Source organism: Platichthys flesus, chromosome 17 (genome assembly GCF_949316205.1).
Source record: "Platichthys flesus chromosome 17, fPlaFle2.1, whole genome shotgun sequence".
In the NCBI taxonomy this organism is placed as follows: domain Eukaryota; kingdom Metazoa; phylum Chordata; class Actinopteri; order Pleuronectiformes; family Pleuronectidae; genus Platichthys; species Platichthys flesus.
This window is the reverse complement of record NC_084961.1, coordinates 10,818,203-10,961,741: the sequence shown is the minus strand read 5'-3', so window position 1 is coordinate 10,961,741 and position 143,539 is coordinate 10,818,203. Positions and strand designations below refer to the sequence as shown.

At 41.7% G+C, this 143,539-nt stretch overlaps 11 protein-coding genes across 21 annotated transcripts in view; 3 read left to right on the top strand and 8 right to left on the bottom strand.

Moving 5' to 3' along the window:
• LOC133972003 (4-galactosyl-N-acetylglucosaminide 3-alpha-L-fucosyltransferase 9) overlaps positions 1-19,606 on the bottom strand; it is a 29,070-nt gene extending 9,464 nt beyond the window's left edge. The window contains exons 1-7 of one of the 6 annotated variants that reach the window (XM_062409168.1): positions 19,528-19,606; positions 6,351-6,391; positions 6,140-6,187; positions 5,207-5,245; positions 1,092-1,133; positions 881-928; positions 1-273 (exon numbers count right to left, since the gene is read on the bottom strand). The exon at positions 1-273 is cut by the window's left edge and continues 1,098 nt beyond it. In XM_062409168.1, the coding sequence (XP_062265152.1) occupies positions 1-273; positions 881-928; positions 1,092-1,133; positions 5,207-5,245 (402 nt within the window). In that variant the 5' untranslated portion in view covers positions 6,140-6,187; positions 6,351-6,391; positions 19,528-19,606. Of the gene's footprint in view, positions 274-880; positions 929-1,091; positions 1,293-3,655; positions 5,246-6,139; positions 6,188-6,350; positions 6,392-7,671; positions 8,532-19,527 lie in introns of those variants that run through there. The other 5 variants (XM_062409172.1, XM_062409167.1, XM_062409173.1 and 2 more) reach the window with 5 other exon arrangements.
• Positions 9,126-19,651, bottom strand: LOC133972005 (4-galactosyl-N-acetylglucosaminide 3-alpha-L-fucosyltransferase 9-like). 3 transcript variants are annotated; one of them, XM_062409175.1, is made up of 2 exons: positions 19,528-19,651; positions 9,126-10,894 (listed from the first exon to the last, which is right to left on the bottom strand). In XM_062409175.1, the coding sequence occupies exon 2, from the start codon at positions 10,892-10,894 to the stop codon at positions 9,806-9,808; it is 1,089 nt and encodes a 362-aa protein (XP_062265159.1). In that variant the 5' UTR covers positions 19,528-19,651; the 3' UTR covers positions 9,126-9,805. The 3 variants fall into 3 exon arrangements, with proteins under 3 accessions (XP_062265159.1, XP_062265161.1, XP_062265158.1); XM_062409177.1 differs by lacking the exon at positions 19,528-19,651 and adding an exon at positions 12,969-13,089; XM_062409174.1 differs by lacking the exon at positions 19,528-19,651 and adding an exon at positions 12,166-12,931.
• Positions 14,075-19,659, bottom strand: LOC133972006 (4-galactosyl-N-acetylglucosaminide 3-alpha-L-fucosyltransferase 9-like). Of its 3 annotated transcripts, none has more exons than XM_062409179.1 (3): positions 19,528-19,643; positions 16,747-16,881; positions 14,075-15,940 (listed from the first exon to the last, which is right to left on the bottom strand). In XM_062409179.1, the coding sequence occupies exon 3, from the start codon at positions 15,931-15,933 to the stop codon at positions 14,812-14,814; it is 1,122 nt and encodes a 373-aa protein (XP_062265163.1). In that variant the 5' UTR covers positions 15,934-15,940; positions 16,747-16,881; positions 19,528-19,643; the 3' UTR covers positions 14,075-14,811. The 3 variants fall into 3 exon arrangements, with proteins under 3 accessions (XP_062265163.1, XP_062265164.1, XP_062265162.1); XM_062409180.1 differs by having other exon boundaries at positions 16,747-16,867; positions 19,528-19,618; XM_062409178.1 differs by lacking the exon at positions 16,747-16,881 and having other exon boundaries at positions 19,528-19,659.
• A 14,957-nt stretch (positions 19,660-34,616) lies between these two features.
• itgb8 (integrin, beta 8) lies at positions 34,617-50,433 on the top strand. Its single transcript, XM_062409164.1, has 15 exons — positions 34,617-35,253; positions 36,094-36,179; positions 38,171-38,342; positions 38,451-38,557; positions 39,222-39,361; positions 39,748-39,913; positions 41,109-41,267; positions 41,604-41,699; positions 42,223-42,315; positions 43,373-43,513; positions 44,721-45,120; positions 45,294-45,516; positions 45,617-45,720; positions 47,168-47,334; positions 48,661-50,433. The coding sequence occupies exons 1-15, from the start codon at positions 35,169-35,171 to the stop codon at positions 48,787-48,789; spliced, it is 2,268 nt and encodes a 755-aa protein (XP_062265148.1). The 5' UTR covers positions 34,617-35,168; the 3' UTR covers positions 48,790-50,433.
• Positions 50,434-51,547: 1,114 nt separating this feature from the next.
• sp8a (sp8 transcription factor a) lies at positions 51,548-53,484 on the bottom strand. Its single transcript, XM_062410205.1, has 3 exons — positions 53,464-53,484; positions 52,384-52,932; positions 51,548-52,242 (listed from the first exon to the last, which is right to left on the bottom strand). The coding sequence occupies exons 1-3, from the start codon at positions 53,482-53,484 to the stop codon at positions 51,727-51,729; spliced, it is 1,086 nt and encodes a 361-aa protein (XP_062266189.1). The 3' UTR covers positions 51,548-51,726.
• A 16,210-nt stretch (positions 53,485-69,694) lies between these two features.
• On the top strand, positions 69,695-76,805 carry sp4 (sp4 transcription factor). Its single transcript, XM_062410369.1, has 7 exons — positions 69,695-70,395; positions 70,646-70,716; positions 71,657-72,007; positions 72,103-73,270; positions 73,490-73,688; positions 74,123-74,322; positions 74,463-76,805. Exons 1-7 carry the CDS (start codon positions 70,389-70,391, stop codon positions 74,738-74,740), a joined length of 2,274 nt encoding a protein of 757 aa, XP_062266353.1. The 5' UTR covers positions 69,695-70,388; the 3' UTR covers positions 74,741-76,805.
• A 1,279-nt stretch (positions 76,806-78,084) lies between these two features.
• Positions 78,085-83,440, bottom strand: cdca7b (cell division cycle associated 7b). The gene is made up of 10 exons (XM_062409943.1): positions 83,320-83,440; positions 81,305-81,448; positions 81,121-81,221; positions 80,384-80,600; positions 80,188-80,250; positions 79,881-80,054; positions 79,523-79,678; positions 79,220-79,369; positions 78,699-78,835; positions 78,085-78,571 (listed from the first exon to the last, which is right to left on the bottom strand). The coding sequence occupies exons 1-10, from the start codon at positions 83,335-83,337 to the stop codon at positions 78,550-78,552; spliced, it is 1,182 nt and encodes a 393-aa protein (XP_062265927.1). The 5' UTR covers positions 83,338-83,440; the 3' UTR covers positions 78,085-78,549.
• Positions 83,441-84,065: 625 nt separating this feature from the next.
• Positions 84,066-84,748, bottom strand: LOC133972952 (lactose-binding lectin l-2-like). Its single transcript, XM_062410582.1, has one exon. It carries the CDS (start codon positions 84,644-84,646, stop codon positions 84,155-84,157), a length of 492 nt encoding a protein of 163 aa, XP_062266566.1. The 5' UTR covers positions 84,647-84,748; the 3' UTR covers positions 84,066-84,154.
• Positions 84,749-86,155: 1,407 nt separating this feature from the next.
• On the bottom strand, positions 86,156-128,834 carry rapgef5a (Rap guanine nucleotide exchange factor (GEF) 5a). Of its 2 annotated transcripts, none has more exons than XM_062409812.1 (26): positions 128,474-128,834; positions 120,829-120,876; positions 119,226-119,332; positions 118,571-118,692; positions 117,275-117,452; positions 111,491-111,572; positions 111,294-111,342; positions 111,104-111,177; positions 107,888-108,073; positions 101,258-101,403; positions 100,171-100,271; positions 97,270-97,348; positions 97,031-97,175; positions 95,215-95,306; positions 95,088-95,118; positions 94,887-94,965; positions 94,550-94,699; positions 93,583-93,680; positions 92,615-92,737; positions 91,975-92,153; positions 91,790-91,880; positions 91,487-91,537; positions 91,299-91,386; positions 91,146-91,210; positions 90,179-90,233; positions 86,156-89,804 (listed from the first exon to the last, which is right to left on the bottom strand). In XM_062409812.1, exons 1-26 carry the CDS (start codon positions 128,615-128,617, stop codon positions 89,686-89,688), a joined length of 2,682 nt encoding a protein of 893 aa, XP_062265796.1. In that variant the 5' UTR covers positions 128,618-128,834; the 3' UTR covers positions 86,156-89,685. The 2 variants fall into 2 exon arrangements, with proteins under 2 accessions (XP_062265796.1, XP_062265795.1); XM_062409811.1 differs by having other exon boundaries at positions 120,829-120,879; positions 128,474-128,833.
• A 12,038-nt stretch (positions 128,835-140,872) lies between these two features.
• LOC133972724 (interleukin-6) lies at positions 140,873-142,915 on the top strand. The gene is made up of 5 exons (XM_062410297.1): positions 140,873-140,998; positions 141,081-141,274; positions 141,403-141,501; positions 141,600-141,743; positions 142,352-142,915. The coding sequence occupies exons 1-5, from the start codon at positions 140,983-140,985 to the stop codon at positions 142,580-142,582; spliced, it is 684 nt and encodes a 227-aa protein (XP_062266281.1). The 5' UTR covers positions 140,873-140,982; the 3' UTR covers positions 142,583-142,915.
• Positions 142,916-143,310: 395 nt separating this feature from the next.
• The window catches only part of tomm7 (translocase of outer mitochondrial membrane 7 homolog (yeast)), a 2,986-nt gene continuing 2,757 nt past the window's right edge, over positions 143,311-143,539 (bottom strand). Inside the window, exon 3 of the mRNA XM_062410528.1 lies at positions 143,311-143,539. This exon is cut by the window's right edge and continues 198 nt beyond it. The gene's annotated coding sequence lies outside the window, so the exon portion shown is untranslated.

The following is a 143,539-nucleotide window of genomic DNA, read 5'->3' as shown; positions in this document are numbered from 1 at the left end:
CCTGTCATCAGTCAGAATGCAGCTATCAATGTGGAAGTAGCTTGAGCAGATTTGGAAATCAACCCTTACACCAATAGGCCAGAACCACAGCAGAACGATGGGTTTTTCAGTTGCCCCTGTGGCTTCATAAGTTTTTTCATCAGATACTGTAGACATAGTCGGACACACAGGAGATGGAGGCTTGAAATATACAAAAAAGCTAAGGAGACAGCAGGCAAAGCAGAGTGTAGCTACCTTTGCCAGGCATGAGGTTTTATTTAAAGATGCTGTCATCTGTGGAAGGAAGAGAAAAACTGATGTCACCTCATTGGTCAACAGCATCATGGCTTCAGTAACACCATAGACAGTGAATGTCCTCTCATAGATTTGCGACTTCTTCATCCTGAGATAGTTGTATGCTCTTGTAAAGTTTTTTGGGCAGTGGCACGAAAAACCCTCCGACTCTGAAATTTGCGTTCTTACGTACACAATCTTCTGATAATCTCCTGAAATTATTTGGCGTGTAGTGCATGTCTGAAGCAGCTCATGTTTCTCTATGTACTAGTGTCCACCTCCATTGAATAAGAAAATGTGTGTTGTGTTCCTGTATCCTGATCAGAATATGTCATGTAGCTAGACTTTCAAAAACCATTATAAAAAAGTTTAACTCCAATAATAAAAGTGTGATGTCAATACAGCAGTAACAATAGGTTTATCAGTCAATTGTGAAGCACTTTGAACTTCCCTGACCTGAATGAAAGATGCTATATAGATCGAGTTTGACTGATAATTTAGGCATCACAGCACAGGCCATCAGCTAAGACAAACTACTTACTTGGCATATGTAATTTATTCATCATGTATTTACCAAGATCACCACTGAAAAGACACACGTTCTCACCTTCCCGACAGAATCAGGTCGGGGTCTCTCTGTCCGGTGATCGGCCACCTGAACACAGGTTTAAAAAACACACAACCAGAGACTCAAAACCACACAGACACTGTTTCCCCCGGCTGTTTGCACACATTGTTCACAAACAAACTTTTCACCGTGTCATTCTTTAGATTGAACGGTTAGCTGCCGAATCAGGGCGTATGTAGAAAACACTCACCGGTGCAGGCTGGTGCCTCAGGTGCGGCGGGAAAAAAGAAAGCTGGGGAAAGAGGAATTGAAATGAAGATATTAGAAATCAGTTATTTTTGTAAGTTCAAACACCGCGGGAAAGACAGCAACTCCTGTGGATATTTCGTATTCCTCGATTAAGTTTTGTAGGAGGTGCCAATAAATTCTACCAGGTGAGTCCTTGGAGAACAAATGACACCCGCTACATTTGAGAGAAAACACGCCCAAGACCTTAATAACGAATGCGCGTCCACATTGGGTTTTACGGTAAAACCTCTGGGCCGATCTATAGATAGATAGATATATGACTTTATTCATCCCCGAAGGGAAATTAAGTCGTCATAGCAGCCGGCATATTTTAATACAATAAAACAAAATACAATAGAATAAAATAAAAAATATTGAGGTAGAAAGAATAAAAACAGAAACACAAGATAAATAGGTAGATAAGGTGCAGTGGCAAGATGATGGTAATAGCACTGATGATATTATGGTAATGTTATTTTTAGACAGTATATACAAATAGTACAGTATATATAGTATATAATATAACATAATATATATTTATATATGATTGTAATAATTATACCTATATGATAGCAGTATATAGTAGTGCTTTCAGTTTAACGCGTTATTAACGGCGTTAACGCAAACCCATTTTAACGCCGTTAATTTTTTTATCGCGAGATTAACGCAGAGCTGCCAACTCTCACGCTATCGCCGTGTGACACACGCTTTTGCATGTCGGTGGTTTACTAAGTCACAATACTTTTTTAAAACATCTTCGTATCAGGCCGTCCTGAAGTACAAGGAGCGGGCGAGTGTGTGTGTGCGTCTGTGTGTGTGTGTGGTTCCAGATAGCGCACCATAGCCCCGCCCCCTGCCCCCGCGCACTCGCTCAGAGAGACACATTGAGATCAAAGCTCAGTGACTGACTGCTTCTTAACTATGGAAACAGTGAAAACACAGAGTTTCTCTGGTCTCAGCTTCTTAATCAGAGCAGAAGCTGCAGCTGGTTTCTACCGAGCTTCAGTATCTGTGTTCGCCTCCAGTCTGACCTGCTCTCGCTTTTTGTTTTAATATTTCGCCAACTAAAATATATAATTTTAAGCTATTAGGCTGCAGCTATGTTTTTATTTATTTAAAAACAGGGTACTTCTTATTTCATACATTTTCCACAAATATGGGGAGGTCTCAAATAGCCCTACAAAGTTCGATGTTTAATTTATTTCAAAGTAGGCCAACACTTGCCTGTGTATTTTGTTTGTTTGTTATTTAGTTGCTTGTCTGTTTGAGAGGCCTGACTGCTATGTTCACAGCAAACTTGAAAAAAATAAAATATTAAGCCATGGTTTAACTGCACTATAGGCTGAGTCCTTGTTTACCTGAAATGTGCACTTTATAATTTTATTTTGTAGCGCCCTGTCATGTTGTTTTTCAATAAAATAAAATATTTGCATAAAGCAAGCCAATCCACTTGTCAATGTTGATAGAGCATTAAAACCCCAAAAACATTATGGAGAAAAAATTAATGAAGGGACATTAAGAATAGATACAAATTTGCGATTAATCGCGATTAATTATGAGTTAACTATGACATGAATGCGATTAATCGCGATTAAATATTTTAATCTTTTGACAGCACTAGTATATAGTAATAATGGCAGCAACAGTATATATAATAATAATAGTAAATATAATAATATTAACATGTACACATGTGTAAATGCAATCCTTGTTGCCTTAACTGACCAACAAGGGCGTTTCAAAAAAGGTTATTCAATGTTTGTGACTGGTATTCTTCAGGTTAAACTACGGTGGCCAAGAGAGCTCAAGGCGCTGAAAATTAAGAAAACCCTGCAAACAGAAAAAAACACTAGCAAATTAAGAAAACAGCTTCATCATGTTAACGATACGTGAGCTGCAGAAAGTCACAACACACACAAATACTGAAACGCGCTGCAATAGCAAAAACGACAACAGAAATGTTTCCAGGGAACCCATAAAAGTGATGAACCTGGCTGCAGTTGAATCCTTTGTGAAGTTCCATTATCATTGACGAGAAGCAGACTTCAATAACATCGCAAAGCATTGAACTACAGCCACGTTCATCACTTTTATGGGTTCCCTGGAATAATTTCCGTTGTCGTTTTCGTTTTTAACTGTTGATTTCAAAATCTCACATAAGTATCGCTTAAAGACTCTTTTAGACTTGTCCTGCAGAGAACCTCTGCTTAATTGGGTTCAAACTTGTTCTTGATTTTTCATCTCACACGTGCACAACGCAGCGGGAGGTTCTCTGCTCAGTCGTGATCACAACATCAACAAATCCTCCACAGGACTCAGGTGCATATGTATTCCCCTGCGGAGATCAAATGGTTTTGTTTTCAGTACACTGACAGTGCGTTGTTTTAATTTCTGGTCAATCCCTTGTTAGAAGCATGACCAACCTTGACTAGTGGTCATTCCAGCGGGAGATCCCCTGCTGTGTTCACATGCTGTCTTCTGCAGAATTTCTGCAGACATTCACAGGCAGAGACAGTCCACGAAACATCTGGAGGCTCACACTTTATTTTTTTATAAAACACATACACCTCCTCAAGAGAAACTGCAAAGAAGCCAAAAGGATGCTCATACATAGTTTATATAGATCGAATAGCATAATTTCTGCTCTACAAGATGTCTCCCCACCAAATGGGGTTGGCGAGTGAATTTTAAATCAAAACAGTGTAAAGCAGGTGTAAAGCACAGGATTGTCCCTTAGAGTTGTAAAATGATAGCTGATTTTAATGCAAGTGTGCAGCTATTCAGCTGGATCTATGTTTAGATTTGAATATTTATTTATTTATCTAGAAGTATTCAAAACAACTCACAGTGACTCAAAAAAAGAGAAGTATTGCCACACTTCTTTCATCAGCTCCAGTTTGATAATATCAACTGTTACCATATGAATTATATTGAATAATTACTTTTCATTACTCTTTATAATGTCAAAGCAATCACACAAATTCAATGTATATGTTCAAGTTTATAGTCAGTCAAATTATGTTCTCACTGTGGTTTTCATGAAAAGTACCACCCATAAAGATCATTGACAACATGGTATTCTTTATACTTTGCGATGTGGTCACAGGCGAGGCAGACAGGGTGAATGAATTCATTGCTCGTTGTCAAAAGATGAGCAGTGACTTCATAGTACTTTCTCCACTCAAAGTAACTCATGTATGCTTCATGGTCCTTGTCCAGGCGTTGCAGAAACTCTGCCAGACCTTTAGCGTCAGGGAAATCATTTATGTGAATGAAGGAACCATTGGGAAGGAACTGCTCGTAGTTTTCCCTTGGTGGACCCAGAACTACAGGGACGGCCCCTGCCACGAGGGGCCCATTGACCTTCTCTGTTATGTAGTCCACATGCCGCGAGTTCTCAAATGAGAGATAAAACTTACAACTCCCAAGAGTGGGGTAATAGTCTTCAGGTTTCAACGGGTGCCCATTAAAAGCAGCACCAAAGACATCAACCTTTATGTGTTGGGACAGTTCTCTGTAATATTTCTCTCTCACAGATGTTACACTAGCTGGGTTGTTGTTACTGACAACCCAACAAACCAGTTTGTCCTTCTTGGGCAGAAGTATTTCTTCCTTTGACTCTGTCTCCTTGATCGTCACCTCATTCCTCACTGTGATGTCAGCATCTCGTCTGTAGCTCAGTGTTAAGTTGAACAGGTTTTCCAGACCTCCTTTTTTCGCCGTGTTCGTGGGAGATTCCACGTTGAACCAAATCCACTTCTGAAAATATGGACGTGGCTCCTTGGGCATCTTTCTCAAAAACCAGTTTATGTCTTTATGGTAGAAGATGACTCCCTCGGCTTGGCTGTACAATGACCTGTCATCAGTCAGAATGCAGCTATCAATGTGGAAGTAGCTTGAGCAGATTTGGAAATCAAACCTCACACCAATAGGCCAGAACCACAGCAGAACGATGGGTTTTTCAGTTGCCCCTGTGGCTTCATAAGCTTTTTCATCAGCTACTGTACACACAGGATATGGAGGCTTGAAATATACAAAAAAGCTAAGGAAACAACAGGCAAAGCAGAGTGTAGCTACCTTTGCCAGGCATGAGGTTTTATTTAAAGATGCTGTCATCTGTGGAAGGAAGAGAAAAACTGATGTCACCTCATTGGTCAACAGCATCATGGCTTCAGTAACACCATAGACAGTGAATGTCCTCTCATAGTTTTGCGACTTCTTCATCCTGAGATAGTTGTATGCTCTTGTAAAGTTTTTTGGGCAGTGGCATGAAAAACCCTCCGACTCTGAAATTTGCGTTCCTACGTACACAATCTTCTGATAATCTCCTGAAATTATTTGGCGTGCAGTGCATGTCTGAGGTGGACACTATGTACTAGTGTCCACCTCCATTGAATAAGAAAATGTGCATTGTGTTCCTGTATCCTGATCAGAATATGTCATGTAGCTAGACTTTCAAAAACCATTATAAAAAAGTTTAACTCCAATAATAAAAGTGTAATGTAAATACAGCAGTAACAATATGATGAATGTAAAAGTAACGCCATGTCACCTAGCAGCTTGTCCAGTGGGATTTAACGTACCCGGCTTTTTTAAGCAAATTTAAGGCCACACTGTAGCAGCCAGTCCAACCGTAATCTGATACTAGAAGCTATAAACCTGCAACAGGAGAGCAACGCTGTTCATCTATTTTCATAAAAGCATTCACTCGTGGTGATAGATGTGTGCTGGGGATTTTCCATCTTTTATAAATTTATCATCTTAAATGACTTATTTATATTTTAAAGTCGAATTTTTATTTAGCTTTGTCTAATTGGTGGTTTATCAGTCAATTGTGAAGCACTTTTAACTTCCCTGACCTGAATGAATGATGCTATATAGATCGAGTTTGACTGATAATTAAGGCATCACAGCACAGGCCATCAGCTAAGACAAACTACTTACTTGGCATATGTAATTTATTCATCATGTATTTACCAAGATCACCACTGAAAAGACACACGTTCTCACCTTCCCGACAGAATCAGGTCTGGGTCTCTCTGTCCGGTGATCGGCCACCTGAACACAGGTTTAAAAAACACACAACCAGAGACTCAAAACCACACAGACACTGTTTCCCCCGGCTGTTTGCACACGTTGTTCACAAACAAACTTTTCAACGTGTCATTCTTTAGATTGAACGGTTAGCTGCCGAATCAGGGCGTATGTAGAAAACACTCACCGGTGCAGGCTGGTGCCTCAGGTGCGGATGAAAAAAGGAAGCTGTGGAAAGAGGAATTGAAATGAAGATATTAGAAATCAGTTATTTTTGTAAGTTCAAACACCGCGGGAAAGACAGCAACTCCTGTGGATATTTCGTATTCCTCGATCAAGTTTTGTAGGAGGTGCCAATAAATTCTACCAGGTGAGTCCTTGGAGAACAAATGACACCCGCTACATTTGAGAGAAAACACGCCCACGACCTTAATAACGAATGCGCGTCCACATTGGGTTTTACGGTAAAACCACTGGGCCGATCGATAGATAGATATATTACTTTATTCATCCCCGAAGGTAAATTAAGTCGTCATAGCAGCCGGCATATTTGAATACAATAAAACACAATAAAATAGAATAAAATAAAAAATATTGAGGTAGAAAGAATAAAAACAGAAACACAAGATAAATAGGTAGATAAGGTGCAGTGGCAAGATGATGGTAATAGTCAGGGCCGGCCCTAGCACATTTGGCGCTCTAGGCAAGCTTCACTCCTGGCGCCCCCCCCCATGAAAACTTATTATAAAATTATTTCTTTCTTCGTCGAAATTGCTTGGACACACACACTCTAACCATACGCCTCAATGTGCTAGCATGTTCTGACAACACCAAGGAGGTTCGTACCTCAATTTTTGCCTCATTTTACCCTAATGTTAGATACATTTTTTTAATGTCAAAGTATTGGTTGGAGATACATGTTATGTGTCCCAAAATTGATACCACAGCAACAAAGTATATCTGTAGAATACAGCATGAATGCAGCAGCAGTAACAACACGGAGCATTCAGTTCCACATCCAGACTGCATCTTATTCAAATTAAACACAATTTCAAGTACAAGCATTTCTTTGAGTGTAACTGCATTTTTAAGTGCATAAAACATACATTCAATTATTATGGTGTCTCTTTCCTCCAAACACCTTAATATACATCATCACTCATAAAGAAATATAAACATTTACAATATAGACCTATTGAACATTAGCTTATAACTGGTCTTTATAAGGCACAATAACAATACATGAATTACAGAGTCTGTGTGTGTCGGAGCTGAACTAAACACTGTAAAGTAAACAATATACTATCGCGACGCGCCTGCAAGACGACGTGCAGGTAAAATAAACGCCTGTACAGACGAATGTAGCCCCGCCCGCCTAGTGCGCGAGTGTCTCTCCTAACTGCCCTGCGGAGTTTCTAAGTTTTACCAGTCAACACGTCTCAATGACACCCGTGGTGATCAAGCGAGGCTTTAGGAGCTAACGTAGGTGACTCTCACCCACTACTAACCTGTAGAATACAGGATGGAAGCAGCAGCAGGAACGACACGGAGCATTCACTTCCTCATCCAGACTGCATCTGACAGTACGGGGTGCAACTGCTCCAGCGCCAAACGTTCCACATGAGTGCTGCTGTCATTTACTGATTTCTCTAATGAAACTACTGAAATTACTGTCAGAGTAATTAAATACAATATTTTTGGCCATACCACATAGAGCAGGGGGCGCCTAAAACTCTGCCTAGCAAAAAAAAAAAATATTTTATTTTATTTTATTTTTTGCTCTGCGCAGTTTTTGGCGCCCCCCTCTGAATGGCGCCCTAGACAACCGCCTAGGTACTGTCTTATTGCGGTTGGGAGGAACGATTTCCTGTATCGTTCCATAGAGCAGCGGGGTTGAATGAGTCTGTGGCTGAAGCTGCTCCTTAGCTTGTCCAGTGTTTTGTGGAGAGGGTGAGAGGGATTTTCCATGATTGCCAGCAGATTTGCCAGCATCCTCACCTCCACCACCTCCTCCAGGGTGACAAGCTTAGAGCCAACCACAGACTCTGCCTTCCTGATGAGTTTTTTCAGTCTATATGCAGTCCATGGTGCCGATACGGTGGCCATGGTGTATTCAGTACACCTCAGAATTTCGGGAATGTAGTCCATTGCCTTAACTGACCAACAAGGGCGTTTCAAAAAAGGTTATTCAATGTTTGTGACTGGTATTCTTCAGGTTAAACTACGGTGGCCAAGAGAGCTCAAGGCGCTGAAAATTAAAAAAAATCTGCAAACAGAAAAAAAACACTAGCAAATTAAGAAAACAGCTTCATCATGTTAACGATACGTGAGCTGCAGAAAGTCACAACACACACAAATACCGAAACGCGCTGCAATATCAAAAACGACAACAGAAATGTTTCCAGGGAACCCATAAAAGTGATGAACCTGGCTGCAGTTGAATCCTTTGTGAAGTTCCATTATCATTGACGAGAAGCAGACTTCAATAACTTCGCAAAGCATTGAACTACAGCCACGTTCATCACTTTTATGGGTTCCCTGGAATAATTTCCGTTGTCGTTTTCGTTTTTAACTGTTGATTTCAAAATCTCACATAAGTATCGCTTAAAGACTCTTTTAGACTTGCCCTACAGAGAACCTCTGCTTAATTGGGTTCAAACTTGTTCTTGATTTTTCATCTCACACGTGCACAACGCAGCGGGAGGTTCTCTGCTCAGTCGTGATCACACAGCAACAAATCCTCCACAGGACTCAGGTGCATATGTATTCCCCTGCGGAGATCACATGGTTTTGTTTTCAGTACACTGACAGTACGTTGTTTTAATTTCTGGTCAATCCCTTGTTAGTAGCGTGACCAACCTTGACTAGTGGTCAATCCAGCGGGGGATCCCCTGCTGTGTTCACATGCTGTCTTCTGCAGAATTTCTGCAGACATTCACAGGCAGAGACAGTCCACGAAACATCTGGAGGCTCACACTTTATTTTTTTATAAAACACATACACCTCCTCGGGAGAAACTGCAAAGAAGCCAAAAGGATGCTCATACATAGTTTATATAGATCGAATAGCATAATTTCTGTTCAACAAGATGTCTCCCCACCAAATGGTGTTGGCGAGTTAATTTTAAATCAAAACAGTGTAAAGCAGGTGTAAAGCACAGGATTGTCCCTTAGAGTTGTAAAATGATAGCTGATTTGAATGCGAGTGTGCAGCTATTCAGCTGGATCCATGCAACTGATGCCCCACCTACTCATTAGCACAACCAATAGCCTAATGAAGTCAGGATAGAAAACTGGAAGTTCACTTGTAGTCTTTTAAAAAGTCATCAATTAAGGTATCTATAAACAAAGCAATAATAAATATGACATAATCCTTCAAATGACCCCAATAAAATGTATAAAACCTATGTTTAGATTTGAATATTTATTTATTTGTCTAGATGTATTCAAAACAACTCAAAGTGACTCAAAAAAAGAGAAGTATTGCCACACTTCTTTCATCAGCTCCAGTTTGATAATATCAACTGTTACCATATGAATTATATTGAATAATTACTTTTCATTACTCTTTATAATGTCAAACCAATCACACAAATTCAAAGTATATCTTCTAGTTTATATAATGATGTTCTCACTTTACTTTTCATGAAAAGTACCACCCATAAAGATCATTGACAACATGGTATTCTCTGTACTTTGCGATGTGGCCACAGGCGAGGCAGATAGGATGAATGAATTCATTGCTCGTTGTCAAAAGATGAGCAGTGACTTCATAGTACTTTCTCCACTCAAAGTAACTCATGTATGCTTCATGGTCCTTGTCCAGGTGTTGCAGAAACTCTGCAAGACCTTTAGCATCAGGGAAATCATTTATGTGAATGAAGGAACCATTGGGAAGGAACTGCTCGTAGTTTTCCCTTGGTGGACCCAGAACTACAGGGACGGTCCCTGCCACGAGGGGCCCATTGACCTTCTCTGTTATGTAGTCCACGTGCCGCGAGTTCTCAAATGAGAGATAAAACTTACAACTCGCAAGAGTGGGGTAATAGTCTTCAGGTTTCAACGGGTGCCCATTAAAACCAGTACCAAAGACATCAACCTTTATGTGTTGGGACAGTTCTGTGTAATATTTGTCTCTAACAGATGTTCCAGTATTTGGGTCGTGGTTACTGACAACCCAACAAACCAGTTTGTCCTTCAGGGGCAGCACTACTTCCTCCTTTGTCTCTGTCTCCTTGATCGTCACCTCATTCCTCACTGTGATGTCAGCATCTCGTCTGTAGCTCAGTGTTAAGTTGAACAGGTTTTCCAGACCTCCTTTTTTCGCCGTGTTCGTGGGAGATTCCACATTGTACCAAATCCACTTCTGAAAATATGGACGTGGCTCCTTGGGCATGTTTTCCAAATACCAGTTTATGTCTTTATGGTAGAAGATGACTCCCTCAGCTTGGCTGTACAATGACCTGTCATCAGTCAGAATGCAGCCATCAACGTGGAAGTAGCTTGAGCAGATTTGGAAATCAAACTTCGCATTATAAGGCCAGGTCCACAGCAGAACGATGGGGTTGTCAGATGGTGCCTCTTCATTAACTTTTCCATTACCCAATGTAGATGTAAGTAGACACAAAGGGGATTGAGGCTCAAAATATACAAATAAAGAAATAACACAGGAGATAAGGCCCAAAATAGCTAAGTTTGCCAGGCACAGCATTTGACTGGAAGATCCTCTCATCTGCGGAAGAAACAAAAAAAAACTATTGTCACCTCTTTGATAACAACATCATGACTTGTAGTACTTTAATGGACCATTTGTCAATACAGTCAGCTTTGCACCTGTATCTAGGCACAACAAGCCTGATAAGCTTCAGATTTTCCAGCTTCACATTTAAGCAGCGTGCGTGGGGCTGAATTAAAAAGCATATATTGCCAGCCAATTATTGTTAAAAAACTTCAGGAATACATTAGACTCTGTAGGATTCTTTGAATAATTTGACTGGATATTATGCCTATTACTATTGTTGCCTATCAGATGGTTATCTCCAACCGACATGCTTTAATTTGTATATACATTTTGCAGCCAAATGGTATTGTTGCATATCAGGTGGTTTGCTGGGTTTGCTGTGCTTGCAGTAAAACCAAGTTCACGAGGTAGTGTATATTCCCCTCAGGCGCACATTGAGAGATGCAAGGTCTGCACGTGGCAGCTTCGCTAGGTAGTATATTCTCCTGCAGACCAATGGTCCTACGGAGAATGGCCACACCTTGGTGGTGGGGGCGCACAAATAGATCCATAACGTCATGTAATCTTATGAGGGGGAGTGACTAAGTCAGAGCCTAGAGGCCAAACACTAACCTGTTCTACCGTTTCAAAAACAAACCTTAACAAATCTCACAAACTTATCTCCATAGCAATGTCTCAGGCAATGTGGCCAGTAACTCAACCCCCCACCCTCTCTCCTAAACAACTGATGGATTACTCGCAATGACTTCTCAGTAGGAAACATCCCTTGTACACATGTTAAATAGTGGCACATAGAAAGAACAATAGATGTATTTCCATGTGTCCATTATTGCTTTACAATAGAGCTGCAAACACACCGAGGAGAGTTTATTATCCTAAATAAATACACATTACTACGACCCCCTAATTTAATTAAATAATATCTTTAATTTCAGACAGGACTCCTTACAGGTCATGATAACATAAACTGACTGTGGCTATTTATAAAATAAATGGAAGTAAAAACAAAATATTCAGATGTTCTTCATAAGAAAAAGGATCCACATATAATTTAATATTTCTCATGATTATAAGTTCCAGTCTGATTTACCCCTTAACTTATTCTTTCAGTATCCATTCATAACAGTTTGTTCATCTTCAGACAAATAGTAGAAAATACTGACTCAATATTCACTTGATTATAGGTTAATATGTGTGTATGAGATAGAAATATTATAGATTACAGAACAGTAACACCAACTGAATAAAAAACATGTTCTTACCTTTCCTGTGTGAGTGCTGAATTTGCTACTGGCAAGCTTTTGTAAATTGTTCATACACTATATCGTACCGCCTCTTGTTCTGACAGTATCAAGCCCTGCCTACTAACCCAACAAGTAAAACCAGTTATATTAGATGTGAACACTGTCAACTGCCAACATTTTTAAACCACGCTTCTCCTGACTCCTGTCATAGCAGACCAGGAGTAGGGGGAGCAGCGAGGTTTTATAATAAATTAAGGCTGATGCATGCTTTTGTTACGCCTTAAGATAGCAGCCCCCCCTTCTTCTGAAATCGTTTACGACTTGTGGCGGGGACAGGTTTATCTAGGTGGAGTGGTTATGCGTGTCTGTGTGTATGTTAATCAGATAATGAGAGTCAGCGAGAAAGCCTGTGAAGAGATAGCAGCCCCCCCTTCTTCTGAAACCATTTACGACTGGTGGCGGGGACAGGTTTAACTAGGTGGAGTGGTTATGCGTGTCTGTGTGTATGTTAATCAGATAATGAGAGTCAGAGAGAAAGCCTGTGAGGAGCATATCTGAAGGCCAAATTATACTCGTGTTGCACGGACGCACGCATGCACGCAAGACACGCAACGCGCCCCTTTCGAGCCCTCTGGCGGCTTGCGTGCGTCCGCCAATTTTTCTATACGACAAAACGACGCGAGCCTCACACAGCTCGCAAGGCTTGTGATTGGTCGGCTGACTACATCCCGTCCGGAGTCTAGTTTCCGGTTTCATGCCCCACAATACGCGGAAATCACGGAAGATTTAGAAGAACGAATATGGAACAAATAGAAGAGCACCTGGCAGAAGAGATCCGAAAGTATGACCACTTGTATAACCCGTCACTGACTGGCTGATTTGTCGGCCAGAAATAGGCTATGAGGAGCCGGAGTGGCGATGTAAATAAACATTCGACGAAGAAGAAGACGCCTCTTCTTTGTGTGTTTTGTTTTCGAAAAAAAAAGTTACTCTGCCTAGTGTTCTGGCGGTGAATTGCGTTGCAACACGCGCAACACGTTTAGGAAGCATAAACCAAAACGGATCCGTCGATGCAGCTGCGTGGCCTTCCGTGGTTGCAGTCGCAGGACTATAATTAGGCCTTTACTCACTCAAACACACACACACACACACACACACACACACACACACACACACACACACACACACACACACACACACACACACACACACACACACACACACACACACACACACACACACACACACACACACACACACACACACACACACACACACACACACACACACACACACACACACACACACACCCCCTCTCCCGGGTTAAATCACACCCACTTCCGGGTTAGGCCCCGCCCACTTCGAGTACGGATACGGATACAGATAATTCATATGGTTAACAGATACAGATACAGATACAGATAATGCTGTACTCGCTCAACCCTAATCTCCACCACCAAACTCTGTGTTGCAGGTCGCACAATCATATATCACAGTGTCACGGACAAAACTAGTTTTGATCCACTCCTCCGCAGACTTTACACAACAGAAGATATCAATGACCAATGTATGACTACTCATGTGCACTAAGATTAAGATAAGATTAAGATTAAGATAATATATACATTTATTTGTCCCACACACATGCAGAGACATGCACAGACACACTCATGCAGGTAGGGAAATGTAACCTCTGCATTTAACCCATCTGGTGCAGGACACAGAGCAGTGAGCGACCATGTACGGCGCACGGGGAGCAGATGTTGGGGGAGTATGGTGCCATGCTCAGGGGCACTAGACAGGGGTAGGGAGAATCCTCTTGGATTTTTTATTCTAAATGTAGTGGTCAAAAAGTTTAGGATGACAGTTGAATGCCAATTGGGTTCACCACACATATATTCAGAATAAACGGGACGGGAGGCTGATGATTCCTGGAATATACAATTTATTCAAATATTATACGAATGGCTTAAAAAGACTGATCAAACAGAACAGGATCATGTGCAAAGTACATGTACTTGATACAAGTAACAGATTAAAAAGAGAGAAGTTAAAGGCTCCTGACCCAATTTAACAATGCTAAAATATCATGCATAAAACAAGCAAAGCACACTTTAAGATTCCCAACACTGGTGTGATTGCAACGGTGGATTGTCAGTGCAAGCGATATTATACAACGAAATGAAAGAGGAGGGCCTCTAGTTTATGGAGGCCATTACTCTCCTATATTCAAGCCATTAAACCTGGATTGCACAGTAACCGTCAACCATATTCCATATTGCCCAGAGAACACAGAAAAAAATAAAATAAAACAAAGAAACCAGTAATCAACCAATTAATCAGAAAGAAACTAAATCTAAACAAGGCCAAATAATCTAAATGAAATCTAAATGTAGGGAAAAACCGTGAGGGCAGCCATAAAAAACAAACATGTTGTATTAGGCCACACAATTATTAAACAATTTCATCAAACTGTTTGAAAACATTTACAAACAGAAAATTATGTCATACCTTAAATTCATTAAAATAAAGCAGGGACCCATGCTGTACTTATTGTCTTGAAGGCAAGTACTAAAACAGGAACAGAAAACAACAAAACAATAACTGTCATAATAACATTCTCAAGAATATAGTGAGACTGTGTTCACTATGACAATAAGAGAATCAAATTAAGTACCACTTGTAGAGATCACGTACAACTCGAAACTCTTTGGTTAAGGCTATGTGACGACATGCCTGACAGACAGCGTGAGCAAACTCTTGATTCTCCTCATTAAAATGGCGTCTGACATTATAGAATCGGCGCCATTGAAAGTATTCCATATAAGCAGCATTATCCTCATCCATTTTGAGGAGATACTCAGCAAGTGCAAAGGCATCAGGGAAGTCATTTATGTGTATGAAGGAAGTACTTGGGAAATAAGTCTCATAGTTTTTTCTAGGTGGGCCCAAAGCAATTGGTACAGTGCCTGCTGAAAGAGGACCATTGAATGTTTCTGTGATGTAATCTGGGTGAACTGAATCCTCGAAGGAAAGGAAGAACTTGCATTTACTAATAGTTAGGAAATAGTTCTCTCCCTTCAAGTTCTTGGCAGAGAAGCTGTCAAAGATGTTTACCTTTATGTGTTTTGCAAGCTCGCGGTAGTAGCTGTAGCTAGCCTCTGTGCTTGTGTTAAGGTAAGATGCATTCGCAATCCAACAAACCAATAGATCTTTTTCAGGCAGCTCATACTCCTTATCTATTTGCTTCTTGGAGGTCAGTTGCCAGCGAGCAGAGATGTCTGCATCCCGCCTGTAGTTCAAGGTTAAATTAAAAACAGATTCGATGCCTGGTATCTTGCGTGTGTTGGTGGGTGGGTCCATGTTAAACCAGATCCACCTCTGGAATTTGGGCCTTGGCGTGGTGGGAAGATTGGACAGGTCATCTTTGATAGCTTTGTGAAATATCACAACTGCCTTAGCTACGGAGTATAAGGATCTATCATCCGTCAGTTGGCAGCTGTTGATGTTTAAATCCTTGCAGAGTTGAAAATCAAATTGTTTGTCATCAGGCCAAAACCAAAGCAGCACAATAGGTTTGTTAGGCTTCTTCGTCGCTGCGATGGTGCTCGGGGAGGTTTCAACCAGTGACTTGTTTGTATGCCCTGTCGCCCATTTTGGGGAAGGGTGACATCTTGGAGATGGGAAAGACCTAAAGTACATTAAAAACAGCACTGTGACCCCAGCCAGCACAATGGTCACTTTAGGCAAGTTCCGCAAAAAAGAAGTCATGGAAATGGGAGCCATTTTGAAACTGCAAGAAAAGAAGAAAACATCATCACAATGTTGACATCATGTCAAAGGTACTGTTAAACTGCATGTAACATTAAGAGCCAAATAAACTATAGTATGTGTTTCTTTGAAACTAAGTGAACATAATTTCTGCCCAATTTCTATTTAATTTCAAAACTTTCCTCTCATTAATAGTGGTTCAATGTGTGAACACATAAAATCATTTCTAATATATATATATATATATATATATATATATATATATATATATAATAAATATATAATTTATTAATTATTTTTGGTTGGCCGGAGGAACATTAAATAGGATATTCCTGGCAGATACATGATAGTTCTGGAAAACTCATGTTTCAGTAAATAATGATAATTTCCCCCATAATATGTTATTAAATATTATAACAATATCCATATCAATAATATTTCTGCTTAGGACATGTTCGCTTTAGCTTCAGGCTTTGATCATGACTATAGTCAGCGGGACTTCCTGGACCTGTGACGTGATTTTGGTGAGAATATACAGTATTACATTGAGGTTATTAAATATATTTGTAATATCTCTTTTCGTTGTTACACTTTGTAGACGGTCCCTGCGCATTGTTTCGCTGCAGGCTGTACATAGACACCAATGTTCTATGTCCATCACGGAGGACGACTCACTTCACTTATGACTTAGTGATCCGGGAAGTCTGAATCTGTGAATATCTTTCCAACTTTACTGAACTCAGGCGAGGCGACTAACACTTGGATTGTCTTAAGTTTATAAATGAATCTAGAGCACAATCAACTTGCATTGAATAATCTTGCCCTCACCTTTCAACGGGGCTGGATGTTTCCAATTCTGCTGATTCTGATTCGGTTGTAACTTTTCAACCAGGGAAACGGAGGAGTCCGAAACCCTCAGCTGCTGGCCCGACAAGGAGGCTTTGCACTGCTGGACGATCAAAACTTGAAGAGCACAATTTGGCTCAGTACGGGTAGAACAGTAAAATTTTCCACGGCGTGCCCTAACCAGGAAGTTACAGCTCGGGGAGTAAAGAGGAAATGATATGTGGCAGGTGCTTCGAACCTGTTTTACAAGTGAGCTAGAGCCGCATACACTGTTTAAACATGGAGTGTGAAACCTGTGGCACCGGCTTCAAAACTGACAAAGACAATATGTGGGGGGAAAAAATGGATCCGGCGTTTAGTTTGTGATTTGAACAGTTAGCAGGTGCAGGTCTTTTAAAGTCTCCTCCTGAAGATGCTTTTTTTTTCATTTCCTTATTCTTGCTCAGTGGTCAGAGCACACATCTTACTTCAAGAACCCTTGACAGACGGTGGACTCCCATGATGTGATTGACATGGAGTCACACAAGCAGTCGCAAAAAACATTCCTAAGTCCAGTTTATTATCGGCCATTTTAAGAAATTTTACCCATGCTTACAGCCATTGTTTACCAGTGCCATAGATCTTGCATTGTTTATGACTTAAAGCTGTTACCTTTTCCTTCATGCTTGGTGGAGAGGTATGCTCACCAACACCCTCATTAGGCCTACAACTGAAACGGACACTTTTTGAAGGTGTGGATAATGTTGTGACTGCCACACAGCCACACAAAACCGCCAACACCCTAATTCTTCTCATTGATGCCAGATCCATCACCAACAAGATATCTGAACTTATAGATAGCCATACATAAACTCTTGCGTGACTGCTGCATTCAGATAAAAAACGGCCTATTTACCTCCCACGTGAGTGGGACGAAACCGCCTACAGGGAATGAAGTCCCAAACATGCTACATAGTGCTCTGAAAACAATCTGGTCCTGAACTCGTCAAAAACCAAAGAAATCACAACAGACTTCCACAGAGTCCGAACAGACACCAATCCGCTATACATGGACGGGGACTGCGTGGAAAGGGTCCCCATCTTGAGGTTCCTGGGCACCCCCATTGTTGAGTACGATTTTGTGAAATCAGATAATGGAATCTGTTATAATATAATTGGCATCGTTACTCTTTTGTTAATTGAAATGAGCACATTAGGAAAGTTTTCCATGTATTGATGAAATCTACTGTCTCTGTTCATTGTTCTTTATTTTTGTTGTTTTCTGCAGAGTGACACAGGAAGACTACTTGCATGCCACTTGACCACCTGAGTCAGAAGCACAGATCACAAAACAAAGCAGGCAGGTTTCTCTGATTTGAATACATGCAAACTAATGTAAATGAAAAGCCCAACACCTAGGTGTACATCTAATTGCAACGCTGTAGGAAATAGTAGCAATTCCTCCAAAGAGGTTTTAATTTAACTCTTGTCCCTTAATTTTTTAGTTTTTATATGTGTATTTGTTTGTAAGTAAGGTTACACCAAAGTGAAACTTGTTGGAAGGCTGTGATGTGGGCGCAATAGGGAACAGATATCTTTAAGGGTGTGAAACTCCGTGCAGCTTGTGACACTCTAGTCTGTTGCTGAAAAGGACTATATCATGCCACTAACATTGAAATTCAAAGATCACTTCTTGAGTCTGAAAAGACATTTACTCAGGTGCTACTTTTGAGATTAAATTATTTTTTTCAGCAAGATCTATGAATTATTCCCTAGTCATATGGGGAAAAGGCCAAATGCCAAAAGTCATCACACAAGTTAAGATTCTAATCTCATTGTCAAAGGTACTGTTAAACTGCATGTAACATTAAGAGCCAAATAAACTATAGTATGTGTTTGTTTAAAACTAAGTGAACATAATTTCTGCCCATTTCTTTATAATTTCAAAACTTTCCTCTACTTAATAGTGGTGTAATGTGTGAAGTGCTTGTATGGAGCCACTTTGGTGTTATGCAACCAGAATGATTATCGGGTTTGTAAACACATAAACCATTTCTAATATATGCAATAATAAGAAATAATAAGAAAACATAATAATGTTTTCTGAAGTTTCGGAAGTTTATTTATATATATATATATATATAAATAAACTTCAGAAAAAATGTATTAATTATTTTGGGTTGGCTGGAGAAACATTAAATAGGATATTCCTGGCAGATACATGATAGTTCTGGAAATCTCATGTTTCAGTAAATAATGATAAATTCCCTCATAATATGTTATTAAACATTATAGCAATATCCATATCAATAATATTTCTGCTTAGGACATATTCGCTTTAGCTTCAGGCTTTGACCATGACCATAGTCAGCGGGACTTCCTGGACCTGTAACGTCATTTTGGTGAGACTATACAGTATTACAATGAGGTTATTGAATATTTTTGTAATATCTCTTTTCGGTGTTACACTTTGTAGACGGTCCCTGCGCACGCTTCCGCAGTAGGCTGTACATAGACACCAATGTTCTATGTCCATCACGGAGGACGACTCATATTGACGATCACTGGCCTGTGGCCCGTTGTCCACCTTACTACGGTGGCAATTATGCAACTTTATTGCTTTAACAACGTTTCGCTTATGACTTAGTGATCCGGGAAGTCTGAATCTGTGAATATCTTTGCAACTCTACTGAGCTCAGGCGAGGCGACTAACACTTGGATTGTCTGTAGTTTATAAATGAATCTAGAGCACAATCAACTTGCAGTGAATTATCTTGCCCTCACCTTTCCACGAGGCTGGATGTGTCCAATTCTGCTGATTCTGATTCGGTTGTAACTTTTCAACCAGGGAAACGGAGGAGTCCGAAACCCTCAGCTGCTGGCCCGACAAGGCGGCTTTGCACTGCTGGACGATCAAAACTCGAAGATCACGATTTGGTGGCTCAGTACGGGTAGAACAATAAAATTCGCCTCGGCGTGTTCTAACCAGGAAGTTACAGCTGGGGTTATAAAGAGGAAATGATACGTGGCGGATGCGTCGAACCTGTTTTACAAGTGCGCTGCTGGAGCTAGAGCCGCAGTCCACTGTTTAACCACGGAGTGTGACACCTGTGGTACCGGCTTCAAACTGACAAAGACAATATGTGGGGGGGAAATGGATCCGGCGTGTAGTTTGTGATTTGAACAGTTAGCAGGTGCAGGTCTTTTAAAAATCGCTTCCTGAAGATGCTTCTTTTTTTTTCATTTCCTTATTCTTGCTCAGTGGTCAGAGCACACATCTTACTTCAAGAACCCTTGACAGACGGTGGACTCCCATGATGTGGTTGACATAGAGTCACACAAGCAGTCGCATAAAACATTCCTCAGTCCAGTTTATTATCGGACATTTTAAGAAATATTACACGTGCTTACAGCCATTGTTTACCAATGCCATATATCTGGCATTGTTTATGAATTAAAGCTGTTACCTTTTCCTTCATGCTTGGTGGAGAGGTATGCTCACCAACACCCTCATTAGGCCTACACCTGAAACGGACACTTCCTGAAGGTATGGATAAAGTTTTGACTGCCATACAGCCACACAAAACAGCCAACGCCCGGCATTCTTCTCAATGATATCCGATCCAACATCAACACAATATCTGAACTTATAGATAGCCCCACATAAACTCTTCTGGACTGCTGCATTCAGATAAAAACAGATCTATTTCCCTTCCACCTGAGTGGGACGAAACCGCCTACAGGGATGAAGTCCCAAGACATGCTACATAGTGCTCTGAGGGTTCTTCCCTGAACCACAAGGCATCCTTTCACTAAGTTTAGTTTTTTTTTTGTAGTCTTGCTGACAACAAGCAGACAAAAAAACTGACAGGGGCGAAAACCTCCAAAGCTAATAAAAAGAGAACATTCAAAGTTGCCTCTAGAGCACAACACGGCTGGAAGCTGGAACTAGTGGGTTCAGATGTATTTGTTTCCCCAAAGCCTTGCAAACAAACAGAGTGGTTTGCATGGCTTTTGCAATGGTCACAAAGAATGGTGGAGTTACTTGAGTTTCTGTTGTCTTCCTGAGCACTAACAGAAAACGCTGTTGTGTTGAAGTCTGTTGTGTTCATTAATGTTCAGATGGCTCAGCAGCATGGTGGCGCTCTGTCTGTCTTTCAGAGGAGAAGAATAAAAGAACTTTACAGTCTACACTACAGTGTTACCTGTTTTCTTGAGAGAAAGAAAGAAGAATGGATGGATAAATAGATAGATAGATATGTAGATTTATAGATTTATAGATTTATAGATTTAATGATTTATTTATCGATTGAAAGATGGATTAAGACAGTAGCAGAGTTTTGATAGATAAGATAAGCAAACGTTTATCCAGTTAAGTGGATAAAGGGAATAGTTAGCTGGATGGTCCTGGAACTACGGGGTCCCCAGTGGCCCATTATAAGCTCCTCAGTGGAGGACCATCCACTCTCAGTGAGGCTGTGAATCGTTAGGGGATATCTGGCTGCAGGCACATAATGAGTTGAGCGCACGGAAAACATCAATCTGTCTTCGCTCCCTGGAAACGGGAGGGGTGAAAGAGATCGGAAATGCCACAGGTCACACGATTATTACCTTTGTATGTAACATGCTTCAGTGTGGGAGTGACAGCGTCAGGTTAGACCGTGCTGCTGTACAGGCACTGAGTGGCTCTGACTTCATGTTTTTTTATACTGAATCATCATATCTTTCAGTCTGTCAGTAGATAACAACATTTTCCCTGGTGTACAGCAGAGGGACAGAAATTAAACCCTCTTGGTACTCCTACACCACAGTATAGAGCACCATACTACATGTGAGGGAAATACACTCCACTATATCTTTCTGACTGATGTGATTCATAATCAGAATTTGCTGGTAACAGGTTCACAGGAATATTAATAGAATTTTGCAACTCAGGTAAACATCAGTATCAAAATAATGTCTAATTCAGATCAAGCACATTAGTTAGAAAATTGCTGTCCTACAGACTCAAGTAGTACACACATCTTTTCATTAGTATCACACACACACACACACACACACACACACGTATACACACACACACACACACACACACTGTAACTGTGATGTGTGGACGATTCTTTGATTATTTGCTTTCTTTGTCTTCTTTGAGAGTACGAGTTTGTATTTCACCTACTATGATGACTTGGTGAAACTGAAGGAACCTGAGAGGATTGTGGTGTCAGTGTGTGTGGCAGTGTGTCTGTCAGTGTGTGTATAGATGAGGGTTGGGTTGACACGAACAGGAAGATAAGGGGAAGTAGAAAAGCGATGAGTGGAACAGTGGAAAGACGGCAGAGGACGTGAGCAGGGTGGAGGTATGAAGGAGAGAAGTGTTAGGAATTTAAATTCTAGATGGTATTTGGGTCTGACTGAAACTATTTGCAACTAAAGGGGGTGGGGGAAGCATGAGTAGTTGGGCCATATATAAGGCCTTTATTCAAATGATTTATAAATAACCCTTGCTGCATATTGTTAATAATGAATCGTATAATTGTTAAACCATTATTCCCTTAGAGTCATTCACATATATATTTCAAGCAGCTGTCTGATAAAGTTCTGGAGGTCGGACAGAGTGACTTTGTTGACATTGTTTTGTCTCGTTGTTTTGGTTTTGAGGATCCTAATGTTTACATCAACAGGACATTGTTTGAATATAGCAGGAACATCATATTCCTTTCTCCAATGGCCCACATGGCATCAGCTGTGTCAAGGCCTTTCATGAAGAGAACATTTTGCTTAGCAACTATCAGAGTAGTAGAAGCGTCACAGAGAGCGGCTTCTTGTCACTTCCTGGATTTCTGTGCCAAGAGGCGTGGACATGCCTGTGCACCAACAAGGGAGAACCAAAATGATTTGCGGTGACTCCCCTTCAATCTTTCATAACCAATCATATTAAATCTACTGTTATAACTATATCACACCCCTTTTTTTCGGGGCCATAATTAACTACCTATTACTAACTTAATTAGCCTAGGCTGTGATAATTGTCCATAGCTATGTTGTTCGACTTTCATTGCATCTCAATAAATATTTAAATTGGACCAGTCCGGCTCTTCTCTGATTCAGGATAAACCAACACGCCTGACAGAAGCGTAAAGGGCTGAAAGAGGAGTAAGAGGAGGAGGAGATGAAGAAGGGAGATTATGCAATCAATCAATGAGCGCTCTTAAAAAGACCAATTCTTAAATCAATTCACTCTCTGGGGCTCACAGCAAACAGGCGCTTCTTTCTCCATCCATCTGTAGTTTACTCATTTTCCCTCTCTTCTTCAAACCATACACAGTCATAGCACACACTCTAGCTCTCCCCTCACCTCTTGAATAACAGCTGTACCAGTCCCTCTGTTTGCCCCTGACAGTTGGGAGAACGTGCTGAGAGTACAATGAGACAGCGTAAGGTCAAAGGTCACACAGTTGGCTCACTTAAGTGACCTACTTGCATTTCAGGAAAGATGCCACCCTGGCATGTGTGTGTGGGAGCCTAAAATCTGGAGAACTGGCACATCTATTTCTGTCTTCATTCATTTAATGTGTTTGTGTGTGGGTGTGTTTGTGTGATGTTTGCGTGCTGAGTTCAAGGGCATTCCCCCACCCACACACACACGCCGACACTAACACACACCACACATGGCCTGGCGTCCCTCCCACTCTCTCCCAAAAAAACTTTGTGAGGCAGAAAAAGTGAAAGAGAAGGAGCCAGCCTCTTCATGCCTCTCAGTAGTCACTCTTACTTCGTGGGTTAACGATTGGATTTCTGTTTGTATCAAAACATGAAAGTCCTCCTGCTTATTTCCTGTTGCTGACCAGAGACTTGGCAGAGCAGCACGAAGCAGGAAGAGAGTGAAGCATGGCCAGAAATGAAACAGCAGCTAAGAGAGAAGTCAAGAAAGGATATTAGAAAGAAGAAAATGTTAGATATGACAAAAGAAACTACAGGAAATGAAATGATAGAGGAAAGCTAACTTCCAGACTTATAGGGTAAATTAAATAGTTCTACATTTTTGGAATTAGTGTAAGACTGGGCTTTGCGTGGCGTGCTGATATTCTGGTTGCAGCTTTCCTTCTTCAACTGTAAAACTGTTGGACACCTCTTTATTCAAAGTTTATTAATGTTGAATCTATCATGAGTCAAAATCGCACCAAATAGAATACTGCACTTCTTTGGACCCTTAACAATACACATGCCAAGTGTGAAGCCAATAAGATGAATGGTTCTCAAGATCTGCATTCCACATACAGACAAAACCACTGGAGTCAGTAGATAAATATAAGCTACACATAATCACTTTCTTAGAACTAGATCATGTCTGTGTGTTGACTACAGAGATGTTAGCTTAAAATAAAGCAAGGGGGCACAGTTAGCATGGCTCTCTGTCTATCTGCTTGTGCTTTTAAAGCCAACTTATTAAAGGAATACTTGGATGTTTTGGAAACATTCTTGAAAGAAGGTAGAAGAGAAGATTTATTTTGGCTCAGCGACATAAAACTCTAGTGCTACAGTTTGGAGAACAAGGTGTGTCTTTGAATTGGCCCATGGACAATGGGAATCTTGGATAAGAAGCTATTTCCTCCCTGTGGACACACACAAAGAGGAGTGGCTGACAACACACAGAGGCATGGATGTGGTCGTTATAGCAAAAAAAATCGATGGAGCGTCTTTCATCATTGCATCGTCTCACCAATTGAGGCCGAAGGTGCTTGTTAGCAAATGTGTGTTCATCAGTCAACAGTGGTGATTTAATGATGCAGCTGCACTTTGTGAGAATTCTCATCTTCCAATGACACTTGCTGTTTCAGTACAGGAAGTGTACAATACATGGGTATATATATGTACAAATACACTAAACTGTATATTTCAATGATTTAACATCCAGTGAGTAGAATTTGGCGACAGTGAGGTAAAGTTGCAAACTGCATCAGATTCCTCATTTAATTCCCTTCAAAAATACTATAGAGCCAGTGTTTGGTTTGTCCCTTCTTGGTTACTGTAGAAACATGTCGGTGCAAAATGGAAGACTTTGAGGAAGGGGACCTGCTCCAATACTCAGACTTGAGTCAGCACCAGCTTGCCCCCAGAGAGTACTTTGGACCTGATGGAAATATTAACTATTTAAATTTTAGGTAGTTAAATGTAAACAGCCCATTCTAGGGAAAACAACAATTCGTACGATTTCGATGATCACAATACGAGTGAAAACATCAACAGGAATATTTTAGATTCACTTTCTGCCAATAGATCCCTTTCACCTAAATCTTACACACTAACCCCTACAATCGATATCCTGTATTTCCTGTATCTCTCAGCATTTGACCAGCATCTGCTGTGTGGGCATCTGCCCAGCCAAGTAAAAACGGCTCTTATTAACTATTAAAGACTTCAAGGCAGGGACCGCAATTTACGCAGACACACACGCATGCATGCACGCACACACACACATACACACACACACACACACACACACACGCACACACAAACTAACACAACAATACACAAATGCAAGTACATTAAAAAAGTGAGTGTGAGTCCCAGTGCACCTTCAGTGGCCTGTTTTATTCTTCAGTCACAGTGAAATTGGATCTCTCTCTCTCTCTCTCTCTCTCTCTCTCTCTCTCTCTCTCTCTGTCTCAGCAGCCAGGCCATGTCCTTCTTGGTCTATTTTTCTTGGAGAAACGTGAGACAATGCAGAAACAAGACAAAAATGTAAGACCCAGGTTATTCTTGTCCCTTCTCACTGATTTCACTGTTTACCAGTTAGCGCCACAAGAGGGCCCTGTCTCACAGTAAGAGCCTGCTTCTGTCCACGATAGGAATATTACAGTAGCATATCATCAGCAGTTTAAAGTCAATTGTGAGTATGAAGAGTAGGAAAACATGATTCACAACTCAATTTCTGCTTGTTTGGATTTCAGAACTAATTTATTACAGCATTAGATTTTTCTGACCACTGGCTAAAACAGCTAAATGCTGCTTGCACAATAATTTAAAATTTTGAAAAAACATTTTAAATTACATTATATGATATATCAGTCACAGTAGACATTGTCTTGCAGAATTTTTGGTTTTAATACAGGTCCATAAGCGGATAACGCTTTTACTAGAATGGGAGTTTGAATGCTTTTAAATTGAAAAACATTGTTCATTCATCCATTATATATACTGCCAATCCCAGATGACATTGGCTGAAAGTAGGGGGTATGCCCTAAACAGGCTGCCAGTGTATCACAAGGCTCAGGTACAGAGACAAAACACCATTCACACTCACAATCAAACCTACCAGCAATTTAGAGACTGTGGGCAAAAGCCGGAGTATGTGGATAGTTGGGTTCCGGACTTTCTCCAGAGGTTTCCTTTTACTCATTTACAATGGAGCGATAGATTCTCCGCTCAGAAGTGTTCAAAACTACACAGAGATCTCTGGAGTGTTCAGGTGAGGGGTGGAACAGAGGCAAGAACTAACGTATTAATTCCGCTGCGGAGATCACATGTTTTTGTTTACTTGTTTACACTTGACAACTACGTCTGTGTCTGTGTGGTGAATTCTACAGAGGATCTCCTGCTGTGTTCGCACATCAGCTCTTCTGGACTTTCTGTGGACTTTATAGAAGGAGACTTGGCGGAGAAAGTCCATAGACAGTCTGGAGGCTGTCACTAACAGACAGCTGCAGAGGATCTCCAGCGTTCAGTGAAAGCAGCTTGGGCTCGAACCAGTCATCTTTTTGCTGGGAAGCCACTTTCTAGATTACTATCCAGCTCATTTCAGTGCCACCGTAACCTCAAAGTAGTTCATTCATTTTCCAACTCGCTGTGATCTGTGTGAAAAGAAAGCCAAAGAAAATTAGGAGACAAAGGGAGAGCTGACTCTGGTCAAAATATTGAGTGGGTGTGTGCGTCTGCAGTGAAGGTGATGTTTTCATTCTCTGAGGCCTGACCACAGGAGCAGCCCACTGAATGACACAGAAACTGCTTCACCCAGGAAGGAAACTCCCTGCTTTCCCCAAACCATGTCAGTCCAAAGTCCACTTCAGCAGCTGTGTGTGTGTTTACGTGCACGGGCGTATGAGCGAGGGGAGAAGGAGAGAGAGCGACTGTGTCAACATCAGCTTGTTCCCTCAATTGCATTGTGAAACATTACAGGTTTGGATTAAGATGATTCCATATTTTCCACTCTCACAGGATACTGCTTCTTTCTTTTTTCAGATCTGCAATGTGATATGAAGCAGATCAGATGAAATGAAAACTCTAGTGGAGTGCTTCCGTTTGAGGATGACATAGTCATGGATGACTCACAGGGATTTGGCAGGACATTGGACAGTTGTAGAGGTGATGTAATAGCTTCCTGGAGTTGTTGGTTACACAAAGACAATTCATTTAAGGCTCAGTCACCTCTATGACAATAAATATTCAATGTACACACAGCAGCAAAAGACACTCTATAAAAGGGTTAGGGTCTTTTGACACCACACCCATCATACCTCTGATACTCTGTCATCAGAGCCACCCCTGTCACCTGAATATTTAAAAATATGTTATACAAACCTTTAATATTTAATAACCTTTTGTTTTGCACTAGAATGCTGCACACATACCCTAACGTTAATAAGTAATGTAAATATTTTGTATTTATGCTTAAAGGTTCCGTTTGTAGAAATTAGTGAGATCTCGTATTTCTGGGAATAGATCCCTTTCATCAATATACCATTGACTTCGGTACCGTTGCTGTTGACTGTGTTAAATGCTGTTGAGTCCCACTTTTTATCAGTTATTAATTTTTCAAAGAAGCAATCTATGATGCAGTAGGCAGTCAATTTATCCATCTGTCCATGGTTAGATTTGGTTGATTAAAGGACATTTCTTTGGTTGAATTGATTGATTGGTTAAATATATCACAGCGGTTGCAGTGAAAAGAAATCACCTATAAACAATTAAAGCATTTAAATGAAAATGCTAAAAGTCTAATTTACACAATGAGCCCATGAGAATTCCAGCTCAACCAAAGTAAAGCTCTCGGCACTCTGAGTCTGCCTATGCTGCGTTCTGCGGTTGTTTTGAGACACACTCAACTTACGAACCTGACGTTTTCTGCCAACTATGTGGCTTGACCTGACCCCTTTTTTTCCAGACAGATAACCAGTGTTTGAAGTCGCTACCTGCTTAATTAAAAACTGTCTCTGCTTTTTACCATTCCACTCCGAATATGAATAATACCTTATCTGTTTTGATACTACTTTAATTATTCTTTACAGGTCTGTCCGACCTTGATAATAGCTAGTGATAGCGGTATTATTACTTCCCGGCAGGACTGATTAAAAGTGTTGGGAGACCTAGCAGTAAACTGCTACAGGTGCTAATATGAGGGATTTGTCTGCAGATTTCCCCTGACATTGAAACAGATTAAAACCAATTAGCACATTACGTGCTTATGATTTGATATGATTAGTTTATTATAGATCTTCATTGGTAGCATTGGTTAAAAGCTTAAAGCCTTTTCAGACCTGTCCAACTTAAACAAGGCCAAAAATATGTTCCTCCTCTCTTCACTTCACTGCTCTCTAAGTGATTGTCTCTGTAGGTCAAACTGCTGCATCTAAAGTTGAAAATGATCCTCAGATTAATTCTGCCTGAAACATGGTTATTATATTCAATTGCCTTGACCTTAACCTGACAGGGAGTCTAGGGACATACAGTGCAGCTTTAGCCATTTACTTATAGAGCTCCTTTTATACCGACAATAATCCGTTGAAGAGGATTCCTACATATTTTCCTAGTGTCTAAATCAGTCCACCCTGGATTAGCCTTATGGCTAATCTTTAATTATGTTGCTTTCGGGGAATACAACATCAGACCTCCTAGCCCTGACTCGGAAATGGACACAAAATCAACATTAGTCATTTGTTGGACTGAAACCGGCATTGGTGTATTACCTGGAAATATGAATCCATTTCCATATAAGTTTGGGGTCACTTGACATCACACAGCTGCGCAGTTGTGTAAGGGAATCTAACCTGGGCGGAGATTCGGAGGAACTGGTGGTGAGCGTGGGTGTGTGCGTGCGGACTGGACTGCAAACGAAACCGCAGGATGGTATATCATTGTTACTCCTCCCTGCTGCAATCCTGCAGTCCGAAATGTGTTATTTCCCTGTGGCTGGAAGACCTTGAGACCGGTGACCTCTCTCCCTGTTTCTCTTTCTATCTCATGGTGCAGCTGGCAATTCGGCTGGAGAGAAACTCAGTCGGCCTTGATAGAATTACGTTTATAAAGTGCCCTGCTGCTGCCACCCAGGATGTGGGTGAGTAAATCAGGGACTCTCCAAGACCTCCTGGTTGGCGGGAAAGCGCATTATGACTGGAACAGATAACAAGGCTCTCTAGACGCCCTCTATTTGCATTTCACTTTCACATTTCAAGGGTCACTATGCCTCTGCGATGTGCCCAGAGTATTACGGTAACATCCTTCATGATTCACTGTGACGACACAGAATACCAGTGTTCACAGGGACCCTTTGTTTGAACTTTGCATATTATCTTAGTACTGCTCAATTGAAAAGACGTGTGTGTGCATCATTTGTGCTAATAAACATTGTCTCTGTAGCCAAATGCCGACAGCTTACTCACATGTTCCCCGTGTTCATCATTGTACAAAAACATCAGTGTTCCAGCTAAATCTATAACTGAAAATAGTCCCCCACATAATCGAAACTGAATTACTTTTGTATGAGACTTGTTCACAACAGATCTGTCAATCTATCAATCTATCAATCTATCAATCTATCAATCTATCAATCTATCAATCTATCAATCTATCAATCTATCAATCTATAAATCTATTAATCTATCAATCTATCTATCTATCTATCTATCTATCTATCTATCTATCTATCTATCTATCTATCTATCTATCTATCTATCTATCTATCTATCTATCTTTTCATCTATCTATCTATCTATCTATCTATCTATCTATCTATCTATCTATCAATCTATCAATCTATTATCTATCATATCTATCTGTCTATCTCTCTTATTTATCTATCTATCTTTCTATCTATCAATCTATCAATCTATTAATCTATATGTCTTATCTATCTATCTATCTATCTATCTATCTATCTATCTATCTATCTATCTATCTATCTATCTATCTATCTATCTATCTATCTATCTATCTATCCATCTATCTATCTATCTATCTATCTATCTATCTATCTATCTATCTATCTATCTATCTATCTATCTATCCATCTATCTATCTATCTATCTATCTATCTTTAAGACACAATTTAAATGCTTTTTAGTTGCACGTTCTCAAATGTAAATGATTTCTTTACAGAAAGGTGGGGGTGCTGTAGTCGGCGGGGATTTTTTTCCTTTTTATAGCCTGGAGTTAAGAATAGGCTATAGGCATCTTTGTATTTTCATTCACATCAATATTATTTAACAAATTTCAGGGAAAATCATATTACTCACACTACTTTGAATAATGCAGCATTGCTGGCCAGGTTCTGTAAATTACTTCTGTTGACCATGATGCACAGCATTGCTTTCATAAGTTAAAATACAATAATTTGTTATACATCTTCTTTGATTTCTAAGTGAAAGAAGTTATTACATTAATCTTGATTTAAGTTTTTTATTTTTAAAGTACTATTTCTAAGGTACAGAATTAACTTCCAAACGTTACTGGAGTTGAATTTAACTTGCATTGAGCATTTTTGGTGAATTGAAAGTCCTTACCTAAAATTCATCATAAAGCCAATCGTATATCCATCCCAGGAAAATGCACAAAATCTGTAAGTGACAGCAGATAACAATTTCAGGACCATTCATTTGTTTTGTCATTATATCAGCTCTTAAAAAGAACATGATCATTTGTGAAAGTTGGCTGCACAATCACTTCCTAAAATGGAATTTCCTCAGCACTGTAAGGCAGTTTAAAAAACATAGGTCACTGTGGTCTTGGAGTCCCTGTTACGTGCTGACAGTCATGCTGGTGGTTGTCTGAAGCGTAGGTGTCTGCATGTGTCTGTGCGTGTTTGCAATGACCACAAGGCCACTAATGGTGGATGTAGATGTCAGTATTGTCATGGTAAGAACCACGGGGTTTCCTCGGGTATGTGCAGGAGGTCGCAAACAGATGTGGTCTTAAATCTGACTGCATGCCATTCTTTCGACCACGCAACGGCAAATGGAAACATTTGTTCCTTTTGGTCCCGCACTGTGATAGAATGTATATCTCAAATCAATCATCTTAGTTAAACTGTGATACACAGGAGAAGCCAATCCAAGTGCTGAACTATCCTCTGCCAAGGTCGAACGATCGCACATTTGATTGTCTAGTTCATATCGTAGAAATATAGAAGAAAAGTGGTTTGATTACCTACGTGATGTTTTTGTTATAAACATATAGTTAAATAAAGTGGAAATATGTTAATTTATCCATCACAGGCCTAATCCCTCCCACAAGTTTGGTAAAAACAGGTTTCATAGTTTTTGCGTAATCCTGCTAACAAATAAACAATCCAACAGACAAAGGTCCAAAAATAACCTCCTTGCTGTAGGTAACATTCTTATAACAGTAAAAAATACAGGGTTTATGTGTGTTGTATCAATTTGGAAAAAACAGTGTGCAAAAAACTCCTCTAGCATTTTGTGGACATATTTATAGATGCTAGTCAAATCAGATCGTGCTTTAGGGAAATATTCATTCGTTGTAATGACTGTAATATTGTTCATGTCACTAGAGTGATTTACAGTGGATATTGTTTACTGATGTATTTTGTACATATTGTCCTTGTTTACGTTTTATTTCCGCAGACTCTGAGGGTCAACAAGTATATTATTCATGTGGAACAGATGCACATCTATCTCCCAAAAGACAAACAAGCAGCGCAGCCGTGACTGTGAGCTGTGCTGAGTCGCTGTTGTTTGTTTCCTCACCATAGATAAAAGGCTGCAGCTGAATGTTCGGAGGTCACACCTGCAACCTGATGTCTGTGGAGCGGGTTAGTGAGGCACAGGAGGGATGGAGAAAACGTGAAGGATCAATACCATTATGTAACTGATCCGACTAGCAAGATAATGTCTTTTTTATAAGCCTAAGCATGTTAAAGAGTTTATATTTGTAGTCTTGATCTTCACTGTTGTGCTACAACTAAGTAATCTACATCAGTTATCCACACTGGTTGCATGTTGCTCCCTCTTTGAAATGTTTTGAATAACCCAGAAAAACTATTCTTTACAGTAAAGATACTTATTACCCCTGGTGACAAAGTCAATTAAATTTGATTCACTTCATTTCAACTTTATTTCTATAGAGCCAGTTCACAACAGACATTATCTCAAGTCACTTTTCATAGCAAGTTCGAGATGTTACTATATCATATTTATATCATTCTATATCATTCCCTAATAAATACAACATTTTAAAACAATAGACCACATACAGATTAAGGACCAGTGTTTTCTGTTTTTAAAGAACTGTGATCTTACAACAACTTGGCTGTTGTTCCCACCGTGACATTCAAAATAGAGAAGTGACACATGAAAGTGACAAAAACATGTTCTATTTTTAACACTTTCATAGTGGTCATAACGTGAGATCTGTCTGTCTCCTAGGAGTCTGAATAATTTCAGCAGCCAAATATAAATGTGAAAGTCTGAAACAAACAAGACTACGCAGTGTGTGTGTTGAACTGTATAGCTGTTGTCAGGTAGGTTTCGGATGGTGATAAGGGGGAATTCACTTCATTAAATGCCACATGTTCCTATATAGTCCCAGAGGTGAATTGACGTAGCTTACAACTGAATCATGATAAAACACATTCCGTAAGGGGAGTAAACACAAAAAAATGTTGGAACTGCGACTGTTTGGCTCTGGCCTAGACAAACGCTGACATTCACACACAGAAAAGGAAAATTTCCTTGCATCAGATTACGCCAAATGTCTATTTTACTTTCTCCTTTCAAATTGTGGTGGCTGATTTGGGTCTGTCAGTGGGAATCTCCATTTGGGTCCCATCTCTCCCACCCCTACTCTGTGCCCATTATAATTTATAGCCAAAGAATGAGTGTGGGAGAAAATCAATGAGATGTGCTGACATTGAACAGTGATTCAGAAAGAAAGTTGGTGTTTGGTTGGAGAGGGGTTGATAGTTGACAAGTGAATTTGAACCAGGATGATGTGACTGCATGTGTGTACTTTACTTATATATTTGTGGTGGTTAAGGTTAGAGTAAGGGCTGGTAGATGCATTGTGCCTTTTCTTTTAGTGAGTGTCATCACTAAGATAAAAGTACAAGAATATGTGTGTGTGTGTGTGTGTGTGTGTGTGTGTGTGTGTGCGTGCGTGTGTGTACATGCGTGTGTGTATGTGTGTGTGTTTGTGTGTGAGTGATGAGACCAGACCAGCATGATGGAAAGCCCAGCAGACTGCTAACACAAACACACCATGGGGAGAGAAGGAGAAAAGACAGTTGAGGGCAGGGAGGTTAGAAAGGTAGGGGAAGGACTGACAGAGGAGGGTTTCATGTCAGTGTGTGACTACTGTCATTAAGATGCTGATGCTGACCAGTATTGACAAACTACGGGGGAGTGTTTACATTAGAGTCCATTATCAAGTTGCTCAGCAGGGAACAGATCCATATTTTGTCCTCCAGCCGCCCCCACCACTATCCTGAGAGCAGAGACTTGGCCGGGCTGGAGAGGAGAGGGTCTGTATAAGATCTGGATTTCAGATGTTTCACACACTTAGAGGAAAAGGAAAAAGAGAAAATAGATGGACCAGCTTAAAAAAAAATACTTCCATGCGGTCACATAAAAATGAATTAGGTTTGTTCTTAAATTCAGGAAGTTATACTCTCACAATTGTTAACTTTAATAAAAAATTAAGACATTTTCTAGGTTGGTCCAACAATTTTCTGTTTTCAGTGACGGGGTGTGTGTTTGCATCATTAGCATAATTAAGAGTGAATGCTAAGAGGGCACGGATGGGAAGATGTCAAACCCCCCCAACCCTAGCAAAATTCCCTTTTTTCAAATGATGTGAATGAATGAGAGGCGTGGCAAAGCGTGGCCCGGCTCCAGGCTCCTGAGTGACAGATGGGGCCAAATCGTGTTGATAAGGGACTTGTGTGCTGAGTGAGCTGCGTTGGTTCTGGTTATACTGGCACACTCACAATCACTCACTGTTTAGGCTTCTTGCCAAGCAAAACATGTCTGCTGTATGTGCTGGACCAGGCTAAAGATGGTAGACTGCTGTGCCTTTTGTCCTCGCTCGTCTCTTGTATTCCTCCGGCTTAAAGTGTTGAGTTGTTTGGTAAGTCTTTTGGCTCCTGCTTAGCGGAGCAGCCGGCGAGGCGAGGTTACTCCATGTCATTGGAATCTGTGCACAATGGATCCCCCCCCCCCCCCCCCCCTTACACACACACGCACACACACACACAACGACCCCCATCCTCCTTTAGCACCGGCTTGTGAACCTCTTCTGCAAGAGCTCTGAGTTTTTCTTTTTTTGCCCCCCCTCTTTTTCTCCCTTTTACCCCCTTCATCCATCTACACATGCTTTGCCCCCCAACCCCAGACACACACACACACATACACACACACACACACACACACACGCACACACAGGAGCCCTCGCAGTGCGGTGAAACGACTCCCTGAAGAGGCAATATAAACATCAGTGTTCAATTCAAGGCCAGGGTTCATTCGGAATGCCCCCACCACCACTCCTTCTCTCCTCCTCTCTCTCCTCCTCTCACTCCTCCCTCCCTCTTTAACTCGCTCACTCTCTCTCTCCCACTCTGAAGCAGCGTCGTTGCCATGACGCCGCCTGCCTGAGTCACTATACAGCGCTGGAAGCTCGATCGCACTCCCGGCTTTCAGTGTGGGATGTTCAGTAAAAGCAAGCCTGTTGGTAACCGTGCCGGTGTGTGCGCACACGTGTAGCTCGGCTCGGATCGGCTCGGACCGGCTCGGCTCTGTCCCGGGATGCCGAGACGTCACCATCACCTGTGAGAGGCCCAGAGGGGGGTCCATCGCGACAGCGGCCGGCGACACGTCGCACACCTGCGGCTGGATCGAAGTCGATGGAGCGACGCGCACCTCAACCGCACTCCGCCGATTGCTTCACCTCCTCTCCTGGTCCACGGGGGAGCGCGCTTGTAAGCTGATTTGACCCGGGAATGTGAATACCGGGATTAGAGGGTTGTTATTGGGTGAACGACAATGCCCCGGGGCTCCTCAGCCCGTCACTCGCGGCTATTGTTCGTGCAGCGGCGGACGCGCGGTGCCCGGTCTCCCCCGGTTGGTCTCCAATAGCTGCGCAGCATCTGCTCCCGTGCCTCCTGAGCTGCCTCGCTGTCCCGGTGTGGACCGGAGGATAACATGACTTCCTGTCTCCGGCTCCCTCGGTGTCTCCTGCTCGGCTGCGCGGTGCTCGCTGTCTGCGCACAAGCCTCCAGTGGTGCCGGTGAGTCAAGGCACATTAGGGCCAATTAGGCGACATCATTCCCCAGCAATTAGCCTGCATCTGCTCCCAACCTCTTCCGAGCTCCCTGCTGAAGGGAGACCTCTCCCAACCCTCCACGTAAAGGACTACCATTAAGATCCATAACGATGTTTAGGACTTTTTAACCAAAGAGTCGAAAACCCCCTGAACCCATTATCTGCAATCCTCTTTTCAGAATGTATTGATCTTTTATAATTACAATCTAAATGCTTCACCTATGGGTTTGCCAGAGGCCAGGAAGGCTAATTGGGTCAGGGCTGCTTGTCAATGGGGGGTGTTTAATGATGCTGGAACCTGCAGGCTTTCTCTGTCCTACATTTAAGTCCCATAACTCGCCGTAACGGCTAGGGAAAATCTGCAGTATAATTATTAAGTATAAAGGAGTGTCACTCCTGTGTTATTTGTCTGCATGTAGCCTGCACTGATTGACTCATTGATGATTAATGCCCCCTGTGTGTGTGGGTGTGGGAAATGATCCATTGCACCAACAGCTCTAAGCACCTGTTCCCACACTCCCAGCCGTTTGCCCACAACATGTCGGGCCTGAAGAGCCTGGTGTGAGATGCAAAGTGGTGCTTCGATCATCAAAAGTGTGCATGAGATGTCTTAATATCCAGGGGGCCCATGTTGCATGGCTAATGAGTGTTGACACACACACATTCTTTCATATGCTAATCACAGATCTCTTCTCTTCTCTTCTCTTCTCTTCTCTTCTCTTCTCTTCTCTTCTCTTCTCTTCTCTTCTCTTCTCTTCTCTTCTCTTCTCTTCTCTTCTCTTCTCTTCTCTTCTCTTCTCTACAGGTGACAGTGCTTGCTGGTCTCCTAGCATCACTACATGCACAGAGTGTCTCAGAAGTGGACCACAGTGTGCCTGGTGCTTCAAAGAGGTAGGAAATAGTGTGTGTGTGTGTGTGTGTTTGTGTGTGTGTGTGTGTGTGTGTGTGTGTGTGTGTGTGTGGATACCGTGACAGACATTCAGCGGCATTCCTCAGATGACACACACTAAAACTTTGATGCTGTCCACAGATGTGGATATAATGTGTATGTCTGAGCTTAGTGGCTGCCCCAGTGTCTGTGTGTGTTTGTGCCTGTGTGTGTGGGTGAATATTTCCAGCCGCCTGTGATGTTTTTGTATGCAATTGTCTGTGCTTTGTTGGTGTCTGTCTCATAAAAAGTCCATCCTGAATTAGCCTTGAGAAGCTGTAAAGCGTCTCAAACCCACATTAGCAGACACACACAACCTGTTGGCTAGACAGGACCGCCAACATATGTGTGTGTGTGTGTGTGTGTTTGTGTATATATGTGTGTGTCTGTGTGTGTGTGTGTTTACAGACTTCAGGTGGTTTCCCACCCTATGAACCCTAACCTTATCTGACATCATTAAGCAGGGCTGTGGTGCTCACTGGTGTGTGAAAGTATTCAGACAACCTCTCTAACCCCCTTTACACACACACACACACACACACACACACACACACACGCACACACACACACACACACACACACATACAAGCAGTCAATATGCTCGCTCACATCCTGACACTTTCATTAAATGCCAGCTCAAGGGGCAAACTGTGTAAGGAAAGTCCCAGGAACTTTCTGACATTCACAGTTTATAGCCATAGGGATTTGCACAAACACATCAAACTCAGCCAAGCTTTCAGGTTCAGGATTTGGTTACATTTTCAGCTACATTTCCAGCTCGTATTTGCTGCTTTGTTCTTGGGCTATTTCTGTTTGTAATTCCAATTATTGGCCCCATTTTGTTCCCGGTCTGTTTCATCTTGTGGCACATGTCACACTCTTTAAATGGACTCACACCAGTCAGGCCTGTGACATATAAACAGACTCATATAATGGTCAACTTTTATGTGCAGCTATTGTGTTTGTGAGTGTTTGTCACAGACTTAAGGACCAAAGGTCGACAATCCACTGTAAAGCTGCAAAGCATGACAATTTAGTACTAAGCAGCTGGCTATTAGGCGGTGGTGAGGTCATCGGCAGTGTCCCAAGATTTATTCAGCACATGGCCGATCAAATTATGACCTGCGTAAGAAAACAGCCAAGTGCCCCATCAAAACCAGATCTCCCACTTGACTCTTATTTACTCCAATTCTATTTAATGTATATATATAATTTGATCAAATGTATAATTCTCTTTTGTCTGCTCATGTTCCATTGCTTTATTACTATTTTACTCTCTGGTGTGGTTCCTCCTTGTATATTACATTGTTACAACAAAGTGCTGCTCAGTGATGAGATGCACAGGGAGTAGATGTACAAAGTTGAGTAAGCACACATGCGGGACAATCCTTCATAATATTCTAAAATGATGAGTCACCTAAATTGAAAGTATAATGGTTATGTCATCATTGCAAATCAATACAAACATTGTAAAAATGACAGAAAGGGAAAATGAAACCATAGTAACTAATGCAGTTTGTTTGTGTGAAAGGCACCAGTATGTTTTCTAATAGGTTTAGCACTCTACGTTCACTACAGAATCCAAATCTCACGAAATAAAAACACCCCAGGAAAAATGTGTATTACTGGAGCAGTACAGGGAAATATGAAACTCAATTCTTTGACCCTGAAATAGAAATATTTATTCAAGGAGACGTGAGTATTGTACAAATCAAAACATAAAAACAAGATATTTGATTGAACCTACTGTTCATAAAAGTCATACATCTGTCTGCATCAGGAACAATGTGGTTCATGTGTCTTTACTTCTGTCCAGCTGCTGTTTTGTTCTGTGTCTTCTTCTCTGTTTTCTCTTTTGTGAGTGTGTTTTCTATTAATTTGCACGATTTCTGTTATTGTGAATTTGAAAACTGCAAATACAACATATTAAAGACGATCCACGTGTGACCTCCAGAACTTTCAGGATGGGTTGTGGCCAGGCCATCGCTGCGACCTGCCAGTGAACCTGCTAAGAAGAGGCTGTGGGCCGGAGCTAATGGAACAGTCAGAGGTCAAAGTGGAGGTCAATGCCACTGTCGGCAGCACACAAGTGTCCCCAGCCGACATCAGCATCACCCTCACACCAGGTAGATGAGGGACAACCACATTTTCATCACATATTCTTCAACCTGCAGATAAAAAATGTACAGTTTTAACACAGTGAGTTTTATATCTTTGTGTGTTTGTGTGTCTAGGTTCTGAAGCCAGCTTCATAGTGGCTGTGAAGCAGCTGGACCGTTACCCCGTGGATCTATATTACCTGGTGGATGTATCAGCCTCTATGCAGGAAAACCTGGATCATGTAGGTGTTAAACCGCTCAGCTGTTCCTTTAAATCGTCCTCCGTTAAGCTCATTTTCAGCTTTTAATTTGGGTTACTTTAGGTTTACATGCTCTCCATTGCTGCAGCTCCTCTTGTCAGCGTCTGTCTGAAACGCTTGGTTTTAGCTCCTCTGTCTTTAAGGCCTCCCTCCTGATAAAGACCTGCTCAGATTGACCAACGCATGTAGGAAATCTCAGCAATCAATGCCTGCTTTAACTGGCTTTGTTAAGGGGGCGTGCCAGACTTGTCGCTAGGCTTGTATTATGCAAATGTAGGGCATCCTTATGTCGTGTGACATCACATTTGGGTTTTCTGTCTCCTTTATAAAACTCAGTGTTTAAGTTTTTCACTTATTTGTTTGACGGAGAAAACTTATTATACAAAGCACCCACACATCTAAACAGTAATAATGACTTGGTGACAGATCACTGATGCTATGAAACAACCGCTCTACATTTTACATGGACTCAACATTAGAAATGTACTTAAATTGAGGAATTTATAAAAAATGAATGAAGTTGCAGTTTTGTAGTAATTTTTTTATTCTGTTATATCTGATTTTGATTTTTGTTATTATCCTCCTATGCACCTTCTGTTCTTTACCCTTATTTGGCTTTTCCACCCTGTTCCCTCCTGCGGTCCAGCTGAAGACAGTTGGCGTTGCTCTGTCTCTTCGTATGACTGAGCACTCCTCGGACCTTTGGCTTGGTTTCGGCTCGTTCGTGGACAAACCCGTCTCCCCTTATATTAATGTGCATCCCTCCAAGATCAACAACCCCTGCAGGTAAGACACACACTTTGTTGGTTTATCGATTGCTGGGAAAACTAGCGATAATCTTTTCCATAGAGCTTTTTGTCGATGTTCTTTCCATCAGAACAATGGACCTTCAACACTTTCCAAGCCTGATCTCTAATTTCTCAGAAAATTGTTTCTCTTTCTTTATCTAAGCAAGCTGCTCCCATAATTGCTCCCAATTTGTTGTAACTCATGCAGGGAGACTTATCAGTTGTTGGGGGCAACACTGTTATGACGATGATGACCTGTACTGGGAGACTGAAACAACACACAGGCTTCTGGCATTTGCCTACTCTGTTTTGGAGCTCTGCATTCCTGAATGTTGCAGTTAAAATCCTTTTTTTAGTTGTGCGACTCGCTCTGTCTCCCACCAGTGATTATGAGATCCGCTGCCGCCCGGCCCACGGCTTCCACCACGTCCTCAGTATGACAGGAAACATGAGCGAGTTCACGCGCGTGATTAAACGCCAGCGCATCTCCGGGAACATGGACACACCTGAGGGGGGGCTGGATGCTATGTTGCAAGCTGCCGTCTGCCAGGTGTGTATCCTCAGAGGTCAGGCTTAAAAGACCAAGGTGTGTCAAGCAAGAGAGACAGACGTTTCTTGAATATATTGAAAAAGATGAGAGTCAAGCCCAAATATGGTGGTAAGACTGTACATAGGTGAAGGAGGCATTCTTTCTGGGAGAATGGTGACTAAGAATTCAATAGCACAGCTAGAATCCTACTATTTAATGACACCACTTCTGGGATATGGCAGAAACACACACACACACACACACACACACACACACACACACACACACACACACACACACACACAGAGTTGCTTATACTTCAGCTTCTGGAGGCCTTTGAGTCACAGCATGCAGGGGGCCCTGAGTAACCAGTCTGCAGGGAAACACCACGGTGGTCATGAGTCTCGAAATAGACCCTCCATTATGTCAGGCCTACCCCTGCCCTCACTAGGTTTCCTTAAATACACAGACATGCACACACAGATCCAATTTTCTCACAGGGTCGGTGACGAGTCACAGACAGAAAGCGGGAGACTCTGTGGCTGTTGGAAGAACATCATCAGCTTTTAATTTGAATCCGGCTTTACAGACAGAGCTGATCACCAAGAGAACTGATGTAGATCAGATGAGTAACATGTTTTAATGTGAACTTTATTACCACATGTGTAAACTGTTTGAATTACGAACTGTGCACAAACAGTATTTTCCACATCAGCTTGTGTGAGTCTAGCATGAGCGATGTGTGGGAATAAAGATGTCTTGATTTGTAAAGCCTGTCTCGTAAAAGCAGAAAAGAGACGTCGATTTGTCATCATGTCTGGTTTGATTACGATATAAGTATGTTTTAGCAGTTTTAGACTCTCTTTGGAGAAAATCAAGATCGCTCACACATACATAAATCCGAATAAGACAAGATCGCAGCTCAAAGTTCACCAGAGCTATGGATTCGTTTTGTCAGAGAAAGTCAACGTTTTTTAAGAAACCAATACTGTCCACTTGCGGCAGGAGCTCAGTAGTTAGAAAGGCCTCTTTAGCGGCAGAGGGTGGGAAGGCAGAGAGCAGGGGCGGAGCAATATAAGTCTTTTGATAGATCCGAGCCACGAAAAAGAGTATGGAAGGTGTAGAGCTAATAGGTTTCAAAAAGCTACAGGAGTTTTCAATTTACTGCAAAACATAAAATGACGGGACTTCTTTTCTTTGTGCTTCTCCTTTACAGCGGGCAGTAGGTTGGCGACCAGAGGCCAAGCGTCTGTTGCTCCTGATGACGGACCAGCCATCTCACCTGGCCCTGGACAGCCGGCTGGCAGGGATTGTTACCCCTCACGATGGCCTGTGTCACCTGGAGAACAACGTCTACACAGGGAGCACGAGGATGGTGAGCGGACCTGTCAGGGCTGAGGAGTCAGGGTTAAGAAAGCTACACTGAGGACTGAGGAATGTGTAAAGCAGACACAGTCAGTGAAGAAGTGGAGGGAGGATCCCTTATTGTTGGTTTACTTGGGTTTTTACTTGTTGAAACCTTCAGCTTTATGCACAGTACTTCCTGAAGCTCACCTGATCACACAACTACATACACTGTGTACATTTCTGAAGGGAAATTGGTTTTGTGGACTTTGATTTAAACACTTTCAGGTGATATACCTTAATACAGTAAATTCAACTTGAAAAGACGTTTCAGTTGTATTTCAGTTTATTGGTTTGTCTTTCGCAGGACCATCCCAGCATTGGTCAGTTGTCCGATAAGCTGCTTGAAAACTATATCTACTCCATCTTTGCTGTTGAGAAGCAGCAGTACCAGTGGTACGAGGTAATGTCTCCTACACATGCGTCTCCTCTTCTTCCTCCTATCCAGACATGAAGCCAAAACTATCCCGGACACAAATGCTGGCATCTGGCATGACGTTTCAGCTTGTTTTTATAGCAACAAATACCTAAATAAAACCAAACACATCAGAAAAATTTGCACTCGAACACATATCTCTGGTATAAGACCTCCCTAAAATGATTCTATTTGACATGTATTTTGACATTTTAGTTTGATCCATGTCTCATCTGTTAGCATGAGGGAGGCAGGGTGTGGGCCTATACTGCAGCCAGCCACCAGGTGGCAATTGAGATGCTTAGGCTTCACTTTTGGGGAACTTACATTTCGTCCATCTCTAAATACAGTCTCCATTCGGCCTTTTCACCTTTCTCCTTCAGGATCAAATTTGACTATATGAATAATATTAACAACCGCTGCTGTGGTGTTTTGTTCTTTCACTGTTATGGGGACTTAATGTAAAGCTATCAACTAATTTCTTTACCCTCATCTCCCTCTCCTTCTCTAGGAGTTGGTGCGTCTGCTCCCTGCTTCCTACCTGGGAAAGTTAGGCATCTTCCAGGCTTCAAACCTAATCGAGCTTGTGGTGGATGCATACAAGGTACAGAGCGCTATGCCCCTTCTCCTCTTCCTCTGCAACTTTGGAAAATAACATCTTCCTTACTTTAAGATCCCTTAGTTCTCCCACAGAATAGTATCATACCTTGAGACAACAAATAGAGGGACAAGGACTAGCAAAGGGTTGGAGAGAGGAGCACAGAATCACAGCATGAGCCGAGTCCCCTAAGTACGGGGTTCAAAAGTTTTTGAGGCATTAGTCGGCTGATCTGCAGAGACAACATGAACTCAGTTTTCTTCGGTGCTCGTTTGATCTCTCAGGCTGACTCATAGCACATTCCTTTATACAGAAGAAGATTCTGAATTAGTGAGAATCCGGTACGTTTCTCCAAGTGACAACATCTCATACTGTATATCCAAGAGTTCGAAGACACTTACGCAACTTAAATCCACTGAAAATCTGAAGTTGTGAAAACAAATGATGGGAGATGTTTTCAGTCGCTGAAGCTGATAATGATACAAAAAACAAAACAAAGATGAGAACAGGAGGTTAAGGACGGGTAAGGCCTTCTGTGCATCAGCAAGTGTGTGTGTGTGTGTGTGTGTGTGTTTGTGTGAGACGAGGCATTTGTGCAGTTGGCAACAGCGTAGGCTATAATCTTGCCTCGGGCACAGCGGCCCATTGTTTGCTTCGGGAATCTGCCGAATCCACAGATCCGGGTGCACAGCCACACTGATACACATGCACACACACACACACACAAGCATCAGAGCCCGAACAGAAGCTCGCATTATAATAGCTATCAGATCCCCGTGGAAACCATGTGTCCCAATCATGGACGAATACAAAGATGCTATTTTTGGCCCCACCTCCTTGTTCCCATAAACCCCCGCTGTATGTCAGAATGAAGGCACGACAATGACGGCTTTCTGGGGACATGTGACAACTTTAATTAATCACAGTTTCAGTTTTATCCACTCCTTCAGATTAAAATTTAAACTGCCAGGATAAAACGCTGCAGGCTTTAAATAATTTCTTGGATGTCAGGTTGTAACTTTCATGTTGCCTCTTCGTCTTTCTCCACCCTCCCTCCTCACAGAGGCTTTTGTCAGAGGTCGCGGTGTCAGTGTCAGTGGAGGACGAGGCAGTCAGCAGGTACTGGGTGTCCGTGTCTCCTCTCTGTCCTAACGGGTCCACTGCCAAGGACCAGAGCTGCTCGGGGGTGCAGCCCGGCCAGACGGTAAAGACACAAACATACATTCAGTACACACATGATGAGTAAGACTTTATCTTAACGTTAATCAGATTTACTTATACAGAAATCTTTGAGTGAAGATCCCGGAGAGGACATTTATTGGTTGGATTGGATTACTTTGACACACAGAGACTTCCCTGAGAGCTTTACGTGACGGACAAGATTTGGTAAATAATCCGAGTTGAGCGGATTACAGGCTGTATTTAAGAGGAAAACATTTTCACGTGATTTCATGACCTGTTTTGTCCTAAAATCCCTACTATGCCTTATACGAGAGGAAAACAAATTTATGTTTAGAAACAAGCTGCTGGACGTCCACTGAAATGTCCTGCTTACTTTTCAGAGTTTTCTTGAAACTTCTCGGCGGAGGAGCTCATTTGGGGCATAAATTTGGGTCCCGAATTTTTCTCTCTGTTCACTCCCCGAACTGCCTGTGAGACGCCTCTCCTCCTTAACCTTTTGGGACTCTTAAACTCAGAGCTGCTAAATCACTGCTTCACAGTTAGTCCATTGTGCAAAGTGAGAGAAGGGCAGCCATTTAATCCATGGATGGATTAAAGTGAATTATAGAAAGTACTCACATTTACCAGAATTGTGATAAAAATCTAGAAAGAAGGCCCAATTGCTGATTCAAGGCTTTGACACGCAAAATTTCCCCTGTACACCCCATCAACAGAAGAACCATTCAAGTGAAGTTTCAGTCTTGTTCTAATGCAGGGATTTGAGTATTTAAGAGTTAAGATTTTGCAATGAGATGTATGTAATGTCATTCCTTTAGATTTACAACAAGAGTTTCAGGAGGTAAAATACAGCTTTAGACTTTGCATGAGTCTCTTATTTTAGGTTCTCAGCAAACTCTTGGGAAAGAAACGGTTGTTAAATGATGTAGGATTTAAGGCCTAAAACGGTTCGGTTTAGTGTTTTTACCTCACTTGAAGATCACCACACAGAGACGTTTAATTATGTATTTCCTCTGAATCCATAGAACTTGTATAAAGATGGATGACAGGACTGTGAAGCCAAAGCCTCTTGATTGCCCTGCAATATATAAATCCTGTCTCCTCCGAGTTAGCGGATTGGACATGGTCCAAACTAACATGTTTTGACCATCTGATATCTGCAAAATATACACATACTGTAAACTGACAAGAATAGTAGAAGCTGTTATTCAGATCTTTGTCTTCCCGCTCAGGTTTACTTCAATATCACCATCGGCCTGCGCTCGTGTCCTGATGATGGTGAAGATGAAGACGTGCGAGTCATGGTTCAACCCTTGGGTTACAATGAAACCACTGTCATTAGGATTCACTCAAAATGTCGCTGCAGTTGTGGACCAACAATGCACTGTCATGAAGACAACCAATCACCATGCACAGGCACCCAGGAGGGCGCCAATCAGGAGCAGAGGCCAGACCACGGAGATTCAAACTCGAAATGCAGAGCTGATGGGTCTGATGTGGACTGCAGTGGTCGGGGAGAATGTGACTGCGGGAGGTGTGTGTGTGACGAGAGCAGGCTCGGGACAGTATACGGGAAATACTGTGAGAGGGACGACTTCTCCTGCCCTTATGAAGGGGGAATTCTGTGTGGAGGTGAGGTGGATGCACTTATGTCAAATAAATGCATCTTAATCTTAATCTCAATGTAAAAAAGTAGTAATCTGAGCACTTTTGATGACGCACTGGCATGACGGCAAAAAATGTAGCCTATGTGTCTACATTTTTTAATCCGCACTCTCCCTCCTGCTCTGTCTGTCTCCTCTCAGGACGGGGTGTGTGTGTCTCAGGTAATTGTCTGTGTGACGACGGTTGGACTGGTGAAAGCTGCGGTTGTCTGGTCTCCACAGCAACCTGCCAATCAGCCAATGGCTTGCTATGCAGCGGTCGGGGGAAATGCGTGTGCGGCAAGTGTGTGTGTGACGACCACCGGTACTCCGGGGACTTCTGTGAGAAATGCCCTGCTTGCCAAATCAGCTGCCAATCATATGGGTACTTGTCCATTTCTGCTCCCCACCACAAAGCATGATGACAGCTTTTACAGAGATAGTTGTATTTGAAGGTGACACAGTGCGTTGCCTCTTTCTTACAGGAAGTGTTCGGGCTGCAGCTCTTCACAGGCTCTTACACAGAGAGAGGCGGGACCGTGCAACAACACCTGTGCAACACTGAGTGGCTACATGGACAACACTTCAGGTAAAACCAGTTTAACCACTGTGATCTGATAATCATGGACTGGTCTGAGCCAGCTTCACATGAGCTCAAGACCAGGTGTAACACACACACACACACACACACACACACACACACATACACATAAACACACACACATGCTTTCATTCAAGGTCACTTCCTTTGCTACCACTGCTGCACTACTGCTCTCTAGTGTATTTGAGTCAGCAAGACCGCTGTCAGTGTTACAGCTGTATTTTACATTTCCCCTCAGCTTCCAGTTCACTTTCTTGATTTGAACATTCCAAACACACATCCATCCACACACACACAGACACACAAACACGCACACAATTTAAAATCCACTTCATACACACACACATGCCCTGGGTTACACACACACACACACACACATTATTCCACATCCAAGTTTAACAGTTCATCCCCGCCCTCCCAATTTTTGGAACAGCACTCCTCATTGTCCCGCTCTCCGCCCCCTTACATCCCCCTAGTTCACCGCCCCCCTACAACCAACGGGACCCTCTCTTCCTGCTCACGCCCCCCCCCCCCCCCCCCCCCCCTCCTGGGTGCTGCGGGAGCCAGGTCTCCATGGTGACCGTGTTACAAAATGACGGAGCGGTCTTTGAGCTCTTTGTGCGGAGCGATGAGCCCGTCATCCACACATGCTCTCCAGCAGATACACAGCGTGCTAACCATTCAGCACAGCACCCCCTGGCACAGCAGCCACTGAGCACAGATGCTGATGTATAATTTTGTTTATTTTGTCTTCTGTGGCACGTTAAACATCTCGTGGCGCCTCACATTTATCTCGTCCCGCTCAGGAGGGGGCCAGACCTCTAGGTTGGAAGCCAGTGGCCATAACCACCAAACTATATATAAAGTAGTTTCAACGTAACCAGCTAAAGCAATTGTCACATCTTTATTAACAACTTAATAAGGACATTAGTAGCAATTTGTCATTATTAGATACAGAGTCCATTTTTCGATGTAACAAACACTTTGATGGTCTTGATGATCGAAGTACACTCAAGGACGTCTGTTCTTTTACTTGTGTGGGATAAAGGACTGGATTTGAGCATTTTTAAATCATTGAATCAATCTATTGTTGTTATTAACACTGCTAATGTGGTTGAATATAGAATGTACATTCATAAGTGGGTTGTTGGGCCTTTGCGGAGGTATGCACTCTTGTATGGACACTTGTACCACTGCTCCTGTTCAACGTCTATAGAGATATTTTTAATAAAGGAGAACACTTCGTCCTTCACTGTCTTCAAAGTGCCGTTTGAGGATTAAAGCCTGAGTGTGGTGCTCTTTTGTTTGGATTGGGTCGCAAGGAATCTCTGCACCAATCCTTTATATTTCAAATATAAGCATATTTTAGTGTGTGTTTTAATGTGTGTCTGTGTGTCCATATTCCTAACGGCCTTAATAATGTGTGTCTTCGCAGAGTGTACGAGCAACGGCCGGTTGGTGGGAACGTTCCTCAGCGTGTGTGCACTGACGGTGCTCTGCGGGCTGGTGGTGGTGGCCGTCTCCCGCTTGCTTCTACAGAGAAAACACAGCTGGTCACCAGGGGGCACTGTTGAGGACAGAGTTTATCACTGCACTGGAAAGGTTAGCTCTCAAAAGTCAGTAAACACTGGAGTTGGTCTTCAGCTCTGCAGGGTTTTAATGAGGCGCTGGGTGAAGCCCGTGGAGCCCTCAGATGCTTGAGGGACCCTCTAAATTCTTTGGATAGTTCCCCCAAAGTGAACTCTCCGCTAAAAACATGAGGGAGAAATCTGAGAGTGCTGTTCTTGGTACAGCTGTATTTCACATTTCCTCTCAAATCCCTGCTCACCGTCTCCAGCATCAAGATTTGTGACTTTACAATGATGTACAGCACCTTTGAGAAGAAGGAGAAAATGGAAATTTGAACAAGAGTGAGCTTTCTGGAGACGTGTGTGCCTTAACTAGTTTGTTGTGTTTTTAAGTGTTTTAAGTGGAAACTCCTCAGTTATTGTTCCCTGCAGATCATCTTAATGAGCCCACAGACTGGTCATTGTGTTTCCAATGTAATGTTCTCTCAGGGGAACATGTGCCTCATAATTGACTTGAACTGGACGTTGTAAAACTCCTTACTCAGGGATTGCACAATGTAAAAAACGATCACCATCTATTTCTTAGGTTGAATGTTTAGGAAATACACTAAATATGAAGTACAAGTCTCTGTGACGACTACACCTGCAAAGACAGTTGTCTGAAAACAATATTTATCTTCAACTGAAAGCCACTTACCAACCCTGGTTTGTGCATCAGGTTTTAAAACTGAATGTAATGGATATACTTATTGCATTGTCAGTGCGCAGTGTTTTTGGTTCTCACAAGACCATCATGCAATTGTACAACCACCTTGAGTTGTCATATGATGACATTACAAACAGAGAAACTTTTTCCAACTCCCCCTCCGTCTCACATAAATGCAGCTTTGTGAAAATGTGCCATTAAGTTGCATTATGGGTTTATTGTAGGACTCTGTCTTCAGGGACTATAGGTTTTCATCGATTTTTATGTTTCATGAGTCCCCACGGTTATAGAAAAGCATTACTAAACTTAGTGTTTGTGTTGGTGGTCCAGGTGCTCCTAATGTTGTGAGTCACATTCAGGGGGGATTGTCCTAAAAAATCAAGTTCTCAAAACGTAAATCATAAAATGTCCTATGACATGTTTTCAGGTTATGGTTAAGATTGGGTTTAGGTATAGGTATAGGTTTAGGTTTAGGTTTAGGTTTAGGATAAGGTTATGGTTAAGGTAAGGGTAAACTAGTAACTATGGTTAAGGTCTCCAGGAAATGAATGTAAGTCAATGTAAGGTCCTCAGAAGTCATGCAGACAAGAATGTACTTGTGTGTGTTTGTGTGTGTGTTATTATTACTGATGTTATATTTCTGTCACCCTCCAGGACCTGTCCTACATTCCAACAACCAATGAGAAGACAGTTACCTACAGGAGGGACCAACCACCTGACCGCCCTGTGGAGATGCACATTCAGGTTCCCAAGATGCCTCTTGGTGACCCCTGGCAGTACTAGGCCGAGGTCAGAGGTCACGGCCAGAGGGAAGGTACAAGAGACTAGAAGAAGAGTTGGACTAAAAGACTTCTCTTCTGTCTCAGAACCTTCGTAAAACTTAACCAGCTGTATGTGGAGACACTGATAATGGTTAAAAACTATAAACTGCCCATGGTCTCTTAGAGTGTGTGACGAACGAGGCCAGTATTCAGGAAATGGAGATGAAACTTCAAGCACAAGTCCCCCGACCTCTTCTTCCTCTGTAGCAGCAGCAGCGAGGCTTCTTCTCCTTCATTAGGTTACAGGACGATCCTTTCGCACTTTTTTAACCACGAATCTCGCAATTATTGCTCTAATTTATGGGCCTGTGTGTGTGTGTGTGTGTGCGTGTGCGTATGTGTGTGTGTGTGTGTGTGTGTGTGTGTGTGTGGGATGCTAAGATAGATACTTTGGTGCTCTATCTCTGCTTTCTATTTACAGTAAAAAACCCTACATGTTGTAGAGGCTCAACTGTATGACACTCCAACACCCCCAACTCTACCGTCTTCCTGTTTTAGACTGCCCCCTTGTGGCCAGATTGAGGTACGAAATTTCCCCTCAAATAATACTGTGGACACGTTCCTGACTTCTGCTGAATTGATTTGGGTGATGATGAAACTGTTACGGAAGCACACATGTGACTCTTTGATAAGACTCACATGTGGTGTATACCTGCTCTTAAAGTGTTTTTTTGTGTCCATATATATTTGGTTTTGTTAACCGATCAACTGCATTGAAAATGTTTGTTATTTTATGGCATTTCACTATCAATGTATATATATATACGTATGACAACATTGTTTCATATGTCTGTCTGGTTAGACTTGCACTTGAACAATTGTTTTTGCATTATACTACTGAAAACTGTGAGGTCTCTAAGGCGAGAGAGCCGTAATGGCGGGTCTGAAATGATTTGTTTGCTATTCTTTGGGCATTAGAAGGCATGCGAGTGCGTTCAAAGCTAATGTAACACAACCACAACACTGGAATAACAATGGACTAAAAATCAATATGTTAAATACTGATGGTAAGTGTATCATCAAATGACTGAACATTCAACCTCTGTATCAGCGACAGAAACGTGTGCATGCATCTGCTGATCATCCCTATCCAGAGCTGTAGACATGTTCAGAGGCTGAGAGCAGCTCCTGGGCAAAGGTACAAATCAGCCGTAAAGGTACAGAGGTGGACTTTCTCTTCTCACACTCCTCATGCACTAGATCCTCTGGATCCACAATGCCAGTTGAATGGCATCTTCTGAGACTTTCGCTTCCCCCAATCCTGTTCTTTTTTATTTAACGCAAACTTGTTTACAGCAATAGCTGAACACTAATTATTATTTATTGTGATTTTATTATTATTTCTCTCTTTAATTCTGATATGTTATTTGTGCTATTTTATGACAAAGCTACTTGGGTAATGGGTAGTGATCCCTCTTTGTGTTTATGAAGACTGGTCTCTCTTCCTGACCGAGAATAATTCAGCAATAAGATAATAATCATCTCATCTCAGTTTGGAGTAACAACAGCACTTTTCTGTGTAGTTTTACTGTCAAATAATGTGACTGTAGTTGCGTAGCATGAAGGATTTTGTCACAATAAAAATGTGCAAGATGTTTTTTAATAATTTCGTGAGTTTTGCAGATTTTCTGCACCAACATGTTGTGTTGCATTTTATTTATTCATTCTTTATGAAAAGTTTTTTAGCAAAAAATATTTAGTTCATTACAGTGCCTCATTTGTAAGTTTCTATATATTTTACTTTCAATGTTGTCCGTTCAATTTAATTAAAGCCTTTGTGTTGATCGGATGCAACTAAATGTACAAAAGTTTAAGTTGTGGCCAAGTTTTGTTTTCAACTTTAATATCAAGAACCAAAAGGGCCACAAAAAAAGGTAATTGTCCAACTGAACACTAGGTGGAGATACACACTAAAACAACTGATACACAGAATATTTTATATATATATATATATAAGAAATATTCTGATCAATTTAAACATTTGCAATAATGTTCAACTCTGCATGTTTTACAGTTAAAGAGGTGTGATGTGTGTCTTTATCACCAAAATAACGTCAATACCTTGATCAGGTGCTTTTAGGTTTTAAAGGACTCAGTTACACACCAGCTCAAAAGAGTTATTACTTAAAACTGAAGTTGTAATTTACTAGATTTAATGGGAATATTTGTATAATTAATGTCAAAACCGGCACCAGAATTCAACCAATCAACTCCCCAAAAAATTCTAAGAAAAACTGAATAAAACTTTAGGTAAAGAAAAGTTCTCTAACGTTTGATTGATGGCCGCAAGTATTCCTCCATAATTTCATCTTAATAATCAAGAAGGATAATGGACATTAGCTTAACACTGCTTAGATTCGTACTTTCAGAAAAATTATTCTTTAATTAAAAATAACAATATACAAAAAAACTTTCGTTAAATCACAGGCCTCTGACCAACAGGCCCAACATCCATTGTTACATGAGCCCAAATTATCCTGTTTGATTGACAGGAGTTACATTCATGACCAACAGGCAAAGCTTACTTATAAAAATGTATATCAACGAAATATATTTTTTAAATAATCTTAAAGGGCAATGGCTTTGAAGCTGAAATTAAAAAAATGTCTGACCATGTTTGTCAGGAACAAAACAAAGAAGTGAAAACAGGCTTGTTGTTTTATTCTAAATGGGAATAACTGTAGAATAAATTAGAATGAACAAATCTTCAACATTTAAAATCTGTTTGGTAAAAATTTATTTTGCAAAGAAGGCTACAAATATGATGTTTGAGGTAAAGACAGTGTTGATCCACAGCTGAAGTTCATGATAAAGTGCCATTTCTGTTTGTAAGTGTTCGGGAAATCACGCTCCTCTGGTTCAGTGTAATCTAATGTCCACTTGTTTGTGTATGTGTGATTTATTCCACCGCCCTCTGTCCCTCACCGGGGGGGACAGTCTCACGCGCGGGCAGCCCGGGGGACTGGCTCGGGCTCCCGGACAGGCTGGTGTCCGTGTCGCTGTTCACTTTACCGAGTCCCGCGTCGCCGCCGTCGTCCGAGCCGTCCGCGCCGTGCGTCCTGACGTGCTTGCTCAGGTGGTCGGAGCGCATGAACCGTTTGCGGCAGACCGAGCACTCGAACCTCTTCTCCCCGGTGTGCGTGCGCAAATGCCGCTGGAGCTCGTCTGAGCGCGTAAAGCGTTTCCCGCAGAAGAGCCAATTGCAGACGAACGGCCTCTCCCCGGTGTGCCAGCGCAGGTGGGCCTTCAGGTGGGAGGTCTTGCCGTAGACTTTGCCACAGCCAGGGATGTGACAGTTGTGCAGGGCCCTCCGACGCGGGCTCGAGCCCCCCTGACCCAGGCTATCCGCCTCCTGACAGTTCGGGCAGTCACATGTGGCTCTGCCGGAGTAGCGTCGTGAGGAGGAGCGGGAGGACGCGGGCAGAGAGACGGCAGGTGATCCTGTTAACGCCCCTGTGGTCGTGGACTCGGTGTAGGGACCATGAACCGGAGGCCTGAATCCGTCAAACAGGTGCTGTGTCGAGGGGAGCAGGTGCTGAGGAGCACTGGGGCTGAAGCTGTAGTCAGTGCTGTAGCCGCCCAGAGGTGAGGGCAACCGGGCAGGTGGCTGTGCGTCCACCCAGCCGGTGCCCATATCCCACCAAGCAGATGATCCGTTACCGACCTCTCCCACCGGTTTGAACCAGGACTCATAGGGGTGTGCGTGCATCCTCGGATATATCCCGGTAATGCCTTCCACCGAGGAGGGGAACTTGCTGAGAAACATAGACCGCTGCGCATGAGTGTGATCCTGTATATTGCTGTCTGACGGCACAGTGGGCTGGTACATCGAAAAATCGTTTCCAAAAGGAGAGTTGGCAGTGGTCACCGAAAAAGCGCTGGAGGTCTCCGTCAGTCCGGGCCCGCTGCTCCTGGGGGTCCCAGAGGGAACCCCGAGAGAAGCGAGGCACATGCCCGGGGAGCCGCCTCTCCACGAGTGGAAGCCCCTTGCGAGTCCCGTGGCTCCGTCGGAGAGAGCAGGGGAGCAGGAGGGTCCGGTCTCACCGATCCTGCTGCAGGTGGCGGCCAGCATGGCCAGCGGGGTGCTGCCCAGCCGAGGCTCCTCCTGAGGGGAACGCACACACATGGACACCTGTTACTCCAGAGACCCGGCGAAAACAGAGCTGTGCGTAATTACGCACAAATATGTCGTACAAAGATACCCTGGTCATCTGTTGCTATACGCTTTTCAATCTTTTTGCCTCACTCGTCTACAAAACAGCACACCACTGCAGCAGGTAAACTTTCTCATGTACGAATAGAAATCAAATGGATCTCACTTTCCTCCATTAGATGAATCCAGTGACAGTAAACACGTTTTAAACCTAATCAACTCTTTCATTTAAACCACATCCAAGAGCAGATCTTTGACGAAAACAACTGCAGAACTCTATTATGACTGAAGAAAATGGATATTTTCAGTTTATTATTATAGACTGTGAATATTATTGTTACAGGGACACTAAGGTGGGGAAATACGGCAAAGTATCAATATAACTATACGACACAATGAGCTCTGGTAAGATATACAAACCCAAATTAAACGAAAATCTTTTGCAATTTCTTAATATACTGAAACCAATAAATATGAACTTACCCGGAGCAGTGTGGCAGCCATGGTCCGTGTTGTGCTGTCTTCTGCTGAGTGTGTGTGGTGTGGAGGGAGGAGGAGAGAGGGAGTATGTGTGTGAGCGAGTGTGTGTGCTCTGCTCGCAGCGACTGTCTGCGATGAGAAGTGTGTGCGAGTGTGTGTTTCTCTGTCACTGCTGTAGTAGTTGTAGTTTCCTCGTGTCTCTGAAGTGTCCGCTGAGAACCTGAGGACCAATCAGAGTACAGCTCGGACTGTCCGAGAACATTTACGCTCGTAAATTATAAAAGCGAAATCTCGCGAGGGGATACGAAGTGGGATTTCCTGTGAACTGCTGTTGTTTTATTTTCTATCGAAGTCAACTTGTTCGTAAAATTAGTTAAAAACAACAGATGTTTAGTTTAGTTAAGTTCAGTGTTATCCAATACAACTTTACAAAACATACCAATACACACATTCCATGAGCAAAACTGTTCATAGCAACATAAATACAGATGATGGATGAAGTGTTCTCCAGCTAAAATAAGAGAGATACATAAAAAGATAAAGACGTTGATTAAATACATTCAAATCAAAAGAAAGAAATAAGATAAAACCAAATGAATAAAAGACAAAAGCCGTAAGAGAAACAAATAGGTTTTGAGGTGAGTGTTAAAAGTGTCCAGGGTTGGTGAGGTCCTGATGTGGAGAAGAAGGCTGTTGCACAGTTTAGGTTTGTGTTGATTTGGTTAAAAAGTCAAGTAGCTTTTCAGTTATTCATTTGTTAATGCTATAGAGGTTTTATTACAATTTATATAGGTTATTTACAAAGCTCAACACCACCAGGCTTCAGTATGAGCCATGAAAGTGGATAAAGTGCAGAGACCCACTAAATAAAACAAAATAAAATAAAACAAGCGTAAAAAAGGTTTCAAATCAAACTTTGTCACCTACAATTTATCCTACAAAATTCTAAACAAATCAACAGCTACAACACTGATGGACACGGACAGTTTGAATCAGTGCTGGTAACTCAACTGCTAGAGTTACTAAGTACATATTTGAGGTCCTTTGTATTGGCATTTATGCAACATTCTACTTCCTCTATACCTCAGAGGGAGGTATTGAAGCTTTTACTCCACATATATCTGACAGCTTTACCACGTAAACTATGTATCTCCGGATGTGTTGAGGTTAAGGTGAAGGCTGACGCGTTCCTTTGATGTGTTGAGATAATTATTATAAAAGCTTATTGCATCAGGTAGAAATTGCATCATCACAGATCTGAAAACAAACAGGCAGATTTTCTGAATTTATGAAAAGTAAGGATTTTTATACATAGTTCTCACAGACGTATGACGATATTATATAATTTGATGCTTTGCTTTGGATTAAACTTCAACAGTGTATAAAGTATTTCAAATGAGCTCAACCTTAAAAACCAGCAGCAGTAACATTCAGCAGGAATATTTATCCAGAAACATCAGAAAGAATAGAAAAGGATCTAAATACTTCTTCCAGCACTTGTTTTAAGTTAATGGTTTTTTTCAGTAAAGGTGCTTCAGGGTCTTGACAGTCTCAAGCGACCCGGCCTGATGGGTCGGACAGAAACACTTTGTCTCAGATCCACAGGCTGTTGTTTTCAGTGATGTTTTGAAGCCGTGCAGAGGGAGAGGCTGATGAATGAGAGGCCGGCCCCGTCCATCCCATCCTGTCCCTGGGGCGTATCCAGTCAGCCCTGGGGGAGGAGAGGGAGGAAACTACCACCCCTGCCTCTGCAATTCCATCTCATTCAGCTGAAAACAAATGTTGTCTTTAAAAAACCAAAACGCCTCTTCCTGTCCCGTTTTTCAACTTTGCAAATCATTTAAACGCAGCAGTTAAATCATTTAAACCGAGCTCGGACTCAGACTATAATCTGCGAGGAACAACTTTAATAACTTGGGTGTGAAGATGTAAATAGTACCAATCCTTTTCAAGCCACAGATGGCTACCCAATACAGTGACGCAGGCCCTGGATATTACCCAGAATTATCCGCAGCCTCTCACGCCAGCCTATGATCAAAAGCACATGCAGAGGGAGCATTTCATTTGAATTTCAAATTTAATAAAACAGCAAGATTTAATCAATTTCACTCATTTGTTTGGTATTAACTGCCTGCCTGTCCTTCCCTCGTCTCTCTTGTTCTATGAGCAGCTGGAATGAAATCAGCTGACGCACACACGCAAACACACACACACACACACACACACACACACACACACACACACACAGAAAAGTTAATCACATTCCTACCCAGCATTCACACCATGTGATTGATAGTGGGCAAGATTAATTTTGGTGATGCTGCGCAAAGACAAATGGTTCACTCCAGCAGAGAGCTTGAATTTCTGTCTGCTCTTTGAAACTTTGAATGTCTTCAAGTCAACTCCACTGCCTCGTACTTTCTGCTCTCGCGAGGACTGTCCACTGTAGTTTGCGTTTGGGGATTTTGAAGAAGTCAGTTGTGAGTGTTCACTTGACAAAATCGCATTAAAATGAGCTCTGTGTATTAGTGTATGGACAGCCCACAAACACTAATACACGGCCACAGCACACACTCCCACGCTGAGCCCTGTTTCTCCCCCCACAGCCTCAGGCTTGGCTGAATGCACAGGTGGAGTCTACAGTAGGCCATCATCCCCTTAACCTGATCGCCATCCTCCCGAGCCACCCAAACAGCTGTCCCTCTTTTAGAAGCATTCTTTTCCCACACTGAAAGTGTGAGTGTGTGTGTGTTAATATATATGTGTGTGTGTGTTTGTGAGTGTGTGTCTGTGTGTGTGTGTGTTCTTTAAAGACCCCCAATGAAACCCTGTCTGAGCCCCAACCTGTTCCCTTAGCGATGATAATGACCACATTATCACGCGCCATCGAACGACAACAAAAAAGATTGTCGTGTGCTTTCCAATCACTTTGTGGGCACTGAGACAGAAGAGAGTGGAAAGAAAGGAGTGAAATAAAGATCTGGCACTTCTCTGGGAAAGGGGTGGGTGAAGTGTTTTATTTCTCCTCGCTGTTTTCCTCATCCCCTCTTTTGTTGCTGCAGTGATAGTCGCAGTGATCCAGAGGGCAGCGCAGCCATCTTGGTCAGCTTCCCCCCGCTGAGACAATTAGTGGGAGAATCACAAAAGTCAAAAGACGAGCGGCTGGACATACATTCATTACAACCATCCATTTGTGAAAAAAAAAGGGAAAAAAGCAAATAGGTTGAAGATCCTGTGCCGTCTTTCTGTGAATCTGTGACAATTCAGATATAGTTGGTATAAAGATTCATGTTCAAGTTACATCTTACATCCTTATCTATAAATTAATTAATATTTATAAAAGGATTATATTCAATTAATTTAATGTCCCTATTTTCGATTTGGAGGTTAAACTTAAATATACACAAATAGTAGCATTAGACGCAAGTACATTGAAAAAATGGCACGAGACCCAAGCATTGCAGGGCATATGATACTTTACAAAAGACGACACAATTAAATAGCATAAAAAAAGCCCCAGCACTTTCCTGACAACATGACTCATCTCGCTCTAAAAAGGTGGAGCTTGAGTCTGAAAATGACCCCAGTCCTTGTTCATTTTTAGAAAGGTTAACCCTGAATTTAAAAAGCCATTACTCAATTAATGTCATTGTTGTATGAATTAATAATATTGGTGTAATATCGATGTTATTAATACTAATATTGATGCTATTGATCATTATTCATTACAAAACAAAAACTTGAATAATCTTCTTCGCCACTGTCCAGCAGAATTGGTGTATTTAGTCATATTTTGGAGTTTGGAATTAATACATTTGTCCAAAAGGAAAGATATAGATGGACAACAAAATAATAGTCACCACTGGATCCACTGTAACCGAGCAAAATCAAGCTATCTGCAGCTGCTCCATCACCTTGGTACGTGAGGGGCACTCTGCAGAGAAGATTCACCCAAAGGTGAACTTGTTTTCCAGGTGAGCTGTGTGCCAGGATGTGCCTGGAGCAGCTCCTCCTCGGCTTCCTGTAATTACTGTGAGGGGGGGGGGGGGGCACGTCCGCCGTCTGTCAGCGCGCCCCAGATGGACGACTGTGGCGGCACAGTCAGAAAAGTGATAGAAAAAAATTAAACAAACTCTAACACGCGATTTTTACAAGATTCCTCCTTCGTTTGCCGTTTCAGTATTAACCGGATGGCAGAGCACATACCTCCGGCAAGGCCCAACAGTCCACTTAAATCAATCACTCATAGATTTCTTTACTCTAAATTTGCTTGTATTTTAAAAAAAAAAAAATCTAAAAACATTAATCAGTCCCATGGAAATATAAAAGAAAAACCTTATCTTGTAATGTTTACAAAGGTGAAAAGAAAATCCTGGATCTATGCAAAGATTTATGGATTCTTTCTTGGCCCATGTCCCATTCCTCCACCACCAGACAGGGGTGGAAACAAATCCTCCTTAGCTCACTTTTTGTCCATCGCCCGTCGTCTGTAACAGTTTGTATCTTGTGCTCCCTGGGGAATCGTTTTATTCTCTCAAATCAAATCAGATAGTACAATCACAGACGAGTGCAGGGATATACTAGTAAAACAAAGCAGAACAAAGGGGTGGTCACATGGCTGATGCTGTTGCGTGCAGATGCATATTTTTCATCATAGAGAGCTTCGGATTCACACATACACACATACAAGGGTCAGAGAGGGCATCTCCCGTCTGGGTTTCTATGCAGCAGAACTCCGGGAAACATGGATTAAGTAATTAGACTGTGGTGGTGCTTCATTCACATTCATGCATACACCACATCTACATGTTCCAGGAGACACACTCATTTATAAAAATGAAGGGAAATGATGAGTGGGGGAGGACTGCTCCATAGGTGAGGAGAGGGGAGGCCTCTGCTGTGTGTGAGACGCAAGTTTGAGCTGAGGGTAAATTGAAATTGCACTTTATGAGTAGCGTCTCTTTGTTACACACTCACACACACACACACACACACAAACACACCCACCCACCCACACACACACACACACGTAGGTTTGGGTTGATGGATGCCCGCGGTTTGTTAAGTCATACATCACAGAGGTCATTTAACCTGCCAACACATCTGCTGTCTCTTCCCTCAGAAAGAGAGGAAGAGGAGGGGAGTGGAGAGAGATTTATAAAGGCGGTGAAGGAGAGAATTATGCAGGGTGAGAGAGAATGAGGCCATGATTAGTAACTGGAGTGGATGAAAAGCTCGCATTCTGGTCCCCCCCCAACCCAAGCACATACACACACACACACACACACACACACACTGTGCTGCAAAATAGCATCTTTTTAACAGGCATCCTCACCAAAGCTGCTTGCGTTATGAGTTTCTCCGCCGCGCCATCAACTTTCGTCTTGTCTCTGTTAACTACTGACAATAAAGTTGCAGATTTATGTCGAGGAAGTCGCTCAGCGTGCCAAGATATTAACGAGATGCCTCTGAAGGAGTCGTCTTCATCGATCCCTTCAAATGCTGTTGACGTTTGGTCAGACGTTTCAAAAGGGTGGTGTGTGTGTGTGTGTGTGTGTGTGTGTGTGTGTGTGTGTGTTTATTGCAGATCGATTCATTTTATCCACTCATGTTGCCTCTGCATTATCTAGTCTTCTAAATATTTAAAATATACACATCTAAATAACATTTAACAATAAAAAAAATCCTTACACGTGGCTGTGAAGATGGCATTATATCATTCTATAGCATAACATCACACAGGTTGTGCCCATTGACATTACACTATGGGACCCTCACTGTCGAGCTCTATGTGTTCTCCCCCAATCATTTCATTTTCACATGACGAGTGGTAACAGGTTGGTTCACAGAACATCCCTTTTTTTCGAATCATCAACTCCCGTCTCCTCCCTCTTCCCTCTTTCTCCTTCTATCTGCTCTCTCAGTGTTTAATCGGGGGTTGTCTATATGGTTATTATCATCTCCGATCCACAACAAAATCATTTAAAGGCCATGTCAGAGTTTTAACAGTCATATGTTATGTACTAGTTTGGCAAACCATGTCCTTTGTTGTTCGTTCTTCTGCCGTTCAACTCAGGAATTGTTTAATAATATTGTTTGTTTAATTTCAAATTCAATCACAGACTATTAGGCTATTGTTGTTCGTGTGTAGAAACCACATTTAAATTGATTCGATCTGGATTTTTATTTGGATCTGCAAATCACATGCACACAAAAATATCAGCCCCATAAAAATTTGTTGCCGCCTTGTGATCCAGATCTGCACCAAAATCCTTTGCGTCCGGCCCCATCCCTCAACAAAACTACATGGACATCTGTGCAGTAGTTTTGCTTGAGCAAACAAACGGCAGACTCTACAATTTAATCTTATGGAACAACAGTCCACGAACACAGTGCCCGGTACTCTAGCAGCCCCGGACAGTCTCGATTCGTATCAGAACACCAGACCCATCAGAACGCCTCAAACAGCCGGCGTCTGTAAGATTTTGTAACAGTCCTTGGTCCCTCCTCTTGGCATTGGAATAAGGAAGTGAACGGGAGACACTCCCAAGGCCTTGACACAGCTGATGCCATGAGGGCCCTGCTCAGACAAGTAATCAATGTAAAATGCTTCGTTGACATTGTCCACAACAGAAAAAGATTCAGCCGTAATCATGTGTAAAATCCAAACTGCTGTCACTCATGTTTCCACTTCCACCTTCCTGCAACAAGTCTCCTGAGACTTGAGAGTGAGACGCCTCATTGAGCGAGACGAGTGTTGGCCAAACTGCGAGCAAGGGTCTGGAATATAAATTTGAGCCTTAAATTATATTATTATAGCTTAGCCACAGAGGCAATTTACAGTTTTTTGTAAGTATAGGCTACCATTAATATGCACACCTGCATTTATCAACATAGGGCCCAGGTTAAAAACAAAACAGGAATTCCCCTTGAAGAAGTCGGTTGTTTGAACCTACATGACTTCTTCCGTACTGCATTCTGGAAAAACCCAAGAGTAACTATTGTTTTTGTAGCATCTGGCGACTGCTGTATTAGTTAACATGCTAAATTAGAGTGGATGCAGCATTTCAAAGTCTGTTATCATGGCCTATTTTCCAGAGCTGACTCATAAACACACGCCCTGTTTCTGAGTTATACCTTCCTAGTCCCAGCTTGTTCCCGACACCAGAGAAGAAGGGTGATGATGGCGAGGGCAGGGGACCTCAGTAGAGGAAGGATGATGATTCTACATGTCACACATGTTTTGATTTCTTGAGCTTTTTCTTTTTTAAAGCGTCTCTGAGATGATTTCCCGCGGCTGAAGTGGGTGATGTTGCTCAGTATGAACCACAGAAGAGAAGAGCACTCAGATGAACCTCACCACTCTCTCTCTCTCCCACAAAAACTGCCTCTCGCTCTCTTTCCTTGATTAAATCCTGCTCTGACCGTGATCTCAGTTCTCTTCACCAATAACACTCCTCATCCCTCGTTCACACACACACACACAGACGCGCACACACACACAAACGTTGGAGACGAGGAGATTAATTTACTCTTGTTCATTTTTCAACTTCTGCGTCTTCTCTGTGTTTAATGTGTGCTTGAATGTGTGTGTGTGTGTCCGCTGATTGATGCGTTGAAGCCCAGGAGCATAATCATACACTTCCAGACGCCATTATTCACTTTCAGTCTTGATGGATGAACTTGATGCACTTGATCACTGCTACCTCAGCGTGGGGGGTCTAGGTCATCTTCGAGGTGTGTGTGTTGTGTGTGTGTCTGTCTGTTTGTGTGTGTGTGTTTGTGTGCTATGTGTGTCATTGGCCAGCAGTCCAATCCGTCTGTCTGAGGCATAGTGATAGAGCAGAAAGCCATGGCTGTTTGTGTTGAAATTAAGTGTGTTTGTGTGTTTTGTTTTTAAAGAGTTTTATTTGTCTCCTCTTCTGAAGAGATTTGGGGAAAAGTTTCCAGAAGAAACGAAATCCAACGTAAATCAACCCAAACATGTGTCTCCTACATCCACCTGAATGTAAATGGAGACCGAAACCCAGTGTAAATCCCCACAGCTGTTATTTTTTACCCTTGAGCTGACAATTTATCTGCTGTCGCTAACACACTGTAGCAGATGCCGTCAGCGCCTGCCTCAAACCCACAATTAACACAGTTATCTCCGCTTCACTTCACAGAAAACGATCCACTCAGTGCATTACACTTCCTCTGATTTCACTGGTTACGCTCGCTGCCACAGTTCAAGTATAGTGTGTTGAACGCTTTCACTTCATAATTAACACATCAACTTTTTCAGGTCAAAGACTTAATTTCATAATTGACAGTCTGAAGTACTTGAACTGAAGTTGTCTAGTTTCAACTATATACTTATATACATTCACGTGTGTGTGTGTGTGCGTCTGTTTGTGCGTGTGCGTTCATGTAAAGGTTACCATTAATTATTCTATGTGAGCCAAAGAACACTTTGGCATGCAGCTACTACCATGCATTCACACACAGACACACACACACACACACACACACACCATTCATACTATGTTCCTGGTTAACTAGTGCTCCTCCCACTCAATGCGTTTCACTTCGCCACAATGCCTGCCATAAAATTCAGGGGCTGAGCGAGCAGAGGAAGAGAGGGGGGGATTAAGAGATGGCTTGATGTTAAATTGACTGGAAAAAAGCTGCTTGCTTTTTCATGCTAATTGCCGTGCAACAAATTGTTAATTTATTCCACAAAGAAACACAAAACAACTGCAAGATTTAGCTCAACACGTTTGCAGTTTGCAACACAAGCATCAACCAGATTGTCTGTACATTTACTTACACTCATTCACATGTTTACACACAAACCATCAGTGCACACACACGCACACACACACACACGCACACGCACACGCACACACACGCACACACACACACACACACACACACACACACACACACACACACACACACACACACATTCTGAGCCTCATGGTCATCAATCAGGGTGGATGGAGGCACGCAACAGATAAGAGAAAAGAAAGCAGGTCAATACACATCCTACGCTATTCCTCAGTCTCTCTTCTTGCGGTCTCGATCTCTCTCTCTCACACACAACACACACACACACACACACACACACACACACACACACACACACACACACACACACACACACACACACACACACACACACACACACACACACACAGCATCGCACGCATTCCTACACATTCTCTCGGACCAGGTTCAGGTGGTTTTCAGGTGATTTCGTGGTTGCTGTTTTATTGATGGTTCCCGTCAAACATGAAACACATCTGTTCCCATCCAACCGCACACACACATGCACTGCCTCTGGGCTGTCATTCACTACATACACAGACAGTCAGGAACAAGTGGTTGGCGTCAGCTCTACCAGGCCCGCAAGTCAAGTCAAGTCCTGCACTGAACGACTATCACACACACACTCACACACACACGCACACGCACACTTATCTTGGATCTTTATGGCGTGCTGCACCCTCCACTTAGCGCTGCTGTAAAGGTCTTCCTGAACTCATACAAGAGAACCATCTTCAAAGAGGCCCACGCACGCACATGCACATACACGCACATACATACACACACACACACACACACACTTCAGAGCCACAGAGACTTCTAAGCGGACTTAATCATTTCACATTTAGCTTCAAAGGGACTCTTTAAACACATGCTTGCTCACTGTCTGAAAGCACAGCATGGTTGCCGTTCTCTTTAATAGTCCTTCACTTCTGCTTAATTCTGCATCTCTGACTTCAGCTGCTTTTGGGTTGTGAGGCTACCGCACAGCCTAAGACTAAGAGGTGGTTTTACGGAGCTTCCTTTATTAATGATCTTTTTATTTTCCTGAAAATGCCAGCCTCCTCGTAGTAAAATGTCCAGAGCATTTCTGAGTGAGCGCATGTGAGAATACAGCAGCAAAATGTTCAGCCATTGACAACGATCACGTTTCGAGCACATGCCGGATGTGAAAACTGGAAGAATACAAATATCTCAGGAGGAAAAAGGTGATGAGGGCCGAGGCCAGTGTCGATGTGCTGTAAACGAAAATATGGAACATCTGAATTGATACGTCATGTCCTGCCTCCTGCTGCTCTGCCCTGACGCCACCCATCGCCTGAATGTTCTGGAAGATTTCCTTTTGTATCGATCACATTTGACTGGGACAAATTCCTCTACAAACTCTGGAAAAAGTCCGGACCAAGTTTTTCGCACATTTTCTGGAGTTCATCAGATAAGTGTCAGAAAGCATGTGACTGCCGTATTTATTAACAACAGAATCAATCATTATATATCCTCAATCATTAGATTTCAAACTTGTATTTATGGGGTTACAGCTCAACTTGAGCATTTACTCTCAGTTCTAGGTTATTTTAGATGAGTTAGACTTTGTAGACATGCAGACATTACACCTCTCATGGCCTCTTCATCTTGGCCTGACTGGTGAGGAGTCCCAGGTGTTTAACCCCAGTGGGGGCGCCACTTATCCCCCGACTACTATGCATTCCGTTCACCCCTTCTCAGCTTCATTGGACTCCATCAGACTCAGCCTTAGTTGACTCCAATGAGTGGGTGACGACCACACAGAGGTTAAATGACAGCCCCAGCCAGAATTGAAGAAGCCTCCTGGATGAGAAGTCAAACGTCTCCAGGTATCTACCACCAAATCCGGTTTCCCTCCATCTAATTGTCCGTGGATAATGATGTTGCGTCTTGGAGCGTCTCACCTCCTGCCCCAAGGAGCTGCTAGCTCTGACCTTTTAACTCCTGGGGTCACGCAGTTTCCCAGGCTGACCGCAGGTTGACTTTTGCCCCTCACTTTATGCATCAATAATGTTTCCAGTGTCACCTGTGCACAGATCTACATGCGTGTGTGTGTTTGGACCATTTTCAACATAGACCTTACAAAGTGAGGACATTTTTGCAAGTTCTCACTTTTTCAAAGGGTTGTTTGAGGGTGAGGACATGGTTTTAGGTATAGGTTTGGCATCAAGGGATAGAAGATAGAAGTACAAGAGCACGTGTGTGTGTGTAGAGGAGGAGAGGAAAGAGAACATGCTGTATGACCACACACACACATGCACTTTAAACACACACAGCGGCACAGATGAATGGAGACAAGCCTACAGTAGTTTGAGAGCCTGTAGTAAAATACTTGCAGTTGTCACAAACATACACATTCTGCACATTCTGGTCATTCACACGGAGTCTTTGAAGGTGTCCTCTCAGTCGACCAGGGCTTGTAATTACATTCACACACGTTGTTGGAACACAGATTTGTAGACAGAGCAGTACACTGTCGATCGGCATTTGCATTGCAGACCTTCATGTGTGTTTGCACGCACCGAGTGTCAAAGTGGGGAACAATACATATAGCAGTTTGAGCGGAGACAGGTTGATGTATTTAACACAAAGATGTCACAGGTTTTTTTTCACATTGAATTTCACAATAAATGATCATGTGTAAGTCAAAAGTAAAGGATTTGCTGCAATACAATGAGTCTTAACAAGTATTTTACTATAAGGTATTTTATTATTGAGGAATCTTTATTCATTTGGTGTCTATGGGAGGAACAACAGATGTTTAAGGGTTTGTTTTTAAAATCTGAAAGCTATACTTCTTTGCTGGATCTAAAGTGGGTGAAAAAATACATAATGAGGGCTTCAGACGTGTAGTCTTAAGTCAGAGTTGAGTCCCATAAACACACACAGTCACATCAGATGTTGATATTTACTTAAACACACACACACACACACACACACACACACACACACACACACACACACACACACACACACACACACACACACACACACACACACACACACACACACACACACACACACACACACACACACACACACACACACACAAAAACAATGACGGCAAATAAGAAAACACTTTTAACGGAAAGGTTAGGAACCTGCTAGGGATAAGGCTTGTCACTGAGTGTTTTCTTGTTTGCTGTTTTGTTTTGACTTGCACGTTTGTGTCACTGTCAGAAATGTATGAAGGCTGCAACAACCAGGGAAGTATTATTCTGATGGTTGTCACAAACGTACAAATATTGCAGAAAATATAAGATCCCACTGAGCGCTGGGATTATCTCTCATTACAGAGAAGTAATTAAACATGCAGCACAGTAGTGAAATTATATATAACTATATAAAAAATCCAACCAATTCCTCCAATTAGGAATATGCCATTTGATTTATAAACACTACAGTGAATTCACACTGCAGCATGTGTGCTAAAGGGAAAAAGATAAGTCATCCATCCGTTGAGAAAAAAAACACCCATCTTGACAAAAGGCTTTTTTTTGGGTTGCATGTTACAGACGCATGTCCAACCCACACCCTGAGCTGGCACCATGCCTGGTGAGACACACCGGTTGTTTTCCACTTGATCCAGACAAGGAGATGCATCAATCACTGAACTGTCATCAAAACGCTGCGGTGCCAGCTTTCACAGAGCCTCCTGCACGTCCACTGCAGTGTATTCTGATGTGTCATGTTTCCAGGAATCAAAACGTTTCAAGAAATCACTGCAGGCTGCATCTCCTCATGTTGCCGTGCTCATACACACAGTTAGATTTATGAGACAGTTGAAGCATGATTGATCACTTACAGCTATGTTGCTTTATTCTCCAACATTGTGTGTGTGTATGGTGGTGCGTATGTGTGTCTGCTGCAGTGTACTGCTGGACAGTCGAAGTCATGATGAGACACGGGAGAGGAGTCACATCACCTATTGTCATTCACATTTATGGGATTAGACATATTTATCCATGAATCTCTATTTATCTATCTGTTTCATAATTACAGTTTGTGGCAGAGTTATGTGTTTGATAACACTTGTCTGTACACACACGCACACACACACACACGCACAGACAAATAGTACAAGTCATAAATCTCTTTGTCTTTACAAGACAACCTTTTGGAGAGAGAGACATCTAGACGCCGAGCTTGCGTGTGACAAATGCACGCCTACTTACGTGTGTGCAGAAAGCTTGGCTACATCACACCAGAAAACTAAATTGTACGCAAGCACGCACTGACTCACACACGCAAACATGCTCAACGACTGATGCACTATACGAACATAACATTCCTGCACACACACACACACACCCTTGTGTTTCGGATTTACCAGACGTCTAGAAGTGAGGTGGTCAATGCAATCGCCTCTGAGCTGCCTATCAAGTCCATCAGTCACATCCAGCTGCTTCCTGAAGTGATGCTCTGTCGTTCAGAGGTGCTGCATCATGTCTGAAGTACAAGGTTGATGTCTAGACACCAAATCGGAAAAGGATTTTTCTTTTCTCACTTTGATTAACAAAAGATACATTTCAGCTTTGATCCATCGTCTTCATTGCTTCATGCATTCATGTTGTTGGATATTTTCTCTCCCACTATATTCCAACCGATTAAGGCTCTCGACGTGCATCAGTGTGACACTTAACTTTCACAGGTAAATCCAAGGCACTTTGCTTGGCTCTCAGTTTTATAAAAAACGGTCATTGTGCTGCTTTTGGATGTAAACTTCTCTGCCCCCATAAATCTAGTAACAAAGTTACAGCAAACGTCTAAACACTTTGAGTTGCTTTCAAAAGTGTTATCACACATATGTTCTTGCACAGTTTGGGTTAATAATACTTTCAGATGCAGATTCATTTTGATAAAAAATTACAAGAATTATATATTTGTGTGTGTGTGTGTGTGTATGTGTTTGTCTTTGTGTAGCCTCACCCAAATGTATCTTGTGCAGTATCAATCCCACACAGTGAAAACTGGGTTGGCTGTGATTAACTTTTCCATCTGCGTGTGTTTGTATGTTTATGAAAATTAAAGAGCTAATAACATTGTCTTATGTTCTAATGAACTATAATTACAATGTTGGGCTAGTTAAAAAAAAACACATGTACCACAGAGGAATCAGTTTGAGTGAAAGGAAACAACCTGCAAACAAACAGTTTGTCATAGAGAAATATTTTAGTACTGTAATTTTTTACAAAGCTGAACTTCACCTGAATATTTTAATCTTATACTAACAGCAGTAGCAACAAATACCAATATTAAATTCACAGAATAAGACTTTATATTGAAGACTGCTCAATTGATATGTTGTGGATTTAGCTATCTAACACTGGGCGCACACACACACATACAAATACTTACTTCACTTTATATCTATAGTTGCTCTTTTGCTTTACTTCTATGCTAACATGTAAATGCATAAAAATTGTGGGTTAATATATTAATTTCAATAGTGTAATACTCGAATTAGCCATATAAAGCAAATTGTGATTTTGGTTGTGTTTGTAATTTGATTGTGATTTGATAATATAAAACGACTTATCTGCACAACTGTGAGTGAAAATGATTGCCCCCAACTAAAATGAAAACTGTTTCTATCCAGTGTTTTTTTTTTTTTCTGTTTATTGGTAAAACTTTTACGGAAGTAATGGATCTGATTATTCTCCCACTGAGACAGGTGCAGCTAGGACTATGAAGTCCATGATAAAAACCAAGAAGCCCCAGCTTGTATCTGGCGCCATCTAGTGGCAGCAGCTCGAAAACAAGTAGTACAGACATTTTTATTATTCTTCACGTTGTAGTAACGAGCCATTCATCAGCTTCTTGGGATTTTCAGCTCTTTCTGTTCCGGAGTTGGTCCTAAATTCTTGATGCCTCTTAAAGACTTTGTTATCAACATGATCTCTAAAGGTTGAATGTAACTTTACTAATTTACTGCTGCTGTGAATTAATTCCTCTCAACGACACACATCACAATGACACTGGATATAGTAAATTAGCTTTGCTATCCATGGTGTAGCTATCTACAGACCATGGCCTTTCTAACACAACCCCCATCACCGCCACCACACACATATCCTGACACGGACAACACCCCTTCTTCAGGCCAGACCCCGTTGCCTAGCAACATGCTGCCGAATGGCCCAGGGGGCGGGATCAAGGCACTTGGCTTCAGCAGTAATTACAGTGCATGTGTGCGTGTGTGCGTGTACATGTATGTTTCCAGGCCACTACAGGTGTGCGAGTGTGGAAACACGACCACAATACTTGAGCTCCAGATTAGCAGGCAGTGCATCAGGCCTGCAGCAGCAGCCATGTTCAAAACAATATTTCATTTTAGGCATTAGATGAAGAAAAGTCAGATTCTAAACCAACTGAGTATTGATCAGAAATGTTTGAGCATTCGAAAAACCAGACATGCAGAGCCGAACTTGCTAATTTCACATGTTTTTAAGGTAACATAAAGATGTATATCAAAATTGAATCAATTTTACACACCATGCTGATCTTACTGCTCTGGCGGACAGCTGATAACCCTGTACATTCCCCTGGTGCTTAAGAGGCTGTTCGGTTTTCTGTGAAAATTAACACCCAAGCTGACTAATTCAACATTCACTTGAGTCCAAACCCCAAATATATCCAGTTTACAATTCGAAAACCAGGTAATATCTACATTTGAGATGCTAGAATTAGCAAGTATTGGGGCATTCTTGCTGATAAATGACTGATTTACTTATTGTGTTGCTGATTAATTAGCTAAACTATAACCCATGTTTCAAAACAACAGTCGCTTTTTTGCTAATTATTGTTAATGTATGAGTCCACAATCCAAATATATTTTCTTTTAAATCTAATCAAAACATACTGTAAATCAAGTGAAATAAATAAAAATACAGAAATAGCTCTTTTCATCAAATTGCGTTTGTGCCCATTAATACCTTAAAAGATATTTCAGTTGCCAAACCCTCTGGGTATTGATTGTTTATCCATCAACTAAAATGATTCTTTACTTTTAACCAACATTTAATTGTTTCCGACTTATATTATAAGTCGGAAACAACTTAGCTCTGGGGACAAGTGGAGGTGGTGAATGAACACAAAGAGGAAATAGATCGAGTATCCCAGTGAACATGTGACATATAGTTACAGAAGTTTTCTATAGAAGAATTAAAGTCACATGACACGTGTTCCACTACCACTGTTCTTCTTCATCCTGTGACACTGCACAGTGGAAACTAACGCACACGCGCATCGGCGCGCGCACAAACACACACACGCGCGCCTCCCTTTCCCGATCGCCCAACCCCCCATAACACGCCAGGCCCCGCCCCCTCGCTCTCACACCAACATGACGACCAACCACGGCCGCCGCTGCACGCGCCGGGGCATCATGGGACTTGTAGTGTGAGCTGCCCAATCCGGATCTGGAAGGCGAGGCCTCGTCAAAATACAACTCCCATCTCGACCCTCGCACGCCGAGCCCCGTCGTCCAATCTGAATATGTGGGAGGAGCGCGTCCGCCCACAAAAGCCACAGCCATCTCCCCCGTATCTCCCCCTTTAAAAATAATCAACCGTGCACAGAGAAAAAAAAGGGATTACACGAAAAATACAAACGTCGGTGACGGTTTGTGTTCGGTGCGCAACGGAGGGAGACGAGGCGTCCGCGCGGCGACAGGAGCGGCGACAGGAGCGGCGGCGGCGGGCAGGAGCAGCGGAGAGGGTGTTGTCCTGATGCTTAAATGGAAGTGGGTGGGCCTCCACGGTCACACACTGACAACTTCTCTGTGGAGACCGTCCTGACAAGCGCCAATTCGCACGTTTATGGTGCGTCCATCCGGTGAGAGAGGCGCACGACGGGGCTGCGAGAGGTGACGCCTCGCCGGGGACCGACGCCGTGTTCCCCGTCATTACCGTTATCCGGGGCTGCTTGGTTGTGCCCCGCGCTTGGCACCGCCCTTCCTGGCCGGTGGGTGGTTTCGTCAAACGGGCAGATCCGCCACGGCCCAGCGCCGAACAAATAGGCCGTCCTCCGCCTCTGTGCCCGGCCGGCCTTCTACCGTGAACTACACCCTCTCCCCCTCGGTATATTAATGCGTTATGAGTGGTAGGTACCCTCCCCCTCTCCTCCCCTCTCTCCCTCTCTCTGCATCTGACACATGCGGCTTCTGAGCCCCTGTGATGTTGATGATGAGGTTACTGATCTCTCCTCCGCCTTCATTGATCACCTCTGTTATGCTGTATCTGCATTTTTGATCAGGTTTTTACACGGGGCATCGCTTATCCTAGGACTTTGTACCATGCAGAAACACTACTGGGATGATACTGTTGTAACACTGTCCTATGTTTCCCTGCAGACTCCAAGAAGGAATCATCTGGAACTGAAGGAGGGAAAGCATCTAAAAGGGGGAAAAGTTCTGGATCCCAGGTACCTAATGTGAATGGAATAAGAGTTTATTATAGGTCATTACTTTCTGCCTTGCCTCCAGGACAAAAATGTGCTCCCTCCCCTTCCCAGCCAGCCAGACACCTCTGGGGGCGTTTCTCTGGTGAATTCAACTTCCTGCTTCTGTGCAGCCCTGCTGAGAGCCAGCCCAGAGCCTCATGAATAGGCTTACATGGCTGTCACACTCCAGCCACTGCACTTTTGAATTGTCTGTTTGAATTAGGGTCAAAATCCATTAAAACCAAGTGTGGATTTAAATTAAAGACCTGCAGTATCGGTATGTGGCTCCATGATTGTTTTATTTCCATTTTTAGCTTCACTTCAGGAGGTTGTGTATTTCTTGGGAGATCATTTTCAGCCAGGCAGTCACTCTTAAAGTGCACCTTTTGTTGTATGACAAGCATTGTTGCCATGCTACTTTCCACTCCAGTGTAGTTAATTCAGAAATTAGGCTGTTTCCTTGCACTGTTGAGAGATGTATAGCATCAAAAATTTGCCTGCGACCTAGTTCCTTTGAAAGGGAGGAGAGAGAGAGCGAAGGCGGTATTTTCCTCCAGTGTTCTGAGAAAAGAGAAATGTGGTTCTCACACGCCCACCCACTCGCTTCCTGTAATACCGCCCACTTCCACTGACAGCTCTCTCTCGCTTTCTCTCAGCTTTTTGTGGTTTATTTTTTGTGCACCATGTTTTCCACACCCCTCGCACTTTTACTCTTCCTCTTCGTCTATTCAAATTTGTCACTTTGGGCATGTGCATTAAGTTACCTGCCCATCCCTTCCCTTTGGCTTCTTTAACTTGCAAGTTGTGCTTTCTTATTTGTGCACATGTGCTCTGTTTGTCTCCAACCCTGACTTACCACTTTTCCTTGTCACTCCCGTTTCACTGTTTTTCCCCTCTGTCCTTCCGTTGTTTTTTACTCCAGGATTCCTCTCAGCCCTCTCCGTTGGCTCTGCTAGCAGCCACCTGCAGTAAGATTGGAGGGCAGGGGGGAGTGGAGGTGGCCCAGGCCCAGGCAGGGGCACAGCAGTTCCAGATCCAGACCGGTCAGATCCAGCTGCAGGCCGGTCAGCTACAGGGTCAGATAGTGTTGGACACAGCAGGGGGTCAGACCCTTGTGCCTCAACAGCTGGAACTGGTCCCAGCTCAGTTCACGGGGAACGGCTGGCAGATCATTACATCGGCTCCTACTATGGCCAAGGAGAACCCCAATCAGCCTGTTGCAGTGACCGTGGCCACCACCTTGGCTAATGACAGCTCTCCAGGTGGACGTAAGGTAAAAGAGGTGTAGATGTAGTTTTGAGTGAATGTTTAATGTTTTCTGTCAGTTTGTCCTCCTAACTGTATCACTGTATCTATCCTGTTGCGCAGATGAAGGCTGTGCCTGGGACCAACAGTGTTGCAGCCAATCATCAGCAGCAGCAGCAGTTCCAGATCATCCAGGTTCAGAACCTGCCCAATGCCGGGGGCGGGGTCCAGTATCAGGTCATCCCTCATCTGCAGACTGCAGATGGACAGCAGATCCACATCAGCTCGGCTCAGACGGCCTCCCTCGGGAATCTAACGGAGCAAGTCCAGCTCATCCAAACCCAGAGTCCAGGCCAGACCATCCTCCAGTCAGCCAACCAGCAGGCCATTTTGACAACTACAGCCAATCAGACGGTCCCACTGCAGATCCGTCCTGCACAGTCTTTCCCGCTGCAACTGCAGACTCTGCATGGCTCCCAGACTCCTGTTATGACCACGGTACCCATAAACCTCGGTGGCATGACCCTGGCTCTGCCTGTGATCAATAATGTTGGAGGGGGCGGGGCTGTGCAGCTTATCCAATCAGCAGATGGCACATTCTCTGTTGCCAATGGCAACCAGCTGATGACAACAGCAATGTCCGGGATGGTTCCTGCTACAGCATCAATTGGCTCGACAACAGCAGTAGCTGAAGGGGAAAGTGTGTCTGAAGCAGCACAAGTGGTTTCTGCTGGATCAGAGGGTGGGTCAGTTGACACACAAGTACAGAGCAGTGAGGCAGACTCTCAAAGCCAGAATCAGGCCAACGGACTGCTGACCCAGACAGATGCTACAGGAACCATACAGCAGGTGATCGTGGGTCAGGTGGGGCACCAGTTGGTGCAGCAGATCCAGCTGCAGCCCCAGAGTCATGGCCAGCAGCAACCTCAGCACATTCAGACCCTCCAGCTAGCCCCCGGACAAACCCTTCAGCCCATCCAGGCTTTCCAGAACCAAGCCCAGGTACTCATCCGTACCCCGACAATGTCCCCCTCTGGGCAGATCACCTGGCAGACTGTCTCCCTGCAGGGTGGTTTGGGGACGGCAATGCCACAGCAGCTGACACTGGCCCCGGTGGCCGGTGGGACGACAGTGGGGAGCGGAGGGCTGGTGTCCCTTAGTGGAGCCCCGCTGACGCTGAGCGCAGCACAAATCAACCCCGGGTCTGGGGTGCAGACGGTCAGCATCGCAGGGCTGGGCACCGCTGGACTTCAGGTGCAGGGTGTTCCCCTCACCATCACCGGTCTACAGGGTGAGGACAATGAAACTGACTGTGTTGTGACATCCTGAATGAGTTTCCCAATCCAACGTTCCATCTTCCAGTTTTTTTATACTATACTTTGAATGGTAAATATTTATAATTACCATTCAAAGTTGAACTATAACAGAATGTCCGTCTGGTAACCACGTTACTCCCACAGATAATACAACATTCGTCAAACTATTTGCCATTTTACCCATCACCTTTCAGGTCAACCACAGGGTCAGGATGGGATCAAACTTCAGTCGTCTCCCGTGACAGTCGCCGTCAGCAATGTGGCACCCGGCTCATCGTTGAGTCCAGACCAGCTGGGCTCTGTACAAAGTTCTTCAGACCAGGAGGGACCCCCCAGCAAGAGGCTCAGACGTGTCGCTTGCTCTTGTCCAAACTGCAGGGACGGAGAGGGAAGGTATGGATAAATTAGAAACACACTATGCAATGGTGCAGTAGTAAAACTCAGGTTGAATATATGATGATTCAGGAGACAGCAAATATTGGGACATTAAATCAGTGATTAGAGGGATGGGTTGAGCACAGCTTGTTTCCTAATGAGACAGATCTAACCTGTCACCACCTAAAGCTTTACATTGTAATGAGAAAGCACCGAAAACATTCAGAGAATATTCAAACCTGTCAAATGTATTCAGCTTTGCAGTATCATTTTAAATGTATTAGTATTTAGCATTAGGTGCAAAAATTACTGATCAACTGTGATTCAAGCTGTGCTTTTAGGATGTTTTATTCAAATCTATTATATCTAAACTAGAAGTGTTAAATAAGTTAAGGAATATGTTAAACAATACACAGACAGTCCAGCCAACTCTGGGCCCGTGTGTGTTACAGGAACAGCGGGGACCCCACAAAGAAGAAGCAGCACATCTGCCACATGGAGGGCTGTGGGAAGGTGTACGGGAAGACGTCGCACCTGAGGGCCCACCTGCGCTGGCACACTGGCGAGAGGCCGTTTGTCTGTAACTGGATCTTTTGTGGCAAGAGGTTCACCAGGAGCGATGAGCTGCAGAGACACCGGAGGACACACACAGGTACAGGGTAGTGGTCTGGTGACTTGGGTCACCCTGATCCCAAAATCCTTTCAAAGCCAAAAATCGACACAACATTGACAGACTGTATTTGCAGGTTTTCCGTGATTTTCTTTGTCTCTAATCGTCTTTTTCCCGTCTAGGAGAGAAACGTTTCGAGTGTCCTGAATGCTCCAAGCGCTTCATGCGCAGTGACCACCTGTCCAAGCACATCAAGACCCACCAGAACAAGAAGGGCGGAGCCGCGGTGGCAATCATAACCACCGACGACATGGAGGAAGACGCCCCAGATGGCCTCGCCACCTCCCCTCAGATTGTCGCTGTGGAGACCCTCTCACGTGACTCTAACCCCGCCACACCCACCACTTCTAATCACCAGGAGGAAGAGGAGGAGGAGGAAGAGGAGGAGGAGTTTGAATAGGCGACTGACTGCTGTTTCCTTTGCTGAAGGCTGACTTCCTGTTCTTCTGAGTCTTTGCAGGGATGTGAGGGTGGATACCTTTCCTTTTTTTTTTCCACATAACTTTAAAAAACCTTCTCTCATGAAAAAGGGACTCAAAAGAGAGATGGAATTACATGATGAACAGAAACCGAGAAATATTAACTTCTACAATCCCCAAAAATTACTAACAGACATAACAAAATAAGTTTGCCTAAACATATGACAGATTAGTTTGGCTTTAATAAAAATTAATCTATTTTAATTCCATGCTCGGTGGGTAAAGGAATTTAGATTAGTACAAGACAGGAGGGAATGCTGATTCTTAATTCATCTGACACCAAGACTTTTTCCGGATCGCAGCAGAATCTAACTCTATGCACAAAGTTGTGTTCCTGTTTCATACCTGTCAGACAGTGCTGAGGGTCAATCATAGTACAGGACTGTGGCAGAGCAGTGACAGGCCAGGACAGTCTGGGGTTGGAGTGTGTTTGCGTGCGTGTTTGTATGTAAACATACGAATGAGTGTGTGTTTGTGTTCCCATGCTGTCCCGGAGAGGATCTACCTAATTTGAGTTTTATTCATGGTTCAGGTTCAGTCCTCAGATCAGATTCAGGTGTTGATTCTTACGAGACCAGTCATCGGATAAACTGTAAGTGAAGAAGAGAGGGGATAGTTCTAAAATAAAAAAATAAGAGTAGAAAAAAAAGCACATATAAAAGATTTATAAATAATGCATTCCTAATGAGGTGCAGTGGCCATTAGAAAAAAAGAGGTTTCTATAGAGAATAACAATCTAGCTTTCTACAACTTTGTTTGTGTAGTGAAAGCAATACTTTAATGACAATCCTAGTGAAACCATGTTTACATTGTCAGGGGAAGTTTTAATGCCAGTTCGTCAAACATCTGCAAGCAGAGCTGTCGTCCGAACAAAGCCGGGTTACCTTGCAGGTACCACAGGGGGGCGTCACAGCATCACAGCTGCGGTTCACCATCAGGTGGTACCTGGTAGGCCAGACAGCGGTTTTGTCAGATGGCTGCGCTGTCATGGACATTGCTTTCTCCTCTCTGTGCTCTGGTCAAAAACCCCTTCCCACCTCTAACCCTGTCAACATGACCGATGTACCACAATTGCCTTAACACAAGCTGTTGTACGGAGGGAGCTTCAGAGTGAGGTGGACGGAGAGAGAGAGATGGGAGCTCTCTGTCATTATTTGGGGGGGGGGGGTGATGCCGAGAGCGGACCCCAGCACAGGGAGGGGAGACGGCGATGAGAGCTGCGGGTGGGCATGGGTCGGTCTATTTAGCTGTGTGGATATTTGAGATGTTTTCTGGTGGTGTTGCTCTGTGTTAGTTCAGTGCTTTTTTAATTAAAAGAAACGTTTATTTTAAAGAATTTATCTTTTTTTTTTAAAAGCCCCCTCCCCCGTATGTTAACACACAGGACCCCACTGTGTTCAGCTAATTTATTATTTATCCTTGATTTGTAATATTTGCCTTTTGCTGGACTCGTATTTGTGTGCGTTAATTCTGAGGTTGTGTACAGCATGTTTCAGTTTTTTGCAGTAGTGCCGCTTCTCTCCCTTCTTTACTCTTTGTGCTTCTGTTTTTTTTTCTACGTCCGACCATTGCTGTTAATTTCTTCTTCTCTTTGGGCCATAACATGTTTTTGGAGAAAAATAAATAACAAAAGAAGAAGAAAGCAAAAAAAGTTAGTATTGTTTAACGTTGAAAAAGGTTGATACCAAACAAATTTAGATGTTTTTGGTAATATTTTGTGTGACAACCGACTTTTGTTTCTTTGATATTTTGTAGTGACATCTCATTTGTAAATCTTTTTCTAAAGATGTTTGTCCGTCTCCATGACATTTGATAATGAGTTTTTTGCCAGGTTAGCCTCAAAGGCTCCAGTTTATTGATATTTTTAAAACTGGTTTGTACAAATGTGTTATGTCAATAAAAAAAATAAGAAAAAAAACAACTTGAAGCAGAAGAAAATGCTTTGCCTGCATAACACTTGACAATAAAGTGATAAAAAATGTTAAATTTAAGGATCTGTTTTTCCTTTGGAAGCAACTGCAGCTCCATTGATGGAAGTTGATGCTGGATTACTGATTGTTATTTCAATTTGTATGGAGAAATACACAGTCTACCTCAGAAAACATGAACCACTGAGCATTAAGTGTATCCGAGCTACAGCCAAACTTTGACCTGACAGAGTTCACCGGCAGGTCACTGACTGTCAGGCTACAAAAAGTATCACATTGTAAGCAGCTCATGTACGCCTGACATCTCTCACCCCTTTGAAGCACTACAAAAACAGACATCTACAACCTCTCTCTGCACCCTCAGGTGTTTGTGGAGGTAAGAAGGGACTGGAATGAACTCTCTTATTATCAGAACATGGATTTTTGAAGTTTTCACTCGAGGTTTTTAATCTCATTGGATGTGAAATGACACCAGGTTTACGAATCCAGATATTTGTATTTATAATGTATAAAAGATGTCTGTAGATTTTTGTGTTCACAGTGTTCACATACACTCACATTAGTAATGAGTGTGCAACGTAAGACCATAGACTGTTTACAAAGATGGGCCACTTCCTTTTTGACATCAATTGGACACATCAACGTGTCTATTCACAGCAGCACTGATTAGATGAAAAGCGGAGTAATATACGTTTCTATTCCTCACACACATAACCTGAAACTGACGCCTCGTAAAGTATCAATGACCTCAGGGTGACCTCTGACGGTGCTGCGACCCTGAGGTACCTCGTCATCAGCCGACCGGATGGTGTGCCTGAGGTTCCCAGCCTCAAGCACTCTTTGACTCAGATCTGACCTAACAAGCTGGGAAAGCTGGCCAGATACTTAACAGCCAGAAACACACCCAAAATAAGGCCGCCCCATCGAATGCATGCTCCCCTGCTAGAGCCCAATCAAGAAACTATGGTGCAGCATTAAAAATGTGTCAGGATTGATTTTTCCTTCTTTAAAAGACGTGTGAGATAGAGAGCGACTTAACGTCGTGCTTCAACTTCTTATCTTGTGACTTGTGAGTAATAGCTTAAAAATAAATGTCAAAGCAAAGATTTGTTATGGCTATTTACAAGCCATCTTCTTATGAACGTTGCCGGCTGTAACCGGGTCAACAAGAATTGCATGAAAGATTGTCAGGTCAGGTTCGGACAGAATAACTCTCATACCTCTCATGCTTGAGTCTGACACAACTCGGTCAGGTTCGCGTTGGGGTCGGACGGAGAAATGATGCACGCTTTAATGTAAGAGCTGAAACAAGTATTCACCAGATAAAAGCCTACATGGATAGTTATATAAACATGGCAAATCGGTTAGATAATGCCATTCTTTATTCAATGTGTACAGTGAAATGACAAAGAAACTGTACGACTTTTTGAAAAATAGCAGGTACAAAAGGCTATGTTTAAGATCAGAACAGAAATGAACTTCTCAACCCACAAATCAAGGGTCAAAACATTCCAAAGAACATGTACAACTCAAAACTAACAACTGGCTTCAGAACAATAAAATCTCTCCTGCATCTAATGAAGCCTTAACTCAGGTTATATAAAACATTTATAAAAACATATTAACAGTGTATGTGCCTTAGAAAGTGACATGAGAAAAACAAATGTCATCTAGCTGTTGTTTCTCTAGTAAGATGATCTAAACCTACAGATGTGCATTGTAATAGGTTCTACAGTACTGTGCAGCACCACAGCCTCCTCCAGGTCCCAGCAGGTTCTCCTCGCTGCTCATAACTCTGGACTTCACTGCAGCTCTTTCTGAATACTGAGATGGAGAAAAAAAAAAAGACAAGATTTGTATCTGCTGTCAGAAAACATAGTTTTACCAACTTTAGTTTGAGGGGCTTCCAGCCTGCAGCATTAAACCATACAGTGAGAATGAGGAGACCCACCTCTCCAGATACTCATGGACATTGCCATGGCCGTTGTAGCGAGCCAATCCCACCAGGATGCCGGTAGCGCAGCGGCCTTCCTTCTTACGACACAGGCTGCAGTTGCACATCTCTCGGCAGAGGGGACACGACCACGTCTGGAAAAAAATCCTCCAAGTTTAATGCAGGTGAATAAGCACGTTCTGACTCAACAAAGGTGAGTCCATGATGTCCGTGCTGTATCTGAGACATCCATGGTAAAATATAGGTCAGCTCATCAGTGTGGCTCCTGACCACTTATTATGTATGATAACTTTTTGTAAAAGAGTTCAAATTCAAAACAAGAAAGAATTGAACAATGGAAATGTATTACTAACAAGCAAATATAAATGTTTATTAATCTGTACCTAATAATGCTTTGGAAAATCAAAGTTTCAGTCCCAGAAGATCAGAAAGTATACGAAAGCATGCACATCCCAACACTAGGTGCTAGACAGAAGTGGTGAAAATAAAATATTTAATATGCAGGTTTTAGCACAGACCGGGTCGAGCAGCACAGTGCGTACGTCCTCTCCGTAGCGGTTCTTCAAGCATGGCCCACAGAACTGACCTTTGGCGCCCACACAGAAACCACTGCGACACACTGTCTTGGTGTCCAGTGTCTTCTGTCTGCACTGGTGACATGAGCTGCCCTGAAGAAAAAACACACACACAAAACCAGTGAATGAATATGCTAACCCTGACGCCTAAAGTTACAACCCTGACGCCTAAAGTTACAACCCTGACGCCTAAAGTTACAACCCTGACCAACAGCAGTGAAGTGGCACACTACTGATGTGACTCACATTGTCTTTGTCCCAGATCTTGTCCTTGCTGCGGAATGCTATGTTGTCCAGGTCTTCCTCTGTGATGTCGTCCACTGACCTCACCACAAACTGACTCTTCCTTGATCCACCGCTCCTCCTTTTTTTCCGACCCTCTCCAGCATGTTCCCCGTCCACCTGTCGTGGTCACAATACAGATATACAACTGAGAGAACACTAACATGTAGCAAGTAAGGTTTCAATACAAAGTGTTGCGTTAAATCTAAATTGCACTTTCTTCTGAGTGTAATTTGTTTTTTTGAAACAGCTGACTCTTACGTGCACAAATGTACATGCTTCACTGAAGGTTCTTCTAAACAGGTTGCGTTGCGTGACGTACCTCCACCAGTCTCCTGATGTCTACAGTCCTGGGGCTCTTGTGGGTGACCGGCGCACTCTTTTCCTCCACCCCAAAGTTCTCAGGCGGACGAGCCTTACGGGAAGGGTTCCTCCTTTCTGAACCCATCTCTGGTTCGGACTTGCGCTTCCGTGGTGTCGCTTGCCTCTTCTTCTTCTGCAGAAATAAAAGACAGGTGTTTTCCATTCAGAGCAGGACAAAAAACTGTAGCAACCCCATAACTGACTTAGAGTATAAAATAAATATCAATGCAAGTTTGAGTGAAACTGGTGCTAGTGTGTATACTCACTTGAAGAGCGGTGGGCATAGCCAGATCAGCCATGGTGGTCAAATCAGCAAACAGCTTAGACAGCTGAAAGACAACAACAAAGAAAAACGGAGGTAATGACATCTGACAAACGAGGGACTCGATATTTTAAATATCCGGATCACAAAGTTTGTCTGAATATGGACAATTCATACAAAATATTATTATGGTTCATCACCATGGCCTTGTTCTCCTGAATGTTCTTCTCTCGTTTTCTAAGACTCTGAGACAGGTCCTCCTCTTCTTCATCCTCGTCCTCTTCGTCCTCCAGCTGTTCCTCCTCTGCATCTTTGTGTTGCTTCTGCTTCATCCTCTGCCTTCCTCGTGTTCTCGGCGCAGAAGGACTGTCTTGGATCGCCTCCTGTTTGAGAGTAGACAGTCTTTTCACAGGAAACCTGAAAACAAGGTCAAAGAAGGATTCTTTTTTCAGTCTCGGGAGAATAAACACAAAGTTCATGAAACAGGTAGAGGCTAAAAAGTCCCCATATGGAACCACATTTAAATAAACTAGATGTGGATTTATATATGCTGTTTGATCTGCTACTACTTGCACAATATCATACATATCAGTCCCCTAAACATGTCTTGTTCTTTTCATCAAGATCCATGAAATAAAGTGAAAATAATCTTGGTTCGGAACGAAAGTTTAATAGGTTCTTCCTTACATCATATCCGCTCTCTACCACAAACTTTTTTGGAAATCTGAGGTGGAGGTGATACATTCCTACATTGAAGTTGGACCACAGGATTAATACTGAATAAACACAAGTTATACCCATTTAACATTGCTTTGCCAAATCACAAACGCTATTACATCGATATTTCACAAGTAATTCATTCAGAAATTGAAATTGTGTGCAATTGTGAGGGCACCTGCTATATACTCTCGTTTATCGTAGAGACCAGTGAACAAACCTCAGGGCTACTAAAAGACTCCTTCTTTTTGGCGGAGGAGCATCGTCGCCATCAGAGTAAAAGCCTGTGTCCACATCGCTGTCCTCTTCTGAATACACCATCTGAGAGGAAACCAAAGAGATGCCTTTGCTGCGATATCAAACATTATCATCGAATAATGGAACGATCTTTAACCATTTCATACCTTGGTCTTCAGCCGTTTGTAACAACGTCCTTCATCCTCTTCTTCCTCGTCCTCGAGGAAACCCTCAAATTCCTCTTCGCTGTCTGACTGACTGAACAGACGAGCAAGTTCAGCAGTGATGAACTTGGATTTGAAACATGGGGCCTGAGGGAAGAAGTATATTCTGCAAATTATTAAACATATAACCTCATAAAGATTGACAAAATTGAAACTAAAGGGCATGACAACAAAGGTATTATGATGTAAAGAAAATACATCAGTATAGCTGAATGAAAATAAATAAGCTACCTTCATTTTGTGAAATAAATTGACTATTAAATCTTCATTGCAGATAAACCATGAAGGATGATCACTAAGTTTTTCTAACTTCCCGCAGTACATAGAAAATAAAATGTAAAAGAATTATATAAAAAGATCAACTTAATTTCCTTAAATAAAATATATAATAAGTTAATACAAAAGTAGGTAATGAATTACATCTCTCTAAAAGGTTCATATTAGACATAACAGTGCCTTTATGACTGATTATGCATTGAGTAGGCTCAGAATGTATTTTGAAAACCATTGTAAAAGATTCAGAAGATGGAAAAGACCTTGAGAACTTCGCTAATATTTAGCATCATCCTAAAATAAATCTTAGGTGTTATCATCACAACAAAGAACTAGAAGTCTGAATTCCACTGAGTAACATTTGGGTACAACTGGCAAGACAATTTCCTTAGGCATGTGTGTATACACTTGACTTTACAACAGAGAGACCAACAGCTGCACATTCTGGACCAATCTTTTAATCAAACCAAGTGAAGACACCAAAGTCTGGTGGACACAATTTCACACTTTACACCAGAGGGAGCAAGAGTCCATCAGTGGTGGGAACAATAAAACGATTGTGCTACTTGTTGGCATCACCTGGATGGAAAAGCCCTGATGCGAGAAGGAGCAGGTTTTATGAACAGATCTTCAGCTCAAAGCACAGTATTAGGTTTTAAGTGTTTGCATTCAAGACCGATCTTCTCATCCACTCCAGAAAGCTTCAGAGGGTAATGTCTAACTCGATCAACTAAGTTAACTTATTAACTTATCTTTAAGATTGTCTAGCAGGTTATGTTTCTATCTACCTGCTGAGGTCCCTTCGTGCTGGCTTGTTGAACGTACCACGCAAAAAAACTACGATTAAACAACTCCCTGTAACGCACCAAAGATTTGGACTAAATCCCCACTATATAGTAGAAATGCTCAAAACTATTTCAACCATTTGACATATTTTATTTAAATTTTAACATTGCTCTAACCCATTTCCCCAAATACTATTTTACCATCTTTTCCTGTATAATAGTGTCTTTAACTTTGCCTTCTTACAAGGTCATACCACAAATGTATTTTATTATTTTACTCTTTCAACTAATTTCAACCTTTACATTTGTCATTGCTTGATATTTGTTTTAACAGTTCTGATTTTTAATCCAACTTTAATTTAGTCTCTGTACTATTGTTGATGTCCCCTTGAATCTACCTGTGTATGTGCTTTATAAATAAAACTACCAGGCTTTTTAAAGTGTATTATTTATCATTATTTTTAATAAAACTCATGCACGATCCCCTTCAGCCAAAAGGGGGTGTTGACCTCTGACCTACCAATGGGAGGACGATGCAGATTGTGCCCATCCAATCACATCTAAAAAAAAACAATGACATTGCAGCCAGTTGTCTTTAGGACATCATCATAATTTCACTGCACGACATGTAAACGAGGAACAGTTGTTTGCAGCTGGCCACGTGTCCGCTAGCTGCTTCAAAACAATGGCCTGAGACCAGTTCTGTGATTAATATAAAATACATACAGTGAATACAGGAAGTCTGGGTTAGCATGGTGAGCTAGCTACAGCACAAATAAACAACTTTATCCGGTGTGTCCCAACAATGGAGGATATCCCGATAACAACCTGAGCACTTCTCTTCTCCACTGACACAGGAGGAGACAGAGCGAGGTCCAAACACGTGATTCTGTCGCTTACCTTTGACGTGAGGGTCATTTTTGATTAATCTCCGTGTTAAGATAAGTTTCAGCGCAACAGAGACTTTTCAGTCTTTAAACCTTTTAACCTAAAATCCAGTGAATGGAGGAGGATTTAAAAAGTAACCGCGGGGGGAGGTAAGGTTCACCCACCACCAGGGGTTTCATCTTTCTGAAAGCTTATATCTAAACGTGTAGTTGTGTCACATGACTGTAAGACTAATTGTGTCAACAGTAAAGTAACTTTAAAATTCAAGATGTATTATTAAATTAATAAATGTAGGATTTGTTGTCGTGTTTAAGAAGAGTCTCTCTTCTGATTCCCCCTGCTCTCTCAAAGGTACGGTCCAGGGTTTCGCGCGAAAACGGCAAATGGGCGTGGTTATCCAGGGGAGACAGAGTGCGTGTGTGAGCCTCCGTGCGTGCGTGTGTGTGTGGTTGCGCGTAAAAAGCGGGTGAGTGCGAACATACACTTTGTTCATGCCAACTGGAATCAGCTCCAATGAGACTGAAGCAGCTGTTTAAACATCCCAAAAATATTCAGTCTTCCAAAAACGCTTTAATTTATTAAATTAACTTTTGATTTAATTTAATCTTTAAGAGGCCACCAGTGGACCTCTATATATATGTACACAGAACATCCACAGCATTAACATGAGTTATCTGTTTTAAAGCTGTTGCTTCAATCGACCACTGGGTTCATCACTATCTCCAACAGGTACGAAAAGTAAGGAAGAACAAACAGAGCAGTTTGCATTTGTATCTTTATTGCTGAGGACTATTTCACGTTAACAAGCATCAGGTGATCAGTGACCAGGTTAAATCAGACTTAACAATCACTGAGGACACATTATGCGAGATGCACAAACAGAGGGAATGGGGTCATTACAAGGTTTATCATTCCATTTCTTATCCGTGCCACTGTTGTTATGACCACAGTGTTCCCTTCCTTGGTTGTTGTTTGGCTCTCCTGGGAACCAAAATGTAAAGTTCACTGCACAACCATCAGACCACATCCAGCTGCCTTCTTTGTGGATGTCGCTGAGTCCGATCCAGGTGTGTCCTTCAGCATGGTCAAAGTTCTTGATCAGGTTTGTGATGAAATTCTGTTCATCCAGACTGTGGATAGACACCAGGTTGGCTCCCTGTGACACACAATAAAGCTCTGCATCAGCCCAGTTCATCCATGTGGACACATACTTGTAGCAGCGGTTGTTGAAGCTGTACCAGAACATGGGACAGTTTCCACGCTGCAGCCTGACCTCAGGTCCATCTGAAGGAGACACAGCACCCAGGGTCAGGGTGAACAGAAGGAGGAGCAGGATCATGTTGGCGTCTCTCTCTCTCTGTCACAGGATCAGGACGAGGGGTTGGAGATGATCTGCACTGTTGGATGAGAATGAGTTTGAAGGAGACAGGTGGGCAGGCTGTGTTCTTTTATACTCTTCAGAGAGGGTGTCTGCACTGTTGGTGTGATGTTATTGGTCAAATGCACTTGGCAAACACTTTGTTTTATACACAACTGCCGGATAAAAGTGTTATCTCTGACCAATAGCTCACCTGGACATCACATAACTTTCCATATGATTTTTCAGTTCAACCTTTTGACCTCGTAAAACGCAGCTTTACAAATGAGGACACTAGGGCAGATTTGTCACTTTGTGGTTGACGTCTTCTCATTCACACCAGGTAAACAACTGCCAAACACAAGTTGACACATCGAAAACGTTACAATAACTGAGTCTTTAATGTGTCCTCTCTAGCTGGGGAGGTAGAATATTAATTTCAATGCCTGATTTCGCCGGAAGACAATACAAAGGTTAACCGACAGTATCAGAGTGCGCAAATTATCAAACTGTTTAGCTTTGGAACGTCCAGGAGAGCTCTGCTCTTTGTTTTTCTATGTTCTCATCTTTTATGCCTATTTATAGCACCATAACAATGCCACTGTGTTTTTTTTCCTTTAAAGTGATCAGTAATGAGTGGTCCATGGTCCAATCAGATCTGGCATGAAACATTACACTGGTGAAGAAGCATTTTGAGAAATCCAGCTAACAAACATTTAAACAGCAATGAGAAATGACAAACTGTCTGTCAATGATACATCTGATATCAGTCCCATTTAATTACCAGTTAGTCAATGTTCCCTTTGCCATTTCTGGGAAGCTGCTGAGATCACTGGGCACCAGCAGCTGCCATTTATCGACAGATTTGATAATTTACTTTTATCTTTGTTCTGAGCTTTTCCTTTGGAAATTCTTGACTCACTTTGATACAGTTGGAGGCTTCGTAATAGATCCAGTTAAATAGTTCACATATTCTCAAGTAAGAAAATGAGTTTGTCCAGCAGTTTAGATTCATGATTCAAATATCTTAATATAAAAACCATATCATTTTCTTTTATTTCTCAATTGGCTTTTAATTTGACAAGCTCAAAATGCATGATACCACTGTCTTCAATGGATCCAGTTGAGTAGAAGATTTTCTTTCTTTTACTTACTCATGTTCCTTAGAACTGTGCAATCTGGTTTCTGATTTAAGGAGCAGGACTTCAAAATTAATACATTTATGAATGACCTGTCAATTTACACTTGATAACATAGGGGATCCACCGAGTTCTGAATATTTTGGTGTTGTCTATGGAGTTTGTTATCATATAAGTGTTTAAAAAGAAAACGAAGATGGACCAAATACATTCTTCTAAAACAGCCTCCCACCTCAGCCATTTTCTTTTTGGGAGCTTCAGAGAGGGTGTTTGATATCATTGGACATTTCAGTAATATACAACCACAGTGTGAGTGAAGGCAGGTGAAATAAACCACCCGCTCACCTGGATGTCACATAAAACCTATAGTTTATTCATTTTCAGTAAAATGTTCACATAGTAAAACGAAGCTTTAGAAAAGACGTGTAGCTCCAGCTATCTGAAGGCTGGGGGGTCACGAGGGGGAGACGTATTGCTTCATTGTTGACTCTTTTGGTTTCCATTTACAACAGATAAGTAATAACATTCCCAACAACTGTGGGCGCATATTTACACATAGACAATATTACAATAGTACAAAGCCTTCAATGTGTCCTGTCTTGCATTGTGAACTTTGTGTTTTTATTTTAACATGCAAACAGATTTTCAACATTGATATAAAAAATGTTTTACACAGTTATGACAAAATACTGAATACAACCTCCTGTGGTTTTCTCAAAGGTCATCACATCAACTTACTCCTCTGCTGCCCTCAAGTGGCCATAAAACACAATACATACTTTTACATTCCAGCAGTGAAGCTTCTGGCACATAAACCGAAATATTGTCAACTTTAAAATACATAAATAAACAATATATAATAATAAATAACTCATTCAGAACAATTGATCTGCTCCGTGGACGAGGTGGAGCAGTGTTGGGCCTGTGTACGTGTGTGTGTGTGTGTGTGTGTCTTGCTTAATAGTATATTTGACGACCACAGGGCCTCTCTATGACGCTGAATACAATAAAACCACAACTCTGACTTATCAGCTCTCACAGCCGAATCACAAATCACTGAATTGGTTTCACAAAAAGCAAATCTTTGAAGTTTTACTTTAAAAATAAATAACAAGCTCTCACAATTAAAAAACTGAATACAACTCAATTGTTGTCGAAGTTAGAACACGCTGACGTTTTGCTGCTACTGCTGCATTTGGTCTGGTGTGACCAGTATTTTTTTAGAATACAGGACAAGATGGTGAATATCCCTTTTACGTTTGAAGGTCTTCTGCACAATTTAAGTTACCAACTACCAGTAGATGTTAGCAGGTGTTAGCAGCCACCAGCGGATGTGAGGGATGTCCCACTTCAGCTCTGCATGATTGCATCATAAACTGTTTTTGCCTCGTAATCAATGATACAGGACGAATTTGAGGGTACACTGAGGCTAAAGGTAAATCTGACTGGCTACTGGATTGTTTGTATATAAATAGAAATAGATTGCATCGGTCTATTTGAATATAATATCAAATTGAATGTTATCATTTGAATATTATTCGAATTCTCTTAAATTGTTAATGTAGCATTTGTGGACGTCAATAACTGGAAAGAAATTATCTCAAGACTCACATGTGTAATATCAGGCAACACTTCCTGGATGATGTGTGTAGTATTTTAGATTTTAATAAATCTACGTGGTTACATAGCATGACATAAAATTAAGTTTAAGGTGAGTCTTTCCCTTGTGATCACTTTTATAATTACCTCCACCATGGAGGTTATATTTTCACATTGTCTGTTTGTTTGTTAGCAAGATTGCCCCAAAAACTACTGGAAGGATTAAGGTCACGGTAGAGCCCCATTCAATTTTGGTTCTGGATCAGGGGGCAGATCCAGGATCTTTTTTTTACGTTCTTTAACATCGTGATAAAGGAAGTTTTCAACATTTTCATTGATTTCTTGGAGAAGAATTAATGGTTCTTGACAAAAAAAGTAATGTTGACATGTTTAGGGGTTATTGTGAGCAATTTGATGCCGATCCATATACAAATCTGGACCAACTGAACCAAACCATTTTTTTTCAAAGTCAGATTTTCATTTACCCAGCTGAGTCATCATGGTCTGCAGGAAAGAGCAGCTCTGTGTCCTGAACAAAGCTTTGTTTTTAAATGATGGTGATGATGAACACTTGTGGCAACAAACATTACTACTGTATTGCACTTTACCACCATGCTTCATAGCTCTCTAAACAATGAAAGACATGCATCACCTGCTGCATTTAGGTTCTGATGAAGACAGTGAGGCAGGCTTATAATGACATTTACAAGACTAACTGGTTCCTCTTGGATTCGAACGACAAATAGAAGCTTTTCACGAGTCGTGGATGTGTCGACAGGAATACGCTTCCAGAATATGAGAACTTACTGGATTCAGAATGGAGAATTTTCTCCAATATTTATTTACTTATAAGAACTTTAGAAGTTTTGAAAAATCAGTGGATGAACCAAATCTGTAAAACTCCCACCAGACATTCTTAATATAAAGGGAGAAAGTATGTGCCCTTGTGCTTCATGTATAATGTCCGCTACCTGTGTTACTTTTCAGACAGTTTACACATGATCCCTTCTGTATGAAGTGATCTATTCAGTCAGTAAGAACAGATAGTAAAATGTTAGAACCTGCTCATGAACATGATTTTGTAGAATAAAGCTATTTCTTAACTGTGGTGCAGTGCTTTGACTTTAACTAATGGGGCTGTATTTCCATAGCAACCCATGATGTGAGGAACACCATCATATACAACTGGGAATCAGTCATCATAATGTCAGAAAGCATCTCTACAGTCAGACCTGCTTCACATGATCAAGGACCAGACGTCATTTCAGAGCTCACTCAAAAATAAACAAATCTGTGATTAAAAAAACAAAAAAACAAAACAAGATTTCAACAACTGTGCTGCAGGACTCAACGTGACATGTGGCACTGAAAAATGTATAGGTCCATATTATATACAACGTAAAATAATTATCTATTCACAGAAAAAAAAACATCACAGAGAAGAGAGCACTAGGAGTGTTAAAAGTCAGCCAGGACTTTACAACGATTCAGTATTCATCAACAGTATTTGAGAGACGTTCAGGAGAGCTTCGGGGTTTCAAACCTCACTGGTCAGTCAGTGGAAACCTCTCACAATGCTCCATTCAGGGGGCCAGGACTGACAAACCCTTAATGTTGCACCTTTTGTCACTGAAGCTGCACGTTTTAGTCAAAATACAGAACTTTAGTGAGAAAAAGGTAAAAAAAAAAAAAGCTGTTGAATAATATGCTACAGTACAATAACCAAACCTACACCTGCATAACTGCAGCATGTATCCTGTGTATACATGCATCAAAAGGCAGATAAATGGAATGCAGATTAAATAATATGACACCGTCAGGTTATAAACACAAAAGCGTTTGTGACTGTCGACGAGGCTCTCGCGTCCTGTTTGACCTCCAGAGGAAACCGATGAGACTTTGACAGAATTAAAGGAAACGTTCCACCTGCTGGACAGGCTCATAAATAACCAAAAGCTCATCACAAGAACTAAACCAAGGGCATATTCAGTCCAATAGATACTGTACAAACTAATTACAGCCTCCTTTTCCGTCTCTCTCAGTTTGGTAAATCTCAGCCCTGCTGCACAGATTCTCTTCCCACAGACATTTCACAAAGCGTGTGAATCCTTTAAAAGCACATGTCCAGTGTTTAAAGCCGACTGCAGCCCTGTGTCTTTGTGGGTTTCACCATTTGGCTGCAGTTAGTGTGCGCGCGCGAGTGTGCGACATTGTGTTGTGAAGTGTCCTCCGTGTCACAGAAGCTAGGATCTCCATTGTGCCGTGTCCAGTGGGTTTGTGTGTTTAAGCACGGGGCTCCAGTTTGTGCGACAGCTCGAAAAGAGTCTGCTGATTGTCGATGATGTGCAGGTAGTCAACACTCGCCCTCACCTCCGCACTGTTCACCCCGATCACCTCGTTGCCTAGGAGACAGACACAAAACACGCACGTCAGTCACGCAGAAGAGTTTTCCGCCTTAGTCAATAACACACACATTCACACACTGTTGTGGCCATACACAGAACATAAAAGACCGTCTGGAAATGGTTGCTTAGAAACTGTAACAGAAAGAGAAAGGGTGCAAGGGATGGGTGCAGTACTCTAACTCAACTGCAGATGGCAGATTCCTCACGATGAATTGATGCAAACACTAATATTCAATTCATCCCACTCTTCATTATACAACACTTCATCAGAGACAGTGAAAATATCTGAGCCCCTGGTAAACCTGTCTTATCATTTGTGATGTTTGGATCATTTACACCAATTAAGTTCACCCAGAAACAAGAGGACTCACCTGGTTGGTCGCTCTGGCAGTGGCGAATCATCCTCACGGTGTCTGCGATCATATGCTGTTGGTGCAGGAGACATGTCGCATCAATGCAGAGAAAAATATCTAATATTTAACATTGAACAACATGAATAACAGCTAAAATTATATTTCTATTCAAACTAAGGCAGATCATTTCATTTTTTTGTCAGTTGTCAATTCATACGTTGAGAAGAAAACAGAAACTTTATGTAAAATTGAGTATGGTCTCTTGCAGCAGCTCCCTAATTTCAGCAGCACACTCCTCTCCATTACTGCTCTCTGCCTCCTGCAGCACTTTTCTACTCTCTCGATATATGTTTCCCTTTTTAATAATGTTAATTATGCTTTTGCAGTGACCAGAACTCATTAGCCGGCCAGTAATCCTGTTTCAGTGTTTTTCCCCTGGCACCACTCAGGAGTGATTCTACTGCTGAAGATTAACTTGGCAGTGATGCGCTCAAAGCAACACTCAGGTTGGAATTCAAATCAGAGTGGTTTTAACAAAGGCCGAAAACCCGGCTATTATCAAAGTCGTAGTCAGAAAAAAAAGGTAAAAAAAAGGTAAAAAAAAGAATAACAAAAATACCGTCCTGTTGTTGTCTGCCTCCGCCAACAAGTGCAATTTCAGTTATTTTGGTAAGTGCTATTCTGATTAACAGGGTAAGCAGTTCCATCTCCAGCTCCTCCTGTCCACATGTCTCTTGTTCTTTGGGCAACAAACTGAAACTCCTGATGATGAAGCCAGTACCGTGCATTGTGATTGTGAACGTGAGGCAAAAAGCACCAAATAAATGACTACATTTATATAAGTTTTATCATTGATGTGATTGATCAATCAATCAGTAATGCATCTCATCTTGTTCTCTAAACATTCACTTGAGCGTTTATCGAGCTACGATTCGTGAAAAAGGTTCTAGAGTTTGAAGGAAAACCTCAGAAAGAATCAACTCACCAGTTTCTCAAAGTTGACCAGGTTGTCATGGAACGTCTTATTTCCCTCGTGGATAAAGGTGATATCTAAGAGCAGTGGACAGTCGTATTAAAGTTTCATTCATCAGTGTGTGTTTGCAAGTGTGCGTGTGCGTGCGTGTGTGTGTGATGATACCTTTCAGGAGAAGAGGCATAAAAGGGATCTTGGGAGGTTTCATCTTCTTGAAGGATTCCCTGTAGGCTTTGTGGTTCAGAGACGGATCCTGGAGAAAGACAGGCAGAGAGAGAAGAGAGTAGAAATATTTGATTATCAAATCAAAAGAAGAATATCTTTCACACTGCATTTATCATATTAAGTCTCACCGTGATGAGCTCCAACTCTGAGAAAATCTTCTTGAACTTCCCTGGACATTTCTGAAAGGAAGGTGCATGGTCAGAATTAGATTTAAAACAAAAAGTATGTGTATCAATACACAAAACAAAACAACACACACACACACACACACACACACACACACACACACACACACACACACACACACACACACACACACACACACACACACACACACACACACACACACACACACACACACACACACACACACACACACACACACACACACACACACACACACACACACACACACACACTCACTCTCTTACCTCCCAGGTTTGGTTGAGTCTGCTGACAGCTGCGGTGTTGAGACCCATGATGATGGCAAATGCAGAGTTCAAATTTCTTTGGGCTTTGCAACTACAAGCAAACAAAAATGTGGAAAATATATCACAGTGCAGAGAACTCTTGATTTTTCCATTAAATACAAGTTCATTTTAGTTTGAGTTCTTACTGAGCAGCGATCTTGATAAACTTCTTCAGCAGCTGCACTCTCTTATTTAGTGAGACACACATGAGCACCTCGGACATGACCCACTGCTGGACCTCGTTGCAGCGCTGGAGAAGGAGTGAGAGTGCTGTCGTTTGGCCGGATCCAGGAGCACGGCTGAGGGTGTAGTACACCAGCTCCTGCTGCAGGTGGGAAGCAGGAATAAGGCGTCTGAGTGAAAGATGTCAAGCTTTTCAGACGAATGCATCCCAAAATACCTATGTGACATCTTAAATCAACTTGATTTGTCCAAAATAGACACACACAAAAAAAAATATTTTAAATTATATAAAAACAGAAAAGCAGCAAAAGCTCACATCTGAGATTAAGAGTAAAACACAAAAAAAGGTGTCTAGAGATTCGCTAACACCCAACTTGTCTGTACTGTGCTTCACACTGATGACAACAAATATTCAGAACTTCCTGGCAGCCACTCAGCTCTGAGTCTTTGATGCTTGTGTCCAGGAAATGAAAACTTTTATTTTACAGAATAAATAATACAGAAGAGATAGACAATTATGTTAACATTTTCTGTAAAAAAAAAAAATTCTCAATCCATGTTTGATATATTTTGGCTCTTATATTTGGTTAAATGAGTTCAGACCTCGTGGATGGATTTGAAGAGGCTCCAGTCCAGGCGTGCTAGAGCAGCCGCCACGTCCCAGGTGTTGATGCCTAAGAGTCGGACGGGCCTCCTGCTGAGCTCACCACTGTCTGTTAGAGGAGGCTGCGCATCCAAGCAAACAAAGAAAATGAGGTTAACGCAGATACAGTAACTGTATCTAAGGAAAGAGGACTATTTCTAGATATGATAAACAAAAACAAAAATATTGCAGCTTCATGTAAAACTACCAATCAGGCTGGAGGGAGATTCAGACACAAATCGTCATTAATAAAATTATATGTGAAAGTGCCTTTTGCCAACACACAAGCTGAGATGGGAGCATTGATTATTACAACACTATATATACCTTATTTCTGCTTTTGTGAGGCTGAAAGATGATATAATAAAGCAGATATATGATAAATGAAATAGTTAATAATTCAATTGGTTTATTGGAGTGAATCTATTGTTTACTAAATGTACATATCATACAAGAAAACTGTGTAAAATGCCAAATAGGGCAAAATAATTTTAGGATTCACAGCTGAGGCTCCTCGCTTAAAGAAAAATACAGAAAACTCTTGACCTGATACAGCACTTTCCATTTCTGCTGTCACACACAGTTGGGTGTCAAAATGATTGTGGCTCGCACCTTTTCTTTCCTATCGAGTCAGAGTTAATAACCATCACCTGACCTGAATCTCTCCAGCTCGTTTATAATGCATGACTCATTACACTGTGGAAATGTATCAGCTGGGGAGGTAGAATATTAATTTCAATGCCTGATTTCGCCGGAAGACAATACAAAGGTTAACCGACAGTATCAGAGTCCGTGAATTATCAAATATTCATATCTCTGAGAGGTTGTTGTTTGCTTTAAACCTGCCAGCTGCACTTTTAGACTTCTGTCAGCGTATAACAAACCCATGGAATGATAGAAACACAAACAGAAAAGTGCAGTTACATACCAAGATCTCAGTGAGATCCCTGCGACAGGCCACAAGCTTTCCCTGTGGGGTCAGAGACTCTGAATACACACAGTCACTGGGCTGTAACACCCTCCGCTCTGCAGAAACCATCATTTAAGGGAAGAGAAGAGGAGAAGCAGAGAGGAAATGAGGATGGTAATTTAGAGCCAAGAGTGTAGATCAGTGATCCTCAGCCAGGGCAAGCTTCTACCCTGAGGGTTGCTGAGGTGTAATGGTGGGTGGAACGGTTCAACTAACCCAAAAAAATTGAAAGTTATGATTCGATTTTTTAAGAAAATGATGTTTGACCCATGAGTGATCGATATTCATCACTACATGAGATATTATGTTATAGTAGTCACTATAAGTATATTATTACAAAGCTACAACATCTGTCCGCACACAGACTTACAAATATCTGCCACTGAATTCAAAACCAGGTAGTTCCTTCTACAGTTTGCCACTTTGCCATTATAACACATACATGAGTACATGCATCTGTATATTGATCAGCAGTAAAGCTGAACACAGTTTATTTGGGTAGAGAAGCAGAGAAGTCTTAAAATTTCACTAAGTAACAAATGGTTAACAGCAGAAATGTTAGCCTGAAGTCGTTGATATCGTGTTGTAATAGTTAAAAGCATGGATTAGTCGTTTAATAGTGATACTGAAGTAGCCAAAAGTGATGCAAACTTGACCGAATTGACCAAACACAAAGTTTTCATTAGTATTAAAAATAGTGTGACAATATTGACTTTAATGTAATGGCAAAGATGAGTTTATAAAGTCCTTTAAAAAGAACATATTTGCTACACGAAGGTGGTCTCAATGAGGGACTACTTCAGACAAATAAAGGGAAGGAACAGATGTAGATACAAATTTCATTTTAAAGGAAATTTAATATTTGTGTTGACTGTGTTGTGCGTGCATTACTTTCATGTGTTTGTGTTGGTTTGTAAATGTGTACCTCCAGTGTGTGAGACCACTGCGAGCACCATCTCTTCTTCTGCTCTGTCCATCTTCTGACCAATGATCCTCAGCAGCTCACGGGACTCCAGTGACGGGTGGATGTGGACACTCAGGTAGGAGTCAGCGCTCACGTACACGCAACAAATGACTGAAGAACACAAGCATTCAGAGAGAGAAGCTTGAGCTGATGTTTGTCATGTAGACAAGCAGACGAACTGATCTCCCTCTGCTGAGGCAATTTGCATGTGCACATGGAAATGAAAACCTGCAGGCATTCCTTATGCATGTTTGTGTATTGTCCTGGACAGTGTGTTGTGTGAGGTGTGTGTACTCACCCTCTCTGGTGTCTGTCTGTGGACTTCTGAGGTGCAAACTGTTTTCCTTCAAACTCAGCTGCTGATACATTTGTTTACTCTGACAGGGAGAGAACAGCAGAATGAGTTTATATGTCACTAAACATTTTTGATTCGCTGACAGCAGCTGTACCAGTGCCTACTCAGCGCTAATTTCTGTTTTATGCTACTCAAAGGCCTTACCTTTTGGTTGGGAGGACAGTCATCCACAGTGCTACAAGAAGCAAGTCATACTGTGAGGATAGGCATGGGGGGGAAATAGAGAACAAAATCCTTGTGTAGATATATATATATATATAAATCCACTTACTGTCTCCGACGCAGGAGCTTCTGGAACTCCTTCAGATCTTTCTCCAGTGTAGGGAACTCATACAGGTCTTCTAAAACACACCTGTACAGAGTCTGACAGAAGGGGAGAAAATAAATCCAACATTACACCCACAATCTCATGTTAATACTTGTTAACTGTAAAATATGTGTCTGGTGTATGAGAGTGGGTGTCACCTGACCACAGAAATATAATTTGAACGCGTCAGACTTTGTTTTCTAGCTGCTCTCAGACTTTGGCTCAACTTTTCACCACATACAGACATGCCAACCATCACACTGCACTGGCTCCATATCAAACACTTTTGACTTGCGGCTGTTAACAAAACTACAAGCGTTCGAAGGAAGAGAACAAATTACTTAAGATATCAGAAGTATGATAAGAGGCAGCATGTAGTGGCTTTACAAGATGTGCAGTGGAAGATGAAATCTTCAGACATCAAACCAAAGCAAATAGGATATCTATATGGATACAAACCACTGGAGGGCCTTATTATGTCAAAAGCTTGTTTGGGCTACTTAATTTATGTGTATTTCTAACTGTTCATCGATAACGGACGCAAACAAGACACTTCCAGTGGTATTGATGAGCCAAAAGTTAAAATTCAAACACTGAAAATGATACTTTCCATGATTTTTATTTATGAATAACAATGTCAACGAGGACATGGAGGCCATTTGGAATATAAAAATAACACACAAATCATTGAATTGTTCATGTCCATATTGAGTACAAACATTGATACCGTTGAGTTGTATGAAGCAGGGTTTTGAAGTATATTATCAAAGAGTTAAAATATCCTCCAGTCCACATTAAGAAAAAACTACCAATAAGTGGGGCTGAATTACTTTGGTGGCCAGTTAGCCTTTATGGGCAGGAGTCAATCATATATAAATCCTAGTGTTTGATTGCAGGGAACATGGTGGCCATAGGGGACGATTTACTCTAAATTTAACCAGAACCTGACTTTAACTTAAAAACATGTCTTCAAATTAAAATGTTATAATTTACATTATAGGGGCTGTATTTTTCTCCCCACCAGGAAGACACTTTTCCCTGTAAACAGGTTTAAGTGCCCAAAAAACATGAGTAATACCTGGACCCAACACGCACACACACTCGTATGCACACGCACACCAACCTGATTATCATTGTCATTGACCCACCGTAGCCTCCCATCCCAACTCCCCACTCGTTCCTCTGTTACTAGGCAACTATCACCTGGGTTACGCTCTCCATATGAGATTATGCCCATGCCAACCCTCGCACTTTGGTTTCCATGGCAACCAGGCACCGTGCAATCGAGCCTTCAGGTTACAGAGGGACGAGTGATTGGTGAGTGTATGATGCTGGAAAGTGTGGAGACGTGCGCATGGGTGGTCATGGTGAGTGTGTGTGTGTGAGACGGCTGTCCAATCTCTTGGGGCCTGATTATGTATCTGCTTTATTTTAGCTATGTTTTAACATTATTTTTCCTATTAGAGACTCTGTACTATTTATAATACATATGATAACGCTCCATCGATGTGACATTGTATTTTTTGTCCCTGCAGGCTGAGATGCTGTGGAAATGTAACTAACAAGAGAATCAGGTAGGAATCACACACTAAGCTGGAAGCCAAGATGCTCTATGGTGCAGAACTTTAGGGAGTACAACGCTGTTTTAGAACAAAAGAAGATACTTCCAATTTTACTTTGTGATAACAGAGGATCAAACTCATTAAATCTTTGAAATACAAGACACAGAGGTGAAAAAACAAACAAACTAAGGTGATGATGAAAACAAGCCGTTGCATACCTTCATAAAACTCCTGACATGCTCCTCATCCTTGACGAAGTCCTTATAAAGCCTGCTCCAGTGGGACACCAGCTGCAGTACCTTACGTTTCCTAAAGAGAGCGTCCTTGCCCTCCTCCTGACCCCTGCAGCGGGCACTGCTATAGGTAAGTGCAGTCAAGGAGGTTACATACGTTAGTGTGGAGGCTGAACGGATGTGTGTAGGAGAATGTTTGTGCATGTGTTTGCTGATAAGGATATTGTCCCAGAAGAGCCTGACAGAGGTCACTGGTGGACATGAACACCAGGTACGTCAACAGGAAGTCATCCAGCAACAATTCTGTAACACATGAAACACATCATCAGTCACTTCATAAGCCTCAACACACAAAGCACACAGTGATCCAAGATACATTTTCCTTCTTCTTTATAGATATAAGATGATAAAAGTCACATTGAAGCGTTTTTTTAGCTCTGATTTGAACTGATGAATGAACAGAATCTACTTAATAAATAAATACACTTTAACCTTGTTAAGGCTTTGCAGCTGGAACAATCAGTTTTATAGATAAAAGGCATAATTCTTTTGGCGGTATAAAGCAGCAGGTTTCACTGAATAAAGATCAACAACTTGTTTTACAGGACATGCCCAGCACCGAACCGCAGACAGAGTAAGCGTCTAGCTAAAAGTGCTGTTCGATTTTGGAAAAAAACAGATTTTCTTGCTCAGAATTGAGATCATAATTCTCTCTCGTAATCAGAGGGCGTTTCCTCTGGATTCAGGACGAAGTTGGAGCGCCTGAGACACTTGAGTTCCATAATTTAAATGCAGCAGAAGTGTGGTCAATTACAAATGAGATCAGATATTCACGCAAGTAATTGTGCAGCCCTTCTAGCTGGTGAGCTGAATGCATACGTTGCATTGTGTGTGTTAACAGGCAACTGTTTGCCGACGCGTTCACCAGAACAAAAGCAAGATATTATATAATATCTAGAGTCGTCGGAGTCTTAGTTTGGGGTCGTAGAATTTAAAGGTAGCTTACTGTCAAATCCAAATATGCCCTCATAGTCCTGATAAGGTATTAAGATTTTAAAATGTTACTGACAGAGAAAGTTAATGACCAAGTGGTATGCTCTGTGTGTGTCTGTGTGTGAGCATGTGTGACTCAGCAGGTGTTCAATGGGTAAGAACCGAATATAAACTGCCCTCGTGGCAGATGGGTAATGAGCCATTGTTGGTGGTGTGAGGGAGCTGTGATGCGTGTGCGTGTGCTTGTGTAGTGTCAAACTCTTTCCCTGGCAAAATATGTGACCCAAATATGGCTCTGTCAGGCAGAGAGCAAAGAAATCAATTATAGAAGTCTGAGTAGAGGCCGTGGCATTAATATTTGAAGGAGTCTCTTCTTTTTAGAAATAAAAATACAACTTTACTCAAGAAATATTTCCAGGCAGGTCTGACTGAACTCATCACCTGAGACCCCCCCCTCTAGTCTGTGGCTACAGAGCCCTTTCTTGACTAGTCCTTTCCCTCCTTTCCAATTCCCTCTGTCAGTATTTCACCGCCTCTCCGTCTTTCACTACAACCCTGTTTTTCATCTTCTTCTCAGTGGATACATTTCCCCCCCACTAGTACTCTCCTGCTTTAATCCTCTCTCAGCTCCCTGTGATGATAAATATCAATTTTCATCCTCAACATATGCCCTCTACATTTGCCCGCTGGCACACACAAAGTCGAACACATACACTCATAAACAAAGCGACACTCTCTCATATCCCACACCCACACACACAGCACCCTGATGAATTACTCATTCAGTTCTGACCTTGGGGAGTTTATCTTTTGTGAGAGAGAAAGGGAAAAGGGTAGAAAATGTGTCTCTGGGTGTTTGTGTGTGTGTTGAACTAATCGCAGTAATCTGCTGCTGTGTTGTTGTTTCTTTGGGTTGTGCGTGTCTATGTGTTCTTTGAGTACTTGGCGTGGGGTGGTTGCGGTAATCGCTCTCTCTCTGTGGAAGCGTGTTCATGCCTGTTCAACATGCTGCACAGCTAAGCCCACTAAAACGGCACACTGATGCTCAATACCCCCCCAGAGGGCCTTCACATACACACACACACACACACACACCCTCATGCTTATTCAGTGCACACAGATCGAAAAGAATAAAGACACAAATGCAGTCGATCATGTACATACAGTCTTAAGCGGCATCTTTGCTTCAGTATCTCACTCCAAAACAATAATAAACTAAACTTTAGAAAAGTGTAGAATTATCAGTCGTTCTTTCCTCCACAAAGACCATCTCAGTTCTCTCTCTCTCTCACTCGCTCTCTCTCTCTCTAACATCCATCCCTCCCTCTTTCTCTGCTTCCTGCAATTCAGGGAGATGGCTCCCTCGGGGATGCTGGGAACTGGTGGTGCTGTGGAGTCGATACATAAAGACGCCTTATCTTAACTAAGTGCCAACAGGCAATAGCAGTGTGTAAGAAAATGCCAACTGAGACCCTGAATTCTTTTCAGGGTCACATACGACCGTCAGTGTATTATTCGATAAGTGGTAAAAAGCTGTGGTTGGCGTCTTAACATGGAAATGGGGGATCTCCTGCCCCATTTCCAACAATGGGATTCGAACATGGGCAAGATATACAAATATGTCAGATTATTTCTCCTTTTCAAAATGATATAGTTTCATTTTACACATTTTACACAGCCTACTGAAATGGTGTGCAGCAGAAATGTCTTCCGTCTCCTAAGGGAATCGTTTCACAAACTCATTAAAGTATTTAACCTCTTGCTTGTTCCTCATATTTACTGACAATAACATGCAGGAGTGGTTGCACGCATGCACCTGGAAGAGGTGCGAGGGCTGACTGACTCATGCAACCACACAGACAGACACACACACACACACACACGACTGAGAAAGGTAAACGCTGGGCTGAGTTGCAACTTGAAAATAATTCAGTGGAATGAGAGGAAGGTGTGGTGCTTAGTTATGAGTAAACCTTCGGTCCAATAGCACACAGCTGCTTTTATATAACAAGCTGATAGACTGTCTTTCATTTTATGTAAATTCTCATCACTCTTTTTACGGACATGCATTCACATTGTGTGCATAGATTCCTGTCTGTGAAACAGGTTTATGTTTGTGTTTCCAAACTTACCGCTCTCTCTGCTCTCTGTCACCCCTCTTTGGTCATCCAACCGCAGGTCACTTAGTAGATGCTCCAAGATTTTGAGTGGCGTTCCCGAAACCACCACATACCTGTAAGAGTCGCCAAAGCTTTCGTCACCAGAGCCTGAAAACCAATTGTGACCACTTCCATCCCTCCATTCTCCCTCCCTGTCTTCCTCCTTGTTCTCTCCCACATCGTCTTCATCAATGAAGCGGAAATGGGGAACATCAAATGTGCAGATTTCGGAAATGCTAGCATTTTCATCTCCATTATCAGAATCGGCCTCATCCTCGTCATCATCTATGTCCTCTTCTGCTTCTGCGAGTGCAGCCAGCTCAGTGGTCATCGTCATATCGGTTCCAAAGGATGAGCCCTCATTTAAGCCTTGTAAACCCAGGGTGGGTTCTCTCACTCGGGGTAACCGCTCTCACTGTTTGAGCTATGAGCTCCGACAGTAGTGCACTGAGGGAACTGATTGCTACCAATGATGCTGGGCCACACACACACAAACACTTAACCTGCCTGTCACCGACACTCCCTGCATTGTGCCTGAGGTCTTGGCACATTCTGACTTATATACACAAAAAAACGAAACACAAAATCTTCTTACACACGCACACTCACACGTGAGCCTAAACTCTAAACACATACACGGATCTGTTGAAGGAAGTAAACCAGTCTTGGTGTCTGGCATCTCATTTCTCTTTCAACTGAAAACAAATAAGCCATTCTTTTCACACTCTGAGGCAGAAGCAAAAGAATACATTATCTCACACACACACACACACACACACACACACACACACACACACACACACACACACACACACACACACACACACACACACACACACACACACACACACACACACACACACACACACACACACACACACACACACACACACACACACACACACACACACACACCTGATAGTTTGCATGTCTGTGTAGTGCATGATTGCAGCTTGAGCTTCCGAAGTAAAGAAAAAAAGAGAGGAAGTAGCACTATGATTATGTCTTTGTTGCTACAGTTGGTTTGGAAAGCTCTCATTATATAGTAGGAGGAACTGACCTCTTGTCGCAATCCTCCTCCCTGGAACCGCCCCCTGACAACGTGGGTGAGGGCCGGTCCGATGGAGACGTCACTGTACATGTCACTCTTCGCAACACCAACACGTCCCGACCTCGCTCCTTCAGACAAACTCGTCCAAGTGCTTCCTGAGACAAAAAACAGACAGGAAACTAAAATCAGAAAACAGCAAGGCTAGCTTAACCTGGCCAATATCATAGGCATCAAATAAGTAAGAAAATACTGCACAGAAAGTTTGGGGTTGTTTACAAACTGTCATCATATTTTGGACCACTAGAGGGCACTGAAAAGTTTATGTTACAAATGGAAACCATCTTGCGCAATACATCTCATTAATGACAATCTGTAATGGACAGTTTTTTATGGAATGTGCTAATTTGAGGTAATATATCATTCCGAAAAAAAAATCAATTTACGATAGCTTTATCAATCTCACAAATCCAGTATCCAGAAGTATGGGCTCAAGTTTCCAGATCTTTTCACTTTAGATTTAATTGTTTCTCCCAGATATACTGCAGGTAAATGCAGCGCACACACCCTCACATAGATCCATGCATGAACAAAGAGAGGAAAGTATAGCATTTCCTGATTTTGAAAGACAGTATTGTATGATGGTATATAAGAATAGGGACACTTGAAAAAGATCTCTTGCTCCAAAAATTAACAGTAACTTGATCTGTGACTCTGGCACACACCAACACACCCCTACACATTTGCAATGACAGAATACCGTGAACAGAGCTCCAGATGGACAGAAGAGAACAATAAGAAACAGCCCGAGGAAAGGATCGAAAGATGAGAAGAGAGAAGGAGATCAAAGACAGAGGGGGAGAGACGGGGGAGAGATAAAGAGGCAACGTCTCTCCACCAGCAGCTCGCTGCAGTCCCGGACGAAGCCAGAGTGATTGAGCAGCAATCACTGACACAGAGAGCTCTCTGTACAGGGCTTTCTATCACACCATATGTCCTTATTATACATAGACACATCATGTATAACCACTCTATACAGTTGTATCTTCGATATATAGCAATATTTACAAAATATCGCAGTGGCGAGGCTTGAAACTCTTGAAAAGGGTGCAACGGTTCATACAAACAGCCAACGTTCATTAATCAATAACTGATCAGAAGATCTGGAATCTGAAATTCTTCTGGAGACATTGTGATTCCTGAACACGGAGCACCAGTAATGCAGTCAGAGATATCTTTATAACTCACAAAAACAAGTCAATAGGCTGTAGACACACTAACACACTGTCTCTCTGTCTTTGGGATGGACTGATGAAAGGTGGCGTTTGAACCTGAGAGACAAGAGGTAGGATCACACTTGGGTCAGACACACCAATATGCCCTGAGTGCACCGAGTGTGTGTGTGTGTGTGTGTGTGTTTGTGTGTGTGTGTGTGTGCCACTCATTTTTTGGAGTATGATACAAATGTACAGCTCTCACCAGATTCACTCAGATGGACTTGTATGATACTTTCTATAGTTATGAGGGCCAGTTTTGGTTCAATACCATCACTGTGAGGTCATTTTGGTTGGTGCTCACAAATGGGTTCTTTAAGGGTTAAGAGTTGGTTTTATGGTTAGTGTTAGAATAAGGTTAGGGTTAAGCATTTATGTAAAACCATATACTAACACTACCCTACCTGAGGACAATCTTTGATGTTCATTATGTAACATGCTGACATCAAATGCTCTCTACGATTACACCAAAACAATGAGGTGCACAGCTGATAAACAAGGCAATGACAGCTGATGTCAAGAGTTCTGACACTGCAGGCTATTAAATACATTTAGGGCTGGCACCCGCACCACACCCAGTAGTCCCAGATGTGTCGTCAAGATAACAAGTTTGGGGGAAATGCTGTTAAACCACATCATTCAGGGTTCAAATACAAACCAGGATGTTTAATCACAACTCTACATTCTTTATCTCTGCACAACTTCCCTGTCTCTCTACACCAATAACTATCTCATAAAGGAAAATTGTCCAAGAAATGCAGTGAAAAAAGAGATTACGTAACCGATATAACCGCTGTAAAAACAAAGTTGAGTAAAATGATGTGTTGTGCTCCAGATAAAGTGGCAAACTGTTGATCTTTCTGATACCAGAGTCATTATCTGTGTACAGATGCCAAGAAAAACAAGTGAGCCCACATTGACTTGCAGATCAAAAGGCCTCAGGATAATGTACCACAACAAAACTCACAACACTGTCGCATAATGGATATGTCACTATACTAGTTGCATACACATTCACACGTACACATTATCTTGAAGATTTAAAAAGAAAAGTGCTAACAGAAGTTCCCAAGAACAACATTAATTTAGCCTGTGAAAGAATGCAAGCAACGAGAAGGAAAAATATACAAAGTGCGCACTTGAACACTGAGGAGAGGAGGGGTTTAGATAGTTATGCAACACAGAAAAGGAGAAAATAGAGAGCAGGAAAAGAAAGGCCAGCGACCATGAGGGAGAGGGGGAGACGTTTGGGAAAAGAAGTGACTGAGAAAGAAATAGAAAGATGTGTTAACGCAACTGTTATATATATTTTATCCAAACTATAAAACAACAAAAAATGCCAATGAAAGGAATTCTGAGTGCCATTAAACATATCTACGGGAAAGAACCTTGCATGAACATTTTAAACGTTCTTACTTACAATATGGATTTGATTTAAAGTTGTTAATTATGTTAAACACTGTTTAGAGAGGCAGGAATTATTGTCTATATCAACAAAAATCTAAACTATAATGGCACTCAATAGAGTGTATACCATTCCAAGGTCATATTTCCCCTTATGAAACCACATTTAAAGTCACCAGATCTTGATTTTGATTCGGATAACATCATCAGGTGCAGCTTTATTGCTTCTCTGCAAGCAGGTGGAAGAAGAGCAGGGAGATTGGCAGGTGTACAAAAAACTAATTAACAATACTGAAATTACCCTTTTCTCCATCGTGCAGATGTTAGATTGTGGTATAATTGAAAACAACCATCAGTCACTTTCATGGACAGGGTGCATTAGAGGATATGATAGAAGTTTAAAAAGGAAATGATATCAAATGTGATTTTCAGGTCTATGAGCTGGAAAAGATGCTGCCAGTCTTCTCTGAGTGGAAAGTAGGGAGCACATGTTGATCTATGAAGGAGCAAATGAGAAAACTGCATGAAAAGGGATGACTCAGCACAGCCACTTGTTCTCAGTAAACAGGTGCGTCAGTCTCTTTCCTTCCAGTCCTCCCCATCCCTTCCTTCAATTCAACCATCTGTACTCCCCCCCTCCCCACTGGCTCTCCACCCTTCACTCCTCACTGTCTCCTTGCTACAAACTCACTCTTTCCTCTGCTCATCGCATTCGAGCCAAATCCCTGTCTTTGAATGGTCAGATCTTATGCTCTACAGGTTTTTATTTTGGAACAGAAAGCAGAGGATGTGCACTATTCTGTGCCCCTAACAGGGTCATAAACTGCACACACACACACACACACACACACACACACACACACACACACACACACACACACACACACACACACACACACACACACACACACACACACACACACACACACACACACACACACACACACACACACACACACACACACACACACACACACACACACACACACACAGCCTCCTGTGTAACATTTTGAATAGCTAAAGTTACAAATCAAGCTCACTGTGTGTTATAAAACATTATTAAAACTGATAAGTTAGCTGATCAGTGGACAGATGTATGATGCTTACCTAAAAACATTGTGTTTTCATATTCTTATCCACAAATGTCAGCAATTGGGCCCAGAGCTATACAACACTGATATAGCTTTGTCACTTTCAGCACAGACACCAACACACACACAATCAGGAACAGGCAGGGAACAGAGAGTGCTTCCTTTTCGGCTTTCCATGAGGCCCACCTTTCCTCTGAACAACATGGTGTGTGTGTGTGTGTGTGTGTGTGTGTGTGTGTGTGATCTTGTATGAGGCAGAATATATGCTGACTTCTATGCTTCTGAACTCTTTTATTTTGTGTGTGTCTGTGTGTGTCATTGCACATGCTGTGACCCTGTATAATCCCCTGAGCAGGTCGACCTCTTGTAAACTCATAAGGCTGAAAAACAAATATGAGTCTGTAGCAACGAGGAGACAGAGATTCACCCACCGCACATTTGAGTATCACTATGGAAACAGCCACCACTGGTTTGTTAGAGCTTGTCTGTCATGGGAGAAAAAGGAAACCAAAAAAAAATAATCACCATGACGACCCAGTAAAAAGAGAGTGGTCTCAGAAGTGATTCAAGCTTGTTACTTAATTTTGGCTTGTGCCACATTCTGCAGCCTGAGACTAAACAACCATCACACCTTTGTTATTAAGAAAGAGTCTTCTCTTGGATATGATTTTAGATCAGCATGTGCTTCCTATGATCCACTTAGAAAAGAGTAGGTAGATCTTTTCCATCCCATAGACCTGAAAGAATTATTTGATTAATTTTCTTTCACACTTCTATCCCACCTAGTCAATAAAAGTGGTGCTTGATAGAACATAATATAATTTTTATACTTCAATGTAACATCAGTAAGATAGAGATTTAAACAATATTTTCAGTATTTTCTTGGGGTCACACGTCTCTGCCACTAACCGACCCGCCTGCCTGCGCACACCCTGTCCTTATAAGTCCAAGAGACATACAGTGGATGAAGCAGAGACAAAAGCCAGAAGTCGTCTGACGTGCGAGTCACGGTTAAGTAAATTTCAAGCAGTTGTCAGACAGTACACATTAATGCGCTTTGGGGGCGTGGCTTTGACAAGAGGGGCTGGGCTGTATCGTTACGTATTGTCAAAGTGTAGCTTGCTTTTGCTAGCTTTTCGATGGATTACGAACCCCAGCTGTAATGACCATCTTTAGGGCATCTACCAATAGCTGTTGATGTTAATCTGCTTTATATTTTATAAATATTTTGAATATTATCATAAACTAGCAATATATATATTTTGCCTCTCCTTCTTCTGAGATCATTCCCATAATAAGTTTTGAATGTCACTGTTATGCATATTTCTTGTGTCGTAATAGTATACGTAAAAAACTTGGATTCTGTCTACAACAGAAACGATTATTTGATGACAAAGTGACTCATGCATTACCTAATGAACCTTTAAATAACATGGGCATTTCATTATTATCCTTTAAACATCAATTGATCCACATAGTTCCCAATTTTTCCCTTAAAAGTCTGAGATGATCTGAAGTTAAATAAAAACTTGAAACCAAAAAAAAAGTAATTTCTCTCAGATTGTTGAAAATATGTGATTTCTACATAAACAAAGCCTACAAAAATTCTAGTGTGCGATTTCATACAACTTTCTCTGCAAACCAGCCTTGGCTTTGTATTTGAAATGTCTTGAAATTTATCATATTTACTCTCTAACAATAATAATTAAGCAGTGAATAGAAACATAAGTTCAAAAAGTTAAGAAACTTTCAAATGAAAAGATTATATTCATACTCAGTTCTCATTTAACTTAAGTTAGTTTAAGATGGCTAAATTGTACCTTATGAGATTGAAGTCGAGCTAAAAGGGGGTGAATTGCCTTATTTAAATAATCTGTATAGTGTGTATGTAGGAGTGTAGTTGAACCCTCTCTTTGCTTAAAACGCTTTGTACATATCACTAATACTCTTATTATCTTATGAAGGTAAAAGCACTTTGTAAAAATCTCCCAGGCTGAGCTTAAGACAAACTCACTGAGCGGATGAGTTGTGTGTAAGATTTCACAAACACATGCATTGTAATGTCGGCTGTAATCAGACTGCATCTGCTTCATTTCCTGCCCTCAGGTGTACTGTAGAGCACAATTACACAGTATAATGCTTCGCTAACACCCCGCTCATTACGTGCACACACTAACTCAGCCCGCCACAGTGCCACACACACAGACACACACATACATACATACAGGATCCCACATATGATTAGAAGCTCTTCCCAGCAAACTCACACACACACACAGGCACACACACACACACGAACATAGGTGCACACACAACACTTGACAGACTGTTAAAACACCAGGAGATTACATTGCACTAAGCCATTATTAACGACCACATTAGATGAGCAGGAGAACTGGTGGTTGATAAATCTGAAGTCCTTTAAATTAAGTGGGGGTCTGCATGTCTGGAACAATAACTACTGTGTGGTGCATGTAAGCGCACAGATGTGTCCTCATATAATGTAGATGTAGATGAAAGTCAGCAAAAATGCTGTAAAAGTGTGTACTTGTGTGTGACTTTCAGATTGACCGCAACACAAATCACGATGGCCCTGATGAGGACTCACTCTCAAGATCCCCTCCAGAGCCCAATTTGTGAGTAACTCAGACCTGAAGTGGGTGTGCGCTTAAAAGTAATGACAATAATGACGGCAGCCACCACATGATGACGTCCATTACTCTCTACTCACACTAACCAGGTAGCCACAACTGGCACACACCCCTCTGCAGATTACATGGTGGGAGACCAACAAGTTCACGGGACATCATCGTCTGTCACATGACTTTAGTATGACATTTGAAGATATCTGTATAATCACACTCTCTACTCACGGCCTGGTTCCTGTCGGGCAGCCGGTAGTTGTGGTTCTGCAGCAGCCGACAGCCATCCTTTGCCAGACGCTGAACGGCCTCCAGCCCGAGCCGAGTGGTCAGCTCCTCGCGGCCGCACACAGTCCCCATACCTCCGCTGCCACTGCCACTGCCGCCACCGTCCCGCAATGCACACACCCCGCCCAGCTGGAACATAGGAGGCATGAAGACATATCTCAACCCACAGTCCCAAGACATGGTGGAAACACTCAGTGTCTGCTTGTAGAATGGAGGTCCATAGAGTTCAATGTTTTTGTCCCAAAGAGAACAAAACCACTGTGGGCATAATTCAGAAGCGTGCAATGACAAGTTTTCAAATTCCTCTTTATGTCCATGTGAGGAGAAAGACGCAAAATCCTGAGTCTATCTTGTTCTCTCTCTAATCATTCTTTGTCTCTTATTCTTTCTATCCATTATGGTCTGTAATCCCTTCATTTATGGCATTTTTCTCTCCTTGTCTTAGTCCGACTGCTCAGTATCAGACGATCTGGCATAGAAAGAGGGAGTGTATGTGATTAGTAGTATAAGTGGGTGGGAGTGTGTGTCTGTGTGGGAAGAGTGTGTGTGCCTGTCTCCTCCCCTCTGTAGACAGGTCTTAGAAATGTGTTCACCGTCCTCGTAGCCCAAATGAACTTGACTCAAAAGTAAAATTAAAAGAGAAGCACACAGACACCGAGACACACAGACAAAGAGAAACTCAGTAAATCAGCAACAGACAGAATATATTTCATTAAAAAAAGTTGTTGAACTGGAGAAACTAATTGCCCGTCTGTCCTCGGAGAGACTTGACAACAGAAAACATGGCTGTATGTGTGTGCTCGTATGATGGTAATCACTGTTGGTGTTAGCCTGGTCTGTTTATTTCCCTTGGATGAGAGAGAGGTGGGTATTTCATTTGAAGACTGTGAGCTCAACTATCCAATGGAGGGTAAAAAAAAAAACACAAGCACACACAGAACATGATGGAATATACTCCCACGCTTAATTTTGTCCCCTCCCCCCAATGACAGCTCTTATCTGGTCGAATAGCCATGTACACACAGAAGTCATATCAGGGCCATGGTCCAATGTCCCTTGCTGCTTCCTGTTAACCTGTTTTCAGCTTCCTGTCTAAGACGCAGAACACACAGCAGATAAACCTGTCTGCGAGCTGCGGGTTTGTATTGTGTTGCTGTCGCCGTCTATCTGCTTCTCTGTCCCAGGGCATCCTTATTTTGTTCTTTGTTCCCATGTATTTGAGATCTATGACAAGCGGGAACTTTCAATGAGTTGAAGAATAACTGAAACTAAACTACTCTGTGCATCAACAAAGGAAATGAGTCTTGGATTTCTTTGGGGTGGGTTTTATCATGCTCCTTCTTGATATATATATATATAAAACAAACCTAGCTTCATGTTACCGTCACAATCTGTAATGGTTCTCAAACCTCTCACAAGTATTGCATGAAGAACCCAACGACCAATGTGCCCCCAGTCGAGCTTAGGTGCCTTCATGATCGAAGCATCTCACTCACAGGTCACGTGTTGTTCTTTTGATCGCCTGGCCGATAAGAGCCTTCTACATATCATTAATAGCGTTCATGTTTGCCGTTATGAAAAACGCTGCAGAAAAGTTGTGTATTTGTGTTTACATTTGACCAGGACTGTCTTAGCTTGCTAAATCAGTCTACTAAATTCCGTCTCCTCATGCTGTCTGTGATCAGATGGAACTATATTCATAATATAACTATCCACTTGTTTCTTTGTTTTGCTGACAGACAACAACACAAGTATTAAACATTTATAGCCTATGATGTTAATGAGCAGTCATTGTAAAGCTGCTTTGCTGTGATCAAATTCAACATTGTACTTTACCATGATAAAATAAAATAAAAGATTAGGGGGAACTGACACCAGCTGTGCATTGATATCTGTACCAACATTTAAAACAATTGTAAAGAAAGACTCAATGAAAAGTTGTCATATTACAGTTTAGCCACAGAGCAGCTGTTACCACATCTAAATCAGCACGTTTTTAATATGTTTGCAGCTTGTAAATCAAAACAAATGTCAATGGCACTACTCTACACCACATGATGTGGTTAAAAAACAGACTCCCCACTTCTGAATCACAATTGAGCTGAATCCAGTGGACATGCAGCGTAAAGGGGGTCACAGAATAACCACTACGGTTTGCTTAGAAAAATGTTAAATGTTTAGTTTTTATTGTTTTTAGATTTTCTTGCACAAAATGGGAGTTTTGTCACTTCAGACCCCTACATTCATTTAAAAACTTCAATATGAGAAAGGAAAGCGACTCAATTGAAGTATGTGATGAGAAGTCAGTAGATCCCGTTTCTTTGTATTTAAGGGTCACAAACCAAAAACTAGAACCACTTATCCCCAATGCCGTAAGTATAATTAGGTTTTAAAGTTGCTCTTTTTTCAGCTCTCCTCCTCCCTCCCCATCTCTCTGGTGTAATCAGAGAGTGAATAATTGATGGTGAAGAAGAGGTTTCCACTGTACAAAGATGGCACCAGAAAGTAAGCAGGCGTCTGTACTCTGTTCCGACCCGGTTTTCAGCTACCTCACTGAGAGGCGCACGCACAAATACATATATTCAGATTATTCAATTAGTGATATTCACAATAACAGCATGGGTTCACTTGCACAGAATTAAGTAAAAAGTATCAGATCACATGATCAAAAGTAAGTTTTCAATCTAAATACTATTTAGGGTAATTTCTGTAGTCCTATAGGATGCAGAGAACTTCTTGATGATTTCACTTAGGTCAACATTATAAGTTAGGGAATTATTTTCTGATAAATATTAGATTGTCTCTCCAACTCTACTATATCGCTAAATCAGGTAAATGATATAACTCAGCTGTTAATCGATAACTTACAAAAGTGAAACATATAGAAACACCCTCACAAGTAATTTCACATGCACACACACCACAGGCAAAAACAATTCCCTGCTACACTGTACACAGTAATAACAACCACTATGTATGTCTTTCAGCAGAACTTAACAGGTGTATCACACCTAAACCACTGTAGTTTTTGTTTATGGGATATAAAGAGGGGATGTGCATGAGCTCCGGACTATACTAAATTATTATCTCCACAGTGTTGCACCAAAACTATAATCTTTTTGTGTATGAACAGTAGGTTTGTGTGTGTTTGTGTATTACCGGGCTGCTCTCCTCGCTGGGTGTGCGAGGCTCCTGTTGGTTTGTCTCTGGTGTCTCAGAGTCCTGCTCCGATACTATGATCATAAAGAGTTTTGCGTTAGACTGACAGGTCTTCACTCTCGTTAGCCAACATCGTCTTTGTCCCTCCATGTCCTCACAATGCATAGAGGGGGGGAGGATGCATACTTACAAGCTTTGCGAGTCTTTCGGGCGAGAGCGGCCGCCAACTCATTTTGTACCTATTGACAAAACAGCAGGAGACAAACTTTTATATATATATGGTAAGGTAAAACATCCAGTCTTCCTGCAGCCACCTTCGTACCATCTCAAGTATTTAATCATTATCAGGTTTGTTTCAGATTCTCTGATTCACATGCACAAACTGACCGTAGATGTGAGCCTCTCGAGAGCTTTCATCTGCAGAATCTCACTGCAGATGTCCCTGTTGCCTTCAGAGTCTTCCTCTGACCTTTACACATAAACACACAGGGCATTATTAGCAAATAAGCACATAATTCACAGCAAACTCTCTCTAGAGAAAAAAGTTTCCGTCGTGTAGAGTGCTCTCCACACTGCCCCCTGGTATGAAGTCAGAAGACTTGCATCCTACATTTACATTTACTGTATCTTTTAGCCTGATGCTCATACCGATGGACTTTTTCAAAATTATGTCAAAATATTACATAGATGGATACAAGTGGATTAAAGTTTGAGTTCTAAGGCAAATCTGATTCATGTAAATAATTTAAAATGAACTGAAAGTCATAGGTTATTTAACCATTTTAATTGTATCCTGTATCAAACAATTCATTATGGACAAAATATTTGTACTAAAATAGTCAATAAATCAAAATTGACTGTTAGGCCAACAATAAAGCAAAAAATGTAAAGTATTATACATTTTTTCTGTTTCAAAACGACATCTGCAAAACTGTTGGACTGCTGATCAGAAAAAAAGCCATTACAAAGTCATTGCATTAGGTGTGTAATGGTAATTGCATGACATCTTGTAGGCAGCATAATATATAGATTCATTTAAGACACAATCAACAGCGGTTTCATTAAGAGAGTAATGTTGGGTTGCAGTTCTGTCTTCAAGGCCTTGACTCAGTATCTTCGCATTAAGCAAATCCCAGCACCAGACTGCACTCCTTCATGTGGTTTCATTTAAAATAGCTCCAAGACACACCCTTCTATTGATGTTAGTAAAGCTGTGTGTGTGTGCATGTTCCATCTGGGTTCTGTGTTTAGGATGTATGTGTTACTCTTGAAGATACTTTTCAAGCCTGAGTGCGTGCGTGTGCATCTGTGTTTGTGTGTGTGTGTGTGCTGTATAAACAGGTGGCTGTTTTGAGGTCAACCCATTATTCCCACAGCAATAATGCTAGATTGTAGAGTTTGCCTACAACAGCAGCAGACTGCACCCAAGGGCCTCTCATCTAATATATAATAAACCCCAATGGCACTAGTAAAAGGTGTAAAGGAAAGAAGAGCTGTGTGTGTGTGTGTTTGTGTGTGTGTGAGAGTATGTTTTTATCTCTCTGATAAGGGAACGATAGATGCAGTAGAGGGAGAGATGGCGATTGTGACTTCCGCTATCGGCTCTGACACAGACAGAGATGGAGGTCGTTTGAGCAACAGATTAAAAGAGTGTGGAAATACGAAATCTTTCCGTCACTTTAAAAACAACGCAATGGTTGTCCTTTCCTTTCAGTATTTATGGTGGCTTGTCTCCTCCTTTTAAAATCAGAAGACAGCGGGACGGCTCAAACTTCTGCCAGAGCTTGATGAGGAACCCGTGCAAATGATCAGGCTGTCACTGCAGTTAAAAGCTGAGGGTTTTGTTAATGTTCCGTTTCTCAACAAATGCAGAAGATCATTAGTGAATCGTGGGATTTACTGTCTATTCTGAGCCAACATGCTAAATCTATTCTTCTCAGGATCATTAAGTGTTATTTTTCTCATAGCCTGGGTTCATTTGGTAATTTGATGACTCACAATGAGCCTGAATGTACCAGAGCTGGAGAAGAGGCACACTGGGTTGGATGTCAGCCATCATTAAGCAGCGCAGGGCGGTATTGAAAGAGGATTAACATGATCGGTGGTGGCACCACCTCCTTTTCAGAATTGAATATCATAAGGTATAGTCATGTTCTGTGATTGAACAGAACAGATAAGCCTAGGACCAAAGCACCAGGCAAAGTAAGAGCGTGGGTTCTCCTCCCATGATAAGGTTTCATAGTTTAGCTCTTGGTAATTCTGCTATTCCAGCAAAATGATGTGCAAAGAACTGGGAAAGGAAAACCGGCAACTTAACTGTTATCAATTGATGTCACGTTCAACTACACCAAACAATGAAGTATAGTATAGATGATGTAATGTATTTAATATACAGTGGAATGTGGGAGTAGGCAAAGGGATTTGTGGAATGAAGTTGTTTTGAGATTTTCATGTTTCCAACGTGGGTACAGTTCTTGTGAATATGATATCTCAAGGACCCCCAGAGGGGGATGTCTTCACATTTAGTACAAATGTTCAGTTGGACTCAAAGATTAAGTGATTCGATTTGTATAGTCGAAGGTCAAGGTTACAGTGGCCTTACAAACCATGTGCTGGCCTTTTCAACCTGATATCTCAACTCTGTCTTTGAGGAATTTCATAAATTTGATAAACTTTTGAATAGTTGTCTATTGGACTCAAGAGTAATTGGTTACCTCATGAGTCTGTGAAAAAACATTTTATTTACTTAAACTGCACTGGTTGGCAGAGCCATACACAATGTGGTATCTCTGGTTCCTCATCATTATGCCACTACTGCAGACTTGTGTTTGTGAGGTTAACACTGTAGCTCAGGTTGCTGTTGTAGTGTACTGCACATTATGGAGGTAAAATACTTCATTCTTAGGGTAAATCATGGTTTGTAGGCTTATACACAGTGGCAAAATATTCAGCATTCTGAACATACTATGAATATCTGTGCACCACAAAGCCTTGAGAGTATTTGTTGCAGGGCTGCTGTATTGGATTACATTACATTGTGTGTTCATACAATGGTAAAAAGGACACACAGCTTAGTGTATTTGATGGGGTAGAATTCATTCTCAAACCTTAACCTCTCTGGGATCAGTTTACAACCCGACAGCTAAACTTGATATGGACTTTAAATGAACAATTGCAGGGATTTCCACAGCAAGTGTAATGTGGAGGACATCTTGTCATATTTGAATATAAGGCAAAGTAGAAAGAGGGACAGAGACTTTCTTGCGAATAATGCTTATCAAAATTAAACTGAATTGATTTCAGATAGACAGCAAGGAAGAAGGAAACCTGTTTGTATGTTAATAGTTGACCAACTCAGGTAAATGGACAACTGCCTGAGTGAACTTTAGAAATCATTCAAGAAGCTATGAGGCAAGAAGATGAGGATTGACAGTTTCTTAAAATCAAGATTCTTGTTCCAAAACAATTAACTAATAAACTTCAAGTACAACACAAACAAATGAATGGAGACACATCACATGTCCAAAATACATGACCTGAAGTGGAATAACAACTCAACGTATCATTGCAAAAGCTCAGCAATGGCAGTTTAAAACAAAAAGCCTGATCAGTCAATCTACAGCAGACCGTCGACATGGCATCAAAAACACAGACAACCCGCTCCCTCAGGATGAATCCAGAAATAATGACAGGACTGTAAAGCAAGCAAAGAAGATCATCTCTAACCCCTTCACATCCTGCTCATGAGGCCTTCCAGCTCCTGTCCTCAAGGAGGCGCTACAGGTCACTACCTTCGGAGACTACTAACGATACAAAGAGCTTTTCCCCCCACATGTGCTGCAGAGTTTACTGAAACATTCCACCAACATTTGTGTGATTTATTCAATAGTTGTCAAAACAATCTATCCAAAGCAGCAATCACCAGAAGGAAGTTTAATAATCAGGTAATGTTGCCATATCAGGCATTACATTATACGTTAGAGTATAAATCTAATTACTGCAGCAAGACATGGAGACATAATTCATGATGAGCATGATCATCACACCGTCTTACTGCAGCACCTTCAAAGGTAGTGTATTCCTTTAACTACACATCTGTTAACACAGGCTGCCAATGTGAATTTGTCTTTGTTGCGAACATGTGCAGCCTGAAGATAAGCTTGAGATATGACACCTGCTCTTAACAGATATAATATCTTGTGATTGGATTTCAATGAATATTAGCCTAAATATAATATGACTGCGTGTTGACTGTTGAGTAAATACAAAAAAAAGAGAAGCACTAGGATTAGAACAGATAATCTGCACCGCATTTGACATATTCACATTTCTGGATAGTGGGAGGAAGTGGAAACGCGACGTCCATGTTTAGAGTCTATGATACAGGCTCTTCAAATTTCTGCTGAACAATCATCATTATTGGTTATGGGATCTAAGCAAAGCATTATTGAGGTGCCTGGAAGCTAGCAGGTGTTTTCCCTCCCGGCTACGACTAGTCTACTTTACATCAATGAGAGAGAAAAGGGGGATGAGATGCGGGAGGGGAGGGTGTGAGACGGAGAGAGAGAGGGTGTCGGCAAAGAGAGACACAGACATCAGCAGGGTAAGAGTGAGAATGCTGAATATAAGAAATGTATCTACGTATACGACTTATCTGCAAAAGTAAAACAACACATCTGCAGATGTCTGCACTCTGCAGCAACACTGATTGGAGGGCATATCTCCACTATATTGGATCTAAAGTAGTTGATGCAGAACATAGAGGTATGTACACTATGATACATGGGATTTATATTAGTAAGTGTGACGTTCAGATCCCCTTGCTGCTGTGCTCTCTCCCTGGTGTCTGTAAATACAGCCTCGGAAGGAGACACACATATGAATGCGTTGACGAGTGCTTTGGATACTTTGCTATTCATGTATACTCTTCCCCCGCCGCCACCAGCCCGCCTTGGTGTCACACTCACTCTTTTTCTCTGAGTGACAGATTGAGTTCAGTTGCAGCCTCAGCAGGAATCCCACACACAAAACTGGCAAAGCAAGGGAACCCTGGCTGACACCACTCTACATGTGTGTGTTAAGTGTGTGTCAAAGCCCATCTTGTGTTTATGGGTTATCGCATCATATGTCAGTTTTTGTGTATGAGTGCATTTCTCCTGTGGATGTGAAGGGGTGCACGCCTGCACACGAATGTCACGTAAGCAGATTGAGGATTTAAAACACTGAAGAGAGATTAGGTTTTTCCTGGGTGTGTATATGTGTTAGAGTACATGCACGGACATGAATGTCCTTGCAGGAGTTTCCGACGAGTCGACCGAATCAAACTTTCACTTTTCACAGTAAATCATCAGACAGATAGATGACCTCAATCATGAATCTAAACTAGAGACCTGTCACTTCTACTACCACAGCAATGAGCTTTCATTTTAGGTCAATGGAGATCATCCTGCATATCACAACTGAGTCACATTCACCATCAATTATGATCAACACTCACACACAGCTACATACAGTTACACACAGCGGTACAACCATGGAAACCACTAACTTTTCCTAACAACAAATGAATAGGACTCAGCAGAAGCTTCACCAATACACTGAACAAAACACATTTTGAGAAATTCAAGTAAGCAATAGTGTAGAGCTAGACCCATTGACTGTATATAAAGATGAATGACATGACTGTTCCCAAAAAGTGAAACCAAAGAGCTGGGATCGCCACCTGGCCAACATCATGATTGACGGCTGAGACTGACTCACGATTGGTTGAATATGTGTATCTGTAGAGCTCAAATATTTTGGCTGAAATCCTGGATAGTAGGAGGAAGTGACCACGTCAAGTGGTTCATCTGTGAAGCCCCGCGTTAGCTCATGCAGACCCCTGAAGCCACAGGATTAAGCTGACTGGCTCCAGCTATTCGCAATCGGCTTACAATTATTGGCTCATTTACAGATGTGTCTCTTGTAACATCCAATCACATTTATTCTGGTTCAAAATCGCTGAAAATATAATCTGACACTTTCTAAATGTCACTCTGACGATATCGCTGCAAACAAAGTTGGCCGCATCTCTGTTCACCACCACAAGCTCCCCTTGAAGTATTTTGATTTATCTGATTCGAAATTCATCCATCCATTCATCATTTGTAATCAGATATTATTGACACTTACGGGCTATTGGCCCTGCCTCCAGAGCGAAACTGGACATATGGGGCAAGTTGCAGGAGGAGCCTGACAGCCTCTGACAACTCCCCCTCATTGGAGCGAAACTCACAAGCGGCGGAATCGCACTCCTCGAAGCTGAACTGGTAGTATGAGTTTGAGTCCGAGAACACCACCCGCTGATCCACTGGAGAAAGAGCAGACACACAGGTAAACAACCGAGAAACGGAACAAAACCAGCTCCATTTCCTGTTGTGTCAAAAGACACGTTAGTTTGTATATTCTGCATCATGATTTGTCAATGACAAGTATTAACACTCTTAACTCATGGCCAAAGCCTTGATGGGAATATATGGCTGTGATAAATGCTGACACATTCAATTTAATTATCACAATACAACTGACCATGCTCAGAGCCAGACTGAAGAATGTGGCTTTAATTTTTTTAAGCATTTCTCTCAACTTTGCTGAAGTAGATATTGTTTCAGCTCCTGCATTCTGTCAGGCAGTTTGGTTGTTATCATTACACACAGACAGGGCTGAACATAAACTGCATTAAAATATTATTTAAGTAGCAGTAGAGAAACATGATGACAATTATTAACAGCCATAAAAACCGACTGCTCCCACAGTTGTAAATGTTTAAGTCACAGTATTCTAAGTGTGGGTGAAAATAAATGCATGTTATTACCACCTGCATTATTATGGAATGGATAAAAACCAACATATTTATTTGAAATTAACACTGGTAGTTAATATTGAACTTTTCTTGGTTAGAGAGAAGAGCTAAGACACGTTCTCCGAAATAGACTGAATGAGGTTTTTGTATCAGCTTTAGTGGATTAGCCAGACCAATGAACTGCACCTGAGCAGGACTTCTTCATTCTTTAAAGAGCCTTTGAATATTGCACTGACAGTATGTGTGTGCAGTCTTTACAAAGATTAGTGATATAAACACAGTTTCTACAATTTCTTGACGTCTGCTCCTCTGAATACAGAAACATGGGTTGTCATATGTGAATATGCCAATATCAAAGTTAATATTCTATCACAGAGTTGATTGTGTTTTACAATTTTATTTGTTATTATATAATATGGCAGAATTTCTGATATCAACCTGGTTAACAGGTTCATCTCTCGTCTCTTCAGAGATCTGTACATTATGGCTGATGTTGCTGCAAGGTGACTATAAATTTTGAAGCGCAGTCCAACCCTGAAGCGTATTAGAGTGAGTGTGTGTAGCATATGTGAGACTGTGTGTGTGTGTGTGTGTGTGTGTGTGTGTGTGTGTGGTTGTGTTAATACCAGACAGCAGGACTCCAAGCTCCAGCAGCACCTGCCAGACACGCACAGCAGTAGTCCGACAGCGCACGTACACACACTGCTCGCACAACCACTGCACCAGTTCCACGCCCACATAGCTACGCCTGTTAAAATACACACACACACACACACAAACACATGTTTATCACACAAGTCCGGTCACACAGTGTTATGATCCAGAGGCAAATAAACCTCTACCTTCAGCACAAAGCTCGTCTTTATTTAATCAATATCCATTGATTATTCATTAGTTCTCTGTAAGCCTTTTCCTCTGAAACACTGAATAGTTTCCGTCTGCCCCCCCCCAGCCCCCGAGATATACGCCTGCGTCTGAGTGTCTGTGCGTGTATCAGCTATGAGCATCTATTTATATTCATGTCCAGATGTTCACATTGTTTATACATGCATCTGTATGTACTGTTCAATGTGTGCAGTATGAAAGTGCATGTATTCCCAGAGCATCATGTGCTCCACTGTATAATGTCTACGTCACACCATATCTGTCTTACTGCATAAACACCGCAAGTGGCCAATCAGGACAAGGCTCAAAACTGACTGGTGAGTCAGTGTATATGCTTCATCGGACATATTGATTCTGCCTTGAACACAGACACACAAACACAGAGACAGAGTGTACCTTATGATTCTGGCCAGGTGTATCTTGTCTTTAGCTGGGTATGGTCCATGAGAGAGGAAGGCATTCCTTACAGCCCGACCGCCACATGGAAAACTCTGGGAGCAGGACTGACACACACAAAGACGCATCAAGAATAAATGTTTTGCCTGAATATCAGAAAATTGCACATAAATATCAAATAAAGCTCATCTTGTCTTCGTTTCGGATTGCAGTTCAAGGAGATAGAGAGCTAGGTGGCTACATGTGACTGTCATTGGCCGACTCAAGGACAGCTCGATTTCTTTCCCCCCTGAGCAACGAAACATTGACTGTGTCTACACGCGCTCTGCAATAATCCTGCTTTTGACACTGTTGCAAAGAAAGATTGTATTTCTATTAAGCTGATTACATGGGCAGCTTGTTCTGCTCCATTGATATTCCCTATGCATGCGCCATAGTGGAGTTCACTTAATGGCGGATGAGGCTTCATTTGCATTATGGTACATTATAAGTGAGTCCATCTGGTGTCAATTCCACCTCTGATGATGTCTCGTCTTGTTACGTTGACGATGTCGCCTTGTGGCTGTATGGGTGCCATTTTAAAACTTTATTTCAAGTCATGACTCGTCAATTAAATGATTTTTGTAGTCAGATGGCGGTGCATGTATCAGCTAAACTGACTTGATGCTCTGCAAGATTAAAATGAAACATGTGGGTGTTTTTACCACTAGTAGTGCTGTGGAGTATTTTTGTGTCCATACTGTGTTTGCATCTCATTGCAAATGCAAATGCAAACACCTCCAAAAGCACACGGCTGACAGAGAATGATTTCCCGCAGATGGATTAATGGTATCTTTTAAAAAAGGTATTTCTTCTGGTGATTTGCCTTTATTGATAGCAGCAGCACTCCTTACAGCACTTGTAACATAAAATAAACAGAGGATAAAAACATAGATATACACAGAGCAGGTCTCAATATATAGTAAAAAAACATATGCAAGAAAGATTTAGCTGGCTACATTAAGGTCCATTCATATAATGGTGAGATATAGTGCTAACCAGAATGCTGCCGTATACGGGTGTTGCAGTTTTTGACACACACAATTTTTTTATTTCAGCTGTGTGTCTCATAGAAGGTTTCAGACCTTAAAGCAAAATCACTGATCCTTTGTGGAGCAGCAAGATGATGTCATCAATGACCTTCAAACACAGAGCCTGGATTTGATAAGGCTCACACAACCAGCAGTTGAGTCCGACTTCATATTTCATAATTCCAGACTTTTGTTGATAAAAATAAAACCAAATTACTCTGCAGGGGATTGAATGAGACTTAAAAACATTTTCAGAATGTTCAATTGTTATATAATACCCATCACACTATATTTGTTAAAACGTGAATTGCTTCAAATTTTCAAGATGTTCAACAAAGCTTTGCAAAATATTATCTAATATCTACAGTGTGTATGTGTATGTGTGTGTGTGTGTGTGTGTGTGGTGACAACAACTTTGAAATAGCCTGAGGTAATATCACTGGTGACATCACATGTATTGAGGCTAAACAAACACAATTTCGCCTTGCAGCCAAACTAAAGCGATGACATCACCTGTGTGTGTGTTTCCCCACCTTGTGTACTGTAGGTCCGGTACTAGGTCCAGGGATAGTGTCAGGTGACTGCTGTTGAGAAAAGGTACACACAAAGCATTAGAGCCAAAACACAATGAAGTGCACACATTAAACACACTGAACAAACAAGACTGAGGTGAGAAAGACCAGTTTAACCATTCCAAAACCATTAGTCAGGTTTTGGTTAAACCCAACTACTGCTCATACACTGACTTTCTGGTTTTATTATAAAGAAAAAGAGAAAAGTGTGTATTTTCTCACCTAAATGCCTTAATGCACATCAATATGAGACCACATTTAACAATAATAAACAATACAAATATGTGAATTGGCTCCATTCTTCCCTCCAAAAAGAACAAATATTGAATTGACAACATGATAAATCTTTTTGTGATCATATTACAGCTTTTTCCCTGGGCAGATCCACTTCACCTCTACTTCCCCCAATCAGGAAATAAGCTCTTAATCTTTATGGATTAATATTGTGCCTGAGGAGCTAGATGACAGTCGACTCAAATTCACGAATCAGAACTCAGGCAGTAGGATCCAAAATGTTTATATCACAAATCAGGTTTCAGTGCAACATCTGTCTGAAAACGATCAGACAAAGGTATCAAAAAAAGCTAAACTAGAGTAAAAAATTCAAGAAATTTGTGGGGTACTTGTAAAGGCCAAACCTCCGACAAGGCAAAAATTCTATCACGCCATGTAAAAGAAAATAATTTGATGGGTTCTTCCTTCGGTCATGCCCAACCCCTCAGAAAGATTTCAAGGGAATCGGTTTTGTACTTTTCAAGTTATCCTGCGAAGTAACAGACAGACAGACAAACAAGCAAACCGCAATGAAAACATAACCTCCTTTACAGAGGTAACCATGTCGTAACCACAAGTGGTGAGGAGAAATGTCTGGAACGCAGGAGACAAGGTGCTGAGACGAATCAACACGGAGAGAAGGAAACACAGAGACAATGAGACAAAGGTGAATCACGGGTGAATCAGGGCAGGGCAGGTGATCCACAGGCGGGAAACACATGAACGCAGGAAGTGAAGTCGTCTCAAACAAGACATGGCATTTCCAAACTAAATCGGAAATAATAACTGATAAAGATAGAAACAAACACACATGGCCTTAGCAGAGGAAGATGCAACAATGGTGGTAAATGTATACATCTATTTTTTAGTTTTTTTCACTGCAGAGTAATACGGTCAAATCAAATCTTTACAGGTTTTATGACTGAATGTGGTTTCTCAAAAGGTAATCGTAAAAGAGAAAATATTTGATACATTAAAACATTTATAGATCCAAACTATATCTTCTGCTATTAAATGAGCAGTATTTACCTTTCCAATAGTAACAGTACAGACACTTAACAGTTATAAAAATAAGCTTAATGACAATACATCCCTGAAATGTTGGGATGTTGTATTGTTTTAGAAGACAAAGTCACTGTGGTTGGAAGACACATTCTGACACTGATTAACAGATATATAATCTCTGAAAAACAAATTATGTTATGATTTCAGGTTAAATACACTGAACACAACATAGAAAATATAAAGATATAGAAGCAGTATTTTGTAATTGCTTCAACTGAGGAAACTCTCAAACTCAGGAGATAGGGAAACAGGGAGATGCAGCAAGATCAAATGATGGAGCTAATGAAAAGAACCTATAAGCCACTATGGAGGATGGATGAAGATGAAGAAATATAAACAAGTTGACGTGTGAGAGAAGAACAGAACAGAAGGAAGGCTGTGAACAATTCCAAGGCCATGAATATATGAAAGCGGATGTGAACATGACAGATGGAGAGGGAGAGATAAGAGTGGGTGGGAGACATCGTCTTAATTGTAAGAATGAGAGAGAGAGAGAGAGAGAGAGAGAGAGAGAGAGAGAGAGAGAGAGGCAGACAAAGAAGGAGAAAAGGAGAAATTCTTGGCTGTGTCTTTGGGTTGAAATAAATGATAGAGAGGGATGATTAGACAAATGTGTGTGTGTGTGTGTGTTTGATCCTCATTAGAGTGATGATACTGACTGTAACTCACCTACTCGTGTCAAACGAACAGTTTAGCATTTTGGGAACTGTGCTTTATTGGTTTCGGACAGAACAGTTACGAATACCACTCTGATTTCAAATATGAGGCAACAGCCAGCAGCAAGTTAGTTTAGCTTGGCACACATATGGTAACAGTGGGAAACAGCTAGCCTGGCTCCATCCATAACAAAATCCATCTCCTACCAGCATCTCTAAAGCTCAGTAATTAACAGATTATGTTTTAATGGTTTAACACAAAACATGAATTGTAAAACAACAACTTGTGGGTTTTTTGGTGGCTGTGTGGAGCACTATGTGTCTTCTTGATGATTCGATTATCTTTGAAGCTGCTGCTGACTGTATCTTCACATTAACAAGATCAATATTGGAGTTGTCTGACTCTGGGCAAGAAAACAAAGATAAGCATTTCCTAAAATACTGAAGATCACAGAGTGGTGTCAGACGACGGAACAACCATAAAATAGTGATTTGACGGCTGCTGACACAGTCAAAGCTGTCGCCCCTATGCGCTGCACTGAGATGCTGATCAAATCACTATTACTCGTGTGCTGTGTGATCACCCACAGTAAATCCTCTGGAGCTTAGATGATCAGTCAATGAATTGATCTGTCAATCAGCAGAAAGTTAAACGAAAACTTGAGCATTTTATATTTTATGGGGCGTTTTCACACATGACTGACACTAAGGTTCAAGTCTGTTACATTGTTTACATTTGACCTGGTTTGTTTTGGTTTCACATTGCCATTTATAGAGCACAATCAAATATATTGTATGACGTAATTACATCCTGTCTTCATCACCTACGTGGGCAGTATCTACCTGTACTTGACATTGTCTTGTCATGTCTGACGTTGGCGTGTTGTCAATTTAGCAGGTACTTTCCGTTCCAATGGAGAATATTAATTAACCACTTCCTTATTGATTTCATTGCCACTGTAACATCATTATGGTTTTACTACCAGCATCATCAGTGTCGTTGTGGTTCACCCGTAAGGCTTCTGCTTCTTTTTCTTCTTCTGTTGTTTAATGATGACTCAATTTCCTGCAATTGATCCAAAAGTCCGAACTATCCAAAACAGTGTTTTCACAGCCCAAACAAACCGAATCCCGAACGAGACTCTTTTCTCTGCTTCACTTTGTTTTCAATCATTAGTAAACTGAATATCTTTAGGAAATAATGATTCAATGAAAAGACTCCTTAATTGAAGAACTTCTAGTTTAGTGCATAGAAATTCCCACAATGCAATTTTTTCCCTTTCATAATCATTTTCAAAAACGCAAAGTTTTTTCTCTAAAAATAATTAGTTCAGTGTAAACATACTCCCAGATATCAGTTAAAACAAGACTGTTTCTGTTTGAGTGTGATGAAATGCAGTGTTTGGACTGGGGGCGAAGTAGAGCACACCAGCCGACCATGCACGCAGACTAAATAAATTGTCTGACTCTCGCTATGTCTGTCTCACTCCTTCCTTCTCTCTTCCATCTTGGCCACTGTATCTTGTCTCTCCATCTCTTTGTCTCCCTGTTTGGTGAACACAGATCTCTCGAGGGCTCTTTGTTTCTCCACCATCACGTCTTCTCACAAACACATTCCAGACACTCACACCAGAGGTGTTTCATTCATAGTGTATCACACGGCCAGAGAGATGAATGCCGGCCATGTTCCCTCAGTCTCTTTTGTCATTTTCACAGACACGCACGCACTCACTCCATCCATCCTCCATCACAGCCCGTCGCTGTCGGTACACTAGAAGCCAAAAGAGAGTAGCGGAGAACAAAGAAGAGGAGGAATGAGGGCTATAAAGAGAGAGCTCATGCTGACACACTTAACTTTGTGATGACTTCAAAGTGTGTATACAGAGAGGTGGGGGGGGGGGGGTCATTATCTGGAAGAAATGGATTACTCTCAAATTAGATTGGAGCTGTAGTGCGGTATGCTTGGCAAGCCCCCTCTCACACATGCGCACACACACACACTTTGAATTTGTGCTAAGGCCCTGTCGACTCCTCGACAGATCCATCATTCGGGGAAGTTAAAATGGAGACATCAAAGCAGCTTTAGCTCAATGGACACCACATACAAACAAACACAATAAAACTAATAAGCAATCCCTATCTGTAAGCACATGTGACCTTTCGCTTAGGACGAAATGATCAGTATCTGTGTTCATTGGTACCACACTAATTTACCAAGTACCTTGTAACCAAGCTTATATTTTTGTCTTGGATCTTGTTGATATGCCAACAATCAATATTAAAGCTTGAGTAGCCTGAAACTGATTTAAAAGAAAGGTTGTTTTTGAAAAAAGTGTCAATATTGGAATTCTTCTTAAAAAGGTCCAGGGTTTCGGATTTAAAGGGACGGGAAGAAATGGATTAATTCGGTTTTCAACCATGGCCATGTTGCACCACTATGTGAAAACAGTAGCTCAGAACTGAAAATTGAATTATTATGTTACCTGAGGGCCATCATAGTCGGGGGAAAAGGAAAACTAGTGCAACATCCAACATTGGCCCTCAACTTCAAAATAAAAGTTTAGCGGACAAAGTTGACCTGCCTTTACCGGGGCGTGTTCATACTATACCACACTACTATACATTTGTATTTTTTCACCCAAATATTAACTGTGGACTCTACATACTGTATACAGTATTGTTCATGTCCTGTAGGTGTATGTATAAATATAAATGCACATTTAAGTTGGGAATTAAGTTAGGTCTTTATTATTATCATAAGCCACTGTTTTGGTGCAATTGTACATGTAGAAATGAGATCACCCGGTCATCAACCCTTCCCTGAGATTGTTAAGTCTGAGAGCTTACATCATGGCTATAGTAATATCATTTTATAGTCTCAAATATGTTTTCAGCAGCATACTGGACATTATGCATACAATGTTTTTAATTTAACCTAAGAAATCATTAGCGGAGGGAAGTAAGACGAAGATGCTGCAACCCCAAATTAACGTACATAATATACTTTGCCCCCTTTAAGTATGAAAACAGGAACCAACAAAATACACATACACACAAATTGAACAAAAACCTATTACACTATGTTGTCTAACTTTTGAATGGGATGTTCATTCTGGTTTTAATGTTCTACTCATCTGCTATAATTGATTGACTAAAGGAGCCTTTCAGGAATCACAATGTACTTGTACTAGTCTACAAAGGCAAATGATAAATGAGGGCTCTACATGATAACCTCTGCAATTTGATTGAAACTAGGGGTTAGTAGCAAACAGTTAAATATGTTGGGTTCTTTTTTTTTTAAAACAATGGTATCAGATCAGTTATTTACTCATATAAAAAATCCAGGTATTAGAGTCAGTATAAGGATGGTAGAGTAGGACATCATTGGCCTTAAAGATATACGCTATTAGATCAAATTTTGAATTACTGGTGGCAGCATTATGTTTTAAGAGTTAGGTTTTGTTTAGTGTCTCAAGCTGTAGCTCACACTCATATTTCTTCCTATGTTTTGTTGTCAGCAACAAAATTCTACTGAAAAAAAGAAAACAACTCATACTAAGACTAGTTGCAGAAAATTGACTTATGGTTTGAGGGTTTTGGTGGTAAACTCAATTTCCCTGGCTAAAATGTAAACTACTGCCAGGATAAAGGGTTTTCATATTAAAGCCAATGAAGGACTAATTATTGAATACCAGAGCAAGTCACAACAGAGCTCTAATGTAAGAGGATTCTCCAAGGTGAGGCCGCTGCATGCTGGAACCGAAGGTGACAGATGGCTCTGTGCAATACAACAATTTTAATGGGGTGCGTGAAAAACTGCTTATGTCAGATGTTTTGCCCTTTTACAATGCTGCAAAGAGTAGAGCAGAAAACATAAGTAATAGCTCAAGATGCTGCATGGATGAAAGATGAGTGAAGAGGCGTCCACCGGAAACAGCACTAAGAGATGCCATTTCAGGCCAGTGATTTGAGATGAAGTCACCATTTGCAGTTAGCGCTCGAAATGCAGAGCAAAAATCTAGTGTTCCTCAGTGACATTTTGGGAAAATGTATTTGTGCAGGCGTGTGTGTGTGTGTGTGTGTCAGGTGAAGCATAGCCAACTGACAGCGTCTAGAGAAAACCAGTCTGCACAGAACAGCCCATACCTTTACACCACTTACCCACGCCTCATCACACTAACCCACACATGATCACTTGCACAAAGTCGGAGGAGGAGAGGAGGAGAAAGACATTTTTTCTTCATCTACTCATTATCCCCCTGTCTTTGCTTTCCTTAAGCTCAAACACAGGCAATGAACTATACACTACAGGAAAACAATGCAGGATGGCTTTTTAGAAGGGATTTGTGATCCATTTCATTTAAATATCCTTAAATAGAAATGTCCTATTCACAGACTTTCTTTAGAAATTGATAGTAGGAGGTGATAATAAAACAAAGCGACCTCCATCTGTAGATCACGAAACATCACTTAAAATAACACGATGTGACATGACATCCGCTGTTCACCTTCCCGGCCCAAACGGGGCTTTACACGACTAATGCTGCATATTTTTAGCACAACTGGCAGCAGTGGCACCTGGCAATCACGTCTGTGGTTCCCACAACAGAGGGAATGGTTCTCTCTCTCGGTTGCCACCAATGATGAAGATGATTGGAGCTGACACTCTGCGCAGCTATTTGGCTTGTCAGGTAAGTTTATTCCATGTCGGGGCACTCAGAGTCCCACTCATTTACTGCTTAGTTGACCAATCATCACGAAAAAAAGAACATGAGTGAGATCTCTACAGATTTCCCCCCAATTTGGATTGTTGCCTCACAGCTGATGAAGAGATTTCTTTATTTACAAGAGAATGGAGGAGTTATGAGTCAATCAAAAGACAAGATGAAAGAGCTATTATTTTGCTAATCAGTTCATCAATGCAGCAATTTATCAAGTTAAATCATCAGCTGTCAAAAGTGACAATAAGCTGTTTTTTTCTGTATGTATGTTTGAGATGGAGCAGATGGGTCTGAGGAAAACAAAACTTATGATGCAGGTTTTAGTGATCAGTGAAATCGAATGAAGAGAATGTTAGATTTGTGTGTAGCATATACACATTTGGTCTAAATAGGAGTGTGTTTGTGTAGGTGTGTGTGTGTGTGTGTAATGAGTCGGTTGGTCTAACCAAAAGAAGACATCTAAACATATGATGCACGTTTTCCAATTTTTTGGGATCAATTAATTGATCAGTGGCAGTCAAATGAAGATAATCATTGTCCACTGTTAGATTTGTGTGTCTACATAGGTGTGTTTGTGTGGCCTATGTGTTGGGGAGGTAGTGTTGCCTTGACTACCGGAGTGTGAAGGTATGGTGTTCAACAGCAGCTCACATTATTATGGATGTAGCTTGCGGGCGCGTGTACGTACGTACACAGACACAGACATACAAACGCATGCACGCACGCACTCTGCGACAGTTGTAAGCTCCTGAAAACACCTGAGTCGTGACGGGGTTATGAAACAGCCCGGGAGCACCGCGCGGTGTCGGGAACAGAGAAATCTACCGGGGGCTCGGGTTCACGTCACATGAAACACGGAAGGACGGTGGTCCCTCCGTGTGGAATACTCACGCTCTTCTTCCGCAGGTGCAGTCCGTGCTTGAGTAGCCCCGGCAGGTCCCGGATTTTGTGTCTGAGCTGAGCCTGGTCCCGTGCGCTCCGGTTCCACCGCAAGCCCGCGAGCAAGCCGTCCTCTGCGGGCTCCGAGTCCTCCATGGCTGCTTCTCCTTGTCCTCGAGCTGCCTGTCCCCCGGTTCCCTGTGTCTACTGTCTCCTCACGAGAAAGCGCACTGCCGCACGCTCGCCATTTCCCCCCGCCTCGCGCGCACACTCGTCCGCGACCTGCATCTGCGACCGAACCGCGCGCGCTGCTTAACGACCCGCTGAGTGTGTTCCGCAGCACGCGACGCTGCTGCTGCTCCACCCAACGGCTCGCGCGACCAACTAGTGCCAGGTGTGTGAGAGAGAGTGTGCGTGTGCGCGCGCGTGGCATTTTTTTTTTATAATACATCACTGTGAGGACCTTTTGGTTGGTCCTCACAAATTCAATGACATGTTTGAGGGTTAAGACCTAGTTTAAGGTTTAGGTTTATGTGAGAATAAGTGTTAGGGTTAAGCATTTCGTTATGTTGGTGAGGGTAAGGGGCTCGGGAATGCATTATGTAAATGAGTGTCCTCACAACTATAGAGAGACGTGTGCGTGTGTGTGTGTGTGTGTGTGTGTGTGTGTGTGTGTGTGTGTGTGTGTGTCCCAGGTGCGTAGAAACAGTGCATTACTTCCACCCCTCACTTCTCTGACCGGTCCGACAGAAGAATAACACATTTTAAAGAAACATATATTTTCATATTTTCTGTGTTGTGTTGTTGAGCTGCAGCAGACATGACATCGTCACCTCACTGTTGGTTTGTGTCTCTACATGTACAATTAATACAATAGAGGGAGGATAGTGAGGAGGGTAATAGTGTTTGGGGGAAGGGAGAAGAGAAACAGGCACAAGGTACCTGGTAAAGCTGCGTCACCACATTACCTGGATCGAATTTCCATAGGTAAACAAAGAGCAGACAGTGTGTGTGTGTGTGAACATTCAGAGGCCCGTTTTCAACTTGTAAGCAGTGTCTAGTCCTGCCTGTGTGAAAATGCTGCAACATGAGAGGCTTCAAACCTCAGCACCTCTGTGGGTTGATGAATATGAGACACGTCCTGTCATGTGGTTCCCCCCCCCCCCCACATCATTTTCATAATGATAAAAGTCATCCTTTTAAAATATTCCCCTTCCTTGCACACTTCCTTCTATATGTCTGCGTAACACAAAGGTACTAGTGTGTGCCAATATGTGCTTCTTCAAGGTAAACCAGCATCATATATGTTGTTCAGTGATTTTGATTATAGATGATGTTATTCTCTAAAGTGACAGAGGAAAAGAGAGGAGGGGTAGCACTCTGCACCGTGCATGCATCCACACATAGCTCGAAGGTAAATAAATGCTCTGATGTTTTTAAATTAAAGGTACAGTGTGTTGGATTTAGTGACATCTAGTGGTGAACTTGGATGTTGCAGCTGAATACCCCTCACCTCACTCTCCCCTTCTAAACACTAAGGGGAACCTAATGGTGGCCTTCAGTTGGCAGAAACTGAAAACATGACAATTCTTACAATTAAGGTGATTACACACTAGTGAAACATCACAGGGATAATTTTCTATTCAATATCTGCCAATAGATCTTACACACTGAACCTTTAAGTCATCATAACATTAGAGGAAATAACACTTAAATAGCAGTAGGTAATGCTACTGCTATTCATTTAGTCACATTCGATCTTGAAGGAGAGAGGTGAAACAGTAGAACATAGAAACGATGGACGACATGCAGGATAGTGGAAGGAAGTGGAGAGTGTCTTTCATCCTTATATACAGTCTATATTTAAGAAACAATGGTGCCATTACTTTGAGTGTTCAGCTCAGGAGAAACGGCCTTCTCTTTCCAGCGGTAAAACATGAGTGGTGGTTGCCATGGTATTGGGCTCTCTCTCAACCTGCTGGTGTTGCCATATTTAGGCACATAAAGTTTCTCATCAATATTTTACTCAACAACAAGCGGCTGCACCTCCAAATGGCAGAGCAGCTCAGGTTAAAGTTTAACAAATATGTAACTTCAGGTGTCTGCACCAATGACGTCCAAGCACACAAGGAGGAAGCGTCCAAAAAGCTGTTATGTAATAAGAAGAATGCACCACTAGTCACATTTTGTTTGTCTCATTTTTTGTCAACATTCAAGCATCTTTATTGATATCATCTTCAGAAACATTAATAGAAAGGGAAATTGAGCAGTAACCATAAACTGAGTAGGTAATCAAACCATGCTGCAGATGTACAGGACGCAAGAGGAACCTTTCAAAGAGATCAAAAGTTTCTTGTGTCACACAAATCAAGCAAGGTGATATGTTATTTCCTACTACTTTGATAGGAAATGACAATCTATAATTTTGCTTGGCAATACTCTCTTACTACAATACAAAGGAGTTAGGTCTGCACCAAATTTAACGTGTCGTACAAATCCAAGCCATGCTTTTTCATTCTGTACCATCTTTGTGTCCTAATGAGCAGTCAGGGAGTCATGGGACAAAACGAAATTCGCCCAGGCTTGTTAAAGGGCCACAGCTCACTTAGGAGGTGCTTGTAAATGCATTACATTTGATTAAAGAATTAAGATAGTATGTGAAAGTGAATTAATTTGAATGCAGCAGATCCAAGAGGATCTGAGCCTGATACTCCAGATGACTCAAAGCTGAGCAGAGTGCAGCTGGAGTGCACTGGGTTCAGTTGTATAAGTCAAATGTCGAGCCTGCTTTTCTGATAGGACGTGTAATCTGGGATAATTGGCCCCTTTCAGGGACTCAGATTATACCAACAGCTTCGCCGTCAGACATAATGGACCAGTATGCTGCACATACAGTTCTACAGCTGAGTAACACACACACACACACACACATTCACACACCAAAAAGCTCTTTATTGTGATCAAATGCTCGCTGTAACATTTAATACATTCACACATTAAAGCCGAGTGGGCTCCTGAATCCAGACATTAACAAGGGAAAAGAACGGTGACAAACACTGACACACAATTATGCCTTATTGTCCCTCACGCAGTCGAGATGAAAATGCATGGAAGTGCACCTCTACACAGACCTTTTAACTCTGCCTGTAATCACTTTCTGCTGTCGACCTGCTTTTTGTTTGAGCTGTCAGATTGAGATGCACGACAGTAGAAATACATTTAATTGAGGATGGCACAACGTTTGCAGGTTTGCTCGACTTACATTGTTTTCTATGGCTTTAGATCTTTGATTCAAAACGATATATAGAGTCTTGCAGTGGCCTCGCTGTCAATAACTGATGTATTGTGTTTAAGTATTAGCAACTGGAACACAGTGAACAAACAGAAACACCACAGAAACACCACGAGAAAACACAAAGTAAAAATTAAGCTAATTTGCTTATTCAGGACTGTGTGGGTCCTCTAAATTTATCAGATTTGACAAGGAGTCCTTTCAGCATGTAAAAGAACAGATCCTGATCGGTGGATGGAAATGCATGATGACTTCTTTTCAAAAATCAAAACTCATAAAACTTTATGGAGTGCTTGACATGCTGACATTTTTGAAAAACTATTATACAGAATAACAAATAACGTGCATTAGCCTGCAGCAGCTAAACCATTTCAGTTAATCATTTCTCATTGAGTGAAAGCTTTTTGGTCTGGGTTATACAAAGCCCATCTGGGGTCTTGTGAGTGCTACTATCAGTGCTATAAATCACAATTACAGAGAGTCTAAGGTCAGCCGCACCTATTCAAATTATCCTTCAGATAGTTGCGGTTCAGATTTTGGATACAATGCTTAAGCAGAAGCTGTGAAACAACTCAAACAGCAAAACTAGATCTCTGTGAAGATTTTGCACACATTAAAATAGACAAAGGCACTGTACAATTTAATGTGTGTCCTGACAAAGTTACACAGTGCTTATGTCTGTCACCCAATGACTTGAGTGAAGCCAAAACACCTGGATCGTCCCCTGGTGGCTTGCTGCAGTATGGGGGAGTAAACCCGGCCTCCTCCATGTAAGCTGCTGGGACATGTATCAATCTAAAAAGTCAAAGTAAAAAACGTTTCCCCCTATAATGCTAGGTAGGTGTTATCACACTGTATTCAGGTTTCTGATAAGTTTGGTTTTAGTTATGTGATGCTGTATTAAGGAACTGAGACGTCATGATTTGACAGCTGAGACTGACTCCTGATTGGTTAATCGTAATAAGGACTTCATTGAGGAGTTTGCATGTAGCACACAACCTTAAACTTCAATGGCTCCTCAGTAAATCCGAAAGAAGAAGCAAGCTTTGTTTAAAGACTCATAGCACGAGTAGCCATCTGAAAAGGAGGAAGCGAGTTAATGTAGGTGTTTGCTGAATCGCTGAAGAGGCAAAAGAAGAAAAGGGGACTTTAGGCTTTCTTGTGCCGTGTCTGGAAGATGATGAAATATGCTGTTCTGTCTCAGGGGACCACTGAGACCGGCCACTGATACATGCACACACAGCGAAATCAAACAAACAAACCCCATCCCAGTGCAGTTTTTGAATGAATGAGCCCCACATAGTAATGCATATACAGTACTAAACAGTACAGCAGGGTGACAGGATGGTGTGCAGGGGAAATGAATGGATAAAGGGGGAGGGGAGGAGATGGGGAAAGAAGGAGCAAGAGGAACAAGAAGGCCAAACAGGGTGAAAGAGCGATGGTAACCCAATTACCATAGGTCTGAAGACATTTTTTCATCCAAAAACTGTCAGCGCGCATGCAAATGTACACACATTTTATCTGCCTCTCTCCTGCATACAAATAAAGCCCCCCTCACACACACACGCTGGTCAGTCATCTCGCTTTATCACTCAGTCGCACACATTTTCAGAGCTCTCTTCAAACAAATGCACTCTCGATTAAATATTGAAGAGAGCCGAGATACAATTCCTCTAGTCTCACATGGAGTCTCCTCGTCCGTGGAAGAGGAGGGAAGCACCAAAGGAAAGGAGAAAGGAGGAGGCCGCCGAGAACAGGACGACTCTGAGAAGAAGGCACACCAGGGAAGGGGAGATTGAGGAGGAGTGTGTGTGTAGGGGGGGTGGGGGTTGCGAGGAGCGATGAGAAAATAAGGCAGTGATAAAGCGGCCGGGGATGAGAAATAGAGCAGGACTAAGAACGGAAGGAAAAGAGAAGAGAGGACTGAAGCGAGAAACTAGAAGCTGGATACAACTGCACCCCCTGCCCTCTTGACCAAGAGTGTCCTGGAAATACTGAACGCATTTCAATGTGAAAAAAAATTCCACAATACGACACTCATCAATTAAAAATGTTACCATATTGATTTATTAAGGGGAGGCATGGTGATACTTTGTCGTGTTTAATCACAACCATTACCTTTATAGTGCCAATTATTATAAATCTGCCTGATGGCTTTATTTTGAGAAACGTTCTCAAAACAATGACATACCAACACAGCAAGAGGGTTCTGTGTTTGACAGCTGCCTTTCTGTTTCGAGTTTTCATCTTCTCCATATGTCTGTGTGGGTTTTCTCTGGGTACTCCAGCTTCCTCCCACAGTCCAAACACATGCATCGTGGGTTAAACACACTCTTTATTGCCCATAAGTGGGAATGTGATTGTGAAATGATTGTTTGTCTCTGTACGTTGGTCCATGTGATAAGATGGGACCAGGGTGCACCCCGCCACTTGCCCGATGTCAGCTATAGGTTAAGTGCCAGTCTCCACCACAACCCTCAAAGGATAGATAATGGAAGGATGGATTAATTTATTCATATTAAAACACAAGGTTCTGTATCGCACAGGCCCTGTCAGTGCTGCTTTGCAGTCCTAGACATTTTTGAAATTGTATTTTATAGTTGGTACTTTCCAGGGTTGAGCAATCCTGGTTTTAGTATAAATTTGATTTCATATTGGTAATGTCTAAGAACAGTAGTCAATAATAAAAAAATAATAATAAATAATAAAACTCATCAACTCTGGAAAAAGTGCCAAAATACGTAAAGGTACCAGTTTCAAGTAAATATGATTAAGTGAATATCTCTGGGTTGTGGATGGTTGATCCAATAAAACAATACATTTGAAGGAGAAATGATTTTCTCATCACTGAGTAGTTCACAGATGCACCAATTATTATACTAATGATTCTATAATGGGATCATTGACAATAAAACGGTGAATTGCAAATCAGAGATCGTGGATCCTGACTACTGCACGAATCTACAACAACAACAAATCCCTGGGATCTTTGCTGCTTAATTTCCAAGCTGTCTACTGCTGCTTGTTTCCATGTGATGTCCTGAGGCTGCCCCCTGCTGGCTGCTGGGCTCCTCTGCTGCTCTTACATGGTTTGTGAAGCTTGTGATTAACTAAAGTTAACTAAAATCTGTATTATCCTTCAAGGGAAATTTGGTGTACAACCAGCAATCAGTGCATGACAAAAATGAACCAATATATACAATGTTAATAAAAAACAATATAAAAACCCTATAGACGAAGTAGCTGGGGAAAATTTGCTTTTATTTATTGTTGTAATCATTACTGATTTTATTGACTTTATAACAATGCTTCCCATTTTGTATTGTATGTGTTTTCAAATTCTGAATTGGCAAAGTTAGCAGTGGCCAAGCTGACGCTATGAAATACATTTATAATAGAATATTTATGTAAGTTTCTTGTCCATTTGTCGAATGTTTGCTCTCCGCCTCCTTGTTTGTAATTATGCATCACCACAATGCAAAATCACTGCTATGAACTGGCTCAAAAATCAAACTAGATACATTTCACACATTTATGATTTTAGTTTATACTTCTTTTCTAAACATGTCGGATTTTTTGGGGAAAACCACGATCCGGATCCACACCCAAATTGAAATGGTTCCTCCATGACCCAAACTGCATCCTTTCACCGAGTTTCATGGAAATTGAGTTTAGCTGTTTTGGGGGTAATCTTGAAAAAAACATTAACTACAAACATACAAAACGGGATGTGGAAGGAGTACATTTTAATCCATTATTAAAAGAGAGGGACTATACACAACTGCTTGTAGACATAATCATTATAAGCATGTTGTATGTTAAGATCTTAGTATGTATATTTCAAAGCTGAGCATTACAGCCAAACATGATTATGGCCTCAGGTTCTGCTCCAATATACAAAACACTGACATGAACATTAAGTTAAACTAAATCTTGTGAACCTAACATAATGGACACAAGAGTTTGGGTTTTTATACTTTTTCTACCAAACTTACACAACTTCTTAACAGATTCAAGGCCAATGTTGATATTACAGCTGAGACAATTGAAACGCTATTAGATAGATAGGTAGATGGATACTTTATTAATCCCGTGGGAAATTCAGATCATCCAGTAGCTTGTACACTTAACACATAACTGACATACATACATAAATCACATACATCACATACGGAGAGCATATTTACAGATACAGGAATGGAATGCAATGATGTGATTGTGTCAGTGTCCAGTAGTAAAGTGTTCTTGTGCTGCTGGAGTGGATAGTACAAATAAATATAAACTGTATATATATTATAAAAACAGCAGAGAAATATATATATATATATATATATATAAATATATAGGAGTATCAATCAATCAATTCATCTCATAGATAAATATGATAAATATTTCACACAGTTATTCATACATTGCACACTGAAGTAAAACTCATATAATTGCAAACTCGAGTCCAACCTCCATGCCCACAGAGGCCCCACGAGCAATTTTCAGTCAACGTGGGGGCTGATGTATTGCTGTTGTGGTGCGTGGGCAAAGCACTGAACTCAGTTTCCATTCTGCTGCCTCAGGATGTCCTTTCCTTTCCAGGGAACATGTGTCATCAAAGCTGTTGCGTGAGCGCCATCTAGCAGCAGCCCCAGTGAATCTACATCTACAGAGTAGAATGTGGAAATGACGTGTCAATACTTTTAATGAACATAGCTTCTTGATTACAGGACACATCTAAATCTCTTCACACACAAGAGTTATACACTCATCCTTATTAATACTATGAAACATATGTTTATATTTTTAAGGTGCACAAGTTAAATTTACAGTTGACTATATACAATAACTTAAGAAGCCGACAAAAAATCATTTTTTGGATTGCAACCCCAGCATGCTAATGATCTCAACGTTTTATCAAAATAAAATGAAAAACGAAAAGCAAACTAAATAAAACAAGCCCAACTTTTTCTAATGACACACATATACTTGTTATCTCACATATATTTATTCTATATATATTGGCTGGGCAATTCCATATTCTGGGAGATGACTACAAGGTATTTATAGTGAGTTATGAATATGTTTCCCTTCTCTGGTTGTATTAGACACTTGTGGTTGCCTCAGTGAATAGCACTGCTTAATGGAAACTTTGGAATTTCATATTTTTCACGTCAGCATGGTAAAGTACCTCAATTTGTCAACTTTCATCAAAGTTACTGCATTGGTCAAAAACAGACATTCCCATCTGGTTCTTACTATAAGTGGTTTCTTAACTAGAATCAACTAACAGTGATAAAGGGGATATTAGGGTTTGGGTTTAATCCTCTGCTCCTCATGTGTGTGTGACATAATAAAACAGAAAAACTGAAGTACACCCTGTATACACATTTAGATGTACATTTATATCTAGCTTCCTCCTAAAATCAATAAACTATGCTCAGGATTTAACACAACCTCAAATGGAAAGAATGCAAAATATCATAACACCATTGTGTTAATTCAAAACAAATGAATGTGAAACTCTTGAAGAAAGAACTGACCCTCATTTTCCATGAATCTGAGTTTCACTGGTAATGAAAGTTTAACTGGAGGATCTGAATCATTCAGACCCTGGATTTCCTCAACTCTATGCAGGCAGTGAAAAACATGGGGCAACGAACAGACACGGAGGTTACAGGGAAAAGCCGAGTGGAAAGTTTGAGCTATAACGTAAGTGATGCAAGTAGATAGAAATATAAAGGGAATTGAAGCTTTGTGATTCATTTATGTGCGCGCGCATGCACATAAATCCTAGAAGTGAAAGCAGGGAGTAAAAGCATAAAAATAGAACAACTGTAATAGTGTCCCTCCCTGTAGAAGTTCAATGGAAGCAGGGGAGGAACAAAAACTAAAGAGGAAGTCTGGATGAGCTGCTGAAAATATGCTGAATAACGTTTCAGACAATAAAACAAGCTCCTCTAACACCAGGAACCGGACTGAAGTAAAGCAGTGCATTGGCATTTGAATTTAATATCTGATATCTTAGCTCGTATGACTTGTAATGTAAGTCGCATTGTTCGGATGGGTACCATCATTCTTATATATATTTCTGTTTCAAGCTGTCTGGACTTGAAGGAAATTGAGCAACCTCAACCAATCCTTCTGAGAATTTGGGTTTCACTCACTCTCTGGGGAGATATTTAGAGTGCATGCTCTCCATAGTGTCTCCTCTCCATTTGTCTTCTCTATTATAAAGAAGCCAGTCAAAACACTACATTTGTGTTTTTTTACAGGCTTCAACATAGAAACGACACTCAAATACGTTTAGTTCAATTGGGACGTGTAGTACGTTTTCCGATATATTCCATACTTTCTGCAATCTTCGACTTTTTGTCAGAATTGTTTGTCCGAAAACAATAAAGGTTCAAATCAAACTAATTCATTGTACCTACATCTATAGTCTCTATTTTGGCTTTAAACGGGTCATAATTCTTTCAGGTATTAAACTTACATTGAGCTTTTTGATATCTTAAAAAGTTTTTGAAACATCACAACTTTAGCCTTTTTTGTTTCTGACAGTCGCCTCAGGCCAACTGCAAGTGGGAGGCAGCCTGCCAGTAACATTTGGCCGTGAAACAAGCTTCAGGCAGCTGCCGAGGGGAAGGCCCGTAATTGCCACCAACTGACTCCAATCCTCAAGATAACACGTGACATATATTTGCAGGCTGGGAAAATATTCACAAACATCATTTCACAAGCTGAAAATAATAAGGACCCTGGTTTGACTCCATACACACTATATATTGTTCCTTCTGTTCCTCTTTTACAGGGTTCGTAGAGGCTGCATACACAACTCTGACCTCGGGCCCTTGACTGCTCAATCAAGAGAAGCATCTGTCTGGCCAGCTGTGGCTCAGGAGATAGAGCGGGTTGACCACTAAACAGAAGGTTGGGGGTTCGATTCCCAAGCTCAATGAAGAATGGATGGGCAAAACACTGAACGTGCCTTAGTAATAATCCAATTCCATTCCATTCAGCATGCAAAACTAACTATTACCCCTTCTTAAAACTTAATGAGCCACGTTGTTGAGCGTCATGGTTTGTCATTCTGCCCACTCTCATCTGGATATGTTAGGAAGCACTTTGAAATGCTTCTCTTTTGTAAGACTTGATGTTTTCACTGTGTGTCAGACAGTGACGGGCCTCTCATTATCTCTTTTCTCCTGTTCACCCTGGGGAGGAGTGCTACACTTTGACTTCACCTCCACGCAACAGAATCTACAAAAGTCTGTCTTCTATCACAGCAGGGAGAGGATTCCAGGAAGGGGCGGCGGGGTGGATACATGGTGGTAAGTGATACATTATTTCTCTTCCTCAATCAAGGAATTTGTAAATCACATTTCATACAGAGGCAGACACGAAAAACATGGAGAACATTAAACAAAGCACATATATATATGGTATTACTCTCACTAAGGTATTCTATCTCTCTATCTTTCTCTCTCTTTCTCTCTCTCTCTCTCTCTCTCTCTCTCTCTCTCTCTCTCTCTCTCTCTTTCTCACTCACTCACTCACTCACTCACTCACTCACCCTCCCACACACACACACTCATACACACTGAACTACCAAAAGAGTCAAAATAATCTCACAAGGTTCCTTTTAAAAGTAGATACAGTTGCAGCAGAACTCAGGTCATTAGGTTGTTCCAGAAAATGACCATAGTGACTAAATTAACTGATATTACACATGTAGATTAATGAGAGACTTAATGCAAACAGCTTGAGTGCTGTTAACTGTCATATACATGGATGCGGGCCACTCCAGGCAATGATGTTGCATTTCTGGCCTTCTTATTGCCCAGACAAAATGGATGTGAGCCCACAGTGGCCCACTTGTGAAATGTGCTTTTTTTTGGGCAGCCATGCAGTGGTCAGGTGTAATTTGAATTTGAACCTGAAGTGGGACAAATCTGGGTCAAACCAGTTTTGTATGTGGAAAGGAAATGGCCATCAATAAGTGTTCTGGGGAATCATAACTGTTTGCCGAGCACCAGGCACAACGTAACAAGCATCACAAGCTGACGGAGAATTGTGAGTTATTAGTTTTGAAAAATACATTTGTTTGTGAGAAAAAATGTCTCAAGACATCACAAGAGACTAAGCACTTGTGAACAATACTCTTACTCCACCCTGCCCTATGAAGTCATTGAGTCTCAGCACTTTTTATTTTCTTGGTGAATGAGAAATGATCTGCAATATCTTTTTGTTTTCATTTCATCCATCTATCAAGCTCACACATGGAAAAGTCCTGTATCTTGAATAATCCCAAGCCCAGATACAGACACTGTGAAGAGACAAGAAAATCCCTGATTGACACAAAACATGCAACAAATACATCTCTATAAATATATGTTTTTAAAATACACCCAAGTGTTTCTAATCCTGGAGCGGAAAGTCTAAAGGAAACACAAGGGAAAAGTAATCCCCCAATTTGTTAGTAAAATAAAAAATCCACTTCTTCTACTTCTCATCAATTTACCCAGACTTCTCCATCCAATGCCCCTGGAATTACACGATATGCAAATGGATAGTTTTTAGGGAATCCCCCCCAACCCACCCGGAATTATGTTATTGCTGACACTGCATGTGTGTGTGTGTGTGTGCATGTGTGCGTGGGAACTTGTACAGATGTCTTTGTGAGGACATTTTGGGTCCTAACCTGGATAACACAAATGAAGTCGGTCCAAAACAATGAAGTGGCGAACTGTGATGGCCGAGCTGAGAGGGACTTGACTAAAGGTCCAGGTTAGAGTTAGGAAGAGGGTCAGGCGTTTAGTTGTGATGCTTAAGGTAGCGAGTGAGAGGGAGAGGGAGAGAGGGAGAGAGGGAGAGAGGGAGAGAGAGAGAGAAGAGAGAGAGAGAGAGAGCGAGAGAGATTTAATATTATAATAATAATTACGTATTCAACACTTACATCCCTTAATTTTAATGAGTGAGAAATGGGTTGGCGTTGGTTTGAATCCCTGCTCTCTCTGGCCATTTGAAGATGAACACCGTCTTCATTAAACTCACCATCTACCCCTGACGTGTGCTCGACCGGATGCTTGACACATACTCTTAATTTTTTACTGTTGCAGGGAGGTATTGGGAAATCCCTGCAGTCTGCAGAATATAAAATGAGAGCCCACGGCAAAGGCAGGTCAACTCCTTCCTCTCTGAGAGCATCAACTCAAGAAGTGCCTCCCAGCAGCACCACATGGCCTCCAAACACAGTAAGAGATCCACTGCTTGAACTTCCTGCATATCTTCCTCTTTCCAATCACTCACTCATTCACGCTCCTCCTCTCTGCACAGATGCCGACTTGCCCTGCGCAGCGATGCTGGCGGCACTGCTGCTCTGCGCTCTCGGAGCTCCAGTCGAATTCCAGCCCACCGACAGTCCGGCAGGTGACTTTTCAGGTGAGGAGCAGGAGGTGACCCCTGACCTTTTAAGCGCCTCACCAATCTGGGGCTTGATCATCAGTGTGACCGCTCGCCACCAGCAAGAGGTAAGCCGTTTATCCTCCAGGCTCTTTGAACTTATATACACATATATATCGTATTTTGCCGACATGTGTAAAGAAAGCTGCACTCCTGACCTCCATCGTGTTTCTCTTATCATCCTCCCCTTCATTAGTTTGAGGATGAATTCCAACAGGAAGTGAAATATCATTTTCTGGACCATTACAAAATCTCCTCACTGCCGGCAGACTGCCCCAGCGCCAACTTCAGCAAGGTAACACATCTCTTCCTCTTCTGTTACACTGAGTTAACCATCAGGTGATGATGGGGGATTGTTCGACCACTGACTGTGATCTTCCGTCCTCTCTGTAGGAGGCTTGTCTCCGCAGGTTGGCTGAAGGCCTGCACACCTACATGGTTCTTTTTAAGCACGTGGAGAAGGAGTACCCCAGCAGCCCCATCCTCTTGCACGCCAGATATCACGGTGGGGCCCTCATCGGCTTCATCAAAGAAAAGGTGCGTCTGACATGACCAGGAATATTACACATTGAGTGTAAACTCTGAACTTGTCTGTGTGGTATCGTTTCACTTTTTCTTCTTCTCTATGATCAGTGCTGAAGGAAGTACTAACTCGTTCTAAAAATAGCACAAACGCACTGTACAACGAAATACGTGAAGAACTTCAATATCTAAGTAAATGCCTAATGTAGTGCAAAATATCAGGTGTAATGAAGGACTTAATGAGGACTAAGTTGTAATTTGAATCACTATCTATATGTTTGTGTAGCAATATGTTGCACATATTGTCTGAAACTCTATGTAGGTTTTCTATGTAATTCGCAATTTGTAAATTAATAATCTGGCAAATTAATGTAGTGAAGAAAAGAATACAACTTTTCCCTAAATAATGTAAGGGGTCAGAGGAATTAAGTGGCATTAAAAGGAAAAACTAGCAAGATTTAAGTAAATGTACTCAGTGACATTCCCTCAATGGCTTGATTTTTGAAGTTTGACCTTTTTTACTTCTGAGTAAATGTCTTCATTTTATTCTACCTTTGAACTGTCTGCTCCTGCATTACATCTGAGGTGTGTTATCATTCTATATTAACCCTTCTGCCTGACAGATGAGGAACCCTGGTCAGGTGAGCGTCCCGACCAGCAGCCAGGAGCAGCAGCTGATGCAGGACGTGGACAGCGCCGACAATTTCCACAGGAAGATGACGGCACACAACATCCTGCGCCACCTGCACGACTTCCTCCGCAATGGCAGGGTGGCGATTCGTAAAAAAGAGATGCCCAAACAGAAGAGGAGGAAGGACAACGGAATTATTGCTCCCATCCTTCCCTCTTACTAATTGATACAAAGATGCACTTAATGAAAACATCAGAGATGAAGGAGCACCTCAGGGAAACTGCGCTGTTCTCAGAATCGTCACACACTGAAATGTTTATTTAAGGAGGAATCATCGAAGAGGCTGCACTAACTGCAGATATAGTAGGTCTGCTCTATGGCAATCTGCTGTGTCTGTGTTTGTGTGTTTAATATTATTGTTTAATAATGTTTCAATATTACTTATTTAATCTATTTATACTTGATGAAAAATGTTATTTATTATTTACAGTTACTTGCACTGAAACCCCAATTTGTAGTTGACAATGATATTGAAATGCATTCATTTCTGGATTATGACAATTAACGCAAATAGCATTGTTATGAGTATTTATTAAATAAACTAAATTATGGCATTGTTTACATTTGAAGTATTGTTTTTATTCCTTAAGATTGTGTTAGATAATTCATTGTAAACTAAAATGTAAAATGCAATAAGCCGAGTTCTGAACACCTGCCATCGCTACCAAACTTGCATGAATATCAAGAACATGAAAATATATATACATACATACATATATATATATATATATATATACATATAACTTGCATAGATAAGAAGTTACCTTCTTCATTCAAAAACTTAAGATGCGCAAGTCTTATTTTTATATTTCTAAATTTTGTGTGGAATTTCCAAACATAAAACCCTAAAACAAACCAACACATGCAACAATGAATATTGACAAACAAATGTGTGGGTGACATTTTGTTGAGGATTTATTTTAATGAATTTTAAATTACAAATAAAAGAGGAAACACATGGAATGGATGGTAAATCCAAACATTGGTGACACGCATTCAAAAACAATATCAACTGACATTCTGGTCGAGACAGATTCTTTCTTTTTTTAGGTACGCAGTTTTGATTCCATGTCGTTGATCCAAATATCTTCCATCTCTGCTGCCAACACGTTCCATACTT

Coding starts and splice junctions, on each gene's coding strand:
- cdca7b (XM_062409943.1), bottom strand. Junction 79,370..79,522: donor AGATCTGGGACAAAGACAAT/GTGAGTCACATC, acceptor TTTTTTCTTCAG/GGCAGCTCATGTCACCAGTG. Junction 78,572..78,698: donor GTCCATGAGTATCTGGAGAG/GTGGGTCTCCTC, acceptor TCTCCATCTCAG/TATTCAGAAAGAGCTGCAGT.
- LOC133972006 (XM_062409178.1), bottom strand. CDS start 15,933: ATGGCTCCCATTTCCATGACTTCTTTTTTGCGGAACTTGCCTAAAGTG.
- LOC133972724 (XM_062410297.1), top strand. Junction 141,275..141,402: donor CCGCTCGCCACCAGCAAGAG/GTAAGCCGTTTA, acceptor CCCCTTCATTAG/TTTGAGGATGAATTCCAACA. Junction 141,744..142,351: donor TCGGCTTCATCAAAGAAAAG/GTGCGTCTGACA, acceptor TCTGCCTGACAG/ATGAGGAACCCTGGTCAGGT.
- itgb8 (XM_062409164.1), top strand. CDS start 35,169: ATGACTTCCTGTCTCCGGCTCCCTCGGTGTCTCCTGCTCGGCTGCGCG. Junction 36,180..38,170: donor GTGCCTGGTGCTTCAAAGAG/GTAGGAAATAGT, acceptor TGTGACCTCCAG/AACTTTCAGGATGGGTTGTG. Junction 39,362..39,747: donor AAGATCAACAACCCCTGCAG/GTAAGACACACA, acceptor GTCTCCCACCAG/TGATTATGAGATCCGCTGCC.
- rapgef5a (XM_062409811.1), bottom strand. CDS start 128,617: ATGGAGGACTCGGAGCCCGCAGAGGACGGCTTGCTCGCGGGCTTGCGG. Junction 94,700..94,886: donor ACAGACAGACACCAGAGAGG/GTGAGTACACAC, acceptor TGTGTTCTTCAG/TCATTTGTTGCGTGTACGTG. Junction 92,154..92,614: donor TCTTCAAATCCATCCACGAG/GTCTGAACTCAT, acceptor TCCCACCTGCAG/CAGGAGCTGGTGTACTACAC.
- LOC133972005 (XM_062409174.1), bottom strand. CDS start 12,219: ATGAACAATTTACAAAAGCTTGCCAGTAGCAAATTCAGCACTCACACA. Junction 10,895..12,165: donor TCAGCACTCACACAGGAAAG/GTAAGAACATGT, acceptor TTTCTTCCGCAG/ATGAGAGGATCTTCCAGTCA.
- sp8a (XM_062410205.1), bottom strand. CDS start 53,484: ATGGCTGCCACACTGCTCCGG. Junction 52,933..53,463: donor TGGCTGCCACACTGCTCCGG/GTAAGTTCATAT, acceptor CGTTCCCCTCAG/GAGGAGCCTCGGCTGGGCAG. Junction 52,243..52,383: donor GCTACAGCACTGACTACAGC/TTCAGCCCCAGT, acceptor TCTCTGCCCGCG/TCCTCCCGCTCCTCCTCACG.
- LOC133972952 (XM_062410582.1), bottom strand. CDS start 84,646: ATGATCCTGCTCCTCCTTCTGTTCACCCTGACCCTGGGTGCTGTGTCT.
- sp4 (XM_062410369.1), top strand. Junction 73,271..73,489: donor CACCATCACCGGTCTACAGG/GTGAGGACAATG, acceptor ATCACCTTTCAG/GTCAACCACAGGGTCAGGAT. Junction 73,689..74,122: donor TGCAGGGACGGAGAGGGAAG/GTATGGATAAAT, acceptor TGTGTGTTACAG/GAACAGCGGGGACCCCACAA.